Source organism: Bidens hawaiensis, unplaced genomic scaffold (genome assembly GCF_021521415.1).
Source record: "Bidens hawaiensis isolate Kalapana, Puna unplaced genomic scaffold, B.hawaiensis_p1.1 tig00009443_1, whole genome shotgun sequence".
Taxonomy (NCBI): Eukaryota; Viridiplantae; Streptophyta; class Magnoliopsida; order Asterales; family Asteraceae; genus Bidens; species Bidens hawaiensis.
Genome location: NW_027491698.1, coordinates 130,336 through 274,514, shown reverse-complemented (window position 1 = coordinate 274,514; position 144,179 = coordinate 130,336). Strand labels below are relative to the sequence as shown.

Here is a 144,179-nt window from a genome sequence, read left to right as displayed (position 1 = left end):
CATTAAACATACTAACCCGAAAAAACTTCGATTGACGGGAAAACATCCATGGATGTGAAGGATATGATTAATTGTATACTTCCACATGCTGAGCAAATGTACATCTATAAGGATCTATTGAAATCAATTGCCGGATCTAATCAAATCAATCGTTGTCTTCAAATAATGGAGCCTTACGCTATCGTCGATCACGCTTATTTAGCCAAACTCCGGTGTCGATTACATTTGCAGGATCTAATGAAATCATCATAGAATCGATGTAAAATAATGCGATTGAAAGAGGGATTTGGGTTATTAGGTTAAAAGGCATTGAATATGAAGGAAACCGGGTATTGAAGTTGAAACAATTGAATATTGGAAAGTTGGTTTTGAAACTTAAAGTTAAATGCTTACATTAATTATTAGTGTAACATCCTACTTTCGGTTATATTAATAAAATAAAGTTCGTTTATTTTATAGCGGGTCGTTATTGGTTTAGTTTAATAGAATACGAGATGGACTTGTGTTGGGTAAATGGATATGGGTTATGGACTTGGGTTATGGAGGAATGAAGGAAAGACCATGGGCTTAAGCCCATGATCAAAAATATATATACCCTTAATCCTCCATTTAATTCATTTACACATATCCCTTACACCATCCAAAACACACACTTAAGATTCTCTCTCTAGTTCTCTCTCTCTCTAAACCGATATCAAGAAGGAAACCGAGAACCGACCCGAGGTAATGATAGTATTTTATTGTTTGAGCTTAAATCCGTTAGATATAATCATGAAACAACGAGCCGACACCGTTAAACCGTTTAAGTCACGAGATCCGGGTGGATTTGGGTATAAACCGAACCTATGATGAGCTTAGGAGTCACCCTAGCTCAGATCTGGATTGAACGGGACGAAAAACGGTGAAAAACGAGCTAAAACCCGTTTTTCCGGCGAAATCGCGTTTTTCCGGCGGCTTTCCGGCAATGACGGCGCCGGAAAGGCGGCGCCAGAAAGTGGTACGAGGTTAAGGGGGAATGTCAGGGAATGTTCTGACATTCCTGACCTAACCCTAGTTCGCTACAGGAATATAGCGAATTAAAGGTGATTCGCTAGCTAGTTCATCCATGGGAACATAGCGAACTGATTACAGTTCGTGTTCAATTCGTTAAGGGAAAGGGGTGACGAATCACCCTTGATTCGTTATGACCAGTTCGTTAAAGTAGATAACGAATTAGAAGGTCCAATTCGCTACTTGGACTGGTTCGCTACATGGACTGATTCGTTAAGAGTCCAGTTCGTTAAAGGTTCCAATTCGTTACAAGAACCAGTTCGTCATGGTAAGTCAGTTCGTTAAGGATAAGTAACCAATTAGAAGTTTAACAGAATGACAGAATGGTCCCTGGACTTAGAAAAGAATGATTTAATTACAAATAAACCCTGGAACTTTTAAGTAGCATATTATTCAATGATTCAAAATGCTAATGGAAAATATGATAAGACAGTTAATGAAAATAAAATTTTTCCAAGCTGACCTGGCAGCTTAACCCCAACCAGGGGCTCTGCCCCTTGGACCCCGCTAGGGGCTGCCGCCCCTAGAACCCTGCTGTCAGGGGCGCTGCCCCCGGACACCGTTCGTTGAGGGTAATGATTAAACTAGAAAGGCGATATGTGTAGTGATAGTTTACTGAAACGTATAATTATTATACAGTTAGTCGTGCACAGCTCAAGAAGGGAATAACCGTAAACGGTGAACGCAACCGCATTGAGGTGAGTTTCTAGCCCCACTTCCTTGTTATGTTTTCGGGGCTGTGTGCATACTCGATGTGATAGTTAATACACTTATCTTAAGTGGTAAGTGTATGCCTTGTATGATTTATGTATGATGATTGTTTGACGGTGCGTGAACGATCTTCGGATATTGCATGTACCGTCAGGTGGTAGTTAAGATATGATAGATAAGTATGATGAAAGATAGGATGTATGTATGAATATATGATGTATGCATAATGTATGTATGTTATGATGATGGTACGTGAACGCTCTTCGGAGATTGCACGTATTGTTAAGGAAAGTATGTATGAACAGGTACGGTACAGTTACACGAAACAAAGGGACCAGACCCTAATAATATTTGTGATGTTAGGGATCAGACCCTAATAATATCTGTGATGTTAGGGACCAGACCCTAATAATATCTGTGATGTTAGGGACCAGACCCTAATAATATCTGTGATGTTAGGAACCAGATCCTAATAATATCTGTGATGTTAGGGACCAGACCCTTATAATATCTGTGAGGTTATAGGGCGAAAGGCTGTTTAAAACGTATCATTATGTATGTAAAGGAAGTATGAAGGTAAGAATGAAAGTATATGCACTTACGTGTGTATGTAAGAAAGTTAAGAGGTTAAGTATGAAATGTAAGAAGGTATTGTGTGATTATGTGATTAACTAGAACTCACTCAGCGTAGCTGACTTTTAGTATGCACGCAGGTGAGTAGGATGAGGCAGCTCGCTTGAGGAGACACGTGGCACTGAATAAGGGGCTGGCATCGGAAGACTCAAGACGTGTAAGTTTAATGATTTGTTTATTTTGAAAGACAAGATGTTGTTTTAAGACAAGAGGTGTTTTGTTATGAAATGTTTTATGAAAGCTTTTATATTCCGCGAATGTTTTAATTAACTCTGATATTTAGAACTGCGTTTATGAGTAAATCCAACACGAAAGTAGGGCTACCGGTAACGGGGCCTTACAAGTTGGTATCAGAGCAAAGTTCGAGAGATTTAAGCATCTTATATGCTTAGACTCGAACAGAGAATGGGATTAAAGTAAGAAAAGAAAGAAGATGCCAGTTCAAGAATGCCATGTGTCACTCAAGCAAGCTCAGTAACGGTAAAGTGTATGATTAAATATGTATGTTAATGTTAGCTTGATTGCTAAAGGAAGGATATGTGAATGTTAGGGATAGAATTACTTGATTGATTAACTGTTTAGGATAGAACCAGCACAAATGGACTCATAAGGGAAGTGTATAGGACACGAAAAGTAACGTGATCAGCTAATCACAGTTGGCCACTGTTATTACCTGTTAGCCTTACTATCCTTGTACTAAATAGTTCCTTGAGTGATGATGTTTGTGTTTTCCCTTTTAGAATACGATGGCTGGAGCTGGAGGTCGCACTGGACGACGCGGCAGGCCTCGTCGTGTCCAGCAACCTTCGGTTGAGACAGCTTCTAACACCGGAGATGAGGGCAGTGCAGCCGGAGGAGGTCCGGCCAACAACGAAGGGGTTCAACTGGATCCCGCAATTCAAGCAGCTATTGTTCAAGCTGTAGCCACTGCTGTGAAGAATATAACTCCTGGAGGGTCTGCTGGAAGCCGTGAAAGAACTGCTGAAGGGGCAGGTGGTGATGGTAGGAAAGATGATGAGAGGGAAAAGGGTGATTCAAGTGAGGTAAGGTTTGTGAAAGTTGATGATAGGAAGAGGGGCCGAGGCTGTTGCAACTATAAGTCCTTTAAAGGTTGTGACCCGCCTAAGCTGACTGGTTTAGGAGACGCAATCGCTACTCTTAAATGGATAACCGCCATAGATAAAATTATCCGCATTAGCGAGTGTCGTCCCGACCAAGCGGTAGGTTATGCTACTCAATCATTCGAGGATGAGGCTATGTATTGGTGGGAGAGTGTGGAGCAGAGGAAGACCCGTGAAGAGATCAAAGAGATGAAGTGGGAGGATCTAAAGGAGTTAGTGATGAGGAAGTTCTGTGCTGACGCCGAGGTTGAGAGGGCGGAGATGAAGTTCCTGAACTTGAAAGCTGGGGCAATGACACATCGTGAGTACACCACCGAGTTCAATCGAATGTCTAGGTTGGTACCCGATATGGTTAACACTGAGGCCAAGAGAATCAAGTGTTATGTGAGGGGATTGCCACAGAAAGTCCGCATGCTAGTCAGGACGAGTAAACCAGCTACCTTTGACTCTGTTGTCGAACTCGCAGAGGTGGTTTATGCTGACCTGGCTGCGGATGACGCAGTGGTGGAAGAGGAAAAGAAATATAAGAAGTGGGTTACTCCTGTTAAGCGACCCGGTTTTCAGTTATGGAACTCCAAAGATAAGAAGCAGAAAGTGTGGGAGAAGAGATCGTGTAAGACCTGCGGAAAGATGCATGGTGGTGAGTGCAAGTGGGGTAGAAGTTCTGATGTTTGTCCCAAATATGGAAAGGCTCATGGTGGAGAATGCAGAATGGGGTCGAATGCCTGTTATAAGTGCGGGAAGGTAGGGCATTATGCCAATGAGTGCGGTGCGAAGCCAGCATGTTACAAATGTGGCAAGACAGGCCATATGGCAAGAGAATGCACTGGAGGTGAGGCTGGAGGTAGTGGGAAGAAGGATTCTGATCAAGCAATGCCGAGGACTAGAGCCTATATGCTGACCCAGGAACAAGCTAGACAGATTCCTGATGTTGTGACCGGTACGTTCTTAGTAAACGGCATTTCTGCTTCCGTATTATTTGATTCTGGTGCGAATAGAAGTTTTGTAGCTACGACATTTAGTAAACTAACAAAAATGAAAGGCTGCCGAGTGTCTGAAACTTTTATAGTAGAAACCGCCAGTGATACTTCGGTTAAAATAACAAAAATGGTTAAGGATTGTAAGATAGAGTTAGAGGGACATGAGTTCCCTGTTACTTTGTATGTTATGACCTTAGGAGGGTTCGATGTAGTCTTGGGAATGGATTGGTTGTCTGAGTTTGAAGCTCAGATAGTATGTAAGAGTAGAATAATAAAGCTAAGGTCTTTAGATGGTAGTGCGGTGACGGTTTACGGTGATAAAGAAAGTTCAGGGTTTAACATCATTTCGATGATAAAAGCCGAAGGGCTATTACGACGAGGATGTGGTGCCTACCTGGCGTATGTTGTCAACGCTACGGCCGAGACGAAAGAAATGAAAGATGTTCCTATCGTGTGTGACTACCCAGAAGTATTCCCTGAGGATCTTCCGGGGTTACCACCGGAGCGAGAGATAGAATTCCAGATAGATTTAATACTAGGAGCCCAGCCCGTCGCAAAAGCACCTTACCATCTAGCTCCGTCCGAGATGAAAGAATTGATGTCCCAACTGCAAGAACTCCTCGACAAAGGTTTCATATGACCAAGTGTTTCCCCGTGGGGCGCACCAGTGTTGTTCGTGAAGAAGAAGGATGGAAGTATGAGATTGTGCATAGACTATCGTGAGTTGAATAAGCTTACGGTAAAGAATAGATATCCTTTGCCAACGATTAATGATCTGTTTGACCAACTGCAAGGTTCAAGTTGGTTCTCACAAATAGATCTCAGATCAGGCTATCATCAACTGAAGGTGAAGGAGGCAGACATCCCTAAGACAGTGTTCCGAACGTGGTATGGACACTACGAGTTCCTCGTAATGTCATTCGGTCTAACAAATGCTCCTACAGCATTTATGGACCTGATGAATAGAGTGTGTCGGCCAATGTTGGATAAGTCGGTTATCGTCTTCATTGATGATATATTGATTTATTCAAAGAGCAAGCCTGACCATGTTGAGCATCTGAGAGAGGTATTGGAGACTCTGAAGAAAGAGAAGTTGTATGCTAAGTTTTCGAAGTGCGCGTTCTGGTTAAGAGAAGTGCAATTTTTAGGTCACGTGATTAATCCGGAAGGGATTACCGTGGACCCAGCTAAGATTGAAGCGATAACGAATTGGAAGACTCCGCAGAATCCGACTGATATACGAAGCTTCATAGGGTTAGCTGGCTACTATAGGAGATTCATCGAAGGTTTCTCCAAGATAGCCGCACCATTAACCGGTATGACCCGAAAGTCGGTAATATTCAGTTGGGGTAAGTTTCAGGAAGAAGCTTTTGAGGAGTTGAAGAAAAGACTCACACAAGCTCCAATCCTTACTCTACCAGATGGTGATGAGGATTTGGTTGTTTGTGCAGATGCCTCACATCAAGGGTTAGGTTGCGTGTTGATGCAACGAGGAAAGGTGATAGCTTACGCGTCTAGACAGTTGAAAGTCCATGAGAGTACTTATCCGACGCATGATTTAGAGTTAGCAGCTGTAGTGCATGCTCTTAAGATATGGAGGCATTATCTGTACGGTACTAAGTGTACCATCTACACAGATTATAAGAGTTTAAAGTACTTCTTCGAGCAAAAAGAATTGAACATGAGACAGAGAAGATGATTGGAGTTGATAAAGGATTACGACTGCGATATTAAGTACTACCCTGGCAAAGCTAACGTGGTCGCCGATGCACTAAGCCGTAAGAATGAGGAAGTCCTTGCAACTGTGAAGTCATACAAATTGATTATGAATTCAAACATTTTCGAAGAAATCATCAAGGTGCAGTCAGAGGTGCTAGTAGACGAGAAGTTGGTAAAGAAAGAAAGAGTTTACGGCCAACAAGACGAGCTAATGGAAAACACTCATGGTGTTAAGACTAGGTTTGACCGCATGTGGATTCCACGCCATGAAGATCTCAGAGGTCGAATCTTATATGAAGCTCATAAGTCAAGATATTCTATTCATCCAGGAGCTACGAAGATGTACCAAGATTTGAAAAGAGACTACTGGTGGCCAGGAATGAAGAATGATGTGGTAGATTACGTCAGTAGGTGCTTAACTTGTTTACAAGTTAAGGCAGAGCATCAGAAGCCTTATAGGAAAATGCAGCCTTTAGAGATACCAGAATGGAAATGGGAACGCATCACCATGGATTTCATAACTAAGCTACCTCGTACATCTAAGCACCATGATACCATCTGGGTGATTGTGGACCGTTTGACCAAGAGTGCTCACTTTCTGCCTATACGAGAGGCTATCTCGTCAGAAACGTTAGCAAGCTTGTTCATTAAAGAAGTTGTAACTAAGCATGGAGTACCATTATCGATCGTGTCTGATAGAGATACACGGTTTACTTCGAGGTTCTGGAAGAAATTCCATGAAGCTATGGGGACGAGGTTGAACATTAGTACGGCGTATCATCCCCAAACAGATGGACAGTCTGAAAGGACGATCCAAACCCTTAAGGATATGCTACGTGCTTGTGTTCTAGACTTTGGTGGAAGTTGGGATGATCATCTGCATCTGGCAGAGTTCTCTTATAACAACAGTTACCATTCAAGTATTGGTATACCACCATTCGAGATGTTGTATGGGAGACGTTGTAGAACTCCCGTATGTTGGGGAGAGATTGGTCAGAAGGAGATGGGAAGCCTAGAAGTTGTGCAAGAAACCTCTTCGAAGTTCGATCAGATCAAGGCAAGAATGAAAGCTGCTCAAGACAGACAGAAGTCGTATGCTGATAAGCGGCGACGACCGATTGAGTTTAACGTTGGAGACAATGTGATGCTCAAGGTCTCGCCTTGGAAAGGAATCATTTGTTTCAGGAAGAGGGGAAAGTTGAGTCCAAAGTACATTGGACCGTTCAAGATTTTAGATCGAGTAGGTGAAGTGGCTTACAAGTTAGATTTGCCAGAAGAGTTGGAAGGAATTCATTCAACCTTCCACGTTTCTCATCTGAGAAAATGTCTAGCTGATGACACGTCTCACGTGCCATTGATGGACATCGAGGTTGATGAGCAGTTGAACTACATTGTGCAACCGATAGAGATAGTTGACCGCAAGGAGAAGCAACTTCGTCGCAAAGTTATACCTCTAGTGAAAGTGATATGGAAGCATCGCAAGGGATCGGACGCTACATGGGAAGCTGAGGATGAGATGCGCAAGTTTTATCCGAATCTGTTTATGTAATAGTAGGTTTCGGGGACGAAACCTCTTTAAGGAGGGAAGACTTGTAACATCCTACTTTCGGTTATATTAATAAAATAAAGTTCGTTTATTTTATAGCGGGTCGTTATCGGTTTAGTTGAATAGAATACGAGATGGACTTGTGTTGGGTAAATGGATATGGGTTATGGACTTGGGTTATGGAGGAATGAAGGAAAGACCACGGGCTTAAGCCCATGATCAAAAATATATATACCCTTAATCCTCCATTTAATTCATTTACACATATCCCTCACACCATCCAAAGCGCACACTTAAGATTCTCTCTCTCTCTAAACCGATATCAAGAAGGAAACCGAGAACCGACCCGAGGTAATGATAGTATTTTATTGTTTGAGCTTAAATCCGTTAGATATAATCATGAAACGACGAGCCGACACCGTTAAACCGTTTAAGTCGCGAGATCCGGGTGGATTCGGGTATAAACCGAACCTATGATGAGCTTAGGAGTCACCCTAGCTCAGATCTGGATTGAACGGGACGAAAAACGGTGAAAAACGAGCTAAAACCCGTTTTTTCCGGCGAAATCTCGTTTTTTCCGGCGGCTTTCCGGCAATGACGGCGCCGGAAAGGCGGCGCCGGAAAGTGGTACGAGGTTAAGGGGGAATGTCAGGGAATGTTCTGACATTCCTGACCTAACCCTAGTTCGCTACAGGAATATAGCGAATTAAAGGTGATTCGCTAGCTAGTTCGTCCATGGGAACATAGCGAACTGATTACAGTTCGTGTTCAATTCGTTAAGGGAAAGGGGTGACGAATCACCCTTGATTCGTTATGACCAGTTCGTTAAAGTAGATAACGAATTAGAAGGTCCAATTCGCTACTTGGACTGGTTCGCTACATGGACTGATTCGTTAAGAGTCCAGTTCGTTAAAGGTTCCAATTCGTTACAAGAACCAGTTCGTCATGGTAAGTCAGTTCGTTAAGGATAAGTAACGAATTAGAAGTTTAACAGAATGACAGAATGGTCCCTGGACTTAGAAAAGAATGATTTAATTACAAATAAACCCTGGAACTTTTAAGTAGCATATTATTCAATGATTCAAAATGCTAATGGAAAATGTGATATGACAGTTAATGAAAATAAAATTTTTCCAAGCTGACCTGGCAGCTTAACCCCAACCAGGGGCTCTGCCCCTTGGACCCCGCTAAGAGCTGCCGCCCCTAGAACCCTGCTGTCAGGGGCGCTGCCCCCGAACCCCCGTTAGTTGAGGGTAATGATTAAACTAGAAAGGCGATATGTGTAGTGATAGTTTACTGAAACGTATAATTATTATACAGTTAGTCGTGCACAGCTCAAGAAGGGAATAACCGTAAACGGTGAACGCAACCGCATTGAGGTGAGTTTCTAGCCCCACTTCCTTGTTATGTTTTCGGGGCTGTGTGCATACTCGATGTGATAGTTAATACACTTATCTTAAGTGGTAAGTGTATGCCTTGTATGATTTATGTATGATGATTGTTTGACGGTGCGTGAACGATCTTCGGATATTGCATGTACCGTCAGGTGGTAGTTAAGATATGATAGATAAGTATGATGAAAGATAGGATGTATGTATGAATATATGATGTATGCATAATGTATGTATGTTATGATGATGGTACGTGAACGCTCTTCGGAGATTGCACGTATTGTCAAGGAAAGTATGTATGAACAGTTACGGTACAGTTACATGAAACAAAGGGACCAGACCCTAATAATATCTGTGATGTTAGGGACCAGACCCTAATAATATCTGTGATGTTAGGGACCAGATCCTAATAATATCTGTGATGTTAGGGACCAGACCCTTATAATATCTGTGAGGTTATAGGGCGAAAGGCTCTTTAAAACGTATGATTATGTATGTAAAGGAAGTATGAAGGTAAGAATGAAAGTATATGCACTTACGTGTGTATGTAAGAAAGTTAAGAGGTTAAGTATGAAATGTAAGAAGGTATTGTATGATTATGTGATTAACTAGAACTCACTCAGCGTAGCTGACTTTTATTATGCACGCAGGTGAGTAGGATGAGGCAGCTCGCTTGAGGAGACACGTGGCACTGAATAAGGGGCTGGCATCGGAAGACTCAAGACGTTTAAGTTTAATGTTTTGTTTATTTTGAAAGACAAGATGTTGTTTTAAGACAAGAGGTGTTTTGTTATGAAATGTTTTATGAAAGCTTTTATATTCCGCGAATGTTTTAATTAACTATGATATTTAGAACTGCGTTTATGAGTAAATTCAACATGAAAGTAGGGCTACCCGGTAATTTAATTTCTTTTTAATCCCCTGGTGGGTCCAATTTTGAAATATGTGACGGACGGTAGTTTTCTCTACCTCTTAACCTCCTCTCCACTTCCTCCTGCTCCTCTCCTTTAAATCACCCCTCTCTCTCTCTAGATAACAGAGGTTTTATATATATAATAATAATACTAACATGCCATTTTTATTTCTTTTGGGTGTGTGAATGTGAATTCTCTCTACGTGAAGCAACAAAAGTCTTCTGTTTCACACCTCTTTCTCTTAATCCCATATGCTTATGCTGCTCATTCATTTAAAGAATCTTATTATTATTCTTCTAGGGTTTGGTTTTACTTTCCCCAAATTATAATCTTGATTTCTTCATCACACTTGTTTTTTACCCTTGTTCCCATCTGGGCTTTCATCTTTTCATAACCCTGCTCACAAACACACCAAAAACCTGTTAAAGATTCAATCTTTTTCACTTTTTCTTGATGGGTTTTTACTGTTTAGCCTTGAAATATCGGTTTCTTGGATTTTGGGAACTGGGGTTGTGTTAATTTTTAAAAATTTTGAAATTTTTTGATTTTGTGTGAGGTATGGAGGAAATTGAAGCTGCTAATAGAGCTGCTGTTGAGAGTTGCCATAAGATGCTGAGTCTTTTGGGTAAACCACAAGATCAAGCTCAGTACCAACACTTAATGGTCCAAACAGGAGATGCAGTGGTTAAGTTCAAGAAAGTTGTAACTTTGCTTGATAATAATGGTGTTGGTCATGCCAGGGTCAAAATGGTCAAAAAAAATTCAACCCCTTTTCCTCAAAACATGCTTCAAGAATCCAAAACAATCATATACCAGCAGCAGCAGCAGCAGCCACCAAAACCACTTCAGCTGCTGTTAGAATCCCATCCAGTTAAAGAAACTGTATCAAATGTTGTTAAGAACAACACTCTGTCTTTGGGGAACAATAATAATATTAATAATAATAATCAGCTTTCACTTGAGTTAAGTTCAAGTGGGAAGCATTCTCTTAACATTTCCCAAAATACACCTCATCCATCTTCTAATTACCATTTCCTCCAACAGCAGAAGCTCAAACAGCAAGCTGAGATGATGTATAGGCGTAGTAGTAGTAGTGGAATTAGTTTGAATTTTGATAGCTCAACTTGCACCCCTACAATATCTTCAAATAGGTCTTTTATGTCTTCTTTAAGTATTGAAGGGAGTGTGGCTAATTTGGATGGCGGTTCGTTTCGGTTGATCGGTTCGTCTCTTTCCGCTGATCAAGCGGCTTATCAACACAAAAGGCGGTGTTCGGTTAGAGGCGAGGATGGGAGTGTCAAATGTGGGAGTTCTGGTAGATGTCATTGCTCCAAAAAGAGGTTATTTATTTTTATTTATTTTTTAACTTAGATATATTTCGCCATTAAGCTGATTACATTAAAGTGGCAGGTAAACAGATAACTATGAAATTGTTAATACTTAATATCATACATTTCATAAGTCATAAGTTATAAGTCACAACTATGAAATTAATATTAAGATACTAATTTGTTTAATATTATTTTGTTTGATCAGAAAACATAGGATTAAGAGGTCAATCAAAGTACCTGCTATTAGTAACAAGCTTGCTGATATACCTCCTGATGAGTATTCTTGGAGGAAATATGGTCAAAAGCCTATTAAGGGTTCTCCACATCCAAGGTACCTTAATAATATTATTATTTAGTAACATGTGATTATCAATATGTTTTTTGTTGACTGCATTACTAGTAAATTGTCAATGTATGTGTTCCAAATGTGTTCCTCTTATTACAATTTGTTTTAGGTTGGTAGATCCTTTGGTTCTTAATGTGGTGGAGCCTAAAAAGTTCCTTAATTTATGACTTACACTAAAATTTTACCACCTTTATTGACTATAGATAATAAAGCGGTTGAGTCGGGGACGTTTTTTAGCCCCTCCGTGACTTGGTAGGCCCCGTAACATTATAGACGGACCACGAACCACTATAAGTCTTTTGTTACTATCTTTTGAGGCAATAGAAAATTAAATAGAAAATGTGTTTTTGTGACAGGGGTTATTATAAGTGTAGCAGCATGAGAGGTTGTCCCGCGAGAAAACATGTGGAGAGATGTTTGGAAGATGCAACAATGCTCATAGTCACTTATGAAGGTGAACATAACCATCCAAGGTTACCTACACAATCCGCAAACACCTAAAAGTTAAAACTACCTTAAACTACATATTTAGTCCCGTGTTACTTATATTGTTGTTTGTTTTTTAATCGGGTCGCTTGGGCTGCTCCTGTATATATTCTTAACGGGTTTTTCGGGTATATTTGGAGCTAAAATTATGGCTAGGTTTGGTTCGACGGTCTTTGTGGGGTTTGTTAAATCGTTACTTTATTTTTATTTTATTTTATTTTTTTGTTTTGTTTTAAGATTAGTGTTAAAAACTTAAAATGTTGGATTAATTGGGTATGTAATTGACTGAAAGAAAGTCACTATTGTTAAAAACTTAAAATGTTGGATTAATTTAAGGGATGATGGAGTTGGTGTAATTTGAGTTGTTTTTAGTACATTTGACTATGTTAATATGTGTATGGTGTTGCTATATATAGCAAGTTTTGTTGGGGGCCAATTGGAATTATTGAATTGGTTATCATTTATTGTTGAGCGATAAGTCAATTATGGGTGTTTTATTTAGTCAAAAAACTTGTTCTTAACAACAAAAACAAAGAGTTGATTTTGACTTTGATTTCACATTCTTGGAATCTTGACTTTAATGTCACATCAATGGTGATTTTTCACTGCATGTTAGTATTATATTTTTTTTTCGAACGGTGACTTTTTTTAAAGGCTAAATGAGCCACAACTCTTGAGCGAGAGCCCCAACCGTCCCACTCGGGCCAAGACTATGTTGTCTTAACCGGATCCACGCTTGGCATCCGAGTTTGGCTAGGCATTCCACGGGAAATTTCAAACCTCCTGCCACTTGACAGGAGTTTCCTCACTCTAATAGAAACCCGTGTTGCCATCCTGATTCGAACCTGAGCGGCCCAATGGCATCAAGTTCTAACCTTTACTTGGCTGGCCATCTGAGCAAAGCCCAAATGGTTATGTTGTATTATATTAACCAGCTAAATATGAAATATTTTGTTTTTATAGTTTTTTAAAGGTTTTTGGTAAAGAGTTGATACTACTTGATAGTAGTAAAATTATTTGGGTCAAAATGAGTTGAATTGGCTATGTGTGTCCTTATTTTAATACCTTAGCTTATGATTCACAAGACTATAATAGTGGGTTCTAGTTGTGTTTGTTTTTATGATAGCTAGTAACAACGACATGCAGCGACGATGTGGTGAAAGCAGTGGTTGCTTATTTTGGCGTAATCTAATCAAGTTGCGTAAGAGTAACCCGTTGTGTAATCGAAGCAAACTCAAAAACCGATTTTTTAAAGAATATATGTTCAAAAGTGATTTTATAAAAGAGTATGTTATGATGCAACTAAACATGGATTTTAACTAGCGCTGTTCACGAGCTGAACCGAGCGAAGGGTCGCTCGTTGCTTGGCTCGTTTACAACCGAACCGAACGGCTGAAATTCGAACCGAGCGAAAACTAAAACGAACCAAAATCGAATCGAGCATTTTTCGATCGAACATCTAGCGATTTCGAGCATTATTTATTTATTTTTCACTTAAAAATTTTCAATAACAAACAAGTTTAAAGGTTGTAAATTATATATTTTATAAATAAATTAGTAGTGTTTAGACAAACGTGTAATAGATTGTAAATTTTTATTAATAGTAAGTTTGAAGTGAGATAAAATGATCACGTAAACAAACTTCTAGTATTCTAAAAATTTAAAGGGAACAAATAAAAGTATAAAATTGACGGAATATAAAAATTTAAATGGGTTACAAAAATTATAAGCTTATATTTATGTGTTTTGTCTATATATTTATATATTTGTTCATATATAATTATATATAAAATAAATTAAAAATATTCGAGCCGAACCGAGCAGACATTTGATCGTTGCTTGGCTCGCTTACAAACCGAACCGAGCAGAGCGGCTCGTTTACAATCGAGCAAAAAACGAACGAGCATTATCCGAGCGAGCGACGAGCCACGAGCGGTTTGGACGGCACTAATTTTAACATACCTTGCTTTGATTGGCATTTGCTATTAAAGCCCATAGTTAACAACTTTTTACTTACCTTTTTTTTTTCTTTTTTAAATGGCTTACACTACCAAAATGGCGGAACTATGACTATAAATGGTCTTAATCAGTTCTATTTGATTATTGGTAAAACCTGAACCTATAACTAAGTTTAGTTTTTCATAATTGGCCAGCTTTGGTTATAAACAATACGGTTAATTTTTGAATTTTGGCGTTGATGGATACAAGCTAACTTGAGTAAATTTTGTCTTGCGTAATATAAAATATTACCAATCAATTTAATTTATAAAGGATTATTTTTTTTACAAAAAATGCACAATTTTTTTTTTTTTGGAACGACTTTCTTGTGTGTCAGACCACCGCGCTCCCCAAATTTGAAGAACATCGTTGTTCCACTCAGGCTAAACCATGTTGTATTAACTGGGCCCACGCTGACTTCAGAGTTTGGCTTAGGTGTTTTCCCGGGAAACCATACCACCGACTGCCATTTGACAAATGTGTCACCACAAGGCAGAACTCCCCAGCGTAACACACGGTGGGACGAAAACCAGGGTGAGCTCGGGATTCGAACCGGCAACCTCGCAAGGCCTAGCTCAAATATTTCAGTGACATAATCCACAAAGACTGACATAAGTGGGGATCGAACTTGGATCTCCACTAAAGAACCCAAGCCTCCTATATTAAATAATAACCGAATCATAAAAGTCATTGTTTTTCAATCGGTTTGGTTTGTTCAGTCATTTTGTTTTTTAATTAGATTATTTGGTTTTTATATTTTATGAGTCTTGTCCTATACTAACATTTCTCATATATATGCTTCACAATAAAACAAAGATTAAACACAAATACACAAAGCATGCCCATGAACACCAGAGGCATGACTAACTTTATTTACAAAACTAAATCTTACCTAAAAAAAGTCAAGATCAACTAACTTTGTTTACGAAACTAAATCTTAACTTAGAGAAAAAAAAACATCAAGATCAACTTTGTTTATAGTCACTAAAGAGTTCCATGACAGGCCTCGGGGTGTTCTCTATTCGAATCATATTGTTTGGCAATAAAAAGTGTGAAATATGAGATTTTGTCGCAATAGTGGCTGATGATTTTGCATTAATATCATACCCGTACGTGAAATATAAGATTTTGTAAGATGAAGAATTGATACATTGGCTATTCAGTGACTAGAAAAGTGGACGGTAGGTAGGGGTTGAGTCTGAGCCTGAGCTCGAACTTGGTTCTTTTATTACTATTAATTTATTTATGTACATATTATGATACTTGCATACAACACGGTATATATTATTTAGCTATTTGATCATAATTTTATGCATATTAATAACTAGACTAGCTGACTGGGGCATATGTTTTCCTGTTCAACTTTGGGACTTATTAATTATTATTTAAATATATTAAAAGAAATTTATATAATAATAGGCTTGATTGGTGAAGTTGGTACAAGCTGGGCCTTGACTCAGTTTAACTTCGGCCCGATTTATCAAATGCAGAAGGGTCAATAATACTTTGCGTCTTTGCCTATATTTTCTTTAGCCCAGCTTCAGCTCACAGGCCCAATGGGTTCCTTTTGTACTTTGGCCCAACTCTTTATATTAGATCCGTATATATCGCCAATTGGTCAATCAGGTTGGTTATATTTGGGATTCGGTGTTGAACCTAGAAATGAGCTTCTTTTTCCTAAACACCGGAGTTCTATCGGTATTGTATTGGTACCGTACCAAACGATCGTAAGTGGTACCGGTATCGGTATTTCTTTTTTTTTTTAAATTGATGCCACTACATGTAAGATCGGTATTGGTAACGAATTTATATAAGATATATCTAGAGGATTTTTAGAGATTTAAATTCAGTTTTTAAACTTTTTTAAAGATTGAATTTACATGTTGATGTACTATTGTTTAACCTCAGGAAAGTCAAGATATGCAAATGGTTTTCAACTTAAACAAATGACATTAAACATCAAGTAAATGTGCCAAACAAATTGTCATAAATCATCCAAATTGTCATAAGCAAATGTTAATGAACACCAAACAAATTGGTCAAATCTAAAATCAACACATTTTTACTAATAAAATGTTTGATATTCTATAATCTTGAGAATCCAACTTCTCACTTGAAGCAAGACTTGAGGATAAACCGGAGTTGTGCCTGCATTCGCCATATCATATTTAACCATTAGTAAATGATATTACAACCTGAAGAAACACTAAGTGACCCCGGGCAGATTATAGGTAATCTGGGGGCTAAGTAATGTTTCCCACGAAGGTTAGGTCCAGCAGAGTAAGTTGTACTTCAGGGAACCTGCAAAACAGACACCGTAAGCTCGTCACTGAGAAGGGGGGGGTTCCTCCTTGTGACCACCCTCCGGCGTGAGAATCAGTCTATATTGCTCTTTGAATATAAAAGTATGTGAATACTATTAGAGCAGTTATCAAGTAAGTTATACGAGATAGTAGATGATGAAATGATAATACCATTTGCTGTCTTTTATAGCCGAAGGTGGGTTTCCAAGGGGTTTAGCCGGCCCAACACGCTACCAACTGTAACCTATGCACGTGCCCTACCTGTGAGTGGTGGATAGGTAGCGGCTGACACAGAGCAGGCGTGCCGTGCACTCTTCGTCTTCTACCAACTGCAGGCTAGGCACGTGGTCTGGCAGGAGTTGGTGGGTAGGCGGCGGCTATTGGTCACAGTGATGTGGCGTGCTGTCTGCCACGCTGCTGTCAGTGAGCTGTCGCATTCTTGGTCAGATCTTTTGTCTTTACCTCGTCAGGTATCACGCAAAAGATCCTCCATCATACGGACTGGCCCATTTTGGCGGGAGTTTTCCCCCTCCCGCCTTTGCTCATTCTTTCAGGTGACACTGAATATTTGTAAGTGTTAAGCCTTATGCGTGTAGCTATGCTGTGCGGGTAGCCTTCCCTGATGGCTTGTATCCGCAACTGCGGGAACAGGCGGGTTACTTTACCATTGGGAGGCTTTTCCCTGCGTATGCAGCGTGCATACTGCGCGTAGGCTTCTCTGAGCATGGTGGGTCCTGCGGGAGTAGATGGTCTTTGCGCAGACATCCCTGTTCAAGGTGAGTCATGCGGGACCAACTGAGCCCTGCTGGGACCTACCTCTTCAAGTCCCCCCAGTCCAATGTTCTTCTCACGAATGTCTAATAAAGTGAGGTGAACTTTTGGACTTAAGCAAAGGGTTTTGAAAAGGGGTTTTTGTAAGGTTTTCCATGGGGGTTCTTCCCGCGGAAGTCCTTGTCACTTGCAGAAATTCCCGAGTTTCCTGCTTGGTCTTTGGGTATGATGCGGGTAGGTCTGTAACCTCCTCGCAAGTCAGGAGCATTGAGTCTTAGTTGTGCGGATTCTCCCTGTGGTTCTGGTAGTTTTTGAACATAGTGATCAATTATGTTTAAACCACCAATTCCATCTTGGAGCCTCAAACAACGTAGTACTCGATGTTCCCGCAATGCGGGGATATTACTTCCGTTTTCACAAGCATTGCCCAGAAGATCCTTCCTGGTTTCAATTCTCAGCGGGTGCTAGGTATGTGAAGGGTTTTGCCTTTACACTGTACCTGCGTCCGTCTTACGGTTACTTTACTTCCAAGGTATTCCTGGCGTCCATTCCCTGCGGGTGCTAGGTATGTGAAGGGTTTTGCCTTTACACTGTACCCGCACCCGTCTTATGGTTACTTGGTTGCCAAATATTTTAGCTTCAATTCCCTGCGGGTGTTAGGTATGTGAAGGGTTTTGCCTTTACACTGTACCCACACCCGGCTTATGGTTACTTGTTTGCCAAGGTAAGGGATATTTTCCCGCTTACTTTTTTGAACCTTGGTCTTCAAATTTTTAAATTTTGAAATTTGAAGAGTTGGATGGATAACAACCCAATACCTCAAACGTCGTGCGACGGTTTCTTCTGACTGTGTCAGGACGTGCCAGAAGTTATGGCGACATGACATTATGTGGTCATTCCAGTTGCTTTTTCAGGCGCGTGGGCACGGGATTTCGGGCGCGTAGCCGCGAAATCTCTGGCACACGTCCTTTTTGACAGCTGTTGCCAGTTTGCTTTTGCCACGCGTCATAGTTTCATTGCACCTTTGATTTCTCTCTCTTCCGTATTAAATTCATCGCATTAATTGCGATTGCTATATAAAGGGGGAGAAGGTTATTTGCAATTCACACTTTCCACTTTCATCTCTTCTTCTCCAGTAATTTCCGGCGAATTTCTCTTTTTCAGTAAAGCATTGCTCTGAAATCTCTTCTTTCTTCCACCATGTCTTCTCACGATGCTGATGATCAGAAGACTGCTGGCGAATGCCAGTGTTATCTTCCTGTCGAGCTGTACCAGTATATCGTCAGGAAGTTCATGCTCGAGTCTCTCGAGCCTGAGTTTCCTGAGCCCCACCATACTGTGTACGATGCCCCTAGTGGCAAAATCGGGGTTTATGCTGCATTCTTTGTCTACGGGAACCTTAGGTTTCCGTTGACAAAGTTTGTGTACCGTGTCCTAGAGAGGCACGGTGTGCACCTGACAGAGGTGCACCCCATGGCCATTGCCAAGGTCCGGCACTTTGAGTGGGTGTGCCGGATACTGGGCCTTGAGCCCCTTGTTGACCGCCTGATGACCTTCTATACTTGGAGGTGCATCCAAGGGTGGTACACTCTTACAACCCGTATCAAGGGTTTAAAGATTTGTACCACCGAGCGGAGTCTTCGCTCATGGAGAAGAGAGTTCTTCTTTATATCCGCTCGAGCCATCCCTATTGCCATGAAGTTCAAGAATGGCCAGCCGCTTCCGAACCTTCCCGCCATCAACTACGAGGAGGCGGAATGGTTCGCGAAGATATCCCGGGTCCAGTCCCCGGTTTTCCGTTTTCCGGAGTCGGCGATGGTGATGCTGGGGATGAGCCGGGTGTGGAAGGCGGCGAATGCGGATAAGGTTCCGATCGTCCTTGAATATGGTTCGAACTCTACCCCTTATGGTATGTCTTGTTTCTTTTTTGCTGACTACGATTTTTTCTAACTTTCTTGTTGATTTCAGAGGGTAACGATCTTCAGTCGCTCCTGAATCCGCGGGAGGAAGATGGTCCTGCGCGGATGGGTACTCGTGCTCTGGACGAGAACGAGTTGCCCATCTTAGAGCAGACTGCGGGTCGGTTCGTGGAGGTTTACCCGCCAGGCCAAGAGATCCTGAGCCACCGACGGCCAGGTAAGCCTATCTTCTACCCTGAACCTCTCAATGCTGTGCCTGCTGCTGGAGTTCATGACATTTCTTCTTCTGAGGAATCCGCAGAAGGTCCTCCACTGGTGCGGAAGAAAAAGGCTGCCGTCGGGAGAGGCAAGGAGAAAGTGGCCTCTACGGCCGACCCGGTAGTCCTATCTGACTCGGAGTCAGATAACGCAGAGGTGGCGGGGAAGCCCGGTGGTGAGGAGACCACCGCTCCGGAGGCTGCAGGTGTTACCTCCGGGGAGGCAGCGACGACGACGGTTACCGGTGTCAAGAGGCCGGCTCCATCGGGTTCGCCCCCGCTCGTCCGTGCGTTCAAGCTCAAGAAACCCCGTAAGTACCCCCATAATTCCTGTCTATATTTGTTGTTTCAAATAAATTTTTCTAACACTTTTGCTTGTGCAGGTGTGGATGTTGACGCATTCCAGGGTGGAGTTGGAGTAAGTATTCCCCCGCCAATGACGGTAGGCTCGGTCAGCCTTCCCGAGGCGTCGACCCAGGCGTCTACGCTTGCTTCCGCTGGTTCCAGCCTTCCTGAGGCTGTTCCAGCTGAGAAGGTGTCTCCGCCGGCCGTGAGTGCAATTTTTACAGCATCTTTCACGGAGCCGGCGGTTACTGTTGCTGAGGAGACGGCGCCAACAATGGCTACCACGGCGGCTGCCACTATACCTGCGCCACCGGCGCCGACGGCCGGACCATCAGGTACGCGCCGGGCTTCCCGCCGATCTACGCCACCTTCCCGTCTGCCTGACCTGTTGGATGGATTTCCTTTAGGTTCAGGTGATGGGTTTGGCGGCTATCGGCCTGTTATTGACCCTACAGGTACGTAGGGTTCTTTTTTCTTTGTATATTTTTGTCATCTTTTCCTAACTGCCTTTGTTTCTTTTGCAGTGTCGGATTCCAATGAAGTGTATGTTCCAAGATGGAACATACGCCGAGGAACAACCCTTCGCACCCCTGTGGAGTGCGTGGACTGGGCTCGCCACGCTGCTCCTCATGGTGCGTTGGGGGAAGCCATGGCTAGCTACCAAGAGGGTAGGCTAACCAATGAGCTTCGGGTTCTCCAGGCCCGAACGCAGCCCCGCGTCGAGCTGCTTTGTCGTGAAAACGACAAGTTAAAAGCAGCTCGCGCCAAAGATGTATCTGAAGCGCGGGCTCTTCGGGAGGAGAACCGGCAGTTGGCCGCTGCCGCAGCCGAGAAGGAGAAGGCATTCAAGGCCCTCGAGGTTGAAGTCCAGGCGCGACTCGAGGCCCGCTCCAAGGCTGCCCAAGCTGTGAATGAACAGCTTCGGCTGGCCAAGGAGACTGCGCGAAACTCAACTGAGAGGGCTGCCAAGGCTGAAGCTGTTGCTGAGCCACTTCGCGAAGAGAATGAGCAGCTTAAATGCAAATTAAAGGCTCTTCAACATGCTCATGACGCCTTGGCAATGGAAGATGCCAAGAAGCTGCAGGAGATCCTTGACCAGAGGGGGATGCTTGACCGTACTGAAAGGAAACTCAAAAGCGTCGAAGAAGCTGCCGCCAAGGAAGTTCAACTTGCCAACCTTGATAAAAGCGGAGCCGAACGTGCTTACAAAGAAAGTCAAGCTACCCTCCAATGGCTGCTTCGAGAAGCGTTGCCTGAGGTATCTTTATCTTTTTCTTTACGCTTTCCGCTCGTAATTAGAAAATGTTCTAACTTGTAATATTCTTTTGTAGGTTGTGCGTCGGGTCCTTTCAGAGACCTCTTACGACGATGCAATGAGCGCAGCCCTCAACGCTTCTCATGAGGATGGGCAGAAGACTGGCTTCCTGCTTGGTCTAGGGTTTGCTGAGAGAGGCTTTCCGCCCTCCAACTTCCCTTTATTCAATGTTAATACTGAAGCTGCTTATGACCAAGCTGTGAATCAGTACGCTGCCTTCCCGCATCCAGTGGTGGAGAAGGTGAATGAAGCTGCTGCTGCTGATGATGGGCTAAGCATCCTTAAGGCTTTCCTTGGGCAGCCGCGCTCTGACGGTGCTGGTCCAAGCGGAGGTGGCCCTGAAGCCTGATCTTGAAGATCCCTTCCCCCTGCTAGGATAGACAGCCTTGTATAGATTTCTTTTAGGCGGGTAGTTACCCAGCCATTCTTGTAATCGATTGTGAAATATTAATCTCTTTGCGTATAAGATTGTTATTTCCCTGGGTTCTTTGCTTTATAAACTTATGACTTGCATACTTAGTTTAAATTAGCAATTTCCCAAGTGTTTAGAATAAGAACCTTTGAACGTGGTTGATGATGGGTTAAAGTTTCGCCTCCTCCTTCGTGATTGTGCGGGTAAAACCGTCACTTGCACTTGGTAGGATGGCTATTCTTTACCCTCTATCTGACCTGCGTGTAGGTTTTCCTTTTCGAAATTTCTAAGGCATTAAGTTAAACCTTTGAACGTGGTTGATAATGGACTAAAGTTTTCGCTTCCTCTTTCGTGATTGTGCGGCTGTAACCGTCACTTGCACTTAGTAGGATGGCTTTAACTTTAGACCTATATCTGACCTGCGTGTAGGTTTTTCTTATCCTTTTAAGTGTTCATAAGTTAACCTTTTAACGTGGTAGACGGTAAGTTAAGTTTGGCTTCCTTGTTCGTGATTGTGCGGGTAAGACCGTCACTTGCACTTACAAGGATGGCTAAACTTTACCTACATCTGACCTGCGTGTAGGTTTTCCTTAGAACTTTTTAACATTTTGGCGTTGTGTTTATGCGGGTATTGCCGCCTTCCACACGCAACTACTTCTTCCCGTAAGGGAAGTTCATAGGTTACAAGCTATTAATACATCATGAAAGGAGAATCATTTCCATTAGAAGTGGCTCTAGGCCTTTTCTTTACAAGTTGGAATTGATCTACATATAACATTTGCGTAATTGAGCTCCATTCCATGTTCTAGGGATGGGAGTACCATCGAGCCTTTCGAGCCGGTACGCGCCCTTTCCCAGAACTTCTTTGATAATGTATGGCCCTTCCCAAATCGGGGCCAACTTTCCTGGGCGTTGTTGGTTCGAAGCCTCGTTGTTACGCAGTATGTAGTCTCCTTCCTTGAAGTTGCAGAGTTTTACCCGCGTGTTGTAGTATTTTTGCATTTGTCGTTTGTAGTTTTCTTCACGCACGGCGGCTAAGTCTCTGCGCTCTTCGGTTAGCATAAGGTCTAACCGTCTTTCCGCATCATTGTCTTCTGGTTGGATTAAGACCCTTGGTGAGGGTAAACCGATTTCAACTGGGATCATGGCTTCAGTGCCATAGGTGAGACTGAACGGGGTTTCTCCCGTACTGGTCTTCTTCAGCGTTCTGTTTGCCCAAAGGACGTGTGGAAGCTCGTCTACCCAACCGGATCTATGTTCCAAGAGTCTTCTCTTTATGCCTTCGACGATGCTCTTATTTGCTCTTTCCACCTCACCGTTACCTTGTGGGTGTGCCACTGAGGTAAAGGTGTGGGTGATTTGAAGTTCTTTCAGCCACTGCTGTAGCTTCTTGTCAGCAAAGTTGGTGCCATTGTCGCTTACCAAATTCTGTGGAAGTCCAAAACGACAAATAATAAATTCCCAAATAAATTTTTTGATATGCTTTGCGGTTGTTTGGGCTAAAGGTTTCGCTTCTATCCATTTGGTGAAGTAGTCAATGGCTACCACTAGGAACTGAACATTCCCAGCTGCTGTTGGAAATGGGCCTGTCACGTCAATGGCCCACTTCTGAAATGGCCACGAGGAAGTGACAGGAACAAGTTCATTTTTCGGGCGATGCGTGTTGGGTGCGTATGCCAACGCGTCCATATGCATCCCCGGCCAGAAGTATCCCGCGTTGTTTAGCTTGGCTACCACAGCGCGGGGGCCTGCGTGTACTCCACAGATGCCTTCGTGAACCTCCCTTAGGAGGTAGTCAGCATCTTGGTTGTCCACGCATCTTAACAATGGGCCAAGAAAGTTACGTCTGTAAAGGGTGTCATTGACCAGCTGATAATTCAGTGCTTTACAGCGTAGTTTTCTTGCCTGTGACTTCGACTCTGGTAACGTTCCTGCTTCAAGGTATTTTATTATTGGGGTCATCCATGTTTCTGTACCGGTTTGGATGACACAAATTTCCTTGTGCGGGACTGATGGTGTTTCGAGGAGTTCCACGCGAATGTCCTTTCCCAAGTGGGTGAAGGCCAGTGATGCAAGCTTGCTTAACGCATCCGCAGATTTGTTTTCGCTGCGCTTGACGTGTATCACTTTACAATCATTAAAATCGCGCATGATGGCTTTGGCTTGGGCAAGGTACAGGGCCATTGTGTCGTTCACAGCCGTGTACGTCCCGTTTATTTGGTTTGCCACTAGCATGGAATCTACGTGGGCTTCCAAATTTTTTACACCCATCTTTCGCGCAATCCTCAATCCGGCCAGGAATGCTTCATATTCAGCTTCGTTATTCGTACTTGGAAAATCCAGCCGAATAGCATAAGTATATTCCTGGCCTGCTGGATTTGTTAATTTTAACCCTGCGCCTGAACCCTCGTTACTAGCTGCTCCATCAGTGTAGAGTCGCCAGACTTCATCGATTTCGTGTGCTGGGGAGGGTTGAACCTCCTCCTGGCACTCTTTCTCCCGTGAAGCGGGGACTTCTGCAATAAAATCGGCCAGGACCTGACCTTTAATGGCTGGTCTCGGCTTGTATTGAATCGCATATTCTCCCAATTCAATTGCCCATTTGGCTAGACGTCCCGATAACTCGGGTTTGCCTAGAACATTTGAGAGTTTGAAGTTGGTGAGAATAGTGATTGGGTGACCCTGGAAATATCGTCTTAACCTGCGTGAAGCGTGTATAAGTGCCAAGACCAGTTTTTCCAGGGTAGAGTACCGGGTTTCCGCGTCTGCCAGCACGCGGCTAACATAATAGATTGGCATCTGGATGCCTTTTCGTTCTACAAGCAGGACTGCCCCGGTTGCTCTATCTGTTGCGGAGAGGTATAGGATTAACTCCTCCCCCGCTTGTGGTGCCGTGAGTGTTGGGAGTTCGATCAGGCGTGATCGAATCTTCTGAAAAGCTGCTTCCGCTTCTGGTGTCCAGCGGAAGTGCGTTTTCTTTAAACAATTTCTTAGCGTTGACACAAAAGGGAACGACCTATCTGCATGGTTTGCCAAAAAGCGGTTAAGCGCGACTAGTCGTCCATTAAGTGTTTGAGCCTGTTTTATGGTGGTAGGTGATTCCATTTTGACAATGGCTTCGACCTTTTCAGGGTTCGCTCTGAAGCCATCTTTAGTAATAATGACTCCTAAGAACTTCCCTTCTTCCACCCCAAATGAACACTTGCTCGGGTTGAGCTTCATGTTTATCTTTCTGAGCGTGTTGAAAGTTTCCTCAATGTCTTTCAACATCGCCTCTGGCTCGGGGCTTTTGATGACCAAATCATCCATATAGACTTCCAAGTTTCTCCCAATTTGGGCGTGAAACTCTTTGTCCATTAGTCGTTGGTACGTGGACCCCGCGTTCTTAAGTCCGAACGGCATCATTTTATAACAAAATGTGCCATCGGGCGTCCGAAAGGCGGTTTTGTCCTGGTCATCTACAGCCATGTGGATTTGATGGTACCCCTTATACGCATCCAAGAAGCATTTAAGGCGAAATGGTGCCACCGAATCCACCTTGAGATCAATTTCTGGCAACGGATAACAATCTTTGGGGCATGCTTTATTCAAATCTTTGAAATCTATGCACATGCGCCATTGTTTGTTATTCTTCGGTACCATTACGGGATTTGCAACCCATGTTTGATATTTGCTGACGCGCACGATGCCCGCATCAAGGAGTTCCTTGACTTGGGTTCTGCACGCGTTGGTTTGCTCGGGCCCCATTACTCTGCGCTTTTGTACGATCGGCGTAACGGCCGGATCGCATTTGAGCTTATGCTCTGCCTTTCCCCGGGGTACACCAGTCATGTCGGCTGGTGTCCACGCGAAGATGTCTGCGTTTCGCTGCAGTAAGCGCTTGAGTAAGGTGCGTGTTGGATCAACAATTGTCGGGCCAATGGTAACGGCCTGATCGGGATATTTCCCATTGAATGCCCACTGTTCAGGTTCAGTGATGGTTTGTTTGGCCATCTTCGGTTTGGGTTTAGAGGAGACAGATGCGATGCATACCTGGGGAATGCCCGTGATCATCGCTACGCCTTCAGTTGTTGGCCATCCCATCATGCCGTGGACTGAGGATACCACGGCGTTGAATCTTGCCATCCCGTCTCTCCCGAATAGGATGTCATACGTATGATGTGGTTTTTTCATCACAACAAAATCCACATCCTCCGTGCGTGAATAATTCCCATCGGTGAGAGTGACGGGGAAAGATAGGATGCCCAAGGGAGTGTTCATGCTGCCGTCAAACCCTTCCATTGAAGCGTAGACCGTCTCCAGGCGTTCCTTGTCTTCATCGTCGAGCTTGTCGAAGAACTGCCTGTACATCACTGTCGACGATGCGCCATTGTCAACGAGGGTGCGGGAGGTGATGTAGTGCCCCAGCTGGCTTTTAATGACAATGGGGCCTTCTTTGTTTGGGCCTCCCGGCACTCGCGGGAAGCGCACTTCTGCTTCCTTCCATGCGCATGGTTCGGTTATCGGTCTCTTTCTTCCTCTGACCTTACCCTGGACCATGTTGATGCTAATGTCGACGGGCTTTCGTCCGTTACCCCTGTACCTGTTGTCGTTCCTTCCTCCCTTCTTGATAGATGCCACGAGGTGTGCGAGCCTCCCATCCTTGACAAATGTCTCGACGATGTCCCTCAAGGATGTGCACTCCTCAGTGCTATGGCCCTATGTCCCATGGAAGTCACAAGACTTGCTTTGATCCGCATTGGGTTTCTGTCGGATCGCTGGGGCTTTTGGCCATGGCAGTTTTTCCGTGGCAAATATCTCCGTGACGCTCTTGGTGAGTGGCGTCCAACGGTTTTTTCCGGTTCGAAGGGTGCGTGTTGTCCCTTCCGCCAACCAGAGGGCGAGAGCTTGAGGGGGTGTCAAAGTTTATCCTTGACTGCCAAATACCTTGCCGCCTCTTTTTGTTTAGCCGGGCGGTTCTCACATTGTTCTCCCTTGTCCTCTGCGTGTAGAGGTTTGTATTCTGGGGGAGATCTCTTCCCAGCTGTTTCTCCGTTTCGGCAAAGCGTTTGGCTGCCGTCATTATGGCATCCCACGTGGATGGCATGCCATCTTTACCCGTCAGAGTGCGGATGAGTTCTGGGTATTCAGCGCCCTGAATGAAAGCGGCGCGAACGAGGTCTTCACTGATGTTGCCCAGACTCAGCTTCTTGGAGTTGAAGCGGGTGATGAAGTCCAGTAAGGATTCATCCTCTTCTCTCACACAGTTGAGGATCGTCCACTGCTCCTCAGTGTGCTTCCTCTGTTGACTAAACTGTTGACTGAACTTGTTCTGGAAGTCTGCCCAGTCATAAATGTGGTGGACCGGTAAACGGTCGAACCATGCTCTGGCTGCTCCTACCAGAGTCATCTGGAACATGTAGCACCACGTGGGTTCCGTCCAGTTACTGACGGTTGCCCCCGCAATGAACCTGTTCAGATGGTCATCTGGGTCGGATATACCATCGTATGTGCCAATATTGGACATTTGTTTGGCACTCCTCGGGGCGATTGCTTCTGCAATGTCCCTTGCAAATTTTGACCTTCCTGCGTTTGTGGCAGTAGGTCTAAAGGCCTTGGAGAAGTCACGCGAGCTTTTTTCCGTGACTGGTTGGAATGCTTCCCCAAAATTCCTTTTTGGCTGGGGATCCGTTTCCTTACGCTTCCCTTTCGCCCTATGGCGAGGGTTCGCGTCGGTGTCGGAATCTTCCCTCTCGGCGTCTGAGTACTCGTACTCACTACTCATGTTGAGGTGCTGGCGAGTACTACCGAATTCCTCAGCTTGTTGGACTGAACGCAAGCGTTCGTCCAATTCAGCCTGAAATTCTCTTTGACGTGCCTCGGCCCATGCCTTCACTTGATCAAGTGTTTGGCGAGGGGCTCGAGTTCGTTTTTCCAGCTGGGCATCAGTGAATCCCAGTGGAATATTTACTCCACTTGCCCCTACATGAGTGACTGGGGTAGTGTTCGTAAAATGTACTTCACTTGCCCCAGCTTGGGTGGCTGGGGTAGTGTTTGTAAACATTGTGTTGCCGGTGTTTACCCCAGTGGCTGGGGTTGTGGTTACCGGAATTTCTCTAGTCATCTTGGAAGTTTTGAAAAACTGGAGAAAGATGTAGTTCTAGCTTTATGCACGGATGGCGCCAATGAAGAAACACTAAGTGACCCCGGGCAGATTATATCGGTATTGTATTGGTACCGTACCAAACGATCGGTATTGTATTGGTACCGTACCAAACGATCGTAAGTGGTACCGGTATCGGTATTTCTTTTTTTTTTTAAATTGATGCCACTACATGTAAGATCGGTATTGGTAACGAATTTATATAAGATATATCTAGAGGATTTTTAGAGATTTAAATTCAGTTTTTAAACTTTTTTAAAGATTGAATTTACATGTTGATGTACTATTGTTTAACCTCAGGAAAGTCAAGATATGCAAATGGTTTTCAACTTAAACAAATGACATTAAACATCAAGTAAATGTGCCAAACAAATTGTCATAAATCATCCAAATTGTCATAAGCAAATGTTAATGAACACCAAACAAATTGGTCAAATCTAAAATCAACACATTTTTACTAATAAAATGTTTGATATTCTATAATCTTGAGAATCCAACTTCTCACTTGAAGCAAGACTTGAGGATAAACCGGAGTTGTGCCTGCATTCGCCATATCATATTTAACCATTAGTAAATGATATTACAACCCCAAAATGCATTTCAATTATATGCAATTCAATCATATAATCAGTTGGAAAAAACTTTACTACATATTTTTAAAAGATGGACAAGAGTTTCAAGTCAACCGGCTCAGCCCATTTTGACACATAGCAAAAAATTCCTATCTGGGTTGTTGCACAACTTGGTAAATTGGCACATTTTGCTACTGTTGGCCAAACCATGTAAATTCTAAAAATGGGCATTGCACAAACATAAACTACTAATTAATTTATAAAGTGTTGTATTTTAGAACATTCGCCAATTTCCGGTTTTATTTGTAGTTGTTTACCCAACTTGAATTTGTAATCTGGATCTTCCACTATCAATGAAAACGAGTATTTATTTGTGTTTGATTCATTTACTATTGTTATGTTATCTAAGCTTGTTGAACAATCCTCAAAATCGCTTATTTGGGGTAAAATTTGCAATTCTATAAAGTATATGGACTGATTGTGTCATTTAACATAAAATTCTGGATCCTGACATTTGGTCGCGCATCGCGATAGAGTTGATACCCATCCGTCGCGGTTGGCTGCCAACCAGTAGATCAACATGTTTGGTTTTGGTTCGTTTTTGACTCGTTTAACACGATATCCATCCTTAATCTCGTTTATTATGACAATTATTAACCCTAGAATATTCCATTATCATAATCTATCAAAAAATCGAAAATCCATAAGTTTTATCCTCTTATTCATGATAAAGATGCAAACTTGTTGATTATCTTCATACTATTAAGTTTTAAACGAATTGTCCCAAAATTATTGATAAACATGAAGCTTAATTATGATTCCTATATTAAAAAAACGATCCTTTTACCTCCATTCTCTGCTAATCAACTTGCAATTTATACGCTCTTTCACGAATTCAGGCTGCATCAAGGTGTTCTTCAAGTGGTTGACCACGAAAAGTCAAACGAGTCTTCTAATCCTAATCATTTAGTTCCTCATTCAATTCTCGGGTAAGTTCGTATTTTTCCAGTTATTTATCAACCCTTGAATGAAAACCCTCATCTAATTGCAGTAGATTTGGGGGATTTTAAGTTGAATTGAATCAAATTTAATTTAGGGTTTATGTTATGAACTAAACTGGGGCTTTTCAATTAGACTATGAATTGACCCAAATTAGCTTTTGTTCATTCATTGTTTTATATGTGTATTTGGGTTTTGGCCATGTTGGATATGAATTTGACCTCAAATTAACATTCGGGTCTAACACAAATTGAACACTCGCTTAAAAACGAACTTTCTATTTTTAATTTAAAATCTCAAATTTAATTAATTATTCTATTTATTTATCATTATTCTCATTTGTTTATGGTTTTAATCTCACGTTAGGGATCTTTCGTTGAATCGGATGCTTAGCTTCACTTTTCTTATTTTTCATCTTCTAAGCTCGCCTATTTTCGAGGTGGGTAATTCACACTTCGTTTTACCTTTTATTTTAGGGGGTAACATGCATAGCAAACCTCGATTATTATTATTATTATTATTATTATTATTATTATTATTATTATTATTATTATTGTTATTAATTTCCTTAATCACAATTAATATAAATGCGTTTACATGTAATTGCTAGGTTATTGTTAGATGTTAGTTGTCAAAGTGTTTAATTGTTGATTGTTGGTCTCATTCTTATCCTCATTAGTAAGATAATACACTTGTCTAAGTAGCTTGACTCAGGTCAAGTGTAGTGGGTAGAAAATATGGGCGACAAAGGGCGAATTTGGGCGAGAACATCACCCCCATGCGATAAGTGGGGGCATATATTTGTCGCGGAGTTGTGTAATGGACATGTTGACGTGGCGATCAAGTATTGGGGGTGGGGCGATATGTGGGCTACAACACCGCCCCCCTGGGCTACTTATCGCCCACTTGACCACGTGCCCCTCCATTTTGTAGCATGTCCACTACACATGGTCTTAGTGGCATGTTGAACGAATTTTATTTGTTATTATTTCAATTAATTGTTGTAGTTATCGCAACCGCGTTGAATTATTTATTTATTATTGTATATATCAAACATTTGTGTTTTGTTCACCAACCTTTATGAGTTTATGTTAACAAAATACATACTAGTATGAAACTCGCATGATGCTGTGGCGACAACAATTTGCAATGCGATACTTGTTTATGTTAGTTTATCAATACTCCCATGATATAGTGTACAATACTTATACTTGTGTTAATTTTCTTAATCGTGTAATATTTTACAAAAGTTTATTACGTTAATTGTTTAATCGGTTCAGTTGATACATGAATATAGGGGTGTAAACGAGTCGAGCCAAGCTAGGCCAAGCTCGAGTTCGACTCGACTACTTGTTAAGCTAGCTCTGATCGAGCTCGAAACTTTAAGTGAGATGAACATGGGAACTTGATCTTGGCTCAATCATAAATCGAGCCATCTCGGCTCAGCTCGAAATGGCTCAGACTCTTTTCTTTTGAGTTATTTTTTGATTTTTCACTAATTTGAACTTAGCCATCAGATATTGCTTTGAATTAATTGTTACGACCATGATTTATAGAGACCATTCAATGATTCAAAGGTTTAAAGGTAGAAATGTAGATTTGAGATCTAACTGATAGGGGATGCAAAGGAAACGTGAAAAATAATATGGGAGAAACATGTTTCGAACTCAGGAAGGGAAGCGGTATTGCATGAACCAGTGTTGAGAAGTAGCAAGCCAAATGCGTTGGAATAATTTGATATTAATAGGTTGGGTATATAAACTAAGTACTCTAAATGGGCAAATTAATCGAGCCGAGGCATCCCTGGCTCAAGCTCGACCACGATTACAATACGAGTCGGCTCGGCTCGATTTCTAATCGAGATTTTTCGAGTGAGATTTTTTTTAGCTTGGGGCGAGCCGTGGGGTTTATAGACAACCCTATGCCATCAAAATAATTACAACTCATATCCAAAATTATATTAGTTGGAGTCGATTTTATTCTTTTGATTTTGTATGTGACACTCGTCAATTTCAGGTTAACTCCGTTAATTCGAACTCCGTCAATTCAAACTTAAGATCACTTGATCTATAACGCACATCTCATTACATTTAAACTAGGGTTTTAAATGACGCTTAACAATCACTACACATGTAGTCTTTCGGGATTGCACCGAAACACAAACGAGTTGACTCAAACCATTGTTGAACAAACGACAAGCATCAAAACAATAATTATTTGATAATTATGTGTTAGGTTTATGTATTATTTGATAACTAGTTGTGTTATTGTTGTTTGATAATCACTTGTTCTTTGATTTAAACTTTCAAGAAAAACCCTAACTATGTGTGTAATGTGATATTGATATGCATGATTGGTAAATATTGTGACTAGAGTGTTATATGCATGGATTATGGTTCATAGATTGTTGTTATGTTGAGTTTTGATGTAAACTGGTACTGGACAAATTGTTAAGTTTATGTTTAGACGACTGTAACTGAAAGTTAATGTGGTAATTGGTCGAAATTCTTAACACTACAATGTAGTAGGTTGAGTCTAGTTTCTATAAAGTCCAAGTTTGTAATTTTTGGACATGTAAAAGTTAACTTTTATTATTTTACAAAACTGAAGTACAAGTCTGAATTGTGAGGTCTGCTGTTAGGCTGTTTTGTAATTATCATATCTCATAAACTATAAGACCAAATGGGTTGGTTCCACTTCTGGAAGCTAACATGTTGAGTTAAGAACCTAACCCAATTGGTATTGCATTAATTAGAATTACCATTTAACGGGAATTACAAATATCATTCTGTTGCGCATGATTTTGACTGCTGTGAGTTTACAGTAATGTTTTGGTCATTGTGAGAAATCTATGTGGAATAAAAATACAATAAAAGTATTTCTGGAAACCTAACTCATGTGTGCTTTTGTGACGATTTTTGGTAAATTAGTTAATATGTTATGATCTGTTGAATTGAGTAATCTTTCCAAGTAGAATTCTGTCTTGATAAAACTAGCTGTTGAACTATGTGAAAATACATGAAACGTGTTTGTTGATCGATAATTGCTATGTTTTGACTAAATTGCCCCTTGTGGGGAATAATTTACTAGTAACGTACAATGTTAGTATTTGATGCTTAAGTAGTTTTATACATATGTAACGTGTCACCAATTTGTTTGTCGAGTCACACATAATTCACAAACGAAACACGAAACGTATCTCATGCATAGGTATTATGTGCTGAGTCTAGAGACTCAATAATAGTTCCAACACTTAGAAAATCTCATTCTTGTTTTAGAGCGCTAGTAAGGATTTTCTGTGACGTGCATCTCTCGGTTGACTTGTTTTTGAATTCTTCGCAAACAGTGAGTTTCACGTTCCCCTTTTACTCTTTTAAACGCTTTTTACTTGGGGGAGATAACATACTCCAAAACGCTTTAGATGTTGTTATTAATTATATATCACTTGTAAGGCTAAGTGGCAAGCGAACCAACTAAAGTCCTTCATAACATCGAACCGTTTAATATTTGGATAATAGCGAGTCAATGTTAAGTAGTACTGCTGGGTTTGTGTCACACCCTCAAAATCCACTAACGGAGTTTTACCGTCAGAGGGTGTGAACTAACAGGATCGGAATCATCAGTTATAATCAACCATAAAATAAAGTTCCAAAACCATGAAAACGTTTACGAGTAATTAAATGCGGAAGCGTAAAACCATAGAAAACAATGTTACGTCACGCAGGACGATTTAAAACCAATGATAACAGTTAAAAGTAAGTTTGCATAGTTAAAAGTTTTTCAAGCAATGCATGTTCCTAAACCGCACGCCCGCCTCGGCTACCTGAGAATAACATACTAAAAGTGTCAACACAAGGTTGGAGAGTTCACAAGTTTAAATAAAAATAAAGCGATTAGCGTTTGCGTTCAGCGTGTTGCGTTAAGCGTTTTGCGTTACCAGATAGTGTTATGTCAATTATATATCTATAGGTAGCTAGCCTATAAAGCAAGTATTACTAAGTGTTCGATACCGAAGCTGACTGTTTATCAAGTGCCTTGTCACCAGGTCATCCAGACCATGGTACGTGTTAGCCAAAATTACACCCGCTCGACCTCCAGTCGAGTTTAGCGTTGGGTGGGGTTTGTCAAACCCAGTAGTACTACTCAACAGTGACTCGCTATTCCATTCTCGTTGATCACATGTCCTAAAAAGTGAACCTCGCGAAGCCAAAATTCACATTTCGAGAGTTTAGCATACAGTTGTTCCTTCTTCAATAATTCCAGAATTACCCTTAAGTGTTCTTCGTGGTCAGCCTCGCTCTTGGAGTAGACGAGAATATCGTCAATGAACACAATCACAAACTTGTCGAGGTACGCCTTGCATACTCGATTCATGAGATCCATAAATACAGCTGGTGCGTTGGTTAGGCCAAAAGGCATAACCGAAAACTCGTAGTGACCATACCGTGTTCTGAAAGCCGTATTTGAGATATCTTCTTCGCGCACTCTTAGTTGGTGGTAACCAGATCGCAGATCGATCTTCGAGTAGTAACTCAATCCTTGAAGCTGGTCAAACAAATCATCAATTCGGGGTAAAGGATAACGGTTCTTGACCGTCACCTTGTTCAACTCCCGGTAGTCGATACACATGCGGAAAGTCCCAAGACTTCAAATCATGCTCCGGTTTTCCTGATATATCATACCATGCTCGTACAAGTCTCCAATTTAGCATCTTTAACAATCAATGACTTGAAATACAAAAGCACGTATGAAGCACCAAAGTTCTAACAACATACTCAATAAAACTACATAATTAATACACTAATATATATACAAAATACTCGACCATCAGTTGGCAACCCCTACTACCGTTAATAGGGGAACGAATGTAACACCTGCTAATTAAAATACAAAAAACAAGATTCAACCAAATTCAACAAGTAAAAGCATAGAAATCAAAATTAGTGGAAATTGGGGATGATTGTATGTATGTATACCCGAAGAAGAGAAGAGACGAGAAGAGATGTAATTCCGATGAACCGGAGAAACCGAGATCTAGGAATGGAGGAGGAGAGAGAAGATTGGGCTTCAACCCGATTTGAATTGGACTTTCTTTTCAATTGGGGTTTGGTTGGTTTGGAGAGGGATAATATTATGAATTTGGTGGGTGGGATAAATAAGTAAAGTGAATTGGGGTCACTTGAAAGGAATTTCACTTATCTTGTGATCAACCCAATTGGTTAGGCCCACTTAAACCAACCTACTTTGGAACAACTTCAATTGATGATGTTTCTATATTCGAACTTCCATTGTTGACAATACATGTGTAAAATGGTGTTTCATACTTATATGTATGTCACGCTTCATTTCCAGGACGTGTTCATGAACCGTTATGATAACATGAATGGCGAATTACTTCAAAATAAGGGTATTTTTTATAAGAAATGTTAGAATACCTTTAAACCAATAAGCAATGATAAATTAGATTATAGTTATGCGTATTAAACACTCAAAACCATGAACACTTATGAAAAACTTCTATACTCGACCACTTCCTGTTAAAATCCAAATAAACCAAAACTAAACTCATCAACATTAATGTAAATACACATTAAAAAGCCAACAAAATTCTATAACCAAAACTTAAACTCCTATCAAAATCCATAAACTATAGTAAAGGTAAATTCCCAAATAAATTAAACATAGAAACACACAAATCTTTCCATTCAAACCCTAATTCCAACTTTAATCCACACTATCCACACCCTCCTCTCTCCACCGTTTATTAAAAACCATCCAACGGCCCACATTTAAAACATTACAAACACCCCGATCCGCGTCATAACCAAATCCACCAATCAGATTTTAAGATTTAAATTATTTAAGTCCCCACATATCTCATCTTCTTCACACACAAACACACCTGCAAATCTAATTTCACCGGAACCCTAACCCTAATTCTCATTTCGTCCAATTAACAATGGCCAAGACTGAATCTGCTCCCAAGACCAGAAACCCACCTCAGCATCCTCCTTATCTCGAGGTCTGTATATTTTAATTTCATTTTTATTGTCTATATAATGTTTATATTATCAAAAACTTAATAATAATAATAATGGGTCTGAATATATTGGTTTAATTGAACATGCAGATGATTAAGGATGCGATTACAACGTTGAAAGAGAGAACCGGTTCAAGTTCTCAGGCGATTGGAAAGTTTATTGAAGGCAAGTACAAGAATTTGCCGGCTAATTACAAGAAGCTGCTGGCTGTTCAATTGAAGAAGAATGTAGCCGATGGTAAGCTGGTTAAGGTCAAGGCTTCTTTCAAGCTGGCACCCAAGACCCCGGCTGAGCCGGCGGCTAAGAAGACCAAGCCGACTGCCAAGCCGAAGCCGGCAGCCAAGCCGGAGGCTAAAAAAGCTCCGGCGAAGAAGAAGGCTGTTGCTACACCTGCAAAAGCTAAGCCAGCTGCCAAGCCGAAGGCAGCTGCTAAGCCGAAGCCTAAGCCGGCGGCTAAACCTAAGGCAGCTGTGAAGCCGAAGCCAGCGGCTAAGAAGGCAGCCGAGCTGAAGAAGGTAGCCGTGAAGAAGGCGACGCCGGCTAAGAAGGTAGCCGCGCCGAAGAAAGTAGCCGTGAAGAAGGCGGCGCCGGCTAAGAAGGCAGCCGCGCCGAAGAAAGCACCAGCTGCAAAGAAGGCGAAGAAATAAGTTAAGAGTGTTAAAGTAGGAGGACTTGTAGTGACAAATTGTTTGTTTGTAGGGGTTTGTTTTGTAAATTTGAGACTGACGTCATCATCTGGTGTATTTGAATTTTTTGCTTTAATGTCTAAATCCAGGATAGACTTACAGACTTGAATCTTAATGTTTTTTTTTAATTTGTTTTTGTTAATGGTTAATGACATGTTGAAGTTTAGTAGAATTTAATGTCTCAATGGTATAAAAACATGACATGTCTATATGTTACATATATGATGTGTTTGCATATTAAAAATTGAATGATTAAAAAAAATGTTATTTCATGGCTTCAGACTTCTTGATGGAGTACTTGAGCTCTTTCTGAATGGTTAGCCTTGATGGTGACATAACAATGTCTTTCCAAACCGAGCCGTGTTGATACGCTGGATTTGTTCGCTTATAGAGTTCGTATATTGAGTCCGCTGTTTCGTTTAATCGTTCTAGCATCTTCAGTATGTTTATCTCTTCTGGATCGACTAGTAATGTCTTTTCTTTATCTTTCCATCCTATTAGCTGTATACAAAGAGTAAACAAATTCTTAATTTAGTAAACTTGTATGTGTATGCATATCCGTGTATATGTATAGATTTTGCTTCGGATAAACATCGATTTTGACTAAAAGGTGTAAAAATGATATTTAGGCATGGTGATTTAAACTTTTTAGGCATTGTGTTATACTACACATTGCGTAAAAATTTGAAACATGTTTCATTGATTTTCTTTTTACACCTTTTCAGGCAAAATTGAGTTTTTACCTTTGGTGGTCCATCTAGCGCGTTAGTCAGATAAAGTCTTGCATTGTCGACAAGTTGACAGTAAGTCATAAACGCATTTGCAAATCGTTTGTGCGATGTCAACTGTGATCTAACCCTCACAGCTCGTCGGCACATAATGGCCCTCCTGTTAAACAACTATAAACATAACGGGAAACATGAAAAAGGGTGTAAAACTGATTGATTCGGTTACCTGACGCCTCTTATGACAGCTAAATAAGGGTCACAAACAACACCAACTAGTTCTATCCTGTATGGTCTTCTCTTTTGATTACCATCTATTAACTCACTTTCTTCTTCAAGTTCCCAATATCTCTCAATAACACCCCCATCCGACTTCACCTTGTAACCGGGACCCATCCGGTAACGTTTGCGATGAACGTTTCTTGCCATTGTTATCGTCTGCACGACAAAGGGGACCCACGAGAGGGTTCCGTCCATGATCACATCTCTACCTTCGTTTAATGCTGTTACAAGGAGCGATGACGCTGCATCTGTAGATGATTGATGCACCTGTAAATTGTATGGTCTAAAATTGTATCACTACAAGAACAAATTTGCTTTTTGTAAAGTATACATATAATGAGCATACTTTTAGTCGCTTTCGATAGGGCTCGTGTCTTTTGATTTGAAAGTACGTATTACGTACCCAAAAGTGGAAAGCAGCTAAAAGTATGTCATTTTATCATGGAAAGTTCGTCACAAAATTATTTTGTGACGGAAAGTTCTTTGGTAAAATATTAAAAAAAGAGAAGACAAGTAGGGCGTGCCAGCTCAGCAGTATGAAGCATGTCATGATGGCCTCTAGAACTTAAAGCTCTGTAAATAACATCAGATTCTTTGAAGGCATCTGCCTCTATTACAACAGCATTTGCTGATGCTCCAGCCCAAAATGGTCTGTACACATTCAACACAAATAACATAAATGTATTTTACATGGGCTATGAATAATAATAATAATAATAATAAAGTTGCTTACTCTTTAAGAAGGTCTTTAAGAACAGTACTCTTTCCAGCTCCCATGCCACCACCCATAAAAAGAAGAACCGGGCTACGATCTTTGTGTGCCATCGGGACCATAACATCCGTACACTCTGAATCATCTGCATTTGAAAGGCCTATCGCCTTCATTTCTTCAACTAATGTCGTGAACACTCGTGCTACTTTTAGGTTCTTTGTCACCCTCTCAAATCTTTGTTCCCTGTCTCATTTCAAATAATCTTAACATCAAGACATCATAAATAATCGAGCACGTGATTCTTAGTATAATGAGTTTGTTGGCACATAGGAACACGAAAGTGTACCTTGTTGCTTGCATAACTATGTTCTTGAGCTTCTTTTTAGGTTCATGTCCATCAGGACCCAACACCTAAGATTTCATAAGGAGAATTTGTCATAATATCACATTCAAATCGCATTCGATAAATTATATCCAGGGTTAGGTTTATTACAAAAGAATAAGTATTGTACGAATAATTTTGTACTTTCTTTAATATAAATACTAATGTTATATAATAAAACACCGTAAAATTAATTTGTTCATATGTTTCGTTCCTCTGAATTTTGACTGTTTACCTACACATGTGTAGATTCGGGAGAGAGAAATAAATATTGCATTTCAACTATTTCCTTATACTTCAAAATATATTAAGATTTTAAATAAATGAATGTTTATTTTGATTTGTATTGGTGTTGTATTGAACGAAAACGTGTGTTTTTATACCTGAGTGATCATATAAGAAGCATGGCTCCAATGAAAAGCAAAGTAACTAAGAATACATCTCTCAAATTCCTCAACCAATTTTATGAACAATGAATCAGCCTGCGGGTCATCACCGAAGAACGAAATCATATCTTCCTCGCACCCTTCTTTCCTGATATAATCAGCAGCTAATTTGCACAAATACGGACATTCTCGATTATCATGAAAGCCCATCTGCCGAGCTGCATTCGTCGACATACACATAAACACACATTTTGCATACACATATCGATATTTTTTAATCAACGCTGGACGGTGATTATACCTACATAATCATGGAATCTCTCAAGCTTCAACGGCTGTCTGGTTTTTGAAACTCGAATCCATGGGATGATCTTATTGTTATCTGTTTTTTTCCTGAATCTGATGTGCATAGCAGCAGCAATGATCAAACCGATTGACGATGCAAAGATGATTTCTGTATACGTAGGGATATTGTCGTCGCCGAATATTTTGGATAATAAATAATCTTTGAATTCAGATGCAATTTCTTCACATGTCAGCATGTTTGAGATTTAGATTTGTGTTTCAGGAGATAAACACAGGAAGAATATCTTTGGATCTGATATTTGCAGAACAGAGGAGATTGAGAGCAAATAATGGAGAAAGGAATTTGTGTAAAATGTTTAATTCTGTTTTGTGTGGTTAGTCATATTTAATATTTATTAATCTAATGATTCTTTTTAAATATAACAAATAATTTGATTATCTAACAATAACTGTAATTTTCACCAAAAATTACATAATTTAAATGTGGTAGTTAAGACCAATTCTTTTAAAAGGGGACTAACTCGAGCAATAATTAGTTAATTACGCATGTTTTAATTTGGTCCGATTTAAATTATATAAATTATATGCAGTTTTTTTTCTTATAAAACTTGTTAACTTAATAAAACTCTACTGAGTCAGCAACGCCTCCACCATTTTACTTCGCCGTCACCTGCTCGTCTTCGCCAATTTCTATACTTTTTATAAAAGTTATCAAAAGAAAATAGTAGTTACAATATTGCATGAAGTAAAATGACATATAGCATGAAATTTGAGATAATTTATTCTGAACAAAAACAAACATAAATAGCAAAAAATGACAAAAAAACAACAAACGACCTTATTAAAATGTCTGCTTACACTATAACAAACCTACAACACTATATATAAATATTCACAATGCAGAAAAGATTTCAACATAGCTAAATCATACTCTCCCTAGACCATAAACATTATGTAAAACGATTAATTAAAACTCACATTCATCTCAACTTATTTAAACAAAACAAATTCTATCAACATACAATCATACCGATTATCGGTTACATATGACGGAACATCATCTTCATATTCATATAGGTGCAGAACAAGTAGTTCTAAAATGACCCGTTTGATTGCACCGACTGCAATGCACTACCCGTTTCTCCCGTCCTCTATCTTCTGACCGAACCCTCCTTTTTCTCGGTCTTCCTGGTGGTCTAAGTGATTTTGGTGGATTAATAATAATCTCGCTCACGTTACCAGATTCACCTTGTGAAATCCCATCTGTCATTTCTTTCCAAAGCGTTTTATCGGGTACCGGATGAATCGTTTGTGAATACGCTTTCCTGTAAGTTGCAACCGTAAAACAACTTTCAGTGAACCGATGAACATTTTGTCTACACGATAAAAGAGCTGCCACAGCATGAGCACATGGCAGCCCGTAAAGCTGCCATCCCCGACACAAACAACAACGGTTTCTGATATCAACAATATTCGTCCCTTCATGTGAAATGACCTCAAATTCAGCCTCGTTTGCTCTAAGAACTTGATAAGTTCGTGCCCGATCGATAGCTTCTGAAACCCGTCTTTCTGCAGAAGGAACAAGTATTGAAGTCCACTGCATGCTCGTTTCACGTCTCTCGTTAAACCACGTCATTAACTGCCTACGGATGCATTCCATCATTTGAATAATGGGAAGCCCAGAAGCTTCCAGGATCCACGTGTTTAATGATTCGACTATGTTAGCAGTCAAATGACCAAAACGAGTTCCTTCAAAATAAGCTGTAGCCCACAAACGAGCGGGAACACGCCTAATCCAATAAGCAGCTTCTTGAGATATCTCTTCAATTTCCAAGATTTTGGATTCAAATTCCATAACAGTTAGAGCGTTTGCTGCATCCCATAAAAGGTTAACAATCATGGTGTTGTTAAACTCTTTTCTAAAACTTTCACTAAGATGACGCATACAAAACCCGTGAAAAGCTGTCGGGAAATTGGCTTCCACACCGTCAACAATACTTTTTTGTCTGTCGGATAAAATTGTAAGTCTCGGCATGTTTTCTGTGTTTATTTCCAATAAATTATGTAACTCAGAAAGAAACCACATCCAATTTTCATTACTTTCTTCATCAACAACCCCAAAAGCCAAAGGAAATAATGCCCCGTCACCATCAAAACCCGTGGCGAAAAGCAATGTCCCAAGATACTTGCTTTTTAACACGGTTTTATCAAGCCCGAGAAGCGGTCTACACGCATTCAAAAACCCGTAAATCGAAGCTTGAAACGAGATAAACAACCGTTGAAAACAGTTATCATTTGGATTCACATAAACCGAAGCTATACTCTCGGGATTTGTGCGTCTAACTTGATCACAATATTGCGGTAAGAGACGGTAATCATCTTCAAAAGAACCACGCAAAGCCGCCATGATTCGTTCTTTACCTCTCCAAGCTTGTTTATACGATAACGTAATCCCATGAACCCGATGAATTTCTTCTAGAATCTCTTTCGGTTTGCATTGAGGGTTTTCTTTGAGCCTTTGTTCTACAGAATTAGCAACCCACTGAACCGAAGCTTGTTGATGACCGAGGTGCGCAATCCCACCACACGTGTGTTCAGCATGGATGGTTCGGATGGTGAAAGTGGGGACACCTGGCAGCTTAGCAGCGTGTATCCTCCACAGGCACCCGTCACTTGCACACTTGGCAGTAAACCGAGTTTTATCAGATTTGACAGTTTGTATCTCGAAATGTAGAGCAATTGCAGTGTGTCTTAACACCCTTCGATAGCTGGCAACATCTGGAAATTCTTGACCAACCATGAGTTCATAGTTTGGGGGCGGGGTTAGGGTTCGGGTTTGAATAACTGGGGTTGTGACCACAAGATCCGGGTGTTGAACTGATATCGGGATGACACCCATTTCAGAGTGCGAGTGTGGGTGCACCATGAGGCCTAAGTTTTCATCAAGTTCGTGATTCTCAACAACCGTTAAACCATGATTATTAGGTAAACCTAGTTCGTGAGGTTGATCAGAGAGAACGAGATGAGAATCATGGGATTTGGCCTGTTCTTGATCCATACCATGATCAAGATCATCACCATCTTCATTGTTCTCATCATATCCATTATTATGCTGATTGTTATCCTCAAACTCAGTTGGCATCTCATGGTTCATTAGCAACTCATTGTCAAGACCGTGGCTGTGACTGTGACCATGGTTATGTCCCACACGCATATCTTGATTACCATTTTCGCTTAATTTCATGTCATGCTTGTTGGTATGCCCTAATCCAATATTACGATTCTGCCCACCGACCAAATTCTGACTGTGCCTTAATCCCAATTGCTGGTTTTGAACCAATGGAATGTCTGGCCTTGGTCCAATAATCATCTCATGGTTATCCATGGTGTGTTTATCACCCGCAGCACCTTCAAACAAGCCCTTGGGTCCACAAGATAAGAAACATCAAAAGGCCTGTTTCAACAAATGTTCAGAGTCAAAAAAATTTCTTATCAGAATTCACAATAACTCAAATCATACAATGATTCAATATATACACGCATTCCACCAAAAACATTAAGTTAAAGTTAAACATGTTAATTCATCATCCCTAAGAAACTACAGATTTAACCACCATACTTAATACTTAATAATTATACGCTCTACCTATATTCTAATACCTGTTATTGCTAAACAGTTTTTAAAAAAAGTTCACATTTTAACTTGAGAATATTCCAATCAGCCGGTGTCCCGATGATTGAGCGCTATGTGCCCTATGTCCAAGGCTTGATGCAAAACTACTATCGAGCCGGGGGTCTCATCGGAAGCAGCCTCTCTATCCCTATGGGGTAGAGGTAAGGTTGTCTACATCTTACCCTCCTCAAACCCTACCATAGCTTTGCTATTGGTGGGATATATTGAGTACGATGATGATGATGAATATTCCAGATCAACTAAATGAAAGGTAGGTATTTTGACACTTTGGAAGCGATTATTAATTTAGTGTAACAAGAAGAAGCATACGAAAATAACCAATTGCTTACAACTAAGTATAGTTGCAAGTTGCAACAATTTACACATATATCAATCATATTTTTTTCTTTTTAAAATTCTTACAGTGTCAACTGGCCAGATTATCGAAAATTAATCATTCTGACCTCAAAAAATCAAAATCTGTGTGCCAACTGTGAACTAGCAAAACATCAAAAACTAATATTTCATTATAAAGACTTGACGACACATCCAAACACCTCCTATACTGAATTATCCTTGACCTAGACTAAAACTCTTAATAATAATAATAATAATTCACTACACATCCAATCAATTCAGCTTCAATTACATGATAATCACAGCTAGCGAATCCAGATCTGAATAACAACAAAAATAGACTGAACAGATTGAAAGACCTACCGGAATCAGAAGGGATCCTGGAAGAGGAAACCGTAAATTGGTGAATCGAAGAAGAAACCTGCAAAAGAGGAAGAAGAGATCGTGTCATAGCGTAAATTGTTAGGGTTTGAACGTTGGAAAGTAAAGAGTAAGTTGGAATTGGCGGGTGATTTATTTATTTATATAGATAAAGAGTGCGAAGGAGAGAAGAGGTGAAATACTTGAAAGAGGGCTGGGGAGATAAAAGGGTAGAATTGGGGAACGAGGAGAGAATGAGAGTATGGGTTCTTCAAATTAGGGTTTCTTTTCTCTTTCAAACAAAGGGTATTTAGGTCACCTCAATCATCTTCCTTCGACTCTATTCCCTATTTTACCCCTCCACTTCTCCTATATTATTATTATTATTATTATTATTATTATTATTATTATTATTATCTAAAAATAAAAATATTAGTTTTTGTTAACGACTTTCGATAAAACAAAGCCAAAACCAATCCTACTGAGACGGTAGCAAAGGCCGGCACAAAGAACATAACCGAGAATGAGTTACATAACCAAAGATTTCCACCTACCCAATACTGAATAATATATTTCTCCCTGTTTAATATAAGAAACTCAAAATCTTTATGTCTCCAAGCACTTTAACAATCTTCATCGGCTTATTTTCGAAAATGTACTTGTTTCTAACCTTCTATAAGCACCAAATGGCCACCATAACAATGGAATACACCAATTTTCTTTTATGCCCCACGTCCATAATCAATTTTACAACCTTAATAAAGTTATAAGGTAAACTTGAAATATACCAATTTTCTTTTCCCACGTTCAAAATATAAGGGTGTCCGGTTGAATGTACTTAAGGAGATACACATACTTTTATACAGACTATGGAAAACATAAAACTAGCATCCTATTTCAAATCCACTAAGAACAAATACAAGCAGTCAAGTTGGGGTGTTTATCGGATCGGGTAACAAATTATTCAATTTATTCGGTTCGGATTATTCGGATTTGAAATTTTTAAGACCTATCCGAAATCTAATCCGATCCGAATTGATTTCGGATGGATTCGAATAATCCGAAATAAACCATATAACAAACATTCAAACAAACATCTAATTAAGTACAAATACAAAACCAGAAAATCATACACAAAGAATAGTCGAACTTCAAACAAAGGTTGAAACAAATCCATTATCCATCATAATTATAAAAAGTAAAACAAATACAAATAAAACCAAACTTCAAAATAATTAAATCACATGTTATTATTCGGATGTTCAGATAATTCAAACTATCTGAATACAAATTTGAATCAGATTATTCGGGTTTCGGTTCGAATTTCGTTTTTATTTTTTGGATTTTGAATTTCCTGAACACCTTTCTTTACATACAAGTATACAATTGGCCCATAAAGGACCCAAGATAGTTATGGGCTACAATATATAAATCACAAGCCCATCTCACCCTTCCTCTTTTCACATTCACATGCAGCTCCGGAGCTTTCAGTAACATCCATCCAATCTTCAAGAGAAGCCAGCTAGAACTTGTGATCTCATTCCATCACATGAACCAACAGCAGCAATCGCCAACGCCAGTATCGACTGGAAGGAGATGCCACAGGCCCATGACTTTATTAATTTTATAATGTTTCTTTTTTTTTTTTTTAATTTAAGGTATTTTTACGAGGAGTCTATTCGTTTAGGCAGGCCATGCGGTTTTCTAAGCCCAGACTTTATCACCGCATGTTTATGCTAACTTTAACCATAAAAAGTTCAACGTCACATTATTGACATATTAACTCTTTATAAAGATAAAGATTATTTGTTTGCTCCCCATTTGGCAGAGTAATACATATTTTATTTTTACGTCTTTTAATTAATTTTTATATAGTTTATGACTACATTTTTATCTAATTATTCTATAACTTTCTGTTTTGTGGGGTCATTGGATTTTGTTTATAATTTCCCCCAAACATAAAGAAATATTTATTTTAGACTCTTTAAAAGGCGTAAAGGACCAAGAAAATTATCTTCTTACAAATATATTTCGGTTCATGTATGTTTTCTATTTTTTGTATTTTTTATAAGTTTTTATTAATTGGTTTCTTGTTAAGTGTATTTTTTTTATTGCAGTGCAAGCAACAACAAGGCAATTGGGAATGTTGATATATCGTCATAAAGCATATTTTCGAATTTGTTTCTTATTATCATAATCAATTCCCCAACAATGTAAGCATTTTCTAATTATTTATAATAATTTATTTATTACAATATTACACTATATATATATATGTGTGTGTGTGTGTGTGTGCGCGTGTGTATGTACAAAATATTTCTATAACCGCATGTTAGGTTAACTTTGGTTACTAAGGGTATTAAAGTCAATTGGGATTAATAACAATATGTTTGGTTATTCGGGCTTGGGTTTGTTTGGGTCGGGTTCGGGATTTGTTAGGTTAACTTTGGTTACCAAGGGTATTCTAGTCAATTGGGATCAGTAACAATATATGTTTGGTTATTCGGGCTTGGGTTTGTTTGGGTCGGGTTCGGTTTTAGAACGAAACTTAAAATGAAGGTCATGCTTTTTGTTCCGTGTTTTCGTTTATGGGTTAGTTTTGGATTGGGTTGTTTGTTGGGTTCTTATATATAAGAGTGTGGTTTTGTTCGGTTATTCTTTATTTATTTGTTTTTAGATTTGGCATGAATTGGGATTTGTTAAGCTCAAGGAGATTGATGATACCATAATGGGAGTAATGCCGCCGCTTTTTGATAGATTGTTTGTGAACAAGCCCACTTTAAATTAGATTTGTATGCCTTTGATGTTGAATTTTGAAAACATGTATCCTTTTAAGTACTTTTGATCTAATTTGGAAATGTTTGTATGATTTTGGAAACATTATATATATATATAATATATGGGATCAGGATCATGAAAGAACCTTTTTGAAATTGAGAATTATGAGAACCATTTTGGACCACAAAAATCCAAAAATAAAAAAAAATCATAAAATTAAAAAAAAACACAAAAATCAAAAAAGTAAAAAAAACCAAAACTCTTATTTTATCATCCCGGTTTCACAAAAAAAAACTCGGTTTAGCTAAATTATATACATATATGTATAATATATACATATATGTACATTTACATGTTTTTTTTGTACACATATGTATAATTTAAGATAAATTATACTGTACATATGTGTATATTACGTAACTAAAGATTAAATAAAATTATACATATGTGTATAATACGACGGTTTTTTTAATGAAACCGGAATGAAATATAAGAATTTTGGTTTTTTTACTTTTTTAAAATTTTTATTATTTTTTGTTTTATGATTTTTTTTAAAGGTGGTTTTAGTGGTCCAAAATGGTTCTCAAAGTTCTCAATTTGCAAATGGTTCTCTTAGGATCCTTACCACACACACACACACACATATATATATATATGCAGTTGTTTGTAATGCTTAATATTGTTCTTGAGTTAAATATCCATATTTGTTCTTGAGTCAAAGCTGTATAATTTTCGTATATAATCAGTAATATATGAGCTATATAAGCTCGATTTTGGTATTTGTATTTAGTTGTATAATCAGTAATTTATTTTGTGTGTTAGAAGCGGTTTTGAGAGTAAAACCGCTTCAAAGGGAAGCCCGCTACAAAATAAATGTGAATAAAGAAATCCGCTTCAAACGAAAGTCAAAATCCATTAGAAGCGATGAGCATAGAAGCGGTCCAAAACCGCTTTTAAGGTAAATTATAACCGCTTCTAAGAGACACAATCAGAGGCCTTGCACGTGCTCCCCCACGATAATAGAAGGTTCTCCTGATAGTGACAGCTCGGTCAATCATTTTCTACCTCTTCGGCTATAAATACTACACTTGGACCAATGGTTAAAGGATCCTTTTGGCTCTCCCACTCTTACAATATTCTCTAAGAACATGTATTGATTGACACGTCAAATGGTGGTTACGAGAAGACCCCTCATTTTCCCTTCTCGTAACGAGCTCACGGTGTTCTGTTATGCAAGCTGAAACGCTCGTGGATACCAGATTGAACCACTAACCCGATCAAAACTAGAGTTGAACTGGTGTGCCTTCACTTATGTGTAAGTTGTAAAACAATTATGAAAAATAATATATAAAAAAAGGTGAAAAGGTTAAAAATGACTTGTGTGTCATGAAATAGGTAAATTCTATATTTAAAATACAAAATATTGTTGATGTTGAGCCCGCCCCTACCTCTACGTGACATCAATCGTATTAATTGAGAGTTTAGATCACGTCGTATAGGATATAATAAATGATTTTTTATTAAATATGTAATGAACGGTTGAAAGACTTTGCCCCATCCGTTCACAATTTGATGTTTAGCTAGGTTACGAGCATCACTAATTAATAAGTTAGATCGTGTAGCATTTGGGTCTATGTGTATATGTATTTACATGTTTTGACTTTTGATTAGATTATGATTTGATATCTCGTGGCTTCTATGAATTGATATAAATGTTATGATTTATATTGATGTATGATATGATCCTGACTTCTGATTCTCAAGACATTTTACTTGTCTTAGTAAACCTTTAGTTAAGTTTAAACTTTAAACATTTTGTAATTTAGTTTCGTTATTGAAAACCAAAGCCTTTTTACTTGAAATAAAACATATAATTTCTTTCTCTTTCTATTCACTCACTCAATAGCAGTCGAACCCGTCGGGCAAGCCTAAAACAAAAACATTTGAGACAGGTATAAAGTTTAATAGGTACGAAACAAGTATGGTATTAAGTGATACCGAACTGACTATTTGAAACAAACACACCTATTTGCCTGAACAAAATTTGTAAATAAATCCACACATTTTTCATTACCAATTTGACATGATGATAATTTGAATCGATATTTTAATTTGTTTTTAATAAATATTGGCACACATCACCACTACTGAATTCAAAATGATGATACCATGGAAACATATAGATGACTATATTATATAATACAAATCAAGATATAAACTTATTTCATATGTAAACAATTTTAATAAACAAGGGAAACAGTTCTTGATGCAAAGACTGTTTTTTTCACAATCAGACAAATTTGTAATCAATTTAAGTAATCGTGGAAAACCAATAACCCGACACGATACAACACACATCAAAGATCAATCCAGTTGAAAACACTAAAGTCGGATGGTGCACATAACTGCCGTTTTGAAATCCAAAGGTTGCACGAATGGTGTTTTCGTAATCAGGGTCCTCCAAATCATGCTTTGGGGATGATATATCTGTAATAACAAAGATCCTGACCTGTTAAGTTGTCTCGACTTGTGATTTTCAGTTGCATCACCACCGCTCGCATAGCCCATAACATGCAGCTCACCGTTTAGTGAAACAAACCCGACTGATGATTCATCTGTTAGTTTCTTTGGGATGCTCGTTTCCTTCTTCCATCGGTTAGAAGCTCGTTCATACCTAAAAACAATAACGCTGTAAGAAGTTGTTTCCAAACATTGTAATATAACACAATAATGGTTTCAAAGTTTGCATCATCTATTCCAAAATACAGAATTTAACTAAATACAGTACAATACAGATTTAGAAATATGCCATCAATAATACAAATATACACTATACGCCACGTCACTATTGACACAAGTTGACAAATGTCATTATTTAATTAACTTTCTATACATATCACCAATGAAACAAATAGGCAATATACACACTAGCATCAATTCACACTTGAATGACAAGATGACAAAAATCCCAGTTCATTATTCTAGATTCCCACTAGAAATCATATCTAAATGACTGATTCACACTTGGTTTTGATCCATAAACAGTTTGGAGGTGTTTGGGTGAACTTTCAAAATTGTTTTTTTGCTTATTTGCTTTTTGAAAAGCAAAAGCAACTTTTGAAAAGCTTCAATTTGAAGCTTTTGGAGTAGGTTTGTCAAACACATTTTGCTTTTCAACAAGCAAATAACCAAGTTTTACCCCTTAAACAAAACAAGACTCTACTAAACAAAACCTATTTTCAGTCTAAGCAGTTAATGCGGAAAATATCGGTCACCTATATTCAATCTAAGCAGTTAATGCGGAAAATATCGGATATCGGTCGAGGACTGATATTTGAGATACAGTGGGATATCGGTAATTTTAATATTATGCAAATTTATATATATATATACACACACACATATATATAGCACTTTAACACTTAACAATTCAGTATATTCTCCTACTATTAACAAATTATCCTTTTGCAACTCGCAAAACACTAACAATTGTAGCAAGTAGGAACTGATTAAGACTCAAAACACTAACATTAAACACTAAAGGTTGAAAATTAAGACTTAAAACACTGATATCGGGAATATTAGTGATATATCAGTAAAATTTAATATCGGTCAATATCGCCGATATTATCGGTACTGATATTCTGACCGATATTTCACACGAGGACAGATAAACAACATACCACCGATATTGACTGCATGGTATTCAATTTTCATAAGATCAAACACACAACTTTATACAAATATGCAACATATTAACACAATAACATGAACAAAACATTAAAACTTACCTAAAAATGTCACTCTTATCAAGCATGAAAACACCTGGAAACCCGCCATTACCATCGTCAACAACCGCAATCCTCCCAAGCTTCCGTCTTTCCCCTTCTTCCCACATATTCCCAATCTCCCTCCATTTACCCATCACACCATTCTTCATCTCCATCACAACCGCATCGCTATAATACTCGTCAACCGGAAACACACCCAACACGGTTCTCGACTCACCATACCCACCCATAACCCAAAACTCCTTATCACTATTATTATCATTCCCAACAACAAACCCGACACACCCGGCTCGAAACCTGGGCAACCCATCCACACCCACCCACTGATCACTCCCAATATCATAAACCTCAACCGAACTCAACCTACTACCCGCAGCCGCAAACATATTATGCCTGGACCCACCACCCGCCACAATTATCTTATTCGAATTGGTTACCGCAGCCGCAAAGCTGCCACGTGGCGTAACCATAGGCGAAATGGGCTCCCAATTATCCGAAACGAAATCGAATCGAAACCCGGAAGCGGAACTCGACGGACGGTCAAGCGGGAACGATCGGGTATCAAATAACGAACCACCAATCACGTACACACACGAATCGTGTGAGACTGAGGTGAAATTGCATAGGCCGTAGACGTGGGGGTTACAGGGCATGGGTGGTAGGTTAGCCCAGGCTAGGGTTTGTGGGTCGAATATGTAGGGAGAACAGATGGTGGGGTCGTCTGGGAAGATGATTAGAAGGTGGTTACGGCGGAATGAGATTAGGGTTTTGGAAGAGAAGAAGTGGTTCCATAGTTTGCAGGTGGATCTGAGACGAGAGTGGTGTGAGTATGGGAGAAATGAGAGGATTAGAGAGGATAGATCGTCTGGTAAGCCTGGGATTAGAGTTAAGTTGTTCATTGTTAGATGATCTACAGATCAAATTGAAGGTGGTGGTGATGATAATATTATGGGTGTCGGCTGGGTAATCGGAAGGCGGTGGAGTGTAAATGCCGATGAAGGTTCTTCTTGGTGGCTTCGGATTGGGTGTAGAAAAGGATATGATAATAATAATAATAATAATAATAATTTAAGTAGTAGATAAGGTGGTGTACGTACGTCATAAATTCCAAATTGTCTGCACGTTTTTCACTGTGTAACTACTTTGAAATTTGGATCGAATAAAACGAGAAATGAAATGGATATTTTTGTAATATTTATATCAAGGGGCTTCTAGAAAATGTCTTCTTTGATAGTCTCGTGTTGGAAAATGGGTGGTTTATTTGGAGGTAGAAGTCGTGGATTGTAATATTGTATGACTCACGTGTTTGTTTGTTTTTTCACAAAGTTAAGGGGGACGGGGTATTGCGTGATGGAGCTCTCATCACGTGTGGTGGGTTTTTCCATACTGCCGTCGCTACTTTGTCACGCGAAATGGGAGAGATTTGTGTGATGGCCGTCACGCGTGAGATGGGGTGGAAACCAAGAAATCTATTCGTTGGGAGGGGGTGGTTATGACCGTTGGGGGGAGCCGTTGCTGGAAGTGATGAATCGCCGGAAGTGATGGGTCACCGGAAAAATAACAGGGAAGAAGGAATTGTGCTGGGTTTTGATAGTATTATTATTATTATATTTTAAATACAATTTACACATTTAACCCCTTAACTTTCACATTTATTTTAAACAGAATTTAGAATAATTTACGAATTAAACCTTGAACTTTTAAATGCTATAAAAATGATATAAAAGTCGGCTAAGTTGGCGGAAACGTGACGAGGCCTATATCAACCATTTTTTGTCGGTTTTTATTTATTTATTTATCTTTGTAACATTTAATCTTGCAAAAAAAAATCCCATCACACACCACCACCCCTAGTAAAAAACCATCACATGTGATGAATTTGGGGTTGGTGATGTGGCACCATTTGATTGGGTGGGGTGTGTGATGAGTGATGCCACCACATCCACCACCCCTCCCCCCTAAAATATTTGTAGTGTGTGGATTGTATCTGTAAAATAAGTGACGGATCAAATCTCTCCACTCTAAAATAAGAAGACTGTTTGTTTTTTTACGTAAGGTGCTCAATTTAAACATAAACATAAAAACTATTTCAAGTGATTAATTCAAACCTAAACATATTCAAACCAATAGTCAAATTCAAACATAAACATTAATCACAAAATATACACATAATCTGTTACATTACCCGCGGGTGGAGAATTGTCGACGGTTGTAGCTTAGAAAAAGCGATTGCAACGGTGGGGGTGGATGCGAGGGGGGGGGGGGGGCGACGACTGGGTTGGTGGAAGAAGTGCGACGACGGACGGGTGTGGGGATGGAGGAAAAGGGAGTGATTGCGGTGGGGGTGGAGGAGAGGGGGAATCACCGGTGGTGGGGATGGATGAGAGGAGGATAGCGACGGGAGTGAGGAAAGAGGAGAGAGCTGATGTTTTTATTATAAAAATTAGGGTTTCAAACTTTGAAGAGGTTAGAAGATTATAGTCCAGATCTTTTAGGATAAGATGACGCACATACATTTTTTAATGAAATGTCTTCTAAAAAACAAACACACTGCAGACTTAAATGTTCGCGCATGATCTGTGCGACGTAGACAAAAGAGGTCAAGAAGACTTTTTTCTGAAAAAACAAACACCGCCTTAGTTGTCCTATTAAACCTTTATAGAAAATGGTACTGGTATATATTTTTAAGGAATTTTATAATCGGTATGGTTGATTTACCATAGAATACCTACATGTACCAATATCATACTGTACCAAGCAATTTCAATACTAGTACTTGGTGCTCAGTTTTAATAAATACCGAGCTCATCTCTAATTCTCAACTTTTATAACTACACTCTTTAATAATGTTAGGTTACAACTCTTCAAGCCCTTTTGGTGGCTATTAATTGTATCTGTTTTATTTTTAAAATTTTAACTATTTATGTTATATATGTAAATAAATAATAACATATATGCACGGATAACATATATATGTGTGAATATATAATCGATTGTATCACATTATTAGTATCACACATTATTGATTGAAAAAATCTGGTACGTGATTACAAATAGATACACAACTTAGTGCAGTGTATCTAATGGCTATATACCCGAATCTATAGATGTATAGCCACCTTAAAAAAGAATATTGCTTATTTTTCATCTATAAATTTTTAGAAGTGAATAGTAAATGTGTGAGGTAAAGAGAAGTCAACTATTTTTTTTATCCACAAGTTTCTTTTAATTTTTTTCGTTCGTAGGACTTGAACCCAAGAATCAAGATCATTCGCTCAACTTAGATGTTTAAAGGTTTTAAACCATCACAGCATTGGTATAGAAGTTATCAACTAACACAGATAATAGACAAATGATTTATTGTTAACCTAATTTTATTAACTTTACTCCTTAAGTCAAAGCATCATTCTTTTTCACGTCAATTTTTTACCCCGTCACTCTCAATTTTTTCAATCAAATAATTTAGTTGATATATAATAATTTTCTAGTAGTGTAAGTTTTTTTTCCCTTTCTATGTATTTATTTTTACCCTTTGTTTTTTTCCTTGGTACATTTTTCTTGTATTAAAAATATATAAGAAACAAACATAAATTAAGAGAAAAATGATAATATTTAAAAACGTTTGTTGATAAGAAAACAATAAAAAATAACAAAAAAGACTACGAAATGATAACAACAAAAGAAAACAAATTAAAATAACATCGCAAAGCTTTTTTAAAATATTATTGTTATTAAAAAAATAATCAATCAATCAATTATACCCAGTGGAATCCCGTCAATAGCAAAGCTATAAGTAGGGTCTGCGGAGGCTGGGATGTAGGCACACCGTACCTCTATCCAAAGGGACAAAGAGGTGGCTTCCAGAGAGACTCTCAGCTCTAGAAAAACATATGTCAGCAGGAATAAAAGAACGTTTAAGTTATCTTTTATAGTACACTTCATATAAAAAGATATTGCTTTTACCAATAACTAAACTGAACTGCATGACAGTAAAGACTTCTGTAATTTTATAGAACTACAAAGTGAAAAACGTCATGTCATATCAGCGTCACATATACATAGGATTTGTTTAATCTTATGCGTAGTGGTTTTATTCTAAGCCCCTCTAGACATAGTATTGAGCAATGTTTAAATTAATTAAACAAATTAGTTTAAAAAATGAAAAGAAAAAAATGAAGATGTGATAGGCCCTCAAAACATTTGAAGCCAAGAAAACCTATAGATCAAAAGAGCATGTGTGTGTGATTAGATCAAAGAAACATTGACTCCATGGCCGCATGAAAATTTACAAAGGAAAAAACACATTGGCCCCATGATGCTCGATTCTATATATCATTCATTATTATTTTATTTACATTTACTCTGTATTCTTGAGTTTTTTTTTTTCATTGGATAAGAAAAGAAATGATAAGATTTTAGTTTGAATCTTCATTCTTGAGTTTTTTTTTATAAAATAAATGATAGGAAATTATAAGAAAACTTGGATGTTTTAAGTCCCAAAGTTTTCTTGCCAATTTGGCATGATTTGGAAAGAAAGGAATGGATAAATATTTAAAATTATCACTTTACTCTTCAATCTACATCTAATAATTGTTTTAAAAAGGCTATATTTGTAAAACTACACACTTTTTTCTTTTCCATTTATTTCATTTAAACTAAAGAATGTAATTAACCATTTTTTTCCTCTTTCTTTCATTTTTCATTAAACTTGAGAATGCATTATATGCATGTAGTTTCTTTTATTCTCTCATCCTATCCAATCTTATATTTTTCTTTCTTTTAATTAAAAACTCGAGAACGCAGTTTTAATTTTTTTAACTAATATTCTAATCACACACCCTTGAGGACTTGACCCCATGACAGCTCCGCCGTTCCACCCTCCATGTCTTTTTCACCACCGTACCTTGCAAGCTAGGTTTCTTTGGACAAATGTGTAGTGTATGTGATTCGTCACGTATAAAACACCATTTGTTTTAGGACCACTCATTGCCTTACCTCGACGGATTTCATGCTTCCACGTTTTTCTAATCAGGTTCACCTTACTCCACCTTTCTCATCACTATTTTCTACGATCATTGCCTTATGCAATCGTTTTGTCCAAAAGATTCGCTATCTCAAGATGAGATCATGGAACAAAACCCGGTCAAGTTTTGATGCAGGAACAAAGACTATGAAATGAAAAAAAAATAGCTCATGTGATAAGTTAAACCAAACCTAGAAATTAAGAATACGAATATAGTTACACAAAAGCATTTGTTACTATTGTTGTTAACTTGTTATTGAACGATGGAGTTGATACATATGGACCACTAATCTAGTATTTAATTGGCTAGACTATGTATATGATCAACCACTCTATTGACTTTTTGTTTCTTTTTTTGGTTGAATTTGCTAGCTTGGTAATTATGAGTTTAATTACCTCACTATAAACACGTGTTATTTCATAAAGACGTTAGACCACTCCCATTGTATAACAACCCGGCTACCATCGCACCATGATATTATTCGTTTTGGCTGAGACATACCACTATCGTCTCAAGGATTTGTTTTTGGTTGCCCAGGTGGTCACCCATCTTCATATTACTCCCACTTGAGCACGTTTAACTGTGGAATTATCCTCTCATCCGCTACCATTAAGCGCCCAAAACGCGTTATGATGGGGAAGGTATCCACCTCCTTATAAAAAAGGCATAGTTCTCTTTCTCAACCGATGTGGGATGTCATACATTGACAACCCAATAATAGTTTGGGTTGCCACATGGCATTAAATAAAATAAAATTTTAATTTGTTCACAAAAAAAAAATAGTTTGCAAACCAATTTATGCAATATTTTATGCAATTACTAGTTTTCATCCTTTTGTTTTTTTTAACAATTATTATAATATATAAATTAGTTTTTGTTTCATCCTTGGGACGTGCCAAGCTTGACGTATGTTAATATACTCGTTTATGCGGTCTTCGAAAACCTTTTGTCATTATAGTGTAACCTCCAAAACGTTTCATGTGTGTCCATCTCATTTATCAATGCTTGCCGAACATCAGGCTAGTGTTTCTGAGTTAACCCCAAACCCACAGCGACTGCTCGAAATCCACAATTACCGTATGGACTTACGTCTTTGATGTCTGAGACGAACGGATGCGCCCAAAAGGGAATAACGCTCTTAAACCTTTCTATCAACGGTACTTGGCCGGGAGAATCCATTAAAGGAAACCCGAGGTGGGCACCTGTGAAGAGGTGACGTCCCGACAGTTTCTCAATAGAAGAACGGTTCTTCGTCTTAGGACCTCCGCCCGGAATTTTAAAGCGTGACTGAGACTGGGACATCGAACGAGACAGCGAATGGGTGGGGGTTTCGTGTGTGGGCACATGGGAAGAGGATGTGGTGTAGGAGCTGTGTCTCGGGGGATCCTGTTTTTTTGGACGCCCTTTGGGGTCCTCTCGTTTCTCGGGCTCTTTCTTGATTGATTTGCCTGGAAAAACTGACATCAGTTTCGAGAAAATACTTTTCTTTTCATGACGGTCGGTTATTGACGAAAGTGTTTTCTTGATATTCTCTACCCTGCTTCATAGTCCGGTTCTTCATTATGCGGATACGCTGGATCAAAATTTAACCTTCGCCAGAATGGGTCTACATCCTGCAGGCGAATACATCTGTTTTCACATATGTATCCCTCCAATCGACAAAGCACATGGCAAACCCATGGACGTAAACAAATGGTGGCCGCACGAAGCTCCCTCCGTCACGCATCCTCTCTATCAAATGGTACTCGTTTACAATCAGTTGAAGAGCCTTAATCGACACCCTATTAATTAACTTTTTTAACCAGCCGTGTCGTCGATGTTCTTCCATGACCTTAGAACGGGACTCTTCAAACGTTCCACCGATTTCCGCCATTTGACTATTAACCAGTTTAAGGACATCCCTCGCAACTGTGTCCTTAAAAACGTAATGGTAACATGTATTAGTTAAAAATCAAACGACGACTTTATATTAAACGTATATTACCTGGTTTAAATTTGGTAACCCGGGTGTGTTAGGCTGATCATAAGACTGTTCAGGTCAACTATCGTAATGGTGATACTCCTGAAAAACGTAATGGTAACATATCTTAGTTATAAACAAACTTACAAATTTATATTATATCAATATACAACGAAACCTGGTTCAAATCAGGTAATCCCGACGCGTTAGGCTGATCGTTAGGCGCGTATCCTGGCTTTTCCTCGTTGTCAGGAAACAAATTGTCGAACCACCACATTATATTTTTTTGGTTTTGATTCTCGAAAGGGGATAGTGAATTATGTGTGCATGTATTTGTGTATATATAACATAGAGAAGAAAGGAGGAGCCGTATAGCTTAATTATTCAAATTGAACCTATATGGCCCGTATTATATAATACGCGGCATATAGATATTGAACTTATATGCCCCGTATTGTACAATACGGGCCATATAGGGTACGATGTGACAACCTAGTGCAACGGGTCCTTTATATCGGAGACCCTGGCTTTCGTAGCCTTATTCCCGAAAGGCTTATCGTTAATCGCCCTCCACCAAACCCGCAAATAGTCGTTGGGTAAATGGTGGATGCTATCTGTGTAAAGCGGAAGTCGTACCTCCGTCGACGTGTTTAAACCGAGCGCAACGGCAAACTCCTCCATAGAAAGGTGAATGTCGTCCCCGAACATACTAAAAAAAATCTCAGAATGACGAGATCGGCACAAGGCTTCTTCATCTGAATCTCAGGCGCACCCGCCCCTCTCGGCCTATATCAATAATAATATTTTTTTTTGAACGGTATATCAATAATAATATAATAATAATACAATACAATACAATATATTATATATTATATAATATATAACTTAAAAAATACTTACCTAACACGTATAGTAGAGTACACCTCCAATGTGAGCTCTCGGTGCACTGAGTGAAGCATACTAAAGCATCGACTCCACGGTGTATCCATGCCGACATTCTCGGCCGCTCGATCTTCTGCGCCACAAGTCCTTAAAAATGGCAAACTTATGACCGTGTTGTAATGCGGTGTCAGCTTTCGGAGGCGCATATACCTATGGGAATGGTCGCTATCGGCCTGAAACTGTAGATATTGGTACCCAACTAGTATATCGTCACCCTCTACCGGCCTCGGCACATGGCCCTGCTCCTGTGCCTGCTCATGATCAATCTCCATCTCCACCTCGTCCTCCATCTGTAACAAAAAAAAATTAACGATTTTTTGACCTATTTGATCGTTTCCTTTTAGCCAAATTATTTTATTTAACCCATAGAAATAAAACTGTCATATATGTAAAGTTTTTCCACAGTATTGGATAATATAATGCTAACTAAATAATGGATATATGACACTAGAGATGATAACATAAAAGAATTACAAAATATAAATTTGTAAGGTTCAGCTCAACAAATAAGAGATGATAGTAACCAATAATAATCATGTATATAATCATCATCATCTGGGTTCCCCTAACTTGTTTGTTTCCCTCGTTATACCGTGAAACTTCTACTGGTACGTGGTACGAAGAAGACGTCTGGGCTCCATAATCCGACCCGTCAATAGGTAACTGGTACATTGGCTCACCGTAAAATTGTTTAGGTTGGCTCTCGTAAGCGAAATACTCCTGAAAAACGTAATGGTAACATATATTAGTTAAAAATCAAATGACGACTTTATATTAAACATATATTACCGGGTTTAAATTTGGTAACCCGGGTGTGCTAGGCTGATCATAAGAATGTTCATGTCGACTATCGTAATGGTGATACTCCTGAAAAACGTAATGGTAACATATCTTAGTTATAAACAAACTAACAAATTTATATTATATCAATATACAACGAAACCTGGTTCAAATAAGGTAATCCCGACGCGTTAGACTGATCGTTAGGCGCGTATCCCGGTTCCTCCTCGTTGTCAGGAAACAAACTGTCGAACCACCACATTTTATTTTTTTGGTTCTGATTCTCGAAAGGGTATAGTGAATTGTGTGTGCATGTATTTGTGTAATTATATATATATAATATAGAGAAGAAAGGAGAAGCCGTATGGCTTAATAATTCAAATTGAACCTATATGGCCCGTATTGTATAATACGGCATATAGATACTGAACTAATATGCCCCGTATTGTACAATACGGGTCATATAGGGTACGATGTGACAACCTAGGACTGTCAAACAGACCTAGGTTGTCATATCGTACCTTATATGGCCCGTATTATACTATACGGGGCGTATTATACATTTATAAAAGACAAACACTCCTTAATATGGGACGTATTGCACTATACGCCCCATATTAAAGGGTGTATATAATACTAATATTCATTTGTATGATAACAAATATCTACCATCCACACTTGTGTTCCGCTAAGGTTTGAGTTCTTTATTTTATTGGAGATTTAATTTCGATCTTTAATTTTGTCATTTTTCATGAATTATTATAAAAAAGGACTTGAGCTATGTTTTATGAAGTTTTCAGTTTGAATTTCGAGCTCACCCGAATTTTCGTCTCATCGTGTGTGACGCAAGAGGATTATGCTCTTGTGACAGCTAGCGGTTTAGTTTATTGGGAAAACGCCGAAGCCAAACTCTGAAACCAATGTATGCAAGGTTAAGGTAACATAGTCTGATCTGAGTGGGGTAACATAGCTATTCGGTTTGAAAAGTACGGTGACCTAAACAAAAAAAAGAAAGTCGTCAATCTAAAAAATCAAAAATCTACCATGGAAATTTATGCAAAGCTACAACCGTTTCTCAAGGTATCCAAGTTTCAACTTATTTTTTCTGATTTTTTTACCCTTCTCACAGTTTCTTTAACCTTTTATTAGGTAAAAATATGCTCATAAGTTTTTCTTTTTTACTCTCTTTAACAACTTTGATGACCAATATTGAATAAATTCAATTCTATACACGAATATTATCTCGTGTCACTAACTTCCTAAACCAAATAATTTTTTATTTTACCAGCTAGCACATAGAACACAGTCACCACTCAGGCACTCACCACTTATTTAATTGATTATATAGAACACCAACCTTGGATCGATCAACAACCACCTCAGCATACAACCAGTGAAGAAGTTTGGTTTAAGTCATAAGGATGACCGAAGTCATTGAGGGGTGACCGGACTCAATAACTATAAAAACTTACTCTGTATATAAAACGCATCACCTTCGATCATATAGGCCGTGACAACATAAATAAACAATCATATTGAATCAAATTAGCAAAAACAATAACGTACATAGAACAACAATGCTATAGGTTAGCCAACTCATAGTCGATACAAACCAAAATCATGTTCAAATTAACTTATGGTGAGAATCTTTGATAAAACTTTTTTACTTGATAAGATTGAAGGGTGACAATATCATAACCAACAAAGGTTAAAAATGTGAAAATGATAAAAACAAATATAAGACTTTATTATTTATTTATTTTAGTTAAATTTAGTTCATTCACTTTTTTAGACTCAAAAGTCAAAAGCTAATCTTAACCAAGGTTTGATAAAACGGTTACGACTGTGGTTTGATAATTGGTCACTTTTTCATGTGCAACCGAACCTTTCCATATATCATTATCTTTGATTGGCCACATAACAAAATCACATGTAACCAATGTGACATGTAAATGCAAGTTATGCCGATCATGTTTCTTGATGATCAAAGACAAAATTGAATGAAAGTCAAATGAGCGAGTAAACCTTATAACTTAACGAAGCTTGGTTCAGCTTTATGCCTAAGAGGGTGTTTGGCTAAGCTTTTGAAAATTGCTTATTTGCTTTTTAAAAAGCAAAACAATTTCTAAAAACTTAGCCAAGTACCTCCTAAAACCCAAGCTTAACTATTGAGAAAATTTCAAACTCAAACTCACCCCATGTTTGTTCAATTATTTACTTATTTGATTTAAGTACCTATAATTGTTTTTTATACATTTATAATTATAATTAGTATTTTTATCATAAGTATTTGTATCATGGTATATATTAGCATATGTCAAGGCCCACGCGCCTTTAGGTTTTTGAAGTATGCATTCTTATCTCGGATTATTAAATGTAGATAATAATAAGAGAATCATGATGGTACATTCTACAAAGATAATATAATAAAATAATTGAAAGAACTTAATAAAATAAGAAAAAAATAAAAAAACAAGTAAATTTATTAATGTTTATGAAATGCAGACTATTTTTAATAAAGTTTAGGAATAACAATTTATATTAGTTTAAAGCTTACGGGCGTTATCTGAACATTTCTATTTTAAAAAAAGAAAATATTGAAAACCATCTTCCTTGAGGGTTGAACATAAGTCCCATAGGTAACGCAACAACCTTATCACAACACGACATACATTTCTTGTTAAAGCATTATTTTGTGTTTGTATATAAATTAAGTCACCGCTAAGAATAAAAACAAAGTTAGTAGATGCTATGTGACGTCCAATTATTAATCACCAGTTTCACTCAACCAATCATAGGTTTGCATCTTAGCAATTGGCTTTACAATCATGTTAACATAACTATATTACATGTAAACTATTACATTTGTATAATTTATAAACTCGTCTAAATTCGCGTGTAAACTCAAGTTTGGGTTTAATGCACACCTCAACATAGGCGCGAGCTGGTTTTATGTTGCCTCAATTTGAGCTTTTAGTGAGCATAAACATGTTATGAGCAACTCAATTTGTTTAAACCTCAATTCCAACAAAAGAACATAGTAAAGAGATACGTAAAGTTATTGGTTAACACTACAATAAAAGCATCTTCATTTCATCCATTTTCAAATTTGATTTCGCCAAAATCTCCAGTAGTGAACAATATATTTATTTTAAACCAATAAATTTGTATTGTATAATATTAAAAAAAACAATATTTATTTATTTATTTTATCGTTTAAAAATATATATATATATATATTTTTTTTAAAAATATTAACCCAGGTTTGTAGGATCAGTGAGTGTTTAGAATTGAAGAACACCCGCCAAAATTCGGGAACCACAAGCAGGTCCCAAAAATCAGCGCATTTCTACGACATTTCAAACGCCTCCGATTCCTTAGGGTTTTCTTACAACACACAAACAATTATGTCTCACAATTCACTCACATCCAAAGCTTCTTTCAATTTCTCACTCCTCATTCTTACCGGTGTTCGTGTCTACTTCGCCGGAGGTCTTAATCTTTCCGATCAGTTTCCGATTCATGACGTTGACGATACGTAACAGACGAATGAAATTGAAGTGACTGATTCAACATTTGAGATGGTATGTATATAACTTCACTTCTAATTCCACATCTGCATTACTTATTATTATTATTATTATTATTATTATATGAATGTTATGATCAACGAGTATCTGATTGTTATAATCATTGATTGTTGTGACTGCGTAATTTAGGTTTAGATCTTCTGGCACGTTTGTTGTGATTTAGGATGTTCAGATATTGAGCTATTTCAATTCAGCTTTGTTTATGAAGATATTTGATGATGGATTATTATTTATCTTACATTTACAAATATTTTCCCCTCGTTTAGACTAACTCATCGCGATTTCTAATTAATAATTATTACTGAATAATGCATTACAGTGTATACATAACGGAATGCAATCCCTAGAAATCTAACGTGCCCATGGGCGGGCTCATAATAAGAAACCTAATATTCAACATTTTAATGTTACCTTTTACTTTATCACCGCAGTTGTTCTGTCTGTAAATAAAATCAAATACAGTAGTTATATTTTGCAAGCAAAAAAAAAATAAAAATGAACAAATTTAGATAGATATGAAGAGGGAGTGATCGTTCATAGGGCTGTTCACGAGTCGAGCCAGGGTGGTTTCGAGCTCAGGCTCAAAATTTAGCGGGGCAACTCAACTAAGGCTCTAGCTCGATTTTGAAGTTAAACGAGATTACGATCGAGCCAACGAGCCGAGCCATGATCGAGCCGAGCCTACCGATTTTGGCTCGGTTACAAAAATGAGCCAACTCACCTTAGGATGTTTCAAATCAAGTTTTTTAGCTAGTTTTATTCAAGCTTTTATCGAGCGAGCCACGAGCCCGAGCTTCGAGCCTCGATTCGTTCATCAAACGGACTGTTTATTAAATCACCACGGAACGTTATAATAATATTTACAGGTTGGAGTTACTTAACAATGTAGTGGTTGAAATTGATCATAATAGCGTACTAAAATTTAGTGTTTGTTTAATTTGGCCTCTCTACTCATTGTGGATTCACGGGTAAAATCATAAAATACAACATAATTTGATGATATGACACATCCAGTCATCCAGCATCTGGACCTGAAATTTTACTTTTGTTGGAGCATATCAACAGAGTTTTTAGCTTATTTTTTGGCATATATTTCATTCTTTCAAGATAAATTTGGTATAAAAGATTAGATCTGCAAACAAGTGATTAAATGCTCTATATTTTCTATGAGAGTTACGTCTTTGTATATGCTTCCCTAAACATCTGACGTTTGTTGGGTTGAATTAACTTGCAGACTGCTCCAGTTACTATCATTTTAGGTACCCATGTTTGGGTGGAAGACCCAGAAGTATGTTGGATTGATGGACAAGTTACAAAGATAAATGGACAGGAAGTTGAGATCGAAACAACCAATCGGAAGAAAGTAAGACAAATATAGTCTAGACTCTTAGTTTTTTCAATTGACTGTTTTTATTTGAGAAACCTCGAACCTGGAAATAATGATTAACAAATTTAAGATAGTATTTCTTCGACTTTTTAATATAAAGTGGACATGTAGTCTTCTAAGTAATTTCAAGTATAAACCTTGGTTAAGCATACATGAAAAAGAATGACTTTCAGTGTTCCTGTCACTGAATTAGTTAAGCAGCAGAAGTTTTTATCAATTTTTAATCTATAGACTAAAAAGAACTGCAAAAAGAGTTTGAGGGTATGAGTTACGAAAGTGAAAGTCAGAGGAGAAAGTAAAGTACTATTTTTTAATTTTTAACTTTGGAAACTAACCCTTAACTGTGCACAGGTAACAGCAAACTTATCAAAAATATATCCCAAAGATCTGGATGCTCCAGCTGGTGGAGTTGATGATATGACTAAGCTTTCTTATTTGCACGAACCCGGAGTTTTACAAAATTTGGCCACAAGATTTCAACTCAATGAAATCTATGTAAGGAGTCTTTGTATATTTCTTACTGTTTAATTTGGGCAAGAAAAAAGATGAATTGTTACTATGGTGTATGATAATGCAAAATCATGCTCTGATATTGTGGCAGACTTATACGGGAAATATCCTCATAGCCATTAATCCATTTCAAAGATTGACTCATTTATATCAAACTCATATGATGGAACAATACAAAGGAGCACCATTAGGGGAACTAAGTCCTCATGTTTTTGCAATTGCAGATGTTGCTTTTAGGTAATTTTCCTTTCTTTTTGCATTGTAAAAACTAATGTTGTAATGATTATACACACATTTTTACTTGATATGAATCAGGGCAATGATTAATGAAGGAAAAAGCAACTCGATCTTGGTCAGTGGGGAAAGTGGTGCTGGTAAAACCGAGACTACTAAAATGCTTATGCGCTATTTAGCCTATTTGGGTGGTCGTAAAGGCACCGAAGGACGGACAGTTGAGCAGCAAGTTCTAGAAGTAAGATGTAAAGTTCTCCTATATTTCTTGATTTTACTGAATATTTATGTTCAAAAGTAACTAATTCTTGGACTTTATCATTAGTTACCTGTATTACAACAGATTTAAGCATTTTTTGGGGTTAATACTCATTTGCTGTTTATGCTTTCCGTGTTCTAAACTATTGTAAAATAGGCTCTATAAAGTTCTATAAAAGTTGGAGCAGAAGGCTCCTGGCTGCTTTAGATTCAATGATGGCAGATATATTGAATTATGCACCCATAATTTGAAATTGTATAGTCTTTATGAATACAAAAAAAAATGAACATGTAAAGAATAAAATATTGGTAAGGAATGTACCTAATAAGCTTAAGGAGTAGGTGATGATCCTTCTAGTATCTGCTTCACCAAAAGGCAAAAACAGTACAAAAAAGTTTATGCTTGCTGGTATTTTATTCGCTTTCTAATGCTAACTAGTAACTTATCTGTCTCACTTGATTAAATGTTCGTAAACGCAGTCAAATCCAGTTCTGGAAGCATTTGGAAATGCAAAAACTGTTAGAAATAATAATTCAAGGTGCAGTGCTAAATATATTACAAATTAAGCAGAAATTTTTTAACTGCAGCAAATAAATTGTGAAATTAGTTCTCGTTGATGGATCTTTTTTTTTCCTGCTGTAGTCGCTTTGGAAAATTTGTTGAGATTCAGTTTGATACACATGGAAGAATATCTGGAGCAGCCATCAGAACATACCTGCTTGAGAGATCTCGGGTTTGCCAGATTTCAGATCCTGAACGCAATTACCACTGTTTCTATCTTCTATGTGCAGCACCTCCTGAGGTTGATTTACACAAAGTACACATTTCATTACTAAAATTCTATCTGATTATGCAATATATTTTTTTCAGGTAGTTGAAAAATATAAACTGGGAGATCCTAAAACATTTCACTATCTCAATCAATCAAACTGCTACAAACTTGCTGGTATAAACGAAGCTCAAGATTATCTTGACACTAGAAGAGCGATGGATGTTGTCGGAATAACTGACACAGATCAGGTTATACGATCTTCACTATATATATTATATTTTATTTGAAATATTCTATACATAGGCCAACATGGTATTCAAAGTTTTCACCAAGGCCACCGAATATTAAAACAACTTTAGGGATCACCCAGGTATCAATTTGGTTTTCTTTATGCTGGTTCTAGCAAAATACTTGCTGGAACTGTAAACTGGAAAGATGCACCTAAACTACATTCTAACATCCAAGTTGTATTATGACAAAGTTAAACTAGGAATAATGTTGTATCTTGATTGTTTTAATGATAGGGTTGTATAGACCTGTATATATGGAGTTAGTAGCTACACATAGATACCCTCTAGTCCACTATAATTACTACTAAGAACATAACTAGTATCAGGGACAATTGTGTCAGTTTTCAACTCTAAATGTGATTAAATCTTCAAATTTTGGGGCATCTTGTCATTTTATAATATCTTTCACGCATGATATTTATTATGCGTGAGTCCGTATAAAAGAAACCAATTTGATTACTGGATGACCTTTGAAGCTGCTTTAATATCAGGGTGGCCTTAATGAAAACTTCTGAATACATGAGTAATTATTATTATCATTTTGTTATTCTAAATTTCTAATTAAACTGCAATAACATTGTCTGTCTTCCAGGAAGCAATTTTTCGACTTATAGCTGCAATTCTCCATCTTGGTAATGTCCAGTTTATCAAAGGAAAAGAGGTTGATTCATCTCTGCTGAAAGATGACAACTCGAAATTTCATCTGAAGATGACAGCAGACCTACTCATGTGCGTTTATATATTTATTTCTTACGTTAAGTTTACAAGAATATATGTATGTGCATGTCTATGCTAAGCAGCCTCTCTATTTCTACGGGGTAGAGGTAAGACTAGGGATGAGCTTTTTTTCCTAAATACCCGTACCTGTTCAGTACCCGTACTTGTACCCGTACCTGTACCTGTACCCGTACGTGTCTATTGGGTACGGGTATGTGTACATTATAGGTACGGGTACTTTCGGGTACACGTACGGGTATTACGGGTACTGGTACCCGTTTAGAATATGTAGGGGCTTTTATTATGTTTCCAACACTTATGACTTAACTTTCAAGCGAGATTTTCAAAACATAATATATACTAGTTGAATAAGTTCATTCTCAATTTATATGTGTATATTCATATATTGTGTAATTGTGTATATAATTAAGTAACATGTATTAACTTCTTTCTTGTTTTTATATAGAAATTGAGGAAGCAATAAACTAAGAAAATGAAAAGGGAATGAATTTTTATATTATGACTGATTTGTTTCATTTTTAGTTTTGGCATTATGTTTTGGTTGCGGTATTACGGTTTTGGTATTATAGTTAATTGATTGTCGATATCATGCCGTTACCGATACCTAGTTTAGTGGAGATTTTTTTTAAAAGAACAAAGAGATACCAAAGCGAGTACCGTACCCAAAATACCTGTGCCCGTACCCGTACCATATAATTCGGGTACGGGTATGGGTACCAAGATTTATTGATTTTAGGTACGGGTACTTTCGGGTACAGGTACGGGTACGGTCCCGATCTCATCTCTAGGTAAGACTGTCTACATCTTACCCTCCTCAGACCCTACCATAGCTTTGCTATTGGTGGGATTTACTAAGTACGGTGATTTGATGATGATGATGATGTCTATGCATGTATGCAAGTATTATCCTTTCTGTATTGCTGACCTTCTGTTGTATGATTTGCAGGTGTGATCACGCGGCACTAGAGGATGCACTGTTAAAACGTGTGATGGTTACCCCAGAAGAAGTTATCAAAAGAAGTCTTCCTCCTGATGCAGCAACCACTAGCAGGGATGGTTTGGCCAAGACATTATATTCCCGCTTATTTGACTGGTATTTCGAGCCCCCTTTGCATAGTATGTTTTTCTGTGTACATTTATTACAATTGACTTGAATTACTAAAGTGGTTCTGAATGTGCATGATAATTTAAATCTGCAGGTTAGTGGATAAAATCAATATGTCAATTGGTCAAGATCCAAATTCAAAATATCTGATTGGTGTTCTCGACATTTATGGTTTTGAGAGCTTCAAGCTAAATAGGTAAATCTGACGTGCTGGAATAATAATTATATACAAAGCTTTATCAGCGATGATCAACAAGAGTTGTCTTGTGCAGTTTTGAACAATTCTGTATCAACTTTACTAATGAGAAGCTGCAACAACATTTCAATCAGGTTCTGACATTTTTTACATAAATGGTCAACATCCTTTTTTTTTTTTTTTTTTTAATTTCTGAAGATATCATTGATGCTTATTGTTCTTTTTTCTTATCTAATACAGCATGTGTTCAAGATGGAGCAAGAGGAATATACCAAAGAGCAAATTGACTGGAGCTACATAGAATTTGTTGATAATAAAGATGTCCTAGAACTTATTGAAAAGGTACATATAAATTCAAAATCTGAACTTTTCATTAAGGAATAGTTACTATGTACTGGTACATGTGGATATATGTTGACATATTGTATAACCTACAATCCAAATTATATCTACAAATCATGCTTTAATGGTTGTACTACATATGCAGAAACCTGGTGGAATTATTGCTCTACTTGATGAAGCCTGGTATGCAGTATTTTACAGCTCAGGCACATTTATATTGATCCAGTTTCTTACATATTTACTTGCAAGGCTGGTCTAGGAGAACAGTATTTCTGACTCGTCTTTTTTTTTTTTTTCTGTTTCCAGCATGTTTCCCAAGTCAACTCATGAAACATTTTCACAGAAGCTTTATCAGACATTCAAAAGTCACCAAAGGTTTGTCAAACCCAAATTGGCTCGCAGTGATTTCATCATTTCTCATTATGCTGGAGAGGTAATTTAACTTTTTCATTATACTGTATAAAAGTTGCTAACCTTTGTAAAAAATCTGAAGTATTTGCTTTATATGTATGCTCAGGTTCATTATATGTCTGAACTCTTTCTAGACAAAAACAAAGATTATGTCGTTCCAGAACATCAAGATTTGTTGTTGGCTTCCAAGTGCTCTTTTGTAGCTGGACTTTTCCCTCCAGTCCCTGAGGAGGCAAACAAATCTTCAAACAAATCTGCTAAATTCTCGTCAATGGGTTCTCGCTTTAAGGTGATTATTCTATTAAAATGCGTTATTTTCTGCCTCCAAAAGGATGTGGAGACAAGAAAAGAAATATGTCATGTGGGAACACATCTGGGTTCTGACATTGTTTCTAAATAATGCAGCTACAACTTCAACAATTAATGGAAACTTTAAATTCCACAGAACCACATTATATTAGATGTGTGAAGCCAAATAATCTTCTTAAGCCTTCCATCTTTGAGAATGCCAACATCATGCAACAATTGCGTTGTGGGGTGAGTGAGTTTAAGTTAATAATATTTTCACTCATTTTAGTATTTTTCAATCTCATATAGAGTGTTTTTTTCACTCATTGTGAAGGGTGTTCTAGAAGCAATTCGTATAAGCATGGCTGGATACCCAACTCGCAAGAGTTTTTTTGATTTCCTTAATCGATTCAGTCTTCTTGCTCCAGAGGTTTTGGGAGGGAAGTAAGTAGAATTCATTGTGATATCTAGTTAGAACAATGCTGAATATAGGCATGCATATGCTCTAACATTTAGTTTGTTTCTTATATTAACAGTCTTGATGCAAAGGATGCATGTAAAAAGATTATTGACAAGATGAAGCTTCAAGGGGCTCAGGTAATAAGACATATAATCCTTATTCTTAACCATGAAATATGTTTATCTTAAAAACTACATAAGGCCTAATAACACGAAAGCGTCCAGCATGCAAGTTGTTTATTATTATTATTATTATTATTAATATCAACTTACAGTTTTCACTCAGCAGTATTTCACAATTCTCGTACTAAAGAAGGTGTGTCATTGGTATGCCAGATTGGAAAAACAAAAGTTTTCCTTAGGGCTGGACAGATGGCAGACCTAGATGCACAGAGAGCTCTAATACTCAACACTGCAGCCAAGAAAATTCAAAGAAAGATAAGAACACATATTACTAGGAACCGTTTTCTTGCTTTGAGGAAAGCTTCTATTTCAATGCAATCTCTATGTAGAGGTTTGTTTTTCTCGATAACTTCACCATTCTGAAATGCTTTTTGTTACATAACTCCCATGATTCTGGCTATATATTGCGTAAAAAGATAGCAGACTTCCATTAAATTTCTATATAGGGTAATATAAAATTTAATCACTTCCAAAACAGTTCAAACTTTCATAAGTTCTTATATAAGATGAGGAACCTTAGTTTTTTTTTTTTCCATTTTGTAATCATCTTTCAGTTGTTTTCTAGTAACTGACTTTCAACTCTTAAAAATTTTGAATTTTCAAATTTTCAGATGCATGCATACCCTTTTTTTTTGGCTACTGTTTTCAAATCTCTTACATATGCATGTTTTCTCCATTTATCTTGTTAACAATTTCACTCACACTCTTTTGTGTGGTTTGTAATAGGAAAGCTTGGTGTTAAATTGTTTGAACACATGAAAAGGCAGGCTGCATCACTTAAAATACAGAAAAATTATAGGCGACATTCATTAATAATGTGGTACAGCAAACTCAAGCGCTCAGTCACTGTTCTCCAGACAGGAATGAGAGCAATGGCTGCTCATAAAGAATTTAGACACAGAAAGATAACTAAAGCGGCACTTCTTGTACAAGTCAGTACTTGCTATTCGTTGTTACACGTTAATCCAATTTTGTTTTTTTTACTCTAATGAGTCATATTTGCAGGCCAACTGGCACCGTCATAGAGACTTCAAATACTATAAGAGACTGATGAGGTCAGCAATTGTTACACAAACCCGATGGAGAGGGAGAGTTGCTAGAAAAGAGCTTCGGGTTCTAAAACAAGTATGTAGCTCATATTTTAGATTTAATATTGGGTATTAGTTGTGATTATCTTAGTTGGTGTTTGGTTTGCAATGTGATGATCTAAAAACCCTAGATCCTCTTTGTTTTCCCCATTCAGTTACATCAAAAGTCCCCCGCATTCAATTTTTAATTAGTTGCTCATTTTCAATATGTACAGGCAGCGAAGGACACAGGCTTACTCAAGGAAGCGAAAGATAAGCTTCAAAAGCAAGTAGAAGACCTCACATGGCGTCTGCAGTTGGAAAAACGCATGAGGGTAATGCTAGTTTGACACAATACACTTTTCCAGTGTAGCTACAAAAAAACATATGCTTGTATGTATGTTGACAAAATGTGAATGCCAAATGTGCAGACTGACATGGAAGAAGCAAAAGGACATGAAATTCAGAAATTGCAGAGCTCCCTGCAAACCGTGCAGGCTAAACTTGATGAAACAGATGAATTGCTTATTAAGGAACGTGAAGCTGCCCAAAAAGCAATCGAGGAAGCATCAACTATTGTTGAAAAAACTGTCCCAATTCATGTAGAAAACACAGAAAAGATTGACAAATTAAGTGCAGAGGTGGAAGAGTTGAAGGTAATGTTGGTTGCACATAAATTCTCGAAACAAAAGAAAAGCTAACGCCTTATAAACATGCTCTAGAAAATAAAGATAAGGATAAAAAAACACCAAAAGATAACTTGAACAAATAAGTGATAAATAAAGTTTGAATTCAAATACTTCAACTAATTACCATCCGATCAGCAGGTGTTTCCATCCCATAGCCTTTTTATAAAATTCAAACTTTTGAAGATAAATAAAGATTCTCCATCATCAAACCATACCCGGGTTGATATATTTTAATAATTGTTGTGATGCAGAGGTCTTTAGAATCAGAGAGAAATCGAGCTAATGAATCTGAAAAGAAGTGCACTGAAGCCCTTGGATCAAGTGAGAGTAAGCAGCAGAAGTTGGAAGAAACTGTAAACAGGGCAAATCAACTTCAAGAATCTTTGACTAGGTAATTGTTACAGCCAATTTTATCATAATAAGAACACGTCTGATTAACTTACTTTGTTTTAACTATTCAAAATGTGAATCAAGAACTCTAAGTGTGTTTTAGCTTGAGTAAACAATCCAACAAAATATTAGATAAATTATAGGTTATAAGTAAAACACTCATTATTAGTTTCCATCAGTTTTAATATATAACATTCAAAGCTAGGATATATTTCAGCAGCTATGATATAAATTATTATTCTTTCCAGGCTGGAGGAGAAGCTCGCCAACATAGAGTCAGAAAACAAGGTTCTTCGCCAGCAAGCATTAACAATGGCACAGAATTCCAAGCTACAAGCAGCAAGATCAAAATCAATAAGGGTACCCATAAGATTCTTCATTTTTGTCTTTAAGATAAATTTTAATATTTATATCTCTCATCTTTCTTTCCTTTCCCCTTGAAACAATGACAGAGGACCGAAAGTATAAAAAGGGAGTCTGCGGTAAGTTGAAGTTTCTCAAATTCCGATTATGGTTTCTAACTTTGTATACATTTACATAAATATGTATGTTTTTAAAAATATAGCAGGAACCTTCTAGTCCTTCAGCGCAAACGAAGGATGCTGACGTGGAGGAGAGACCACAAAAGTCACTTAATGAGAAACAACAAGAATATCAGGATTTGCTCATTCGATGTATTGCACAACCCTTAGGATTCTCAAAAGGGCGACCGGTTGCTGCATGCATCATTTACAAATGTCTGAAACAGTGGCGGTCATTTGAAGTTGAAAAAACCAGCATTTTTGACCGTATAATTCAAACCATAGGCCAAGCAATTGAGGTATAGATTTCAGGGACCATATTATCATTTTTTTTGGTATAGTTATTATTCTTAACGTAAGTTTCCTTTTCCTTTTAATGAAGACACAAGATAACAATGAAGTCTTAGCCTATTGGTTATCCAATGCATCAACTTTACTGCTGCTGTTGCAACGCACATTGAAAGTTGGTGGTGCTGGGGGGGCCCCACCGCACCGAAGAGCAACATCAAATACCTTATTTGGAAGGATGACTCAGGTAAATCAAAGAAAAAGAAACAAACTAATATTATTTGATATTTAAAGTTTACTAGCATTTGATGGTTTGTAGAGTTTTCGTGGAACTCCACAAGGTGTAAACATCTCTGCAATAGATGGAGAGGCAAATGGTGGATCTGACTCGTTAGAGCAAGTTGAAGCCAAATACCCCGCTTTGCTATTTAAACAGCAATTAACAGCGTATGTTGAAAAAATATATGGAATGATACGTGACAATTTAAAGAAAGAGATTTCTCCATTGCTTGGATTGTGCATTCAGGTATCAATCAATCGCTTTGCAAATTAATTTTCTTTCTTAAATCTGTTTGAAGCTTTAACATCTTATTATATGTGAATGATTTAGGCACCAAGAATATCCAGATCAAACTTGCTGAAGGGGACTGCTGTTGCATTAGCAAGTGCTGCTTCTCGGGATATCCTGATTGCTCACTGGCAAGGGATTGTTAACAACATTGGATGCTTCTTAAACATGTTGAAATCCAACAATGTCAGTGCAGTGTTCCTCACATGTTTGCTTCACTATTTTTCATATGCTGAAAACTTTGCTCACATCACATATTCTGTCTTTGTAGGTACCACCATTTTTGGTTCGCAAAATTTTCACACAGATATTTTCCTTCATCAATGTACAATTATTCAACAGGTTCTGAGATAAAAACGTTTAAGACATGTTTATGTAGTTACATGGGTGGAAACTTGTTCATTTATCTTTATTTTTTTTTAAATTACACTTACAGTCTTCTGTTGAGACGAGAGTGCTGCTCTTTCAGTAATGGAGAGTATGTCAAGGCAGGATTGTCTGAACTAGAACAGTGGTGCTACAAGGCAACCGAAGAGGTAATAATGATTTATATATAATATGTTTATAGTGTAGTTAACATATGGGCTTGACATGTAAACTATTTATGCCCCATAAGTTTCACTAACTTTTGAGAAATCAAATTTCAGTATGCAGGAACAGCGTGGGACGAGCTCAAGCACATAAGACAAGCTATCGGGTTCCTGGTAACTCATCTTATTTTTTTTTTACCATATATCATATTAAATTATTTGTGAGATTTTGCTTAACAGTTTTTATCTATTGGTTTCAGGTTATTCATCAGAAGCCAAAAAAGACACTGGATGAAATAAGTCATGATTTATGCCCAGTAAGTCTCAGTTCCCGTATTTTAATAAGAACAGTAGACATTGATTCACATATAAAACTGATGGTAAAACCATTATTTCACCTGCAGGTTCTTAGCATACAACAGCTCTACAGAATCAGTACTATGTACTGGGATGACAAATATGGCACTCATAGTCTTTCTCCAGATGTATGTATCTCATATCAAGATCTTATAGGTGGAAAAACGGGCTGGTCGGGTTGGTTGACTTGAAACACTTTTCGTCCACTTTCTTACATTGGTTAAAATTGCCACGTGTTTTGACAGGTAATTTCCAACATGAGGGTGTTGATGACTGAAGATTCAAACAATGCTGTCAGCAGCTCTTTCTTGCTGGATGATGATTCAAGGTTCAATATATCAACTAAACAATTTTGATATTTGTTTGTGGTTCTTAACTAATATTTCTGTATTTAATGAAACATTTGATGTGCAGCATACCATTCTCTGTTGATGACCTCTCCAAATCAATGGATCAGATCAATATAGCAGATGTTGAGCCGCCGCCACTTATCCGTGATAATTCGGGTTTCAGTTTCTTATTGTCACGTGCTGAATCATGATCATTCGGGTTTCAGTTTCCCATTATAGTTCGTTTTTCTGGAAGTTGACTTTTGATGGTAGGTTTGATTTTAGTAGCATGTTTAGTGATTTTAGTACATTTTGTTTTCACAGTTGTTATTTAAATCTCACTCTTTTGATCCAGAATGCCATAGATTTTGATTTGTTGAAGTCGTAGTTTGACTTTTGTGAATCCTTGATGTGGTTCTAGTGGTTTAGATCAGCAAAATCAAGAAAGAGGAGTATACTCATAATGAGTGTTACAGTGCAAATCTGGAACAGTGTCATCAGCCTAGTCCGACAGCTCCTGACTATGCAAGAAGAAAAACAATATTATTAACCATGTGATTTTGAACAAAATAGTATGTGCTCTTCATGGTTTGTAATTTTGTAACACAACTTTAATGAATTTGTAAACACGAACACAGAATGCTCATTATTTTGCCTTTCAAATCGTTTATTTCTGTGTATATTATTGAAGATTCAAGTATTAATAACTTTCTTCTTAAATATCTTTTAACTAACCCTAATATTATAGTCAAAACAGCATGCAAGCAAATAAAAAACTTGCTTCATGTCTGGATTCACTTGGTAAGTTAAATGTAATAAACGAAAGAAACTTATCTGTTCCGGCCGGATTGGTGGCTGGTGGCTTTGTGATGGTTGTTGTCTTCGAGTACAAAGTCCAAAAATCTTGACAGGGTACGTGTTTCTCTGTGTACCACGTACCGTTTCATTAGTATAGGGAGTGTTATAGTTTTCTTAAAATTATTATTTTGCATAAGCATGCCCTATACGGGCATTTAACATAACAAATGTGCCTTATACGATATATCAGTGATATATCGGTTATCGGTCCTTGGCGATATATAAATCAGAATATCGGTTCAGAATATCAGTACCGATAATATCAATGATATTAACCGATATTTGACTAATATTTGACCGATATATCACCGATACTCCCGATATTAGTGTTTTAAGTCTTAATTATCAACTTTTAGTGTTTAATGTTAGTGTTTTAAATCTTAATCAATTCTTACTATGCTATGATTGTTAGTGTTTTGCAAAAGGTTTTTCATGGTAAGAGACTATACTGAATTCTTAATTAGTGTTAAATTGCTATATATATGAATTTTACATGATATTCAAATTAACGATATCCCACCGATATCTCACTGCGATGACCAATATCTCAGATATCGGCACTTGACCGATATCTGATATTTTTCCGCATTAATTGCTTAGCTTATATGTACACCTCTAGCCGACCGTATATATAACACCAAATGGATAGGGGTGTTGAAGAGTAACCTAGTTCTATAGTTAAGATATTAATTAGATTGCCTAGCTAGTCTTATAAACCCTAGCTAGAAGCAAATCAATCTCTCATGGGCCAATTAAAGCTAGCCCGTTGATTGGTTACCTTTATTAAGTAATATATTAATATAATCTGGAAACTCTGCGGGCGTGAGTGAATCCGGCCATCGTGAAAATGATCATGTTTATAATTGTTGTTAGCTGCTGCCTCCCTATAGTTTTCTCATATTTTATACTTTTGTATGTATTATCAAGTGACTCACATCTCACGATTTCTAGGCTTGAGGAGAAGCTAGTTACCAACAAAGAATATTATTCCAACACAGTAATTAGGGTTTTCATGATAAGACTCTCCATTTCAATCCTGGATATCAGTTATAAAATAATTGCATTTCTCTGTTCCTTGTTTGCTCAACAACCACACACAACTCCTGAGGCAAGAATAATCAATGTTTATGTATAATAATTTCAATTATCAAATATATATAGGGTTCTTGCTCTTCTATACGAGCTATATATCGACTTTTTCATACGTACCAGAGATGTTTTTATAAACCAATATAAGTAGTATACATAGCTCTATACGAGTAGTATAAGCCTCCACGACTAGCTAGTATGTTTAACGAATATATTCTCAAATTTAATAATTATTTATATTTTAAACAACCAAACAAATAGTTGAAAGTAACAAAATTCTTATAGAAAGTTAATCATGAAACGGGTTTAAAAGAAAGCTGGCGGGCTAAAGATGCAAGTTTAATCATGTTTAGTTTGAATTATCTAGTAAGTTTGGATTAGTTTAAAAGTTTTATTTAATTGTTTTAATGTGTATCTAGTCTAGAAGTTAAGATTTTGAGTATGTTAAGTTTATGCTTAGTTTAAGTAGGATTAGTATGATCTATTTTAATATAGATAAATGGTTAGGGGTATGTAATTGGCGTCTTAAAACTTATAATAAACAAAAAAAGTCGATCGTGGTTAAGATCATAATTTCGTGCTCTTGCGTCTGATTTCTAACCATTCTTATATCTCACCAACATCCAAATAGGTTAAGCAATATTATGAAGATTTGGTGATTGGGTGCATTGCACAGCCCCTAGGATTCTCTAATGGCAGACCCATTGCTGCATGCATCATCTACAAATGTCTCACTCAATGGCGGTCATTCCAAGACCGAAAAACCACCATTTTTGATCGTATAATTCAAACCATAGATCAACAGATTCAGGTATTTCATTTCATTTACCACCAATTAATACAATTATTATTATTATTATTATTATTATTATTATTATTATTATTAACACATGTAAGCTTTGTTTGAAGGCACATGAAGATGACAAAAATGTGTTGGCCTATTGGTTATCCAATGCATCCACTCTGCTGGCACAGATATTACCGTTACGACTTGAACCTAAATATCATGCTGCGCTAAATTTCAAGCAGCAGTTAACAGCATATGTTGAAAAAACATATCGGATGCTACGTGACAACTTAATCAAACAAATTTCTCCGGTCATTGAATCGTGCATTGATCAGGTACGCACTCACTCACTGTTAATTGTAGCCTTACATTGAGAGAGAAAATGTTATAAACAACTAAATAGCGGATGTTTGATTAGGCATCAAGAACGAGAAGAAGTGACGAGCATTGGCAAAAGATTGTTTTCCCTGGAGAGAGGTTTTTTGGCCGTCATGTGATGATTCGAAGAAAGTGTCGGGTTTATTCCCTGGAGAGATTAGCAGGCCTGCGATGGGAGTTAAACTCTTGGGGGGAGCGGTTAGTCGGGATGCAGGGTTTATTCGGTCTTTGGCAACTAAAAGAGCTTTGAGGACGGTTGAACTTATGAAACGCCTGCCGGACCTGAGGGACCCAAAGTGAGCTCTTTTTGTTACGCTCGTGCATGGGGGTTGCTAAGTTAGTGTTTGGGCTCCGGACCTGTCAACCTGAACATGTCAAAGAGGCTGTGTCCATCTTTGATGCGGGCCTGCGGGGGGCAATTGAAGATATTGTTGTGTGTGGAGGACCGCATTTTGGGGACCTCCAGTGGAGGTTGGCTTCCTTCCCTATGCGTTGCGGAGGCTTAGGAATTTTCTCGGCTGAGGATGTCTCCGCATATGCATTTGTGGCTTCCAGGTCTCAGTCGTGGAAATTGCAGGACCACGTCCTGCGAAACGCTGGTGTTACGGGGGTAGATCCTGACTACTCTTTTGCACTTGGTAATATTGGAACAACTCTCCCGAACCTTGATACAGGCAGTTTTACTGATAAGGAGACCGCCCCCAAGAAACCTCAACAAACCTTGGCGAGTGCTCTTTATGGTAAACACGTACATGATTTGGAGGAGCGATTCGATATGACCCCGAGACAAAAGGCAGTTTTAGTTTGTCTCAAGGGGGCTCATGCCCAGGATTTTTTGACTGTTGTGCCCATTGAAGGTCTTGGGCAACGGATGTCGGCAGTTGAATACAGAGCCATCCTTAAATACCGGCTTATGATTCCCCTTTTCCCTCCAGATGAATTATGCCCCATTTGTAAAAAAGCTTGTTTGGATAGATTCGGTGAGTATGCCCTCCACTGTAAGGAATTGCCGGGATTCAAGTATCGTCATGACTGGGTTAGAGATGTGTTATGGGATGTGCTTAGACGTGCCGGGATCTCAGCCAAGAAAGAGGCACCTGTTAACTTTTTGACTGATCCACGTGAGGGAAGATCTACCCTGCGTCCTGCGGATGTTCTTGTGTTTGGCTGGGCAGGGGGTAAGCATGCGTGTGTTGACCTCACTGGGGTGTCCCCGTTGGTGGGGCTGAGAGACAGTGGCTTCGTACCGGGACAGGCGGTTTTGAGAGCGGAGTCTAGGAAGGTTGCTAAGCATGAGGCATCGTGTTTGGAGAATCAGCACGTGTTCATTCCATTTGCCTTCGACACTTTTGGATCCCTAGCTCCCGAGGCGGTTCGCTTCTTGGAGCGGGTGCAGAAGGTGGTCCACAGTGACTCGCAGAGCCCGAGGAACCAAGGATTTATATTAGTAGAATAGGCTTTGCGATTCAAAAGGGGATAGCGGCGCAGCTTGTTGCTCGCTTACCCATTATCCAGATGTAGTTTGGTTTGTGTTATATATAAAAGGATCAATATTTTCTTTAAGATTGTCAACAACAATGGACGCTTCCTGGATTTGCTCAACAATAACAATGTAAGTACAATATTGATAATTTATCACATGTTTGGTTTGCTTCTACATATCCATGTTCATTACTCATATTTTTGTCTTGGTAATTGTAGGTGCCACCGTTTTTGATTCGCAAGATCTTCACACAGATTTTTTCTTACCTCAATGTTAAATTATTCAACAGGTTATGAGACAAGAATTAATTGCTTCTAGACTTCTTGTACATACATACATACATATTTGTAATTTATAAAATATAAATTATGCTTGCAGCCTTATGTTAAGACTAGAGCTCTACTCTATTGGTAATGGTGAATACGTTGAGACCGGATTGTCTCAATTGGAACAATGGTGCTATAAAGCAACTGAGAAGGTAAACTTTGATCTCTATATATATACATGTTGGTGAATTTTAGTGTTTTCAAACTATTTTCAGTGATCGGGATGTACACTCTTGTTCAACACTTCAACATCATTATAACTTTAATACCATCAGGATTCTCCAAATGTAACACCCCTGAATGGAATCACACTTTCCGAGCTTGCCATAAAAGTGGTTTTATTGGAAACACGCACAATCGACGTTGATGGTTAAAATTTACATGAAAAATGATCTTAAAAAGTGACTAGAAACCAGTAGAAAGTTGCTACTTATTGGTAGCAACTGAGATACTGAAGGTCGGTAGATACTAAGTCAGTGAAGGTCCGTACTAATAAAGGTTGGCAGCTACAAGCTACTAAACATCGGTAGCAACTAGTTACTGAAAATTGGCAGCGACAAAGTTACTACCGACCCATGGTGTTCCTACTGCATGATAAGCGTAAAACAGTACCCATATGATATTTTAATCTGAAAGTGAATTATACACATGATTCATAAATTAAAGCTATACAACTATAGTTGCATGATAATATATCTTTTCTTTTTTATTTAATTGTTCTTTTTTTTTCCAAGTTTCAGTATTTGGGATCAGCTTGGTATGAGCTCAAGCACATAAAATATGCTATTGGGTTCCTGGTATTTCATCTTATTTTCTAATTGTTTTTACTATATATAATATGTATTTAATTATCGGTTGGGCTAACGGTTTTCATTTATTGGTTTTAGGCTACTTGTGAGCGTGGGAAGACATTGAATCAATTAAGTCATGATCTGTTCTCAGTAAGTCTCAGTTCCATATTTTAACAAAAATAAAAGCAATAGACACTGATTCAATATAAAAGTGATGGTAAAACCATTATTTCACCTGCAGGTTCTTAGCTTAGAACAGCTATGCAGAATCGGCACTATGTATTGGGCTCACAAATATGGCACACATTATCTTTCTCGAGACGTATTTATCATTTTAGTAGTTCTTTTTTTCTCATTTCTCATATCAAGATATTAGAGGTGGTGATTTGTAATTTGTATTCTATTGACAGGTAAGTAACAACTTGAGGCTGCTGATGACAGAAGATTCAAGGTTTAACATATCACATACATATATAATTTTGATATTTGTTTGCGGGTCTTAACTCTTAACGAATATTTCTATATTTAATGGCGCATTTGATGTGCAGCATACCATTCTCTGTTGATGACTTCTCCAAATCAATGGATCGGATCAACTTAAACGACATTGAGCTTCCACCACCTGTTCTTGAGCATTTGGGTCTTGATTTCTTGTTTTTATATCACTCTTTACAGACAAGTGCTCATGATGTCTCAGTTATCTAGACGTACCGGTGATTAATCTTAAGTGAATTCCATATGGCCCCCTATCCGTGATAATTCGGGTTTCAGTTTCCCATTATAGTTTGTTTTTCTGGAAGTTGACTTTTGATGACAGGTTTGATTTTAGCAGCATGTTTAGTGATTTTAGTACATTTTGTTTTCACAGATGTTATTTAAATCTCATTCTTTTGATCCAGAATGCCATAAATTTTGATTTGTTAAAGTCGTAGTTTGACTTTCGTTGATCCCTGATCTGGTTCTAGTGGTTTTGGTCTGTAAAATCAAGAAAGAGGAGTATACTCTGAGTGTTACACTGCAAAATCCCGAACAATGTCATCAGCCTAGTCCGACAACGCCTGGCTATGCAAGAAGAAAAACACTAGTATATAATTAACCATGTGATTTTGAAAAAAATAGTATGTGCTCTTCATGGGTTTGTAATTTTGTAACACAAGTTCAATGAACTTGTAAACACGAACACTGAAACAGAAATACATCTGAATGATTAAAATTAGGTCTGAATCATTCAGACCCGAATGAACCAAACAACCCATAAGTATAAATTAATTCTTTTGCCTTCCAAACTGTTAATTTCTTTGTGTATGTTATTGAAGATATTACAAAGGTTAATAACTTCTTTAATATGGTTTAATTAACTCTAAAATATTAAAGCCAAAACAATATGTAAGCAAATAAAATACTTGCTTCAGCAATTTCATGTCTGGTTTCACTTGGTAATCAAAAAACTTCGACAGTTTCAAATAAACAAAAATCTGGTGGCTTTGTGATGGTTGTCGTCTTTGAGTACAAAGTCGAAAAATCTTGATGGAGTGTTTCTATATGTCTACCACCATCTCACCAATATAGGGCATGTATAGCTTTCTTAGGATTACCATACATGCCCTATATATACGGGTATTTAACATAACATGCGTGCCTTGTACGAGTGTTCAACATATTACACGTGTAACTTACGCAGACGTATACCGACAAATTGTACACCTCTATTCGACCTTATAACACCAAATCAATAGGGGTGGGAGTACCCATCCCACCCCAATCATCTTGCTTCGGCCCTGAAGGAGGCAAGGTAGAGTTCCCGGCCGCTCCTTCCATCTCAATATTCATCATCCATCCCAAAAGTCCACCCCGCACTCACTCCATTTATCCTTTGATCTTCATTGATATAAGGGTGGTGTTCTCGATTGAGGTCATTTTTTTTTTCGGGCTCGAGCAAGCCAGGGTGGTATTCCCAGCCAGACCAAAGCCTTCTCGAGGCCACCTCGGACCATCCTTAATGTTTAAGATATTAAATACCATATCCTAAATGATATATCTTAATTGTCTAGTCTTATAAACCCTAGAAGGTATCAATCTCTCATCATGGGCCAAGGCCCATTGATTTGTTACCTATAAGTATGAAGGATTAAGTCACCCTGTGCATGCGTTAGTAGATCGTGAAAATGATGATGTTTATAACGTCAGCACTTGTTGTTAGCTGCATCCCAATAACTCTCTCATATTTGACACTTTTATATGTATTATCAAGTGACTCTTACCTCGTACATCTCATGATCTCTAGGCTTGAGGAGAAGCTTGCCAACAAAGAATATTATTTCAACATAGTTAAGGTTCTCATCAGCTGATTCTCCATATATTAGTCCTAGAGGCTAGAAATCAGTCATAAAATACCCTCATTTCTCTCTTTCTTGTTTTCTCAAACACCACCACACACAAAATCATCATCTCCTAATCATACTGTTCATCAGGCAAATAGTTAATTGCTTTCATTTAATTATTTCAAACATAATGTATATATAATAATATTAATATATATATAGAGGTCACAGCAATCAGATGAAGATTTGGTGATTGCATAGCTCCAAGGATTCTCTAATGGCAGACCGATTGCCGCATGCATCATCTACAAATGTCTCGCTCAGTGGCAGTCATTCCAAGACCAAAAAACCGACATTATTGATCGGATAATTCAAACCATAGATCAACAGATTCAGGTATATATTTCTTTTCATTGACCACCAACATTATTATTAATTTATTATTATTGTTGTTGTTATTGTTATTGTTTTTGATTAACACATTTAAGGTTTGTTTGTAGACACAAGAAGATGACAACAGCCTATTGGTTATCCAACGCATGCACGCTGCTGGTACCGGTATTACAGTTGCAACTTGAACCTAAATATCCTGCTGTGCAAAATTTCAAGCGGCAGTTAACAGCATGTGTTGAAAAAACATATCGCATCCTACGTGACAACTTACTGAAACAAATTAAATCGTTCATTGAATCATACGATCGGGTATGCACACACTAACTCACCACACTATTTGTAGCCTTATATATATAGGAACAAACCTTAACAGTTCATTTTTTTCTATCAATAGTTCATATTTTTGAAAACTTAGATACAGATGTACACAAAAATCTTTAAACTAATCTATTCATATGTTTCTTTTTTCTCTTTTCATTTTATAAACGTTTACCTATACATGTGTAGGAAATAAACCTACATAAGCATGATTTACACATGTGTAGGTTTTATAAATAAACGAGTTTTGTTTATATATTTTCTTAATGTTAGAAGAGATGAAATAAATATTAATTTCAACAATTTTTTTTTTTTTGCATTTTAACATTTTTCATTGGAAAAATAATTTATTTATTTTGTTCTTTCTGTTATCGCAAAACACTGTCTTTTGCGTACACAATGATCCCCTAGACATATAATATCTTATTATATGTGAATAATTTGATTAGGCATCAAGAAAAGGCAGAAGTGATGATGATCATTGGCAAAAGATTGTCGCCAGCAATGAATGCTTCTTGGATTTGCTCAACTACAACCATGTAAGCACAATATTAATTTATCACATGTTTAGTTTGCTTCTCTTTTACCATGTTTAGTAACTCATATCTTCTCTTGGTAATAATTGTAGGTGCCATCATTTTTGGTTCGCAAGATCTTCACACAGATTTTTTCTTGCCTCAATGATCAATTATTCAACAGGTTATGAGACAAGAAGCTTGTAGAGTTCTAGTAGATACATACTTAATTTTAATTTATAAAATATAAATGGCGCTTGCAGCATTTTGTTACGCCGAGAGCTCTGCACTCTGAGTAATGGTGAAAACGTTGAGGCGGGATTGTCTCAATTGAAACAATGGTGCTCTAAAGCAACTGAGGAGGTAAACTTTGATCATTATATACGTTGGCAGTGTTTTTGTAACTTCTAACTATCTTGGATGACCGGGATTTACATGCTCATTCAACATTATTATAACTTCGGTACTAAGGAATTTTTGAGGTTGTTAGAGGGTTCCAAGGGCAGCGCCCCTGGTTGAGGTCGATGATTTCGATTTTGCCTTAAAAGTGAGTTATTGGTAACACATTGGATCAACATGGATGGTTAAAAAGTGGTATGAAAAGTGATCATTAAAAGTGACTATAAATTAGTAGCAAGTTGCTAACATGATAATGTAAATTGTAAAACTTTGCGATGACTCATCCCTATATAAATGAATCATTTGGTTTAATTTTGATACAACAAATTTCTACTTCAATTTCACCCAAAAAAAAAAAAATTATTTGTTCTTTGTATGAACACTTTTTGTTTTATCCGATTATTGATTTCGTGGACCCATGAACCATGAAATATTTAAGTCCGAAAGTGAAATATACACAATTTATAAAGCTATACAAGTAAGATTAATATATAACACAAAACATACTCATTACATGTTAATATGTGTTCTCTTATTTATTTAATTGCTTAACTTTTTCAATTTTCAGTATGTGGGATCAGCTTGGGATGAGCTCAAGCACACAAGACAAGTTACTGGGTTCCTGACTTCCTGGTACTTCATCTTATTTTCTAACTGGTTTTTACTTTTTACTAGATCTTGTATTCAATTATTTATGAGATTTACTCAACGGTTTTTGTTTATTGGTTTTAGGTTATTCAAGACAAGTCAAGGAAGACACTGGATGAAATAAGTGATGATTTGTGCCCAGTAAGTCTGATTTCCCATATTTTAACAACAACAATAGACACTGATTCAATATTAAACTGATGGTAAAAACCATATTGAATTACCTGCAGCTTCTTAACATACAACAGCTCTACAAAATCTGCACTTGGTTTTTTGATGACACATATCGCAATCGCGGTGTTGCTCCACGCGTATATATCATTTTAGTTTTTTTTTCTCATTATTCATATCAAGATATTAATGGTGGTAATTTGTATTCTGTTGACAGGTGATTTCTACAATGAAGGACCTGAAGGAGGGCGATTATTTAAACGGTGCTATTCGTACGGCGTTCTTGCTGGATGACGATTTAAGGTTGAACATATTATCAATATTAGTTTTTGGCAATATTTTTGTTAATATCTAATAAAATATTTGGTGTGCAGCATACCATTCTCTGTTGATGACTTCTCCAAATCAACGGATCAGATTAATATTACCAACATTGAGCTGCCACCACTCGTTCTTGAGCATTTGGGTCTCGATTTCTTGTTATCGCCTGTCGATTCATGATCGATTTTCTCATTGCAGTTTGCAGGCTAGTGCTCTTGATGTCTCAGTTATATATATAGACTGGTGAGTCTTAAGTGAATTCTATATGTATAGTAGATAAAATTACAAATGTGTGGTTGTTACTCTTCAAATATTTAATTAAAATACCATTAAATAAATGTGAAGAGAATTGTTCAATCTTCTTAACAACAATTAAATACATTAATTCAATGTGTCTGTAAGACTACGCGTAGGGTAACGGGGAGAGGAAACGGGCCGACAAGGGCGAAATTATGGAGGAACCCCCCGGGCGATATTGGGGCGAAAAGGGGCGGGGGCGGTGGGTTTTTATCGCCGTGGAAGAAGAAGAAAATATTATTATTATATAAATATGAGTGTGTGTTATATATATACATATATATATATTATGATTATACTACTATTGTAGCCCCTACATCATTACACCCTAAAAACAAATTCTCACCCCTTGCTGACTAGGCGTCACACGGCGCAAAACGCCCCAATTTGTAGCCCTCCACTATGCATAGCCTAAGTACGCTTAATGTAACTTTTACAAATAAAAATAATAATAAAACTGTTTTGTTGAAGACTTCATACGGAGTATATTACTAGATTGGTGATGCATTCCCATTAAATGTTTGACCAATTCTAAGTAAGAATTAGTCCAAATCTTCATGAAAGATCAATCTCTTAATTTGAACAAGAAATAATATTGGAGCTTATTAGGAAATCTATTGGTCTTGTCTCCCAACACTTTTCAACTGCTTCAAGTCAAGCAATACTTCCCAAACGCCTAAAACAACTAAATTTCGCCAAAAAGAAAAATAAAATAACTAGATTAGGTGAGTTTGTCTCATTAGATCTCTCTAATTTTGTATATAATTCAGATCCACACGTAAAATTAAGTTTAATAATCAACTTTGTTCTTTCTTAAAAAATATTTAAAATACATTCAATAATTGTTTTTATCTTTAACTTAACTATAATATTATTACATTCTTTGTTTAAAAACTGAACATTTTATTTTTGAAGAATGTTGATGCATTTTTATTACAACAGTGCTTGTAAACTAGATCGGTGTGTCCAAGTTCTAATGGTCTGACGAGTGAACAAATTTCATTATTACAAGTATAATGATGCGTTTAACTCATTACAACGTATCCACCTTTGTCATGTAACATATGTGCTACCCGCGAACGACTTCATTGACCTTTGTTCATATTTACACTACACTGGTAATGACAAAGATTCAAAACTATTTTTCAAAGCGCCGCTAATTACGTTTCCATTAGTCCACACGATTAATGGTCGTGGTCGTCCAAAAACGACAACCTGATTATCACAAAATTCCACACACGAAAGACAAACTATATATTATAAATCTAGGTGCGCGGTGCTTATACGTCGCGAAATTTGGAAGCATAAGACAACACATCAGTCACCATTGAAGGTATATTTAAACATGGCCGGCTGATCAAGAACAAGTCATGTCAATAGAAAAACAAAATCCACAAATTCTCCACTACAATCCCTTAGAGCTCTGATTGTTTTTCCTTAAGTACATAATGTTAAATCACAAAGATCAGCCATCATATTCAATCACACCAGTTCATGATGATCAACCTGAGTTGCAAGACGAGCGGACCTATGAGTGCACATACTGCAAGCATGGGTTCACCAATGCTCAAGCATTGGGTGGACATATGAATGTTCACCGCAGAGAACGAGCCAAAAACAGGCTTGATTCGACTAACAACACAAGCAGCACTAGACTATCCGAGCCATGGTTGATCAGAAGCTGCAGCCATGATCATAAACAAGAGAGGATAACTCGGGAGTTCATGCTAACATCGAGCCAAGTGCTGTATGATGATAATAATACTTTAAGCAAATACCAAAACCCTAATTATGGATCAGCCATATTCACAGGTCCAATATCTCGAGACGAAGTGAGATTGAGCTTAAGTTTAAGCTTACAGTTTGATCGCTCACACGAAGAAGAAAGCATTCAAGGAGCCGATGAACTGGATTTGGAGCTTCGTCTAGGGTAATATCTTGAAACTGTGTATGCATTTCTATGCACATATGTATGTACATATTCATATATCATGTAGGCATATGTTTATGGTTTAATATTTAAGAGAGCATAATCTATTTGAAATTCTTATTGAGTATTTGATTTCAAAATTAAGGTTGTAAGAGGTAATGTCTTTCATTCGGTTTCATTAATTAGTCACATATATAAACATGAATTTGATATGAGTTTACCGCATGTTCATGTATAATGAATTACTAGGCATACTTAAGGAGTTGTTTAATTAGCTATTGGCTCGAAGCTCGTTGGAAATAACTTGGTTTGTGAATAAGACAAGCTTGAGCTAGCCCAAATTCGACTCGCTTTTGCTCATTAGCTCGCTCGTTACGTTTACGTTAGCTTGTAGTATAACACTACTTACCTTCCTTAGAAGAGTTGGTAGAAACGTTTTTAAAATGCTAGAGGTCAGCTAGTTTCGGAACTAGGAGATGCTGTTTATTTGCTGATATTAAACTTTCTTTTCTCCCTATAAATGTTAATCCCACATCGCATGGTTCACAAAAACTAAAGGGTGTCCCTGTCTCCTCTCCATAAGAAGGAAACACATTTGCTCATGTTCACAAAAACAAACATGAATAGTGGCATGTTCATGTTTGTTAATAATTGAACAATTTTTTTTGTTCGTGTTTTTGGTCATTAAGAAAATGGGCAAGTTCTTGTTTGTTCATGTTGTTTATAGCTAAACGAATAGTTCATGAATGTAAACGAACATAAACAAGCAAAGTTCAATGATCATAGTGGAACAAACATAGATGAAAACAATATATTGACCAAACATAAACGAACATAGGTAGCATCAATGAATACAAACAAACAAGTCTAACACATCACAATTCATCTAGAATACGTGCTTATATTTATATTTATATAAATATAATTGTACTTATGCCTTTATCAAAATTTAAATGAACATAAACAAACGTACTTAAATGAGCATAGACGAACGTTTACGAACATAAATGAATGAACAAAACACGTGTTCATATGTTCGTTTATTTAAGTAAACGAAAAAAATTTTTTTTCCATGTTCGTTCGTCTATTAAATTAACATAAACAAACTTCCTGCCAGACAATTCACGAACAGTTCATGAACTTTGTTTGTTTACATGCCTAGCCTTTGTGTTATAAGCAACAAACTAAATGATTTAATTGGAATAAAAAACTCAACAAAGATACAAAACATCAAAAAAATATCTAGTGTAAACATTAAGACCTAAATCTTCAACATGATGAGGATTTACTAGACAACTGAAAACAAAAAATGATCGGGAGAACAAAGATTCAAGAGATGTGACTAGGGTTCAGCTGAAGTTCTAACAACCTTCTAAAGCTCCAACTCTCCATATATATAGCCCTCTGATAGAAGCCGATTCAAGATGGCTAGTCTCCCGAGATAAAGACCCGTTGAGTGGGTTAGTCGTTAGACTCCAAGAATTAATAGACAAAGAAGAGAATTGCAATTTCTTATATCATTCATATTCTCCTTTACTCATCCGAACAAGATGCCATTTATAGGCTACAAAATACAAAGACTTTCTAGTACTAAAGAAAACTTCTATTAATCTAAACTACCCACTACTAGCATAAAAGAGAAGAGAAACCATGCATGAAAACATATATGAAGTTTGTAGGGAACGTGGGTCATGGTAGGGACGGATTGGGTTACGTGGCACGTATCACCCTCCAAGTATCCACATCCTTCCAAGTAAGCCCCAGGGGAGGCTCGGAGGGTGTGCGAGCCGCACCATTGACCGGGACACATAAGTTTCGGGGCACAAACTTTTTTATACATATTATATATATATGTGTGTGTGTGTGTGTTTTGATGTTAAAAATAAGGTTATTTACAATGGTTTATGAGATAATTATATGCTCGGAATGGTTTCTACTTATAATAAATCGGTCAATAAAAGTTTTATCCATGTACATTAGCGAATAAAAAGTTTTCGTTAAGGCCCACGAGCCTTTTTATTTTAGCTCGACCGAGGTATTTAAATTCTCGAAGACGGCCCTGGTAAGCCCTCACATACTACTTCATTATTTACACCTTAAAACCTTAATTATAACAAATAAACATGATAAGAAGAACAAAATCACAAGTTAAGTTGAACTTTTATGTATATTTAATATTCCTCCTCAATTCAAACTTGTGAACATATTCAACATGCTCAGCTGAGTGTAGAAAATTACGTTAACCTTTGGTAAAAACATATGCCAGATAGCAGTGTTAATTAAACTATAGTTAATTTTAAAATACGTTGTTTCCTCGTGAAAGATTGGATTTGCAGCAATTGGCATCGTTGCATTGTTATTACATATCAAGCTTACTACAAATCACCATTTGCATTTTATTCTAAAAAGAACCTTTTAACATAACCAAATAATGTCACAAAAAGCATCACACTTTGTTTTATACTGCATGTCTCGGTTGAGAACCTAGACACTATAGACTGCTTATTGTTTTTCCATAAAATCAAAGTATTTTCCAAATAAATAAACACAAAAAATCTATAACTGAACGCCGAGTGCAAATGCACATACCCTAGTTTTAGTTTACATAACCTTTCAAACTTAATGACTCACATTTGGAGAACAAAATCCCTTTCCCATGAGATTATTTCAAATATATAAATACTCTTACTCGGGTACAGTCACCATTGGTAGGTGCGCCGCCTCTGGTGACGCTGGTAGGGGCAGCGGGTGCCAAGTAGATGGACATATATAGGGGTGAAAGTCGATGAGTGACGACTTTATAACCATTCGGATATCTAAGTACTCTTACAACAATATGTTGGTTCAGACCCAATTACACAAATGTAAAACTCTCAATCACTTGCACTTTCATTAATTCGTCAAACTTACATAAATAGAGAAAATACAGGAAAATAACCTACCCACAAACCATTACTAATAAACTAACTCGTGTTCTAATTCAACTGAGATTCAAAAATGTGACTAAATAAAATGACGCTGACCCATATCCATCTTTGGCATGTTTTCATGTACCCGGTTTAGAAACCTGTACCCATCAAGATTAACCAAACACAATCCGCGTATGAAAACTTATTGGACAATGTATATATTGAGTATTGACTCAAATATTGCACAGTAAATGAAATGAGATAGATTTAATTTCCAACTAATTTTTAATATCAAGTAAATATTTCCAAAACTGAATTACAAGACTTTGCATTTTCTTTATTACAACCAAATTTTGTGGGCGGAATAATTAAGAAGGAAAAAAAATTGAAAGTGTATTTTAACAATCTTTGAGTATCTAAAAGAAGTTTCATGACATTAGAATTTTTAAAAAAGTGAGCTAAATAACTTCAATGTATTTAAGCAGCCATGATGATTGCTGTATCATATGGTTCTAATTAGAAATCGGTGAAAATTAAACAAACAAGTCTGGGTGGTGTAGTCGGTTATCACGCTAGTCTCACACACTAGAGGTCCCCGGTTCGAACCCGGGCTCAGACATTTAATTTTATATTTTTGTTTTATTTTTTTTTTCAGAATTTTTTAGGAATGTTATTAAACGTTGTTGCATCTAAGGATTAGGGACGGATATTTTAAAACCTTTGTGTTTGCTATCCCACGAACTTGTATAACTCAAATGCTATATATTGTGTTGATATTAGAATAAGAAGAAATCGCATTTGCATAGAGGTTAATATTTAGTTAATCTTTAATGATTCGTTAACGTTGAGTTCGTCAAAATAAGATTATATAATTCCTTGTCTAAAAAGGTTGAATGTCACTTCATCAAATATTAACAAATGTAAGATATAATTATGTGCATAGATCGACAGCTTGTATAGGTCCTCACCCTCAAAGGTTGGGCAATAATTAGGTAATATGAAAGGTTGAGGTGCCAGCCGGACGAGTGTGTGACACTACATCTTCATGGGAAAAAAATAACCACCAAACTATGGTATATAACTATATAAGAACCATAAGGCTCTTAGATGCTTAGACCATGGTAAGGCCAAAAAGATGATAATAGGAACTATGAAGTATATAATGAAACTCGAACATGATATCACATGTTTGAAAAGGTTGTGTTTTGAGATAAAAGCATGGTCAATACACGATTGGATCACATACATTAAGATTTTTTTTATGGAATAGACGATTTAGAAAAATAAGAAGCGGTTTTAGGTGGTCTACTTTATTTTAAGTGATTATAGGTAAGTTGTGATCTCAAATAGAAGAATAAGGTAACACCTAAGCAACCTTTCCAAGTGACGGTCCATATAATCAAAATGGACATCCATGTCATCGAAGGTGTGAACTCTGTGAAGTGGCATGACATGTGGAATCCTCTATCTCAAATAAAGGATTATGAATAACATGAAGAATTTGTAAAATAATCATGCTATAATAATAATAATAATAATAATAATAATAATAATAATATTCGAAATAACCATAATAACAAAACTCTTAAGTTAATAATAATAATAATAATAATAATAATAACTATTCTAAGTAACCTTCATAAGAATCCTAGTTTATTTAGGTAAATATGTGTTATAAGTTAAAATCATTTAATAATTTATGATTCAAAGTTTATAAAATACAAGAAAATAAAAAATATATTACAATATAAAACTATACAACAAAATACAATATTAATGGGTGACCAAGATATAGTCTTAAAAAACCACATGAATTATTTTGAAATTTTTTACTTAGATCTTTCATGACATGTGATATATTATACTCTAAGTTAAGATTTTCAAAATAATTCAAGGGGTGTTTAAAGCACAAATGTTGGTCGCTTGCTAGTATCGTATTTTGTTGTAATGTATTTTATTGTTTTGTATAATTTTGTATTATATTATAGTTTTATTGTTCTATAATTTATAATCATAAATTATTAAATGATTTATAAAATATATAACACATATTTAAATAAACAGATTGGGATTATTATTAAGTTTAATATTATTATTATTACTTAGTATTATTATTATTATAACTTACTAATTTAGTTATTATAGTTATTACATATATTATCACTAATTTATGAGTTTTAATCATATTACTATTATTATTATTATTTAGTAGGCATTTTATAACTATTTTACAAATTATTCCATCTTATTCATAACCATCTACTTTAGATAGAGGATTCCCACATGTTATACCGCCTCACACATTCGATGACATGGACGATCACTTAGATGATATGGACTACCACTTGGAAAAATTGTTAAGGTGTCACCTTAATCCTCTTTCTAAGATAGCAACTTTCCTAAAATCACTTAAATAAAATTAGCTATCTAAAACCACTTCATTTTTTTACAAACCTACCAAATGTTGTAAAAGTAGGTTTCCAAGGCCGAGTACTCGCTACAATGTAAGTCGTCGATGCGAGTTTCTTTAATTACGCCTAGTTATTAAGAATTGACTAAAGATGGTCAACTTTAGTCAAAATCGCAACTAGTCGGTGAACTTGCTCTGATTTTGGCTTAAAGAATTAAACATAACTCGTATTTCTTTAATATTAAAGAATAAATCATTTTTTTACTTAATGACTAACAATTTTTAGAATAATTATTATTTAAAAATGTATTTCTCTTTACCTATTTTGTTATAAATATTAGTAAATTTATGATATTCGACATATATATAATATCCAAAAACTAATTTTCTTTATATTTACCATGTCCGAGTACTCCCCGAGTACTCCGAGTACACCCAACCCCCCAGTCAGCCGCCTAAGATCCGCCTAACGACTTTTACAACCTTGAACCTACCTATTCCAACAAAAAATTCCATCCATCCATGCATTGTTGTTATTGGCGGATTCTACGAAGTACGAATGCACTTTTTTAGAAGACACTACATGAAAATGGTTCAATTATGCTTCTATATTTCGTGTTTTTGGTTCCTATGTATATAGCAGTCCTTGTTTAAGAAGTTAGAGCATTCTCAACTAATCCTTATCTTTATAATTACACTAAAAAATACTACATGTCTCTCTTCTGTTTAATTAAATAATATTTTTTATACCTTTATCATTACAGTGTTCACTCTCTTATACTCACAATCAATCCAACAAATATTAAAAAATAAATAGGGGCAAACAATGTTTTCTCAAATTTACAAAAAAAATCACTACATTTCTCTTTTTACCCTATAATTTACACTCACAACCAGTCATAAAGAATGCTCTTACGTGATAACTTTATATTTATACACCCTTGCTAGTAAATAGTAATTCATTGTGTTAGTATTTATTTAAAACAATGATTATGCTACAATTTGGTAATGGTGATCCGTTAGATTCTTCTCGTATATAGAAACAATATAATAATATTTTATGAATTGGTATGTGCCAAGCTTTAAAATGTAAAAATAGTTCTAAACGAGCAACACTGATGCAACATTGTAATGTTATGTCGGAAGAACATTTGGAACTTAGAAGGAAGTCAGGAACCTTGGGTGATGAAAAGTCTTTTTGGTCTCTTTAAAGACCCTGAAAATATATATTCATTCGAGAATTAATGCAAACGCACCAGTGGTCTAGTGGTAGAATAGTACCCTGCCACGGTACAGACCCGGGTTCGATTCCCGGCTGGTGCATACGTTTTTACGTTTTTTTCCCAACAAAACAGTTGAGTTATACAACAACACACTGAACACTAAAAAGTAAAAGGCCTATTGACGAAAAACTTTTTATATAAACATTGTGTATGTAGACTTCGAGTCTTCGACTCTAGGGATGTTATCTCACCTCACGCTTTCAAAAATCAGTCTACACCTTACAAATCTTTTCAAGTAATCAAAGTCTAAAAAAGAAAGTATACTTTTAGGTGACTTTGATAAGATAACCACCATAACAAACATGTGTGTCATTAGAAGCATCACAAGCCATGTGAGGCATGAAGGATTGAAGTCATGGGACTCGCAGAATATATAGTCATTGACTGATCACCCAGTGTTTGCTAAGTTCCGATCAACTGTTTCAGTTGAATCTAAAATTTGCCCCAATATTAACCACCGTCCACTTTGTTAATAAAAGTTCATAAACTGTTTGAGTGAAATGTGACTTCTAAGACTTACCTTTTCAGTGTTTTTACATTTTTTATGGAATGATTCATCATAAGAATACTCTCTTTAAGCTGTCATGCCAACCCAACCATTTGATCGGTCAAGTCTCTGCTTGGAGCTTCATGTTCAGGTCAAACAACAACATAAAACATTGTGTACTAAACTATATACCAAGAATGTTTAAGATAAATAAAGTATTTAGCCATGTAATTGCATGCATAGAGAGCATGTGCTTTGTAATATAGGCATGTGATTTTCTTTGTATTTAATTAATTTGTTATTAGATTAAGGTTAGTGACTTTGATTTATTTAACCAATTAATTATCTACTTTAGATATTTACACCCCATTGTAAGTGTAAAAGGGGTTATGAATACTCACAGGTTGTAAAGATGACTCCAAATACATTTACTAAGCTCGATAAAGGATCGTCCAACGCGAAAGCTACAAACATTATTCGCGTATAAGGATTCCTATAAATGAATCGATAAGCATTGCTAAGATTGTTAAACGATAAGGGTTAGAGTTATTATTAATATTGGATTATGTTAATTTTACCTTTTCATCATATAATCATCATAATTTCAAGTGATTTGATTACCTGAGTATTCATTTATTTGCTTGATATAGCATACTAATGTAATTTTTTTTTATATAACCACACAATCCCACCGTCCAAATACAACTCCTCAAATTTTATTTTATTTTTGTTTTTCTGCAGCTATTTTATATAATTTACTATAAAACGATTACAATAAAGTGGCAGGCAAACGGGTAACAAGCTGCGCCGCAACCCCCTTTTGAATAGCAAAGCCAATCCTGCTAATGTAATAGAATATTTGAAACAACTTGTTGATTATTTCAATAACAGTGGCATCATCTGCAAAAAAAAATTTCCAAAACTCAAGTTGTTGAAATGTTGCTTACAATTCACAATGCGACAAGAAATACTTAATGGGTTCATAATGATAACTTTTGAGAAAGATATATTAGAGAGTACGGACTATGTAGAGTTGATCAACAACTTTGCTTTCAAAAATGCTACAAGAGCCTCCCATTTCTTTAACTACGTGAGACAAGTCAATTTGCTACGGTAATTTTGTTTGGTTGGTTGTTACAACACTTATCATCGTTCTAAAAGTATTTATGCACATAAGTTTGTATTGTAAGGGGCCTATTTTTACTTTCACTTATGGCCTCCAAAATCTCAAGGACCACCCTGATGTCTGCCAGATACAAGATATCATTAACTGTCGCGGTTACAACATTTACACTAACCCTTCGAGTAGATGTGTTTTTATCGTCAGATTGTTGTATTGGCTCATGAGTAATAGTATAAACCATCACCAAGTGTGTTAATGTTGCTAGTAGCATTGACATCGTCTCTCATAACCTATTTCATCAATCTGAATGGATCCTTTATATTTCAAAAAATATAATCAAGAAAGTAAAATATTAGAGTAGAACTTGTCGGGTTCCAGTAGTGATTAGTCAACGGTTTAACTTTTAAACCCGGTTTTAATAAATTGGTTCATAATTATTAATGATATTAATAATGAATACGCAGCGGCAACGACGGTGGTGCGGGGCTTCCTGTGGCGGTGGTCGATACACTATCGGCAGCGACGACGGCTGAGGTTAAGCTTGGCAGCGGCAGACAAATTAGTAATTAGTGGCCGGTGACTTGGTTGCGTAACGAGAGATCAGATGGAAAAAGTCAAAAACCCCTTAACTCCAATATTGTTGGAGTCTATGTAGACTTTTGGGGAAGGTGAGAATTTTCTTGTTCTCCAAGAATTAGGTATATATTATTAGTATTATTATTGTTATAAACCAGATATACAACACCCTACATAAATATATGTGACGGTTATATTCTTGTATATATATATTATGATGTACTGAATATTTGGGATTAATCTTATTCAATTCTACACAAACACTCTCTGGATTCTCTGTTTCATTTTACGTTATCAGCACGAATTGCTCTCTACACAATTTCATCAAATTGTTCATCGTATCCGAGTACACAAAATCATCTTCACGGTTTGTTGCATATGTTATCATGTTATTAATGTTTACAATAGTATAGATATATATCCGTGCAAGATGTAAATATGTATATGCAAAAATCTGTTACTAAAATAAAACCCATCGATCAAAGTTATGATTCTGTCCGGAAGAAATAATCAATGTTATCACAACACTTATCCATACAACCAAGCAAGAGTCCAAATCAGCCCCATGGTTAAAAAATTATGACTGTATATCAAAATCATAAATTTACAGCACCGAGAAATCTAAATCAACAAAGAATAAATATAATGATATCTTTAACAATGAAAGAAAGAATCCAATTCACCATCATCACAATTATAAAATATGAAGCCCCTGTTTCATGTTTGGAAGTTTTTATCAGATTCAAAATAACAAAAAAATATGTAATCGTAATCAAGTGATATAACTTTTTCACGATGGGGTCTATTGGAGTTCTGGACTTGACTACCGGCAACGGTTACGGACGGGAAATCTGGAGGGGGTTACAAGCAGAAAACACGACGACGGTTAACGTAAAGACGGTTACCATATGAAGGCAATTCATCCTCTTTCAAAAACTACAATAAGGTTATATTGCTATATGCCAGATTGTCGGCTACCGTTACGAACAGAACAAAGGGTGGCGGCGCTTCCTTGAACAAAAATACCTTGCGTCAAACTTTACATGAAATAGTTATAAGATTTAATTCAATAAATTATCATTCCAAATTTCAGTCCTCCCTCATTTATTAGTCTTTCATTTCATTTTATTTCGATTAATTAAACTAGCCCAGGATCCAAATCCAATCAGTTATATGGCTAAATCACATTTTTGCTTAAATGAAAATATGTACGTGTGATGGGCAAATTATCAATTTAATAGAATGTCTTGATAGATAATATCTAAATATCTTCAATATTTCGCATGACAAATATGGCCAGGAGACCATTTATCTCTTACTACATAAGCGTTTGTTATTTTGCATGTCGATACCCTAATCAAATAATATCCAACTGCTGATAGCAAATACTCCCCGTCATAACTAATCTCCAGAAGAGAGTCAAATATGTTCTACATAAATACTTAAGAAATATTTATAGCACCTCCGTATGCTAGCTGTCAGTTAAATATGATGGCATTCTCAGTCTTAGGGGGGAGATAAGAATGGAAAGTTTGGTAATACATGAAATAATATGAAATGCATCTTAAATATCAAATTTAGATCCTGAAAGAGGTCACTATAAATCTGAAGTCAAATATTTATGTCATATACATTTATAAAGAGTAACTAAAGAGTTACTAGATGCATTCATAAAACACATATAGAGTGACATTGTCACATATACTAGTATCAAATTCGTTTGCTCAGTTTGAAGTAATCCAAATAAGATTACCATACAAAGAAAACGTGGAAGACAAATTGGTTCCAAATATAAAATCCCACGAAAATCAAATGAGCAGAATAATGCAGTTGGTATAACCCCAGAAGAAGTTACATGTATAACTATGTAAGAGGTTATTGATATAATGTCTGAGTCGAGATAAATATCCTAAAAGAGACCATTATATTTCTAGAAGTAAGTAATAAAACCCTAGAAGAGGTAAATGTCCCAGAAGAGACTAATGTGATTTACAAAGTTCTGGAAGAACCACCGGTATTGAATTGATATGAGCTCTCTACAAATTATGTACAAAATAGTACAATATGGAACCGAAGTTAAACACGTGTATAAACAAATATTTGCATATGCTATAGAAATAGATGTAATCAATGAAAAGATTACGTATCTAAGAACTCTGGAAGAGTATATACACATAGATGTTTGCTAAAATGGCAAAATGCCTAGACGGCTAAATTGAATATGATAAGCAAAATGTTTTCGAACCTGTGGTCCGAACGCCCATAGACATCAAACTAGTAGGTTATAGATGGGTGTCCTTAAAATAAAAAGGAACGTACAGAATGAGATTTGTAATGTATGGCACGAGTTGTAACATAATGGTTGTTTTCCTAAATCCCAGTAGTTGATTATGAGGAAACGTATTCCCCTGCAGCGGATGTGATAACCATTAGATGTTTTAATCGGCCTCGCAATCTCAAAACGACTTCAGATAAAAGTTATGGATGTTATCAACGTATTGTTGTATGGAACAATTGAACATTACATTTACATGAATATCCCTGAATGGATAAAAACGCCTGAAACAATAAAATGACTTTAATATTCTATGTATCAAAATTTCACTATTAAAGTTCATATAATTGCAGTTTACAGTGATGATGTCCTACATCATCGAGAGACTCTGTCGAACTAGTTAAGTGAAAATTTGGAAACGAAAGAACTTGAAACGACTAAATTATTCCTCGACCTACAGCTCGAGTATATGTATAATTGTATATCTATCCATCAATCAAATTACATCCAGAAGATGTTAACATATTTTAATACAAGTAAAGTTGAATCACTAAGCATATTCATGATTGGTCAATTGCTAAATATACATATGATCCTTACTGTACCAAGTTAAAGGGGTTGGTCCATAAGTACCGTGATTAGAAGTACTTGGTCCAGAAGTACCATGGTTAAAAGAAATTGATGCCTTAATATGTGCTAGTGAAATTTAATTATATTCTAACATGTTGCACTCTTTTTCCATTCACTAAGTTTTGTACCCTGTGGTTTTCTCAGTAAGGTTTTTAATGAGGCAACATAAATGATCCAGTAGCATCAGTTTATCTTATAGGTCCTGAAATCATCCTGAAACATGTTGTTTATTATTTAAAATACGCGATGCACGTCTTTTTTATCCTTAGCTATTGTTTTATCCCACTGGGTTTTCCTAGCAAGGTTTTTAACAATGCAATCATCATTAAGAATTTTAAATGAAATGCTAATATCTTTAAGGACTCAAAACATGGATTTGTTCCATAAAGAAAGAGAGAGTCCCATGTTATGTTTATGCAGGATATCCATCAGACTTGCATCGATCTCGGCTATCATTCCAATACGCTTTCACCTATAAAGGTCAACGATCCAACATTTACAAGAATCATATGGTTTAGGCCAAATCATGACGAAACCGAAGAATATACGAAGACAATATGACTTGCATTGTTCTGACTGGAGATGACTACATCAAAATCAAGTCAAGCTACAATGGTAGAAGATTGGCTTCTAAAGACTTAGATATTATGTTCAATTGAGGGGGGAGAAATACACACACATTGTACTCTTTTTCCTTAACTAATTTTTGTCCCACTGGGTTTTCTTAGTAAGGTTTTTAACGAGGCAACATAACTAATCCTGCAGTATTAGTTAATACAGGTCTAGAAGAACCGAGCCAACATTATCCAGTGGTATAATGTTGATAGTGTATAATAATGTATATCTGAGGGGGGGTGTTATAAACCAGATATACAACACCCTACATAACTATATGTGACGGTTATATTCTTGTATATATATATTATGATGTACTGAATATTTGGGATTAATCTTATTCAATTCTACACAAACACTCTCTGGATTCTCTGTTTCATTTTAATTATATGATAATTATCATAATCTTAAAAAATAAATCCTAACCGGGCCCAAGTCCAACTCGTTTCAACTCTCGTTAAAAGCTTGAACTAGTTTATCTAAGTAGTAAGTAAACTTTATTATTTATAACCATTATAAATAATAATTCCGTCTTAATATATTCGTCATTTACCGGTTAAACCATTTAAGCGGATTTTGGTTCGTTGCCCAAGGTGTAACTCTCACATGTCACATCCCGGTCGGCTGCATTAACTTAACCGAGCCGGTCCATAATCCCAACAGAACTTTGAAGAAACATTATCTATATATTTTTCTAAAAATAAGTCACTGCTCAATAGGTTTTTTATTTTTTAAATTCGAAAATCATGACAAAAAAAGCGTTGAGATTTTAGGTGGCACTTTATTTGTATTTTGCAAGCATTATAAAGGCTTTATCATGAGATGGTCACTCAAGGTACCCATTTCCTACCAATCCCATAATGCACCATATCTCATTTGAATGACAAAACTGATCCAACTGTAAACAAAGTTATCATGTATTTAAGCAAAGTTTTTATTATAAAAAAGTTTGATGGATAGCTAAGACTTTCTGAAAGTGCAATTCTCTAAAATTGAAATCCTAACATGTGATACAAATAATATCCTCTGAATCATGAGTCCTGCAATAAAAATGAAAAACCAAATAATATGAATATATAAAAAAATTCAAAAAATGGTTGAAATGAAATGATTAATTAATAAAAAATAAGAGAAATTTACCTAACGCTTCAAGCCTTCAATACATCGATGCTAACCACCTCCCATCGATCCCAACCACTTCCCAAACTCCGAAGTCCATAGCCAGCCCCAGCCTGCTTAATCGTGTCTTTGTATGAGGCCGTCGCCGGCGCCGGCGCCGCTGCGCACTTGCATTGGCAAGGCGACAGCGGGACGCCGCTCTTCACGAGCTCGGCGACCTCATATCCGGTCCAGACGAAATTACATCCTCTGATGACGCAGTTCATCCTCAGCGACTTGAGTTCGCCGTCGCCGCCACGTGCAGCGGCGGAGGACGCCTCGGACTCTAATTGCTCGATCTTCATCGTTCTCACTTTCTTCCGATAGCCTGTTAACAGCAGTTGGAATCCTCTTCCGGCGGCACGGCGGCTCACTCCGGTGAGCATCGCCGACGATATCACTTCTTTCTTTCTCTAAGTTCTACTTTCTCTCACTCTAGATGATTCTGTTACGGTTACAGTTTGTTTCAGTGATTTGTTTGAATGGATTGGCGACGGGGGAGGGTATGTTATATCATGTCCGACGTGGCATATTTGATTATGATGATGTGTACGCCAATATTTATTTCATGATGTAATAATTTAATAACAAAAAACAAAATCAAGATTTAAATAAGTAGTTGATACATAATAAATGAGACCAAACACGAATAATCAACGAGCCGAGTTCAAGATTCATAAAACAAAGAGTTTCAATGGATAAATTCCTTAAACACATATAAGACAGATAGGGACTATCCAACTTTTTTTTTTATTATGGCGGACTTTATCTTAAAATTTGTTACAGACCGTCCAAGCATCAGTTTCGGCTCAAAATATATGTATTTAACTTCTATGTATTAATTTTCAACCAAGCGTAGTGCAAACGACTCAAGCTGCTCGAGCCTAAGAAAAAACGTGTTTAGTTATCAAGCCTTGTCTATTTCCAAGCTTTGGCTCGTTTAAGGTAGGCAGTATACGAGCTAGTGCTTAAATTAGTTAGGCTTGTTTAAGGTTTCTCTGAAAATAACGTATATAAGTAATTAGCTGATGCATAATAAACGGGTCAAGCACGAGCTTAAAAACACAAGCCGAGTTCAAGATTTATAAAAAGAGTTTGAGATGGAAAGTATCAGTAAAACAACAATTTTAACGCCATTTAGACAAGCAAGTCTGGGTGGTGTAGTCGGTTATCACGCTAACCTCACCCACTAGAGGTCCCCGGTTCGAACCCGGGCTCAGACATTCTGTTCTTTTTTCTTGAGTTATTTTGGTTGGGATTTCATATGTGGCCACATGCGTGTTAACATTTGAAACATTTGATAATAAGAAATTGCATTTGCATATGTAATAATAATAACATAAGAAAATATGTTAGTGTTTTTAATAATATTTTCACATTAGTTTATGATCGGCTAGGGGTGTTATCGGGTTGTATTTTCGGGTTTCTTGAGTCGGGTTTTCCGGATTTAACAAACTTATTTCGAGTACTCATGCATGAAACCTAATGATTCACCACCACGACGCTATCCATTTCAAAACCTCAGAAATTCCAATACTAACTCCGGCATGTTTCACGGTGTCAGTGTATGACGCCAACGCCGACGCTGGAGCTGCGCATTTGCATTGACAAGGCGACAACAGAACACCGTTCTTCATGAACATCGTTCTTTTAAAAATTCTATGTATTTGATATTATATTTTGCTGCAAGATTGATTGTTGTGAAGTTGTGATTTGGCTTTTGAATTTGCAACCAATGCGATAGTGATTTGCTGCTTGCTTGTTTTGGGAATATAAAATTTTAATATATTGTCGTGAAAACTGGACAATGATATTATAAAATCTGGATACTGATAGCAAAATCTTGATAATAAGATGGTTAAATTACCATCATGAAGATTAATCTCTTATCATTTCATCTTGACTTCAGTGAAAAGAACATGGGGTCTGAGTCGGTCTGATACGTGGATCATACTTTTTGATCTCAAGTTTGTTGTGCTTCAGTCTTGAATTCTTCCTCTTAACATAAAAGAAACTAGTTGCTGCTGATGACATGAGCTTTATTAAAAGTTTTTTTAGTTTTTCTCATCAATCCCATTGTTTAATCTACACAAACGGAACATCAGTTAGGAACAAATAAAGATAAACAGAAACAAGTTCACATACAAAGTTAACACACAAATAGGAGGAAAGTATATTTGAAAAGAGGCAAAACTTTAACATGAAACAAACCTCTGACATATAATCAACATAATATTGAAATAAAATTCATAAAATTAAATGTGTCCTAGTGTCCTATTATACCAACACCCTAGCCCACTATCCGGAAACCCTCCATACGAGTTGTATGACTTTTTCGTACTTAGTAACAAACTTGTTAGAATTGTTATTCACCAAACTTTCATACGAGTCGCATGACCCTATACGAGTAGTATAAAACAAGTATAGCCAAAACAGATTTAAATAAAATCTCATATTATCAACAACATAGAAAACAAAACTAAAAAAACAAACAAACTATTTTTCACAATTTGGTTATTGGGAAAATCATAATGAGTATGAACGTCGATTAAAATAAAAAATAAAGTTATTCTTTCTTCACTTACCCATCTTATATAAAAAAGGATTATAGCAAAAAGATTAAAACAAAGTTGCTCGTATCTCTTGATTGTCTGGTTTAATTAAAAAATAATTTCACCACACAATATTAGACTCTATATATCTTGTATAGGTGTGTATGAATAGTGGGTAGGGTGTGTGTATAGATAGAGCCAATTGTATACAAAGTTGCAAACTCTGTTTGTAATTTTGTATTCATTGGTTATTATCAAAATTGAAAGACTTGAAGTTACCGGCGACGAGATCGGTGTTCGGTGTCGGTCTGATATTGTTTTAAAACTTAAAACCCTACCAAAGGTTGCCTACTTGTTTCAAATGCTATTAAATTAATATTTGTAAAGTCCAAAAATATTAAAACATTTACCCGTTTTCTCCTGTTTAAACATTCATCACAGTCTTGGTATTTAGTTTACCAAACATTATGATGCTGCCTTTTGTTGCTCAAATATTCATGAAATGTTTTCTTCCGTTGCCATTCTAATTGATGTGCCCCAAATTCCATTCTAATTTATGAGATTGTTTGACGATAGGGTTTGAGGTTTATAGTTACACATAAGGGTGTTCTTCAAGTTAATTTTCCGGGTCGGTTGTTCGGGTTTTTGCCATAAAAAGTGACCCGATAACCAACCCAAATAGTTTCGAGTTGGTCGGGTGCGGGTTATTTGGCTTTCGGGTTTAAATGCAAAATGAAAAAAATATTTTTACTCACAAAATATCATCATTCTATTATATTAGAATAATAAAAATTCAAACATAGTATGCTAATGTTCAAAAGTCCCAAAACTAATTATAAAGCATTATATTTCAAATACCAAAGACTCCAAACTAAAACACATCTATAAACAAAATACAATAATGTTTGGGTTTCTTGTTTCGAGTTTTTTGGATTTTTTGTTGAGAAAAAATGACCCGATAACCGACCCATTTAAGGCTCGGGTTCGGATATTCTCTAATTCGGGTTCGGATGGCTTCGGTCGAGTACACTTAAAAACACACCCCTAGTTACACGACAAAAACACATTTTCTTATGAAAAGGATCTCAATTTTATTATGCGCTTTGGAACTTAAAAAAGTTAAGACGGCCTTGATTAAAGCCATCACCAAGTGGGTTGTTACTAGTACTACTTTTATCCTATCTCATAACCTATTTCGATTTCATCTATCCTAATGGATCCTTTATATTGCGAGACTATAATCAAGGTGAATTAGACAAGCAAGTCTAGGTGGTGTAGTCGGTTAGAGCAAAACTTTGTAGAAACATGATTTATATTTTTTTCTAAAATGAACCCCATTGATGCTGAGATGTTAAAAGTTTGCGTGACACTTTATTTGCAAGCATTTTAAAGGTTTTATCCTGTTAAAATGAATTTTATTTGTAGGCAGATTAAGAAAAAAAGAACCAAATCAAAAGTGTATTTAATCAACAAGTCAAGTTGGTATGCTTTGTAATTTAATTTTGGTGGAAATTAGGCAAATAAGTCTGGGTGGTGTAGTCGGTTATCACGCTAGTCTCACACACTAGAGGTCCCCGGTTCGAACCAGGGCTTCAGAATTTTAAATTTCGCCATTATTTTTTGTTTATTGGGATTTTAAGGAGGCCACATGCTTTTATGTTAACCGCACTCACCAGATCTTTTTGAAATGACATGTTACCCAAAATTGTTACTACAAAAGTTGTAGAATAAGAATAAATTGAATTTGCATTATTGCATATAGTAACTTAAATAAATTTTATGTGTCAAACATTCGTATGTATACTTACAGAATTTAAGAGACAACGGGTCATTATTTTAGATATTTTTTTTTTAAAAGTGCATGCATTTTAGACAAGTATATGAATTTTAATATGGCTATTTAGGTTGTGACATTTTCGTTATCTTTTGACGTACACAAGGATAGACTTTAATGTATCAAAATTGTGTTTGAATGACTTCTTATAAAAATAAGAAAATCTATTGGTTTTCTATAATATTAACACATGTTTTTATGATGGGGAATGCGTGTAATCTTATACGCAAAACACATCAAAACTACGTAGGTTTGAATAAAAAGAGTCCAAAACTACATTTTTTACCCTAATCCTTCCCTCTTAACAGCCTGAACTCCACCCATCGTCTCCCAAGGCTTCAATCTGATAGAGTTTTTCAAACTTTTGGTTCTTGTATAGCAATTGATGGTTAGCAATCAATTTTAAAATTGATTTGTATCCTTCCCTAATGATTTAATCAAATACTTTCCAATTGATTCTACGATTGCGTGTAAACTTTTTTTGCAGAGTCGCAACTGATCATCAATTTCACTTTGTGTTTTATTAATATTAATAGTTAGTTGTACATTAATTGAATATTAATATTCTAACTTTGTTGGATACAGCACATACACACTTAAACAAATGTTAATAAGAGAAAGACCTTTTGAAACAAATCTAATGGATGATATTGATGCAAAAGGATATTCAGTCTACAATAAAGGTTCCAACGTAAAAGCAGAGTAAAGGAAGACACAAGTCAAAATATAGTTTTGATTGCATTAGATTGAAGCCTCGGGGTATGGTTGGTGGGAGATTGGGTTGTTGAGAAACATATTATTGACGATAGGGATTAGGAAAAACAAAATTAAATTCAAATTATTTTTAATCAAAACTACGTAGTTTTGATGAGTTTTGCGTATAAGGTTACTATATTTTGTTTTGCGTATAAGGTTACCGGCATGACAACACCGTATTTACTTTTCCCGGGGTGGTTTGCATCATAGTTAGAAGATGATTTTACTTCAGATTATAATAAAATTTTTTATTCTTTTGTCAACGCAATTAATATATAGAATTAGTCATACTTATAAATGTGTGTAATCATATAGACCAGTGACTCGTTAGAAATTTATAAAATGGCATATGTGTTTTTCACTTTTTTTATGGAAAGATGACGGAGGGACTCAAACTGACGCGCCAAGAAATCATGGGAACTCATTTGTATCATTTTAGGGTTAGGGGCTCACACGTGGCCCGCCCGGAAACCACAAGAACGCATATTAAAATTCTCTCAATTTTATATGAATAAACTGAAAGATTCATGGGTCAGAAACTTTACGCATCTTATCGAAGAAAGAGGTGCTCTTATTTTAGTAAATCTAAATATGTGCTAATGGATGTAAGAGTTAAACGAAGTACGAAAACCTAATGACTAATTTCAATCTCATCATGAGAAAATTAGCAAAAAAAAATCGAGGGCTGTTAATTTTACTTACAGTCAACGTTGAAGTTCGAAAGAGACAGTAGGCGGTGGCGGAGCGCGACGGGGGCAAGAGGTAGTGAAACATGGTAATAGGTTTATGCCTCGAATGTTGGATTTCGATCGGTGGAGGAGTAGGGGATGTGGAGGGGTGACACGAGTGGAGGAGCGAGAGGTGGTGGCTAGCATGGAGAGTCTGTGAAGGAGACGATGGTTTTGACCAGGGTTCATCAGGTCGTGAATAGTAATTTTTCGGCTCCTAAAACCCAAAGTTTTGCTTTTAGTAAAATCGAATTTGCTATCCAAAGCTTCGTCTGCGAGAAAACAAACACTCTGCAGCAACTCATCTCTACGACTTAGATAGAAGAGATTCCACATAGTTTTTTTAGAAAACAAACACCACCTTAGTTTTTTTTATCATTTTCTATTGGTGATAATGAAGCTAGTTTCCATCTCTAGCAACTTGTTAGAGGTCTTATAAAAGTTAAATTAATGAATGATGTTTTGTTAAGTCATTAAAAAAATAAGTAAAAAAGAAAAAGAAAGAATGAAATTTGATAGCACATTTTTGAAAAGGTTATGTTATGAGACAAGTGCATGGTAAATACACGATTGGATCACATACAAATATACAATAATCTATAGTGCTATTGACATATTTTCTTTGAAGGAGATGGTCAATACATGACACGAAAATGGCTCCATTTTGCCCCTATAGTTTATATTTTTAGAGTGTTATTTATTTATTTGTCTTGCTAGTAAAGTCATGTAATCACTTAGCTTATTTAGGTAACATAATTATAAACTGTGTTTATTGGTCATGGGTAAATTACATACATAGCGTGAAGGAAATTTTTGACTCTTTAAATTGACTTTGTATTTTAGAACTTCACTTGAAACCTCTCTTTTCTATCTGACAGCTTTATATGTACACATTTCAAAATGTATAATAGAAAAACATTTCACAAATGTATGTTATGGTGAGTGGTAGTGCATTACATTCTTTTCATATATGGAAATGATATAATATTATCTTATGAGTAGGTACGTGACAATAAGTTTTAAACCGTAAAAATAGTTTTAAAGATGTTAACACTTATGCATCACATGGTCATTTAAACACGCATTTGGATCACCTTAAGCAACGAACAGCCTTATATAACTGTCACGATACAAAACATCAACGCACCAGTGGTCTAGTGGTAGAATAGTACCCTGCCACGGTACAGACCCGGGTTCGATTCCCGGCTGGTGCATATCTTTTTGCCAACATTCATTTTATTGTCAATTTACTAAGACCCAATTACCAATTTTGTCCTTTAAAATAAGACGAATTACGGTTCGTGTCCTTTTTTTAGTTTCCTTGCAAGCGATGTACTTTAAACTTTTTTTTTCCTACAAGTTTTGTCCTTTACGCTAACTGGGTTAGAAAAAGTCAGTTAAATCCCATCACGTGAGGCACATGTGAGGGTAGTTTTGTCTTTTCATATATCTCTGCAACTAAACCCCCCTTTATCAGTCTTCCCCCTCCCTTTCAATCGATTCAATTCCCGGCGATTAAAAACCCTCGTATCCGACTCGACTCAACAACCCGACAGTTAATACCTTAAATTGCACATCATTCTCAAAACTTAAAAACGTAAGATGGATGATCCTCCTCCTCCTCGATTCTACATTCGTGAAGCTGATGAACAATCAAATGCTGATGCGTTTTATGGTAAGTTAAAACTTTAGGGTTTATAATTTTAGGGTTTATAATTGGGTTTATTTAACTAGCAGCTGTTTAATCTTGTTTGTGTAGTAAATAATCCACATTTGTTCACGATCAAGCTACACCATGGTGGCAGTTTCACCAAATTTTCTGGACGGGTTTATAACAGAGCCGTTGTCCATTTTGTTGACATGCTAGATATTGACAAGTTTTCAGTTCACGAGCTTGATCGAATCTTGCTTGAATTATCCTATCCTACAGATAAGGTTAGATTCTATCATTATGTAGTACCGGGTTCAGAATTGGATTGGGGGCTTAGAGCTTTGGGAAGTGATGATGATGTTAGGGGATTTGCTAAGTATATTGGAGCTTTTAATCAGTTAATGAATGTGTATGTTGAGCATGATTTCACCTCTGTACACACATACTTCTGCTCACCCTCAAAGTTTACCATTGAAGAGATAACAGATGAGGAGTTTCTTGCAAGTGAGGTCGTACTAGATAAAGCAAACTCAGTTAAGAAAAGGTTGTTGTTGGAATGGCAAGATAGCACAAATGGGGTTGTTGTTCAAAAGTTAGTTGTGGAACAAGACAAACAGGATGCAAATGTGAATGTTCAAGAAGAGAATAATGTTGGTGTTGTTGAACAACAAGACCAGATTGATTTATGTCATAAGGATCCAGAATTTGACCCTATGTTTGGAGAGGATGCTTTTGGTGTGCAACCTACAAATGAGGTGGATATTGATTACAATGGTGATGTAAATGGAGGTGGGGATGGAGGTGGATATGGTGTGCAGCCTACAAATGAGGTGGATATGGATTACAATGGAGGTGGGGATGGAGATAGTGAAGATTCTTCAATTTCAGATGAAGAAAGTGGAGATGAGTCTTCAAGTTCAGATGAAAGTGAAACTGATGATAGTAGGGATTCTAACTATGAAATGAGAGATGAGAGTTCTGATGATGATGAACATCTAGAGGGTTGTCCAGTTAAGAAACCAAAGAATGTGAAGAAATCTAAGAACAAAAAGAAATCTAAAAATGTTAAGAAAACTAGGGATGGTGATGAAGATTCAGAAAGTGATTCAGATAGTGACTTCAACTATGAAGATGGTGAAACACATGATGTAGATGTAGATATGAGGGATTTCAGACTGCATACTGATTTTGAAGTTGAACAGCAGGATGCAAATTGTAGTTTAGAGGGTTTGGACATAGAAATGGATGATGTGATGTTGGATAATGATAGGATGTATAATGAGAAACAAAGAAATGAGGGGGACATGGATTATCTTTTCCATGTGGGACAAGTTTTTGGTACAAAAGCATAGGTGAAGGATATGATCAAGGCACATGCAGTTGAAACAAGAAGACAAATTAGGATAAGAAAAGATGATTTGGTAAGGGTGAGGGCTGTGTGTGAAGGAGATATGGAAGATGGGTCCCACATGCAGGGGGTTGGATCTAGCAGTGCTAATAAAGATGAGGGACCAGTCCAGAAAAGTATTGGGGGTAGGGGAAAAAGGAAAGACCCACTTGTTATTAGATGCCCTTGGGTTCGTTGTTGTCATACCAAAAGAGAACAGCTTCATGGAAAATTACAAGGTTGATAAATGAACATAAATGCCTTCAATCTAAGGAAATTTATGCTTGCACAGCCGGGTTCCTCTCAAACCATTTGGTTACTGATCTTCAAGATGACCCAAAGCTGAAAGTTAAATCCATCAAAGAAAGGTTTCAAAGGAGGTTTGAAGTTGGTGTGTCTGAGATGAAAGCTTATAAGGCAAAGATGTTGGCCAGGGAACATATAATTGGAAATTTCAGAAGCCAATATGGGTTATTGAGGGATTATATTGAAGAGTTGAAGAGGACTAATCCAGATACAACAGTGAAGCTTGAATTAGAAGAATGCTCAGATCCAACATCTGAGACAAGACAATTCAAGAGGATATACATCTGTTTGGGGTCTTTGAAAAAGGGGTTCAAAGCAATAGGTAGGGATCTGTTGGAACTGGATGGGGCTTTCCTTATGTAACACCCCGACCGATGGCGGATTATACATCGGGGCGCCACGTATTTGTTTCATTACTCGTGACACTATTTGGGTGTCAATATTTAATAAATACATTTTCATTGCGCACGCGCAGAACACAAATCGTAAAGTAACATAAATCACATATCATAACTCAAAATATTCAAATACATAAATTTGTCTTGTTACATTTTAATCTAGGTCCAAAGAAAAAAAGAAAACATCCTACGTGTCCTCGAGATTCCCAAAAGCAGCTACAGCAAACCTGAACATGTGTTAAAATAAAACGTCAACACTTGCGTGTCGGTGAGAAATCAAGTTTAATAGATATAAATAGATAATAATAAACACTGCGCGCAACATGTGCTTAACTGGGGTTTAACATAGGGTGTAATCAGATTGTGATCAAGCCTAAATAGATCATAGCTCATAGTTCAATCCGTGCTCCCAATCAAGCACAAAAACAAATAATCATACGTGCATGTGTAAACAAAACAAGAAAACCGTAAACGATAGGTCTCCCGTGTTCATCTAATGGATCCATGAAAACTTCGGAATAGGCCGAACAAAGCGGTTAATGATTCACACATACAAATAAACAGCCAAGTAAACGTCCATAACACATGGGGTTTTGCGCACATAAATTTCATAAACAAGTTTAAGACTCAAGTTGTACGAACACATGAACATCCCAAAACGTTAAAAATAAAAGGGGATTAAGTACGAGATTACTCACCTGTAAACGGTGCGATGAAAGATAATGCAAGAACCAACTTTTAAACAAGCACAAGTTAACCTATAAATAAGAGGTTATTGGTTTAACGATTGGTTTTTATGTCTTGAATATATGCAGTAAGTATCGATTTTTGTTAGTTAAACAAATTAAAACAAAATATATATATTTATATTTACCGAGATTCTGGGCAGAACAGAAGAAAAGACGGAGGCAAAGAGAGTGGTGGCGCTGCTGAGGAACTACGGCAGAGAGCAAAGGGAGAGAGATTTGTGGAGTGTTTAAGTGTAGTGTGTGTAGTGTTAATAAACAAGAAATTAGCTTAATTTATAGGAAAACCCAAGGGAACACAATCCCTTGAAAAGGGGAAAAGATCTTATCAAATCAAGCAAAAGATATTAAAAAGCACAAGAAAACAAAAGCAAAAGATATCAAAAGATATGCCGGCAGCTGCAGGGGATGGGGAAAAGCTGACAGGTTACAGATCAAAGCATGGGAGGTGTCAGATAAAGCACTGTTCAAGACATGCAAAAGAAGATTTCAAAAGATTATGTCAGTCACTTTTTCTGTCAACCAATAGGATTGGTGCGCATGCTGCGCCGAAAGTGGCTTTTCGGACAGATGTCGGAACTGACCTACAGTGCTCATACAAAAGATAAGATATTTCAAAAGCATACAGGCTGACCTAAACTGAAGAAAAGACTTAAGGTCTAGCGCGAGAAGACTCGAGCGCGCGCGAGGGCGAAGGCAGACAGAGAACAATCCTTAGCGCGCCGCGGGAAGAACTACAATCCTTAGCGCGTCGCGGGAAGAACTACAATTCTTAGCGCGCCGCGGGAAGAACTACAATCCTTAGCGCGCCGCTGGAAGAACTACAATCCTTAGCGCGTCGCGGGAAGAACTACCATTCTTAGCGCGCCGCGGGAAGAACTATAATCCTTAGCGCGCCGCGGGAAGAACTACCATTCTTAGCGCGCTGCGGGAACAGTTCGCCTCGCGTATCGCAGGAACAGCTGGTCTTCACGCAGGCTTCCTTGTAAGGAGTCTGGCGCGTGGAGCTGCGCAGACATCCTTAGGCGGGAAGAACCAAAGGACAAGCAAAGAGTTAAGAGAAAAAGGGTTTCAAGGCTTAAGGGTTAAGCAAAGGGGCGGGACGGCGACAAGAGAGAAAAAGGGAGGCGGGACGGCGGAGAGAAGGAAGAAAGGGACGGGTCGGCGGAAAAGAAATTATTATTAGTAAGTAATATAAAAATATACATATATATATATATAATTTATTAAATGTTAAATTTACAAAGATTAATAATCAAATTTTAAATTATAAAAAGAATCGGATTCGAAGACGGGTACCTGGGTCGGGTCGGATTGGGCAGTTGTCACAGTCTCCCCTACTTTAAGAAATTTCGTCCCGAAATTTATCTCGAAGTAGGATGCGCAGAGAAAAGGTGCGAGTACTTGATCTTCATCTGATCTTCCCTTTCCCAAGTGAACTCGGCTCCGCGCTTGGACTGCCAACGAACTTTGACAATAGGGATGCGACTGCGCTTGGTTTGCTTTACCTCGCGATCCATAATCTCAACAGGCTTCTCAACGAAATGCATAGACTCATCAACTTGAACTTCATCAAGTGGTATGTGGAGGTTCTCGTCAGCTAAACATTTCTTGAGATTGGATACATGGAAAGTTGGATGCACATTGCTGAGCGCGGGCGGCAGGTCCAGTTTGTAGGCAACTTTTCCCACCCTCGCAAGAATCTTGAACGGACCAACATAACGAGGTGCAAGCTTACCTTTCTTCCCAAAGCGGACAACACCCTTCCAGGGCGACACTTTGAGGAGAACAAGATCACCAACTAGAAATTCGAGAGGCTTCCGCCTGTGATCTGCGTAATTCTTCTGTCGGCTTCTGGCAGTCAGTAGATGATCACGGATCTTGGCGATTTTATCGGTTGTCTCTTGAACTAGTTCGGGTCCTGTGATTTGAACTTCACCCACTTCGCTCCAACAAATCGGTGAGCGGCACTTTCGACCTTAAAGTGCTTCAAATGGAGCCATACCGATGCTGGAATGATAGCTGTTATTATAAGAGAACTCGATCAGAGGTAGGTGTGAATCCCAATTACCTCCAAAATCAAGAACACAAGATCGAAGCATATCCTCAAGGGTTTGGATGGTTCGCTCAGACTGTCCGTCAGTCTGAGGATGATATGCAGTACTCATGTCCAAACGAGTTCCTAACGCAGATTGGAGAGATTTCCAAAAGCGAGATATAAAACGGCCATCGCGATCGGATATGATGCTCAAGGGAGTACCATGACGGCAGACAATTTCTTTGACATAAAGATGCGCAAGTTGTTCAACACGGTAGGTTTCACGAATGGGCAGAAAGTGGGCAGACTTGGTCAATCGATCCACTATTACCCAAATGCTATCATGTTTGCTTGCGGTCAAGGGTAACTTGGTGATAAAGTCCATTGCTATACTTTCCCATTTCCACGTAGGAATTTCAGGTTGTTCGAGCAAACCAGATGGGCGTTGATGTTCAGCTTTTACCTTAGAACAAGTTAGGCATTTAGCTACGAACACAGCAATATCCTTTTTCATACCAGGCCACCAATAAGAAAGGCGCAAATCTTTGTACATTTTGTCAGCACCAGGATGAATGGAATACCGAGTTTTGTGTGCTTCACTCAGTATGACAGAGCGAAGATTCTCATCATTGGGGATCCAGATGCGATTGAGATAACAGAGAATTCCATTCAGGTTAGGGACTAGATGCGCTTCAGCACCACACGCTAACTCGGCGCGTAGGCTGCCTTTGCTGATCGATGCGCGCTGCGCGTCGCGAATGCGCGATTCAAGATCGTTTTGGATCGGCGCGAAATGAAGCTGCGTGCGCGGCAAGATACAGTTGAGTTGACTGGGTTTGCGGCTGAGCGCATCGGCTACCACATTAGCCTTTCCAGGGTGATATCGGATCTCACAATCGTAATCGCTGATGAGTTCGTTCCATCGGCGTTGTCTCATGTTAAGTTCCTTTTGATCAAAAATGTGCTGAAGGCTTTTATGGTCTGTGTAAATGATGCACTTAGTCCCATAGAGGTAGTGTCTCCAGATTTTTAAGGCAAATACAACTGCACCAAGTTCGAGGTCGTGAGTCGTATAATTCTTTTCATGAATTTTGAGTTGCCTAGACGCGTAAGCGATAACCTTGCCTCGTTGCATAAGTACACAACCGAGACCTTGGTTGGAGGCATCACAATAAACGACAAAGTCGTCAGTACCCTCAGGTAACGCTAGAACAGGAGCTTCGCACAACAATTGCTTGAGCGTTTGAAAGGCTTCTTCTTGCTTCGAGCCCCAAATATACGGTTTGCCTTTGTGCGTTAATGCTGTTAAAGGCAAGGCGATTTTTGAGAAGTTCGAAATGAATCGCCGGTAGTAACCAGCTAAGCCCAAAAAGGAACGGATTTCGGTAGGAGTGGACGGTGAAATCCAGTTTTTGATTGCTTCAATTTTGGATGGGTCGACATGAATACCCATCTTGTTTACAACATGACCAAGAAACTGTACTTCATCAGACCAAAACTCACACTTGGAGAGTTTGGCATAGAGTTGTTCGGTTCGAAGCTTTTGCAACACCAACAGAAGATGTTGTTCATGCTCGGCCTTGGTTTTGGAATATACCAGAACGTCATCGATAAACACGATCACGAATTGGTCCAAGAAAGGCCTACACACCCGGTTCATTAGATCCATGAAGACAGCGGGGGCGTTGGTTAAACCGAAGGGCATGACCAAGAATTCAAAATGACCGTAGCGGGTTCGAAAGGCAGTCTTGGGAATATCTTCTTCGCGGATACGCAACTGGTGATAGCCAGAACGGAGATCGATTTTGGAGAAACAAGAGGCACCTTGTAGTTGGTCAAAGAGGTCGTCAATACGCGGTAAGGGGTACCGGTTCTTAATGGTGAGCTTGTTCAGCTCGCGGTAATCGATACACATGCGAAACGAACCGTCTTTCTTTTTAACGAACAACACCGGAGCACCCCACGGCGAAGAGCTAGGGCGAATGAATCCTTTATCGGTCAACTCTTGAAGTTGACTTGCTAATTCTTGCATTTCAGCGGGTGCAAGTCGATAAGGAGATTTGGCTACGGGGGATGCACCAGGGACAAGATCAACACGAAACTCGACTTCCCGAGTGGGAGGTAAACCAGAAAGATCATCGGGGAAGACTTCAGGAAAGTCACGCACGATGGGAATTTCAGAAAGTTTCTTCTTTCCTTCATCGGGTTTGACCACATGAGCTAAGAACGCGACACATTTCTTTCGTAAAAGTCTTCGGGCTTCAGTGCATGACATAAGTTTAAGACCGTTAGATGGTTTCTCGCCGTAGATATGAAGATCTTGACCATTTTCCCGAGGAATGCGAATCAACTTCTTGTCGCAGATTACTTCGGCGCGATTTTGCGAGAGCCAGTCCATTCCAATAATCACATCAAAACTTCCAAGAGGCATGGGAATGAGGTCGATTAGAAAATCATGTTCATTAAGGTTAAGCGTGCAATCTTTGATCACGAAGTTTATTAAAATAGTTTCACCATTAGCCAATTCAACTGAAAAGTTTTCGTTTAAGTTTACTCGCGGTCGCGCAAGTTTTTGTTCAAATGCGCGAGAAATAAAACTTCTATAGGCGCCAGTATCAAAAAGTATAGATGCATATTGTCCGTTAAGTAAAAATGTACCATTAACCACGTCATTATTCGCTTGCGCTTGGTGCGCGGTTATATTAAAAGCTCGTCCGCGCGTCACTTGGTTTGAAATTTGGTTAACCGGATTAGCTTGCGTAATTTGTACTTGCAGTCTTGGGCACGCGTTCCGGAAATGACTGGGGTCACCGCAGTTATAGCACGACCTGGGTCGTGGATTAGGGTATGCTGGTTGTGGGTTTAGCGGGTAAGTTGGTGGTGTTTGCGCGATTGGTTTCCTGTGTAAGGTTTCTTAGTTGACGGGGCAGGGAGTGCGGGATTGGTTAAGGCATAGTTATGGACTACAGGGGGTGTTGGGTAGGTTGACAGTGGGTTAGGAGCGTATACTGGAGGTTGGTAGGCGGGTTGCTGGACAACGAGCGGATTGGTAAGCGCGTAGGCTTGATGATTGGGTCTGCGCTTACGCTTGAGGTTGTTACGGTTTGAGGGTTCTGGCTTGGTTTCTGTTGGTTCTGGGACAGTCTTGGTGAGTTTGGTCTTCTCGGCTCCCCGCAGGAACAGGGTTCCTGCCCTGACATGGTTGTCGCTGAGCACAGCGGCCAACTCGATGGCGTCAGAGAGGGTTGCTGGGTTCCTGGCCCATACAGAATCTTGAATTTCCATGGGGAGACCCCCAAGAAACTTCTCGATGGCTCGGCGGGAAGGGGTAACTAGGTGCGGGACAAGCAAACTTAGTTCGTGGAAGCGCGTAGCGTACTCGCGCGCTTCACCACTGTACTGCTTCAAGTTCCAAAATTCCTCCTCAAGGCGCTTTATTTCGTTGGGAGGGCAGAATTCTCTAGTCAAAAGTTCCTTGAATTCCTCCCAGAGCATGCTAGAAGCAGCCTCTGCGCCACGCGCGTGAGCTACTCCGTTCCACCATGTAAGCGCCCTTGATTCTAGGACACTTGAGGCGTATAAGGTTCGTCGGTCTGGAGGGCATTGGGTATGGAGGAAGGTGTTCTCAATTTTCTCGAGCCATTGGAGCATTACGGTGGCTCCTTCAAGCCCTGTGAATTTCGGAGGGTTACCCGCATTAAAGGATTTAATATTGTATCCGGAGGGGTTGGTATTATTTTGGTTTAAGGCTTGGGCTATTGCGGCGGCCATTTCCTGGGAACGTTGCTGCCTACGTCTGCGCGCGGCCTCTCTCCTCTGATAACGAGCTGATAGCGGAGGCATTCTATAAAAGTTTTAGTTTTTGTTAATATCTTGGTATGGGAAATCGTTTTAGCGCAAAGTATATCGTCGTAAAGCTTGTTTCGCGGAGTTAAATGCTATCAAATTTTGAAGTAAAATATGAATTTAAATGCAAACTTAATACAGGTAATGACTTCGAATTGAAAATTGACAATTCATGCATCACCATGACTTTCCGAATTCTCAATTTAAAATATCGAGTAAATGAATATTGGAGATTGACAATTCATGTATCACCATGACTTTTCAAATCTTCAATTTAAAACATAAAGTTAATGGGTATTGGAGATTGACAATTCATGTATCACCATGACTTTTCAAATCTTCAATTTAAAACATAAAGTTAATGGGGATTGAAAATCAACTATTCATGTATCACCATGACTTTTCGGATTTTCAATGCTAAATCCCAACAACAAACGAATAAGTAAGTAAAGAAACGAATTGAAATTTTAACAATAAAAATCGAAAGATCGCGGATAAAACACGAAATCATGTGCTGCGTATGCGCAAGCATATTTTATAAATATCGAGTAATTAACAATTAGCGCGCAAACATGAGATATTTCTCATGCGCGAGAAGGGACTCTTAGGTATTCTAGGTCGTTACGTCTAACCACCTATCCTAAAGTCACGGAGCTCTGATACCAATCTGTAACACCCCGACCGATGGCGGATTATACATCGGGGCGCCACGTATTTGTTTCATTACTCGTGACACTATTTGGGTGTCAATATTTAATAAATACATTTTCCTTGCGCACGCGCAGAACACAAATCGTAAAGTAACATAAATCACATATCATAACTCAAAATATTCAAATACATAAATTTGTCTTGTTACATTTTAATCTAAGTCCAAAGAAAAAGAAAACATCCTACGTGTCCTCGAGATTCCCAAAAGCAGCTACAACAAACCTGAACATGTGTTAAAATAAAACGTCAACACTTGCGTGTCGGTGAGAAATCAAGTTTAATAGATATAAATAGATAATAATAAACACTGCGCGCAACATGTGCTTAACTGGGGTTTAACATAGGGTGTAATCAGATTGTGATCAAGCCTAAATAGATCATAGCTCATAGTTCAATCCGTGCTCCCAATCAAGCACAAAAACAAATAATCATACGTGCATGTGTAAACAAAACAAGAAAACCGTAAACGATAGGTCTCCCGTGTTCATCTAATGGATCCATGAAAACTTCGGAATAGGCCGAACAAAGCGGTTAATGATTCACACATACAAATAAACAGCCAAGTAAACGTCCATAACACATGGGGTTTTGCGCACATAAATTTCATAAACAAGTTTAAGACTCAAGTTGTACGAACACATGAACATCCCAAAACGTTAAAAATAAAAGGGGATTAAGTACGAGATTACTCACCTGTAAACGGTGCGATGAAAGATAATGCAAGAACCAACTTTTAAACAAGCACAAGTTAACCTATAAATAAGAGGTTATTGGTTTAACGATTGGTTTTTATGTCTTGAATATATGCAGTAAGTATCGATTTTTGTTAGTTAAACAAATTAAAACAAAATATATATATTTATATTTACCGAGATTCTGGGCAGAACAGAAGAAAAGACGGAGGCAAAGAGAGTGGTGGCGCTGCTGAGGAACTACGGCAGAGAGCAAAGGGAGAGAGATTTGGGGAGTGTTTAAGTGTAGTGTGTGTAGTGTTAATAAACAAGAAATTAGCTTAATTTATAGGAAAACCCAAGGGAACACAATCCCTTGAAAAGGGGAAAAGATCTTATCAAATCAAGCAAAAGATATTAAAAAGCACAAGAAAACAAAAGCAAAAGATATCAAAAGATATGCCGGCAGCTGCAGGGGATGGGGAAAAGCTGACAGGTTACAGATCAAAGCATGGGAGGTGTCAGATAAAGCACTGTTCAAGACATGCAAAAGAAGATTTCAAAAGATTATGTCAGTCACTTTTTCTGTCAACCAATAGGATTGGTGCGCATGCTGCGCCGAAAGTGGCTTTTCGGACAGATGTCGGAACTGACCTACAGTGCTCATACAAAAGATAAGATATTTCAAAAGCATACAGGCTGACCTAAACTGAAGAAAAGACTTAAGGTCTAGCGCGAGAAGACTCGAGCGCGCGCGAGGGCGAAGGCAGACAGAGAACAATCCTTAGCGCGCCGCGGGAAGAACTACAATTCTTAGCGCGCCGCGGGAAGAACTACAATCCTTAGCGCGCCGCGGGAAGAACTACAATCCTTAGCGCGCCGCGGGAAGAACTACAATCCTTAGCGCGCCGCGGGAAGAACTACAATCCTTAGCGCGTCGCGGGAAGAACTACCATTCTTAGCGCGCCGCGGGAAGAACTATAATCCTTAGCGCGCCGCGGGAAGAACTACCATTCTTAGCGCGCTGCGGGAACAGTTCGCCTCGCGTATCGCAGGAACAGCTGGTCTTCACGCAGGCTTCCTTGTAAGGAGTCTGGCGCGTGGAGCTGTGCAGACATCCTTAGGCGGGAAGAACCAAAGGACAAGCAAAGAGTTAAGAGAAAAAGGGTTTCAAGGCTTAAGGGTTAAGCAAAGGGGCGGGACGGCGACAAGAGAGAAAAAAGGAGGCGGGACGGCGGAGAGAAGGAAGAAAGGGACGGGTCGGCGGAAAAGAAATTATTATTAGTAAGTAATATAAAAATATACATATATATATATAATTTATTAAATGTTAAATTTACAAAGATTAATAATCAAATTTTAAATTATAAAAAGAATCGGATTCGAAGACGGGTACCTGGGTCGGGTCGGATTGGGCAGTTGTCACACCTTAAAAGTGCTTGGCCTGGTCAACTTTTAATAGCAGTTGCTCTAGATCCAAACAATGGATACTACCCTGTTGCATATGCTGTAGTTGAAGCTGAAACATTGAACTCTTGGGAATGGTTCTTGGAATCCCTTGGTGATGACTTGGATATAAACAACAGATCCAAGTTTACCTTTATGAGTGACAGGCAAAAGGGTCTTATACAGGCTGTAGATAAGTTGTTTCCTTCTGCAGAGCATAGGTTTTGTGTGAGGCACATTAAAGATAACCTAAGATCACTCTTCAAAGGAAAGCTTTTAAGGGATGCTCTTTGGAAGCTGACTAGATGTACATCACCTACACACTATAAGAGAGAGATGAACAACCTAAAAAACTTGAACAAAAGGTGTCATCTTTGGGTATCTAAGATCCCTCCAGAAACATGGTCAAGGTCACACTTCTCTGGTAAGTTTTTAATTTTGTATCCTTTATTCTCTCATAACTTTCAAGTTTTGTCCTTTATCTGTTGTGTTTTGTTATAATAGGTAGAGCAATGTCTGATGTGTTGACCAACAACATGTGTGAATGTTTCAATTCAAAGCTGTAGATGGAAGGGACAAGCCTATTATCACATTGCTGGAATACATCAGAGAATATGTGATGAGGAAGATTGTTACTGTGTTGAAGGTAATTGATAGGTCATCAGGGTTACTAACACCATATGCTACACAAATTATGGAGTCAGTGAAGAAGGAAGCAAGCAGGTGAGTTGTATGTGAATATTTACTTGTCTTGTAAATGATGTGAATGGTTTACATATTTGGATGATAGGTACTCTGTGCATTGGAATGGTGAGGATCATTATCAGGTAACAGGTCCATGTGGTGATCAGTGTGTAGTGAACATGAGCACAAGTACATGTGCATGTAGGAGATGGGAGATAACTGGGATACCTTGTAGACATGTGGTGGCATGTATTTGGGTGAATGGTGCACATGACAGATCTGTTGGCAGGCCAGAAACATTTGTCAAACCAATTTACACAATGGATAGGTGGAAGGCAGTGTATAGCTACAAGGTGTATCCCATCAATGGTATGAGTATGTGGCCCACATCACAAGTCCCAATCCAGATCACAGCTCCTAAATTCAAAAAGCAAACTGGAAGGCCAAAGAAATCAAGGAAAAAGTCAGCAGTGGAAAGGGAAGATGGTGGTTCAAGGAAAAAGTCAAAGGTTGATGCAAAGGGCAAGGGAAAGGTTGATGCAAAGGGTAAGGGAAAGGCTGTGGCGGGTGAAGGTCAGAAAGTGAAGGCAGTGAGAAAGACAAAGCCAAAAGGATCAAACACTTGTGGGACATGTGGTCAAAAGGGTCACAACAAGAGATCATGCATGAAAAATCTTGCTGATTAATGTGCCTACTGTTTGACTGTTTTTGTAGTTTTTATGACTTTATGGTATGGATATTTTTAAGTTAGACTTTTTTTCAAGTTTTTCATGGTATGGATGTATTAAGTTGTTATCTGGACTAATGTTGCTTTAAGTTGTTGACTTTAATATGGTTGATTAATGTTTAGTAGTTGTTAAATGACAAGTAGCTTTTAATATGGTTGTTCATTATTTAACTTGGTTGTTGTTTGCATTTATGGTTGTTGGTAATGGTTGTGCAGAACTGCAGATGGATCAGATGTTACTTATTTTAAGGGTTTGGACATATTTGCCCTTGGATCAGATTTTACATAATTTAATGGTTTAGCAGATGGATGTTTGTGCAGATGACTCATTCATCTTTTTGTGCATATTGTGCAGTTTTTACTTATTTGCCCTTGGATCAGATCAGATCATATTATGCAGTATTCATCTCTTGGTTTATGGTTTATGGATGTTGTAGATGGATGTGTAGATAGTGCACAATGTGCAGATTGTGCATCATGTGTAGATAGTGCACAATGTGCAGATTGTGTATAGCATCCATCCAAAAGTCCAAAATAAACTAACCAAAGATCCAAATTAAATCCAAAATAAACTGATGATACATTGCTTAAAAGGGATCCAAAATTACATCCAAAATAAAGTAAAAATACATAATACTTAAACTGCATAAAGTCATAAATTAACTAATAAAGTCAAAATACAAATAGTCAACAACTTCAAATTCAGTCAACTAGTTACATTTTCATTGCAATTACAATTGCAATGAAAATGATCAAACTAATGACCAATCTGTTCTTCATCTTCCTTGCTTGTTCTTTATAACTCTCTAAACTTTGTTCAACCTTGTTTTTCGACTTCAATAAGCCCGGGATAATCTCCAATGCCCGTTCACACATTGGTGGGTCACGCCATCCAAGAAAGGGGCAATCCGATGTCTGGAAAAGAGGAGAAACATGAAGTATAAACAATTGACTGGAACTTAAATCGAATTACACACTTACCATATCCGGACAAGAGAAAAACCGACGACCTGGATTTCTATCAGTCCATGAAGTTCGAACAACTGCTACCTTGCCACAAACACAGTAAGCCATCATCCATCATCAATTGAGCCCTGGTATTTGAATTTCGCATCGAGCCCTAATTGATTGAAGCCCTAATCGTACCCTGATCGATTGAAGGTGGGGTTGGGTTAAAAAGAGGGGGAAGACTGATAAAGGGGGGTTTAGTTGCAGAGATATATGAAAGGACAAAACTACCCTCACATGTGCCTCACGTGATGGGATTTAACTGACTTTTTCTAACCCAGTTAGCGTAAAGGACAAAACTTGTAGGAAAAAAAAGTTTAAAGTACACCGCCTGCAAGGAAACTAAAAAAAGGACACGACCGTAATTCGTCTTATTTTAAAGGGCAAAATTTGTAATTGAGTCATTTACTAATGTAAATTTGCTACATACAAAATCCCAAATTTTAACTTAATAACTCCCATAAGTTTCCATGAGAAAATTTTGCAGACCCAAAAGTTGGTACATATAGATGATACTACCGTGGCGCACGTGCTTGGCTCCAGAGACCTTATATAGCCTTGCGCCTTTTAAAATCAAGACTACCTCTATACTGTCCTCAACTAGTCATTCTACATTCACTCAAGTTTAAGAAATCATGCAACAAGATACAATATTTTCGAGTTACCAAAGTCTAAAACAAAAATATCAGATTTCATACAGACAAGATTACTTTTATGTGACTTTGATAAGAACCACCATGACAAACATACACGTCATCAGAAGCATCACAAGCCATGTGAAGCATGAAGTCTTGGAACTCTCAGATAGCCATTGCCTGTGTGTTGGCTCGCCCCGTGCTTGCTAAGCTACGCTCAACTGCTTCTTCGGTTGACTCCAGAATCTGCACTCCAATCATAACAAATTAACCACTTTGTTTAACGAAGTTCATAAACCGTTTCTGAATGAAACGTGACTTCTTAAAACTTACTTTTTCAGTGTTTTTAACGGATTGATTCATCATGAGAGTACTCTCTTTAAGCTGTCGTGCCAACCCAACCATTTCATCAGTCAAATCTTCTTGAAGCTTCCTGTTCGGGTCAAACAATAACATAAGACATATTGTTCTAAAATATATGCCAATTTAGCCATGTGAACGCATGCATAGATATAGAGAACCTGTGCTTTGCAATATGGGACTGTGCTGCAGCATCCAATTGTATAGCGTCTGAATCAGTTGCGTTAACTGTAATTTGGCTTTTGTCTTCAAAACTTGACGAGGGTCTGTTAAATCATGATGAACCAATAACATAAAACACAAATTCATTATTAACTGAAAATAACATAATAAAGAATATTACTCACATATTTCGTCTTCTCAACCCTGCAGAAGGGGATACACTTTGTTCTTCAGTATTTGGTGCTTCTGGAGATTCTAGGCTTTCCAACTAATAAATAAAAGGAAAATTAATCTCTAATTAGATGATATTTGAAGTCTGGTTACAAAGTATGACAAAAATGTAAATAAGCAGTTAATAATATAGAAATATACTCACTTCTAAGGAAGCCAAAATGGCGGCAATTGCTTCAATTTTCTCAGAGAATTCACTTAATGTAGCTTTTGAAATCCAACAATAACCAAAAGAAAATTAAGAAAACTTATCACGTTGAGTGCTTTATAAAGATTGAAGCCTCAATTGCCATTGGGTGAGCAAAAACCAAACCATGACCGATAAAATTAGCCGAAATTAACCATAGCCGACAAAACCAATCAGTTAAGGTTAAGTGAATCACTGAATCCGGTTTACCAACCATTTATGTTACGATAAATGTATTTTCATTAACCAACCGAAACCGCCCCTGCATGCTTGTTTTTTCAAATTTTATACCTCCATTTCTAGATTCTAACTAACCGGGCTTGAAAACCATAACCAAGCTTGGAACCGACGTATTCAACTTCAAAAATGAGCTCGGAACACCATAACCAAACCATTTTCAACCGAAACAAAGAAAAATAATAAGAAGAAAATACATCTGACAATTAGCCGAACATAACCGGAATCGACCCATAACCGACCACCTATGGTTATTTAACGAACCAATTTAGTTATGGTTAAGAAAATCTTTTGTAACCGAACCGACTTTGCACACCTCTAATTTATGGTAAAATGAAAAGAAATCAAACCTCGGTAATCCTTCGGGTGTTTTCTCGGCAGCAAGTTGCTCCAACTGCTCTCTTAGAGTACCAACATACTGCAAAATTAGCACTTTATTATATAAGCATATGATTAACCTAATAACAATTAATAAAATTAGCAAATGAAAATGAAATCAAGAATTGGATGAATTACATACATGAATAAGTTTGGATCGATGTTGTTGTTTTGGAGCAGCTGCTAGCAATCGCCTAAAATTGATTTCAGTTTTACTCATTCCCATTGTCAAACCCTAGAAAACATAACATGAGCAATTTAACTTAATTTAATTTAAGCGACTCGTGTACATAAAATATAATAATTGAAGTGAAATCGCATAACAAAAAGTACTATAACAACATACAAAAACGATATAATTGCTTATGATGAAAACGTCTTAACTTTAAAATATTAGAGGATTCACGCATCACGCACATGTGGAGTTTAGAGATTTACGATTGTTGTTGTTAAATTGAATATTAGGTTCCGGTAATCGGATCGGTGATTATTGAAATGGATCGACAAGTTTGGGTTGTCCGGTGGGAGGGGGGGGGGGGGTTACTAAACGTTTTGTTTTTTTTTAATTGTTAAATAGTAAGAGTAAAAATGTATTTTAGATGAATAATATAGGGGCAATTTAATAGAATAGTAACCAAATATAAGGATAGACGGAGTGAGTTCGGGGAGGAAGGCAGTGTAGCTCGGTATTGGTGGGAACACGACCGTGCCCTCCTCGGTACCACCCAAGAAATTAGGTTGTTCAGGGTAGACTTTTGGGATGGAGATGATATTTGGGGCAGGATGGAATGGGAACACCACATCGCCCTTCAAGGGTCGAAGCAAGATGTTCAAGGTGATGAAAGTTGAAACCACTCCCACCACCTTGACAAACAATCAAAAGTAAGGGTAGTCATAAAGTATCTCCTGGAGTATCTCGATGATAATATTTTAATAGATGATTGTCTGTAATCGAGTCTGTAATAAGTAAATATTATGTTTTATCGTTAGTGTTATGTTTATGTTTGAAGTAGGCTGGCAACTAACTTAAGTTAAGCGAAGTCACTTAAGTTCGCCTTATATGTAATATGCGAACTTGTGTAGTATATAAACACAAGTTCGGCCTAGGTTTTGGGATTAATTCTCTAATCGTTATGCAGTGTACTTGCTCTTAGATTGGTTGTAATAGTGTTCTACAATCAATAAAAGAAGTGTTTATATAGTAACCTTTGTTTTTGCTATACTCATTGTGGTTCTCGTGGTGATATCCAAAGGAATTTCACACATGTGGTAGCTTATAACAGTCTTGACCCGGTTAAGGACTTATAATATCGATCTCAAAAATTTAAAATGGTATCGGTACCAAGTGGAGAAGCTTGAGCTTAGTCACAGCGGTGATCGAAGTCACGGACCTAAAAATGTCGAGTCAAACAATATGACATCTAAATATCTATTTTTCTTAAATGATTGTTCTTATAATAATAAATAATAATTAGATATTTTTTTAACCAAGAAAGACTTAAAGCATTCATGATAATGCAAGTGGAAGGGTGCGGTTATTCGATTCCGCGATGTGTGTGGTGTCTCCAAGGTTGAGGGCGTTGTCCTGTGTGTGGTGGCTAATGGTCTCCAGGATGGTAGCCAACAACGGGCAGAAGACGGTCTGTGCTTAGTGGTGGTTGGTGGTCTTCAGTGACTCGGTATGGCAGTGAATTTGAGTTCTAAACCGAATGAATGGTAGATGGTTTCCAAACCCTAACCCAACGGCAATCCCGTTGTTTTTTTATTGTTTAAACAAGTATATCATTATTACAATTAGCCCCATTCAATGAGTTTTATAAAAACAAAGCTTTTAGTATTCGACTAGTATTTGTTTATTAAAATGCGGGTTTTATTTTTATACATATAAAAAATTCAAATGATGGAATATTATAAAAAAATGTTCAGTGGTGACCGATAGTTTTTTTGGAGAAACACCACGGGGGTGATCGCGCTTGATACATATAAAAATTTTTGGACAAAAATCGTGAAATTTACTTATAAACCGTAAAAACGGCAATGACCGGGGTCACCCCGCGCTTTGCCCTTGTCGGTACCAAAAATGTTCGGTATAGTCGTAGTAAAAACTCTTTCCCAAGAACCAAGTATGTACTAAACACATCTGCAAGGACCATTTATGCAACATACCGAATACAAACCCTACGCGGCCCTCACATCTATATATACGCTAGCAGTCATCTCTTGTTTCATTTTAAACCCCAATTCGATATCCGCCGTTTTATATTTATTCTTTAATTTTTGTTTGAAATTGAGATGATGATGGAAATTGTTTTCCCTATTGGTTTGATTGCCGATATGATGGCGACAACGTATTAGCTCTATCTGATCTTTTTTTTTTATTTTATTTTTATTATTTTGATTGAATTAAGTTTTGAAATTAGCTTTTGGTGTTGAACAAAGGAATGGTGAATGAGGTGATGATGAATAGATTCCCTATTGGTTTGATTTGCCAGAATGATGGCTCAACTAGTGTTAGCTCTGTCTGATCATTTGCCCTCTATTATTGTTTTGTTCTAGTTTACATTTTTTAAGCGTTTATATTTTTCAAGTGTTTTGTGTAATTTACATACAGAATTGTTTTGCTGTTATTTATATTATGTTTGTTTACCTTTCTATTTGTAAGTGAATTATTTGTTTCGTAAGAAACGTTTTATGATAATGAAAACCTTTGGCTATTGTGAACATCTGAAACAGTTAAAAAAAACAATAGATTATTAATAATAGATGTAAGAGCATTCATGTTTGTTTAATTTATAATACTTGGGTACTCACGTGTTGGAAAAATTTATTAGTGAAAATAGGTTTTTCACTAACTTTGGACATGAATAGTATATGTATATATGTGTTGTATAAATATTGATTTGAGTGTCCAAAACGGAGCGTAGATAAATGAATATCAATGCTTGAAGTTGTATGGTTGGAATAACCAAAGAAGAGAAAATTGGATTTATCTTCGACATCTTGTCCCACGTAGGAGCGCATGAGTGTCGCGCCTGCATAACGGACTGTTGCAAACAGTTATTTGGACCTGGTCAAATAGTTTGTTTCTACTCATGTCATGAATAAATATGATGGTTTTGATTCTTCACTTAAATCTAATTAAAAGTGTTTAACCATGTTAATTACAATAATTAATTTCAAGTTTATTACAAGATTATATATCTTGTTTATGACTAAATTAATTTTATTGTTTATGACATTAATTTTGGTTGAGTATTTCTCATTTTGTCTAAGTACATAATGAACTTGTTGGTTCATGTTGTAAAACACTTAAAAAATATTTTGGAGTCACTTACACATACTCATGACAAAATTTAGAGCACTCTCTATATTTATGTCAAACAACTTCAACAAATTTTCCTACATCTTGATAAACACCAATATAGCTGTTGACTTCCTTGGGTTCGTGGTCATCTTCGGCAGTACACAAACTGTTCTGGTTGTTGTATCCTGGGAAACAGACGCGCTTGAGAGTAGGCACGAAATCTGTTTTAAGGGTCCAGTGTCTAACATGTTCCTTAACCAAAACCGTTACCCAATTTCAATAAACGAATTGTTGTTTTGAAGAAACATTTGTTGAAGACTTGAGACATGGATGCTAGAAGAAAACTTATGAAGGCACTTCTTGTAAGATATGGATTAAATCATTTTGATATATAAATTTGTATTTTATATTCTTTTTATGTACTTTTGTAAACGGTATTGTACTAAGTGAATTTCCCACGATTAACGAGAGTATCATTATCATATTTTTATTATTATCTTAAGTCAAAGTGAACCTCTTTTCCTACACTCGTTACCCGGGTAGCTAGCCGGAGTTTTAGTCCCCGTTGAAACTTTCGTGGTTTTAATGTGTAGATTTTGCGTAATAGATATATAATTGCTACACATGATTGTGTTATATGAACAAAGCAAGATGGATGATTCATGATTATGAACAAAACAAAGAAACATAACTGCTATTTGTAGTTACCATTTTATAATTTTTTAATAACTTAATAAACATAAGTGTAACTTATGGAACTTTTTCTCTCACAATATAAGCAATGCCAAATACCTTATTATTTTTTAAAGATTCCCAAATACCCCCTTAGTAAGTAATGATGAAGCTAATGAAGCCTAACTACACTATTTTTTCTTTTCAAATGACAATAATACATTTGAAAAGTTATTGTTTATTAATGTTAGATATGTGTGTTTAAGGGTAAATTTTAAAAAAAGAAATATAAACACTTATAATAGGTAGGTGTGAGTATTTATTATTGATACCTTATCTAGCCAAGGAGCTCGGCAAGTTATTGGAGAACTCCTAGAACTGTTATTATAACCAAGAAAAACATGCATGTAACTTGATTACAATTATTTCGATAACCGTAGTGAACCTCACTGTATGTCGCTTATATATGTGTTTTATTTTTTGTAATTTTTTTTAATAAATACGTGAAAACTATTACTTAATTAATTTTGTTATTATTCTTTAATTATTAATACTTTTTAAAATAAATAATTAAAATAACTATTAACCTTGACGTCAGGTTAGCACTCCAAGCACCACATTTTGACGACGAGGATGGCACATCGGGCGCCAAATGCGATGATTTTCTTGCCGTACATATATTTGTGTGTTTTGTTTTTATTTGTATGAAGTACAAACTCATTGTACATGTTGTGTGTGTATATATATATATACACTATATATAATACATCAAAGAAAGAAGGGTAAATTAATACATTCATTTTTAAGTAATTTACAACACTTAAAGCATGAAGTACATGTGTAATTATGGGTAAACTTATCTTTTAAACACAATTCACTCAACTTACAAGTTTGTCCCCTCATCTTTAACCATATAATGTTTTTAGTTTCAACTTTAAACCAACTTCTCACCCACAATTTTTAAACGACGATAAGTTTTTCATACGTTAATATTTTTGTAAAAATATTGCACCATAAAAACGAGTATTTTATTATTTTTAATTTGTATATAATATTATTATAATTTTTTAAATTGAAAATTTAATATGTTACGTTGGGGTGTTCAATGCCGGTTTTGATTGTTTTTAAACGAAAACTAAACCATTAAAAATTGAAACCAACTGTTATTAACGGTCTGATTCTTGTTTGGTTTAAGAGTTTAAGCTTTGATAATAAATTTTTTTTAAAATGATTATTAGTATAACAGTATCATCAATTAAAATATGATATTCAAAAGGATAAATGAAGTAAAAACAACGACTTAAAGTAAACAACCCAGCCGGGAAACCAAACCGATGACCAGTTTAAACGGTTTCAAGGTTTTAAACCGAACCATAAACACTCATAATTGGTACGTGATTGATAAATTCCGCGTTCAAAGACCCGCTGCATCATGCGGGCACTCGTCTACTATATATATGTATGTAATTTTATTTATATTGTTTGTAATTTATTTTTTATTTGTTTTGTTGTAATATTGAATTCGAGGTAACCATTGATAACCATGTTTTAATAATAAGTGATTTTAAATGCAATCTTCATTTAAAAATTAAACAATCTGAGAGCTTGAGAGAATATATGGATGTTTCGTTTATATTTATTTAAGACTAAGTTAAATACCCGTGTATACACGGATTAGGTAAACTATATTAACAAAAAAACAAAACATTTGAATACTTATACTAATTTGATATTAGATGAATGAATGCGAATATGTATTACAACGTGAAATAAAATAAAATTTTCATACAATAAAATTAGAGAAAGAAAATTAGATGGTCAATTTTCACTAATCTTTAAAAATTTCTTCATATACAACATTTGTAGTTACCATATTCATTAAATATTATAAGATTGACTTCATCTCTAGTTTTAGTTTAAAAAGTGTAACTTGAATCTCTAAAATCTTTCCTTCTGTATAATGTTTAAAATTTTCAATTAACTATTTTTTTACTAATAATACACGATTGTTACGAAAAACATAAATTATTTATTACTAATATTAATTTGATATAAGGATTTATATTTTTAAGAAATATAGTGTTAAAAATGGATAAAACTCATACAAATACTTAAATAAACAATACATAAAGTTTAAATAAATATAATATATTATAAAGCAATATAAAATAATATTTGGGTTTAACATTTAATATGTATATATATATAACGAAGACATAAAAATCCTACGTGTCGCGATGTGGTCGCTCCCATTTTTTTTGGAGTCACCATGTTTGCTTGATTTTTAAATGGAGGCTTCTCATGCATTTGACCCGAATTCATGGGTATGGGTCTTACCAAACCCAGATATTTCTTAAACGGGTTATAACATCTCACTAAATTAAAAATTATTCTCACTAAATTATTTATGTAAAAATCCTATAAAATAGGATATAATAAAAAATAATATCTTATTTATTTTAAAAAATATATATATATATTATTTAAATTAAAAAACCAATTTGATAGTAAAAAAAATAAACGGGTATTGGGTCTCATCAAACCATAAGTATATTATTAACTTTCATAAATATTATTTATAATTAAAAAACCAATTTCATAGTAAAAAAATAAACGGGTCTTGGGTTTCATCAAAACTATATAGCTTTTAAACCGGGTTATATCATTAACTTTCATATCATTTATTTGTGAAACAATTTATCATTAAACCATAAGTATATTATTAACTTTCATACAATAAAAAAATATAAATTAAAAAATTAAATAAATATTAGAACAAACAGTACAAAACAACCCTCGTAATACGGGGGATAAAAACTAGTGTGTGTGTGTGTATATATATATATATATATATATATATATATATATATATATATATGGTTGTTATCAATTGAGAACTCACATATTTTTTAAGAACTTTGAGAACTAATCCAAACCACAAATTACTTGATCAATGGTTTAAAATAGATGACATTTATGTAATTAAATAAAAGATTATGGATAACAGTTAAATTAGAAAAGGGCATTATAGGGAATAAATTTATTCTCTTTTTTAATAGTTAATATTTTCGAAAATTACTCAGTCTCTCTCCTAAGAGTTGACCATCACTTTTTATAGAGATGTGTTATTCATACACCCTTTATAGGGTGTATATAAAGATAATATGTATGTTAAAGATAATACGTGTGTTATTTATACACTCATTCTCTCAAAATGATGTATAAATAACCAATGCCTTTTTATAATATGACTTTCTCTCTCTCTCAACTGTGTCGTCAGTCCCTGATCCCATGTCTTTGATGATGTTTCATATAGAGATATATACACAGCAAGTGTTGAATTTCAATATCAAACTCATGGAAGATTGGAACCAATTCATTCATATTCATGTTTCTCAACACCTAAACATTAGTATTCATATTTTATTTAGGTGTTCTTTTTTATTACGACGTTCTTGCATTATATACATATATATATACGTAAATTGGTTATAACATGACATTCTTGCATTATATACATATATGTAAATAGGTTACGTATATTAGGATGAGTATCATTAAAGAACTCTTAAATTATTTAGGGACTTGAAGGAACTCTTAATAATGGATGTTTTTTATAAAAAATTTTGTATGCTAACGTTATTTGAGTGTAGTTTTATCACTTTTTATATTTAATATCACGATTACAATTATGAAAATCAATTTTACACATATCTAAATATTATTTACATATATGTAAATATGTTATTATATAAATTTTACATATATGAAAACTTGTAAAACTAGTATCAGACAATGTTAATATTGAAAAAAAAAATTAAAAACAAAATGTTTGATTGTTATGAGTTACAAGAAATTCTTAACTTTTTTTGGAGTTCTGAAAGAACACCAACCCATGTATATTATATATGTTTAAATAGTTACGTTCATACAAATATATTTCAAGCAAATCAAACTAAGGCATTCACAATGTTTTGGAAACACTACGGAAATATACCGGAAATAATGAAGAAATCTATTTTATTATTGAATGGTTTTGAAAATATGAACGTATGTAAACATTTATATTATGGTAATCAACATCTTTGATTTTGTGCGCATGTGTAATTATCAATTTGAAAAATGTTTTTGAGTTAGTAGATTTTGTTTTGTTACATACACGTGTAAATATACATTTTGGTTATACACGTGCAATACGTTTTTTTTGTTATATATATACATATACGTAAAAAAAGACTCATTTTTAAACAAGAAATGTAAATACTATGTGGAAGTTTGTTTTCCTTTTTACATATATGTAAGTTTGTTATATATGTAAATATTGTTCCAGGTTGTTCGAAGTCTTCCTCCTTGGCAATGAGAAAGTAGAGATGAAATGATTAATTGGATAAGTTTGTAAATATGACTATTATAAAAAAACAGTTTGTAAATAACCAAATATGGAAAATATGAAGGAGAAAAGAAGAGAGAGAATTAATTATTTAATTTGATAAGAGACAATTACATGAATTACCATCATACCCTTAACTGTTTATTTTTAAAACTTTCATATTAACCAAAATATGTGGTTCATATTAGTTCTTAGAGTTTTTAACCAAATTAAAGTTCTTAAAAGGTACTAACCAAATATATATATATATATATATCACATATGAATATTAATAACAATAAAAGTAAAGGAAGAGAGAGCGAGAACCCCCCCACCCCACCACATTGCCTCTAAAATCGTGGTGGGGTGGGGGGGGTGTTGTTGCCCCTTCTCGCCGGAAGTCGTCCTTTTTCGCCGCCCACTACGCACAACCTAATCAATCATCATTGATATGGTTTGGATTACTAACAAATGTGTTTTAAGTTATTAATTTTGTGGAAATAAATCATATGACATGACTCCGTGACATTAACCATGGGCGATTTTGTGGAACAAACATCTTTTTGCAACTGTTTATGGTAATAATTAGTAATCCCATTTGTTAATGAGGTTGGTGATCCACTGATAAAAAAACAAAAAACAAAACTTTTTAAAACAAGAGTTTAGAAACTTTTTGAGTTAATGTCTCTAGATAATAGAACTTACCCGTTAAAAAAAACTAGTATTCTCATTTACCTTTAAAAAGAACAAAAATAAAGAAGTAAAACTAATATATAATCAAAGAACAAAACAAAAAGGTCTAAAAAAGCCTTTCTGAGTTTCTATATCATAACAACTAGCTTAGCTGTACTCTAATATTTTTATCTTTTGATATATTTTAAATAAGTTTTATTGTCATCTCCTCCTTTTATGGCACAAGTCTTCACAAATAAACCACTTTACCGGAAAACATAATAGAATTGTTTCTGAGCCCAACATTTCTCAAAAATCTTATGGGCACCTGCCTTAAAGTAGGATTAGACGGTGTGCACTTGCCTTAAACTTAGGATTTTGGGTTAAAGGCTTTAGGTACATGTGTTTTCAATAATATTAAAAAAAATGTAGAAGATAATGTTTTGCCAATAGGTTTTTCACGTGGTATTATAATAGCTTTTTCATATGCTGTAAAGAAGGCTTTTTCACATGCTTTCATGAAAGTTATAGTCAGGAATCTTAAAATTTATTTACTTGGTAACAAGACTAGTCACTTCACCATCACCATCACCATCACATTTTAAAGTAGGTTTTTCACTTCACCATCACATTAAAACCTAGTTCACCGGCAAACATAATAGAATTGTTTCTGAGCCCAACATTTCTCAAAAATCTTATGGGCACTTGCCTTAAAGTAGCATTAGACGGTGGGCACTTGCCTTAAACTTAGGATTTTAGGTTAAAGGCTTTAGATACATGTGTTTTCAATAATATTAAAAAAAGTGTAGAATATAATGTTTTGCCCTAAGGTTTTTCACGTGGTATTATGATAGCCTTTTCATATGCTGTAAACAAGGCTTTTTCACATGCTTTCATGAAAGTTATAGTCATGAATCTTAAAATTTATTTTACTTGGTAACAAGACTAGTCACATTAAAACCACATGACACGTCCTTTCGTAGAACTAGAAAAGATCAGTGGCATGTGAAAATTGATTGTGGTTAATAAAATATTTTAAAATTGGGTTTATAATATTTAAGAACTAGTGTTTATTGTAAGTATTTAAAGAACTTATCTCAACCGTTAATGATGTAATCAATGTGATGAAGGCCCAAGTATTGACGAACATGCCATGTTATATTTGGAGGCTCATGATCGTGTCTCCAAATGTGGCCCATGAAAACGGGTATAACTTGGCCCACGAAGCTCCGTTTCAGGCCTATTACCAGTCAAATCGAAGCTTGAGACGGGGAACCCATTGTGGCAAACAAGGCTTTTTCACATGCTTTCATGAAAGTTATAGTCAGGAATCTTAAAATTTATTTTACTTGGTAACAAGACTAGTCATTTGTAATGTCAAATGTCAAAAATTACTCTTTAATCATTATAACCGACATAGTTTCCTAGAATTGTTCCTTCACCATCATTTGTAATGCCAAATGTTAAAAATTTATTGGTTCTTACAATTCCTAGGAAACTCCTTATACTTATTTTAACCCTTATAATTTACACTGATATACTATCATACAATACGTACGAGAGGATCTGGAGCGTACAATAGAACGCGATGGCAAGGTTGTAATTAAAAGGAAATTGACAACATACCGGTTATCAAAATGGCAATTCCATCCAGATAATATTTCAATTTAACCTCCCACTCCGCGAATCAGTTCTCCAGTTTACCCCAAATTAGTTATTAAAAACCCCCAATTTGTTCGTCAATACGTTTTTGAAGTAAACGGAGTACCTCGAAAAACCATGGAGTTGAATGCGAACTCGGCCGGAAATCCTAATTCAACGAAGCTTGTTGTTAAGGATAAATAACCAAGGTCTAAAGCGATCAACGACAGACATCAAAACGTACAAAAATCAGGTAATACATTTCTAATTTGTTACCCTAGAACGTATATTGAATTAGGTGTGAATTTGTTTGTTGTTTTGATTTGTAACAACAAACAAATTAGCATAAGCTATTACTAATTTTTTTTGATTTTTAAATAAAACGTGTTTAATGTTCAATTTTTTTAGTAAAAAAGAGGGTGGTTAATTTAAATTATCAGCAGAACGTGTTAGAACGTTTAAAAATGCATAGGTGTTTAAAACTTTGTAACATCCTATAATATTATAACGTTAAATAAAGAAAGTTACGTTTAGTGATTTCGCGTTATTAATTAATAAGTATCGAGTAAAGAACAGATCATGGACTTAGATTAATTAATGTGGATTAAGTGGTAATGAGCTTTAGGTCCATGGGCTTCAAGAGGTATAAATATCCTCTTCAAACCAACCTAAAACCCTAAACCCTCATTTCTTTCCATCCTAATCTCTACACACTCAAAAACACACATCCTTCACCATATTACGGCCGAGAGAGAGACGAGAGGGATTTGAGACCAAACGGACGCTAGCTTGTAGTAGATCTTTACCACACGAGCTATATACAAGATCTAGAGTTCATAACCAAGCTTAACGAAATCCAAACGAGCACTAAAGGTACGTCTTTTACCTTAAAGATTACGTTTTTATTAACATTTAACCTTGAAACTTAGAACGAGAATGGATCGGGTGTAAATGAAACGTAAAGTTGTAAACTTGAGGTTAAAACGAACTTACAGGACCTGCGATAGGTGCGGCTCGTTTAAAGATAAACCTTAGACCTAATATTAAACGTTTTAATCATAAAGGTCTGAACTTTATATGTTTTCGAGTCAAGTTTTATCCGAGAATGAACATGAGAACGTTTACGGGTTTGATCCGTGTCATATTCAAGGATTTCACGACAAAACGATTATGATTAAGGGGTTTTAGAGCGAACAGTAACTATTGCTGAGCAACTTCGCCTGCAAAGCTAAGTTCACTCAAGGATTAAGTTCGCTAAAGACTAAGTTCGCCGAATATTAATTTCGCTCAAGTTAACTTCGCATCTATACAAGTTCGCCTACTATGAACTTCGCCTAATACAAGTTCGATGATGATAAGTTCGCATGACGTTAAGTTCGCTTACAGTAAGTTCGCTTAATGTTAAGTTCGCTTATTGTTAAGTTTGCTTAATGATAAGTTCGCTGGATTTAGCAAATTAGAAAATAAATTAAAAACCAAATGAAAAATGTGTTAAGACAGTTAATGGAAATAAAATTTTTCCAAGCTGACCTTGGACCCCAGCCAGGGGCTCTGCCCCTTGGACCCTGCCGCCCCTAGAACCTCGCTGCCAGGGGCGCTGCCCCCGGACCCCCGTTCTTTGTGGGTAATAATTGAACTAGAAACACAATATAGATAGCGATAGATGATTGATACGTGTATTGTTATACAGTTAGCCGTGCACAGCTCAAGAAGGGAATAACAATTAACGTTGAACGTAACCGTGTTCAGGTGAGTTTCTAGCCCCATTTATGTGTTATGTTTTCGGGGCTGTGTGCATACTCAATATGTTTGTTAATACGCTTATCCTAAGAGATAAGTGTATGCCTTATGTGAATAATGTGAAATGTATGAATGATTGCTTGATGGTACGTGAACGATCTTCGGATATTGCACGTACTGTCAGGTTGTAACGTTATGTATAAGGTAAGTATGATATGTATGCTTATGTGTATGAACGTGATAAAGTTAATAAAAGAAGGAAAGGATGGTTGTATGGTTACGAAAAGGGTACCGAGCCCTAATAATACTCGAGGTATGATGTATGGTTGTATGGTAACGAAGAGGAATCGAACCCTACTAATATTCGAGAACTAGGGAACCGAACCCTACTAATATTCGAGGAAAGAGGGTACCGAGCCCTAATAATACTCGAGGAAAGAGGGTACCGAGCCCCAATAATACTCGAAGAAGGAGGGTACCGAGCCCTAATAATACTCGAGGAAGGAGGGTACCGAGCCCTAATAATACTCGAGGAATGTAGGGCGTAATGCTCTTTATAACGTAAGATATGAAAGCAAGTTAGTACAAAAGAAAGTATGGAAGTATGAAAGTATGATTGAAAGAATATAAGTTTGTGTGTATTGTATAATGTATGATTAACTAGAACTCACTTAGCGTAGCTGACTTTTAGTATGCACGCAGGTGAGTAGGATGAGGCAGCTCGCTTGAGGGGACACGTGGCTTTGAATAAGAGACTGGCATCGGAAGGCTCAGGGCGTGTTATGTTTTAATTACTTAGTTTTCGAAAGACAAGTTGGTTGTTTAAGACAAGTTTTGAATTGCTATGAAATGTTTTATTAAAGTTTTTATATTCCGCGAATGTTTTTAATCAACTCTGATATTAGAACTGCGTTTATGAGTAAATCCAACACGAAGGTAGGGCTACCGGTAACGGGGCCTTACAAACTTGAAATAATAGAGGTTGAAATAATGAGAACGTATTAAGCTGTTACTAACTAGGTGTGAATTGTGTTTGTTGTTTTGATTTATAACAACAAACAAATTAGCATAAGATGTTACTAAGTTTCTTTTTTATTAGAAACACTGATCATATTTTTTTGTAATGAAGATGTTGAAAAGAAAAAAAGAAATGCAGAACCAAGTGAGGAAAATGAGCATGAACGTGCAAAATAAGAAAGTTAAAACAAAACAAGCCGAAGAAAGAAATTCCGACTCCGACTTTGAAACACCAATCAAATCATTGAAATTCAAACACAAAAAGGTGGAACACAAGCAACATGATAAAAAGAAAAAAAAAGGAAAATCAGAAGCCGAGTTTCACAATTCTGATTCAGACTTTGAAACACCAAAGAAAAAAGCCATAAGGCCAAACCTTCAAACAACACGTTGTAGAAAACCTTTTCAAGAATATGTAGATACAAAGCTTTGGATGAGGTGTGCACCAGGTAATATTTATGAAGCAATTAAAGTGATGAATGAAAAAGAAAAAAATGGATTGAAGAAATAGGATTTGGGTCACTGGTAACAATGAAGTTTACCTCAATACCTGGTCGATTGGCATATTGGTTGGTTATGAACTATGATCCTGATCTGAATGAATTAAATATGGGAAACCATATTGTTAAGATAACACCACAATTAGTTCATGAGGCTTTTGGGATACCAATTGGTGAAGAAACAGTGGTAGAAAAAAACTGACCAAGATTGGGCTCAAGCAATTGTGCAGACCTGTTTATAAATCAATTTGACCATTTAAGGATAAGTATTCAAAACGTCTTGGATAGAATGAAAAAACATAATGGAAAAAAAGATGAGTTTAAACTGAATTTCCTTGTGTTGTTCAACACATGCATTGGGTTGATAACAAAATCAACAACAATCAATTTAATGTTCATCGGGTCAATTGATGACTTTTCAAAAATCTTAAATATAAATTGGTGTAGCTACATGATTCATAATTTGAAGAGATCAAAAAATGAATGGAAAGGTATAAAAGAAAATGGAAAACAAGAACAATTCAATGGTCCAACAACATTGCTTGCAGTGATTTACACACACGAGTATCAGAAACGTCATGGAGCATTTGAGAAGCCAATCAGAACACCATCAATTAGTTACATTACCACAACAACTCTTGTGAGCATGGATAGCTACGTGTACAATAATGGTCCATTAACTGATACCGAGGAGGACAACGAAGACTCAAGTAAGTAACTATAGCTTTCTAATTTTAAAAATATGACTACTAATGCTATAATAATTTAATCTTTGAAAATACCTAAACAATGAACAGGGTCCTTCAAATATTGAACCAACTGAAAAAGGTAAGGTTCTGATGATCACTGCATCTTGCAATGAAAAAGTGAGTGAACATAGAACAAGCCATGCTCAATTAGTGCAAAAAAATGTGACTGAAGTGGATAATGCTATGATGAACACTGCTACTGCAAACGAGAATGAAATAGTTGAAATTGATCATGGTAAGTAACTATAACTTTATAATGTTAAAAATATTACTACTGATGCTATATTAATTTTATCATTGAAAAAACCAGAAACAATGAACGATAGTCCATCAAATATTGAACCAACTGAAAAAGGTAAGGTTCTGATGATCACTGGAGCTTGCAATGAAAAAGAAATAAAAAATGATCAAGTAAGTAAACGTGCGACAAGCAGTGTTCAAAAAGGTGGAAAAAATGTGACTGAAGAGGATAATGGTATGTTGAACACTAGTGATGACAAGGATAATGAAAAAGAAGAAAATGAAACTGCCAAAGAAAAAGAACAAAATGAAAAAAATTATGAAGATTATTTGCAGATGTCTATAGGAACAACAACTCAAGAAAAAATAGACTACTACACCACCCAACCTGAGTTGTCTGGATTGTCTGCATATATGCCAAAAGAACGTTTCACCAAAGAGGAAGAGGTAACAGTTCTAAACATACAAAAACATATTTTTGTAAAAAGTATTAACACAAATATTTATTGTAGAATTGGAATAAAGAAATGGACAACAAGTTAGAGGAATTTGATTAAATTGTCTCTGAAATCAATGAGTTGGTAAAGAGAAGTAAAGAAAAACATGGAACAAACATATGGTTATTTGATAGGTGTTGTGCTTGGGAAACTAAATTCTATCAAAAAGGTTGTTCAAAAGAAACACCATTTGGATCTCAATCTGAAGGAGGAAGTCTAAATGAATTAGGTAAGCACTTTTGTTTTCAATTTAATTGTATAATACAATACCTAACCAACACCCCTGTACAAAATTATAGTTGCAGCAGTTAATCTTTCAATAAATCAAAACAAAGCTGGTTTGGAGTCATGGTATGCTAACAAGGAAGACAATAAAGGTAAAACTAGAACATTCTAATACATTCTGTTACGTTCTAATACGTTTTAGACCTTTACATTTTAATTGTTTTTATTTATTATGTAATTATATCAAAAAGATGTGAGCCAAGACAATGAGGTAGAAAATGATGTTCATAATCAAGATGTGAGCACCAAAAATATGAGCCTTAACCGTGAGAAAGATGCTGAGAATGAAGTTGAAGTAACCAATGAGCAAGGTGGAATTCAAGGTAAAAAATACTATACCCTTTATACGTTCTTATACTTTTTTATACATATACTTTCTTATACGTTCTGCTCCTTATATGTTTTGACAAAGATGATGATGATGATGAGAAAGATGTTCAGAATCAAGGCAATGTAACAAAAGAAAAAGATGATGGTAAGAAATTTGCTTTATATGTTCTTATACGTTCTATTACATCCCTACAATTTTTTATTTATTTATTAGGTATTGTAAATGACAAAAATGAAATAGAAAATGATGTTGAGAATCAAGTTGAGGTACCCAAGGGGCAAGGAGTGATTCAAGGTAAAAAAATACCATCTCCTATATACGTTCTTATACATTCTGATTATATACATGTAAAAAATACCTATATACGTTCTTATACGTTCTGATGATGTACGTTCTTATAAGTTTATTTTTTTTATTAATTAGGTATTTTAAATGACACAGATGTTCATAATCAAGTTGAAGTAACCAATGAGCAAGGGGGAATTCAAGGTAAAAAATACATACCCCTTTATACGTTCTTATACGTTCAAAAACTCTACAGTTTAATTATTTTTTATTAATTAGGTATTTTAAATGACACAGATGTTCAGAATATTATCCAAGACAATGAGAATCCAAGAACCTTAGCTAATGTTCATAATCAAGTTGAAGTAACCAATGAGCAAGGGGGAATTCAAGGTAAAAAAATACTATCCCCTATATACGTTCTTATACGTTTTATCCCTCTGCATTTATTTATTTTTAATTTAATATGTATGTAATTAGGTATTTTAAATGACACAGATGTTCAGAATATTATCCAAGACAATGAGAATCCAAGAACCTTAGCTAATGTTCATAATCAAGTTGAAGTAACCAATGAGCAAGGGGGAATTCAAGGTAAAAAAATACTATCCCCTATATACGTTCTTATACGTTTTATCCCTCTGCATTTATTTATTTTTAATTTAATATGTATGTAAATGACACATATAATGTGTGCAAAGAAGATGTTATCCAAGTCCCAAAAAACTTAACAAAAGAAGTAGAAAAGGACGTTGAGATTGTTGATGCCATGAGAAAAAAGGAATTGGAAGAGAATTTCAAGAAAATTTCAATAAAAAGGTTGTAAAACGTTCTGATACGTTCAAAGATCATAACCTAAAAATTTAATTGATTTTTTATCAAAGAAAAATGCTAACAAACTTTCCAATACGTTCTAATTAAGAAAAATTCAATTGTAGAAAAAAAACCATTGACTGATGTAGCTGACAAAGGATGTGAAGATTTTGAAAATACAGGTACATCAACACAAGAAAATGCTGAAAGACAAACGGAAGAACCCATTCGAGGTAATTAATTAAAAAACCTGTTCTTTTAACATATTATTTAAAAAATATACTAACAAAAAAATGGTCTGTAGTTACAGAATTGGAAGAATTGAATGCGGAAATTGGTGACAAAGAAAATGTCAACTCTACTCAAGGTATTAAAAACTTTTATATATACAATCACAAAAACACACACAACAAAAAAAAGTATATTATAATTTAGTCGTATTATAGGGCTGGTTGATGTTAATATTGAAGAAAATTATGAATACGACAGTGAAGATTTGGATACAGTGATAATGCAAACTCCGTTTTTCAATCAATTAACAGAATTTAGAACTCCTGAATCTAAATCAAAAAAATTGCCCTTGTTGCTACATCTCCTACACCAGCTGCATGTTATCATAAAATAGATAAACTAAAGCGAGAAGAAAGAGAAAAAAGACTAGCACCGGCCTTGAAATCACCAAATCTAATCCGGGAAATTGGAATGACTGAAAAAATAACAATAGATGAGCAGATTGTTTCAAGATTTGCTATTGGTGATCTTTCTGATAAACATAAATTTGAAGTGATTTACAAGTCAGAATACATCACTGCTTACAAATTTGTGTTTGAATGCTTTTGTCCGGATATATACATCTTGTCTGGTGCTATGGACATTTACACAGAGTTGTTAAACCATGAAGAGAAGAAGAGAGATGAAAAATTATCTCCGTTAAGATTTTTTGCTACATCAACGCTTATGGTAAGTATTACACTTTATTTGTACGTTAACAAAATTGTATACACGTATTAATTATATCAAATTTTATTTTTTATACATGAAGCCGACTGATTACTATTTGAAGGGAGCTAACGTCAGCGAATATAAAATACTGGAAGTTTTCACAGACAACCTTGACAAGATAATGGCTTTGCAAAATTCAAGTCACTCGAACCAGTTACACTGTTAGTTGTGCCAGTAGTTTATGAATTCCATTTCTATTTGGTTGTTTTCAATTTGAAAACAGGAACAATTGAGCTGATTGACAACATGGCTAACGACGAATTATCAAAAACTGCTCGCTTTAATTCAGCTCAGGAAAAAGCAGATGCTACAAAAAAAGCTTTGGAAGAAAGATATAAGGGTGTCACAGAAAAACCGGTAAAACATTTAAACATTCTGTAAAAACTGATTTAAATAATATATAAAAATTTTTTTAATAGGTTGATTGCCCGCAGAGGGATATTTTTTGCATGTACTTATCAAGAAAGAAGCACCCAATTGCGTCGAGGTTGGAGATATCAGATATAAAGAGGCTGCATATGGATTGGAGAACAAAAAACAACGTACTCGATTGTGGTGTCTTCGCAATAAGACACATGGAAACTTACAAAGGGAAGTATCCGTGGACATGCGGATTTTATAAAGAATGTCCAAGACAAAAACGACAACTAAACGATTTGAGGATAAAATACTTGTCAAAGGTGTTACTATCCGATATCAACAAAGCCAAATCAGATTTAATTAGACTGGCGAAGAAATATGATGCATTGCCTGAGAAAAAATTGTTCAGTAACAAAGATTTAACTGCTAAAATTGATGAGAGGCAAGATAATTAGAAACTGACCTTTATTATTTTTGTATGGAAATGAACTTTATTTTGCTAATACGTTCTAGATATATTTTGTTTGTACATTCAAGTTAACAGACCTTTGTATGGATATATGATGGAGTTTAATTAGATTTTGTTTGTACGTTCCAGTTAACATATCTTATTTTTGCTTAATTGTTTATAAGATAGTACGTTGCAGAATAACAAAAGAGTTATTCTATATTGCTAATACGTTCTAGATAGATTTTGTTTGTACGTTCCAGTTAACATATCTTATTTTTGCTTAATTATTTATAAGATAATACGTTCCAGAATAACAAAAGAGTTATTCTATATTGCTAATACGTTCTAGATAGATTTTGTTTGTACGTTCAATGTAACAGACCTTATACGTTCCAGTTAACATATCTTATTTTTGCTTAATTGTTTATAAACAAAAGAGTTATTCTATAGTGCTAATACGTTCTAGATGGATTTTGTTTGTACGTTCAAGTTAACAGACTTGATAAAACAAAATAGTTATTCTATATTGCTAATACGTTCTAGATAGATTTTGTTTGTACGTTCAATGTAACAGACCTTATACGTTCCAGTTAACATATCTTATTTTTGCTTAATTGTTTATAAGATAACATAGTTTGTACGTTCAAGTTAACATACCTTCTATGGAAAATATGATGGAGTTTAATTAGATTTTACTTATACGTTCTAGTTAACAGATCTTATTTTTGCTTAATTCTTTATAAGATAACATAAAGTTATTCATAAACAATACCAAAAATAAACATAAAAGACATAGAAATGTTATTAAAACCACATAAAACATAAAAAAAATACAAAATAAAACAGGCAATAATTATTAGGTAACAAGAACACACTGCCTAATATCCATTGATTACATGATAGATTTAAGAAACTCTGTCTTCAATTCAATAGAGCAGTTCAGAAGTTTAATCGCCTTACACAACTCTTTCAACTCATCTACTTCCTTTTTACCTGTGTCAATCAAAAACAAAGCACACAAATAGTTAATAGTACTACCAGGCATGTTTGCTAGCAACTTTGTTATTTCATCCCTCATATCCATGTTGACACCAGCGGTGATGATAAACTCATGTTGTAAAGCAGCCCGATTCTT

The 144,179-nt window shown here is 36.6% G+C and overlaps 6 protein-coding genes, 7 non-coding genes and 3 pseudogenes across 16 annotated transcripts; 12 read left to right on the top strand and 4 right to left on the bottom strand.

Moving 5' to 3' along the window:
• Nucleotides 1-10,454: 10,454 nt before the first annotated feature.
• Nucleotides 10,455-12,467, top strand: LOC143532328 (putative WRKY transcription factor 21). Its single transcript, XM_077027413.1, has 4 exons — nt 10,455-10,485; nt 10,620-11,405; nt 11,602-11,727; nt 12,099-12,467. Exons 2-4 carry the CDS (start codon nt 10,624-10,626, stop codon nt 12,241-12,243), a joined length of 1,053 nt encoding a protein of 350 aa, XP_076883528.1. The 5' UTR covers nt 10,455-10,485; nt 10,620-10,623; the 3' UTR covers nt 12,244-12,467.
• A 22,328-nt stretch (nt 12,468-34,795) lies between these two features.
• On the top strand, nt 34,796-36,101 carry LOC143532311 (uncharacterized). The gene is made up of 2 exons (XM_077027397.1): nt 34,796-35,283; nt 35,392-36,101. The coding sequence occupies exons 1-2, from the start codon at nt 35,221-35,223 to the stop codon at nt 35,947-35,949; spliced, it is 621 nt and encodes a 206-aa protein (XP_076883512.1). The 5' UTR covers nt 34,796-35,220; the 3' UTR covers nt 35,950-36,101.
• Nucleotides 36,102-36,252: 151 nt separating this feature from the next.
• LOC143532310 (calmodulin calcium-dependent NAD kinase-like) lies at nt 36,253-39,134 on the bottom strand (annotated as a pseudogene). The gene is made up of 8 exons (XR_013135153.1): nt 38,777-39,134; nt 38,386-38,693; nt 38,054-38,118; nt 37,729-37,950; nt 37,520-37,646; nt 36,943-37,262; nt 36,732-36,876; nt 36,253-36,489 (listed from the first exon to the last, which is right to left on the bottom strand). The product of XR_013135153.1 is annotated as a calmodulin calcium-dependent NAD kinase-like (transcript).
• Nucleotides 39,135-39,651: 517 nt separating this feature from the next.
• Nucleotides 39,652-43,438, bottom strand: LOC143532327 (uncharacterized). The gene is made up of 3 exons (XM_077027412.1): nt 43,375-43,438; nt 43,175-43,232; nt 39,652-42,235 (listed from the first exon to the last, which is right to left on the bottom strand). Exon 3 carries the CDS (start codon nt 42,164-42,166, stop codon nt 39,851-39,853), a length of 2,316 nt encoding a protein of 771 aa, XP_076883527.1. The 5' UTR covers nt 42,167-42,235; nt 43,175-43,232; nt 43,375-43,438; the 3' UTR covers nt 39,652-39,850.
• Nucleotides 43,439-48,152: 4,714 nt separating this feature from the next.
• Nucleotides 48,153-50,784, bottom strand: LOC143532309 (F-box/kelch-repeat protein OR23-like). The gene is made up of 2 exons (XM_077027396.1): nt 49,741-50,784; nt 48,153-48,623 (listed from the first exon to the last, which is right to left on the bottom strand). Exons 1-2 carry the CDS (start codon nt 50,637-50,639, stop codon nt 48,332-48,334), a joined length of 1,191 nt encoding a protein of 396 aa, XP_076883511.1. The 5' UTR covers nt 50,640-50,784; the 3' UTR covers nt 48,153-48,331.
• A 10,966-nt stretch (nt 50,785-61,750) lies between these two features.
• On the top strand, nt 61,751-74,508 carry LOC143532329 (myosin-9-like; annotated as a pseudogene). The gene is made up of 38 exons (XR_013135156.1): nt 61,751-62,030; nt 63,271-63,399; nt 63,775-63,918; nt 64,025-64,170; nt 64,249-64,405; nt 64,903-64,961; nt 65,066-65,225; nt 65,294-65,443; nt 66,078-66,214; nt 67,170-67,316; nt 67,423-67,524; nt 67,601-67,658; nt 67,765-67,866; nt 68,012-68,049; nt 68,173-68,299; nt 68,384-68,566; nt 68,683-68,814; nt 68,900-69,009; nt 69,102-69,162; nt 69,361-69,538; nt 69,934-70,139; nt 70,213-70,332; nt 70,511-70,609; nt 70,706-70,930; nt 71,215-71,354; nt 71,602-71,713; nt 71,806-71,835; nt 71,919-72,173; nt 72,257-72,409; nt 72,482-72,688; nt 72,773-72,916; nt 73,002-73,072; nt 73,167-73,266; nt 73,378-73,434; nt 73,521-73,577; nt 73,665-73,745; nt 73,863-73,945; nt 74,032-74,508. The product of XR_013135156.1 is annotated as a myosin-9-like (transcript).
• A 2,077-nt stretch (nt 74,509-76,585) lies between these two features.
• LOC143532294 (myosin-11-like) lies at nt 76,586-84,924 on the top strand. The gene is made up of 9 exons (XM_077027383.1): nt 76,586-76,672; nt 76,803-77,015; nt 78,760-78,830; nt 78,920-79,019; nt 79,608-79,664; nt 84,337-84,393; nt 84,483-84,563; nt 84,641-84,726; nt 84,798-84,924. Exons 1-9 carry the CDS (start codon nt 76,586-76,588, stop codon nt 84,922-84,924), a joined length of 879 nt encoding a protein of 292 aa, XP_076883498.1.
• A 1,565-nt stretch (nt 84,925-86,489) lies between these two features.
• On the top strand, nt 86,490-86,975 carry LOC143532293 (uncharacterized). The gene has a single exon (XM_077027382.1). It carries the CDS (start codon nt 86,490-86,492, stop codon nt 86,973-86,975), a length of 486 nt encoding a protein of 161 aa, XP_076883497.1.
• A 3,450-nt stretch (nt 86,976-90,425) lies between these two features.
• TRNAV-CAC (transfer RNA valine (anticodon CAC)) lies at nt 90,426-90,499 on the top strand. The gene has a single exon. It is a non-coding gene; the product is annotated as a tRNA-Val (tRNA).
• A 3,043-nt stretch (nt 90,500-93,542) lies between these two features.
• Nucleotides 93,543-93,613, top strand: TRNAG-GCC (transfer RNA glycine (anticodon GCC)). Its single transcript has one exon. It is a non-coding gene; the product is annotated as a tRNA-Gly (tRNA).
• A 7,973-nt stretch (nt 93,614-101,586) lies between these two features.
• TRNAV-CAC (transfer RNA valine (anticodon CAC)) lies at nt 101,587-101,660 on the top strand. The gene has a single exon. It is a non-coding gene; the product is annotated as a tRNA-Val (tRNA).
• Nucleotides 101,661-104,514: 2,854 nt separating this feature from the next.
• Nucleotides 104,515-104,587, top strand: TRNAV-CAC (transfer RNA valine (anticodon CAC)). Its single transcript has one exon. It is a non-coding gene; the product is annotated as a tRNA-Val (tRNA).
• Nucleotides 104,588-107,450: 2,863 nt separating this feature from the next.
• On the top strand, nt 107,451-107,521 carry TRNAG-GCC (transfer RNA glycine (anticodon GCC)). Its single transcript has one exon. It is a non-coding gene; the product is annotated as a tRNA-Gly (tRNA).
• A 14,869-nt stretch (nt 107,522-122,390) lies between these two features.
• LOC143532308 (uncharacterized) lies at nt 122,391-124,362 on the bottom strand (annotated as a pseudogene). The gene is made up of 7 exons (XR_013135152.1): nt 124,259-124,362; nt 124,090-124,156; nt 123,460-123,533; nt 123,269-123,351; nt 123,083-123,187; nt 122,895-122,994; nt 122,391-122,807 (listed from the first exon to the last, which is right to left on the bottom strand). The product of XR_013135152.1 is annotated as an uncharacterized LOC143532308 (transcript).
• Nucleotides 124,363-126,401: 2,039 nt separating this feature from the next.
• On the top strand, nt 126,402-126,487 carry LOC143532341 (small nucleolar RNA Z102/R77). Its single transcript, XR_013135160.1, has one exon. It is a non-coding gene; the product is annotated as a small nucleolar RNA Z102/R77 (small nucleolar RNA).
• Nucleotides 126,488-126,562: 75 nt separating this feature from the next.
• Nucleotides 126,563-126,647, top strand: LOC143532342 (small nucleolar RNA Z102/R77). The gene has a single exon (XR_013135161.1). It is a non-coding gene; the product is annotated as a small nucleolar RNA Z102/R77 (small nucleolar RNA).
• The last annotated feature ends 17,532 nt before the right edge of the window (nt 126,648-144,179 follow it).

Coding starts and splice junctions, on each gene's coding strand:
- LOC143532328 (XM_077027413.1), top strand. CDS start 10,624: ATGGAGGAAATTGAAGCTGCTAATAGAGCTGCTGTTGAGAGTTGCCAT. Junction 11,406..11,601: donor TGTCATTGCTCCAAAAAGAG/GTTATTTATTTT, acceptor TTGTTTGATCAG/AAAACATAGGATTAAGAGGT. Junction 11,728..12,098: donor AAGGGTTCTCCACATCCAAG/GTACCTTAATAA, acceptor TTTTTGTGACAG/GGGTTATTATAAGTGTAGCA.
- LOC143532311 (XM_077027397.1), top strand. CDS start 35,221: ATGGCCAAGACTGAATCTGCTCCCAAGACCAGAAACCCACCTCAGCAT. Junction 35,284..35,391: donor AGCATCCTCCTTATCTCGAG/GTCTGTATATTT, acceptor TTGAACATGCAG/ATGATTAAGGATGCGATTAC.
- LOC143532327 (XM_077027412.1), bottom strand. CDS start 42,166: ATGGATAACCATGAGATGATTATTGGACCAAGGCCAGACATTCCATTG.
- LOC143532309 (XM_077027396.1), bottom strand. CDS start 50,639: ATGAACAACTTAACTCTAATCCCAGGCTTACCAGACGATCTATCCTCT. Junction 48,624..49,740: donor GATAAGAGTGACATTTTTAG/GTAAGTTTTAAT, acceptor TATTGTTTTTAG/GTATGAACGAGCTTCTAACC.
- LOC143532294 (XM_077027383.1), top strand. CDS start 76,586: ATGGCAGACCCATTGCTGCATGCATCATCTACAAATGTCTCACTCAAT. Junction 79,020..79,607: donor GCTATAAAGCAACTGAGAAG/GTAAACTTTGAT, acceptor TCCAAGTTTCAG/TATTTGGGATCAGCTTGGTA. Junction 84,394..84,482: donor TAAGTGATGATTTGTGCCCA/GTAAGTCTGATT, acceptor AATTACCTGCAG/CTTCTTAACATACAACAGCT.
- LOC143532293 (XM_077027382.1), top strand. CDS start 86,490: ATGTTAAATCACAAAGATCAGCCATCATATTCAATCACACCAGTTCAT.